Here is a 142208-nt window from a genome sequence, read left to right on the forward strand (position 1 = left end):
TTGCTCAAAACCCCCTTCACCGACCAAAACGTTTCCTAATATCCCCTCCTCTTTGGAGATCGGATGACAGCAATGGACTGCCTCCCCCACAAGGTCACATGCATGCATTTTGGGACGTTCACGAGTCCTTGCAGCCAGCACCTGGGCACCCATGACCCACGGGACCGACCCTGAAGGCGGGTCCTACTCTGGGCTCTTCAATAGCAGACCAGGAGGCTAGGACTCCGTGTGAGTGTTTTCCTGGGGATATGAGGCCAGTGTGTTCACCGGGAGCAGCAGGTGGATGGGAGGTGACTTCCACCAGAATGGAGGGGAAAATGGGGCATCCCTTCACTGGCCCCTCGACCTCACCGGTCAGCGTGCTCCAGGTCACGAGGATCCCACCCCCTGTTTCTGGGCACTTACCCTTGCAGCCCTCATGTCATGGCCTCGGTGAAGTCACCCCTCACAAACTCTCCAACCCCATTAATTTCCATCATGCCCATGCACCGTGAGTGTCCGTTCACACGTGGTTTAGGAACCACAGCTTTACCCGGTTTGTGTCCACAGACACCACTGGGCAGGTGTGCACAGCTCCGGCCGCTCCCGGCCGCTGTGGGGGTGGATTGAGGAGCACGTGGCTGGGGGAGGTGCAGCTGGGGGGACGAGAATGAGGCGTTGAGAACACATTGCCCCCATGGCTTGTCCAACCTCCTCGGCATGCTGCATGAAGTCCCGGGCTGTCCCCCCAGACCCAGCTGTGTGTGAAGAAGCTAGTATGCTTCTTCCAGCAGGCTTCACATGTCCTTGATTCACCCCTGAAAAAAAAATCACTTGAAGAGATTCTAGTTGAAACTTAAGGGCTCTTTTTTCTCTGTTTTTCTTTTCTTCAGCTTTATTAAAGTCTAATTGGAAAATAAAATTGTAATATATTTAAGGTGTTCCACAGGATAATATGATATATGAATACCTCGGGTCGGGATTTTCTCAATAAGGTGACACATCAGTCACCCTCATGTCTCACTTTTCCTCCTCCTCCTCTTGATGAGAACACTTGAAGTCTATTCTCTCATCAAATTTCAATTATACCATACAGTGTATCAATTATAGCCACCATATTAAATACTAGATCCTCAGACCTACTTACCTTATACCTGGAAGTTTTTCCCTTGACTAACATCTCCCCATTTCCCATGACCCCCTGCCCCCCAGTTCCTGGACATGTCCATTCTACTCTTTTTTCTTTTTTGAATTTTTCCAAAGTTAGGAGTGGGGAGGCAGAGAGACAGACTCCCGCATGCGTCCCACCGGGATCCACCCAGCATGCCCACCAGGAGGCAATACTCTGCCCCTCTGGGGTGTTGCTCCGTTGCAACTGGAGCCGTTCTAGTGCCTGAGGCAGAGGCCATGGAGTCATCCTCGGTGCCCGGGCCAACTCTGCTCCAATGGAGCCTTGGCTGCAGGAGGGGAAGAGAGAGAGACAGAAAGGAAGGAGAGGGGGAAGGGTAGAGAAGCAGATGGGCGCTTCTCCTGTGTGCCCTCACCAGGATTCGAACCCAGGACTTCTACACGCCAGGCCGACGTTCTACCACTAAGCAAACTGGCCAGGGTCCCATTCTACTCTTTGCTTCTATGAGATGATTTTTTTTGATTCCACATAGAAGTAATAGTAAGGTCCCATTTAACATATTTAATGACTGTGTACGTCAGTACTGATATACCTCACCAAAACATAGCAATTTTTCCACCCTTAGGTAAAACACACATGCACGCATTAAAAAAAAATAGTGTTCACCTAGGGACCATTGAACACGTATGAAGTACTTGGCCCTGTGTTAGGGGCCAAGGATACAGAGTGGACAAAACGGGGAAAAAAATCTCCCTGCTCATAGGGAGCTTAGATTTCGGTGGGGAGAGATGGACAATACGTCAATATGTGAACAGTAGAGCCGTAAAGGAGATCAGAGTGTGCAAAGTGACTCTGAGGGCAGGGCTTTGGGGCGGGGGAAGCCTCCGTGCAGGACGGACACCGGGGACGGGCCTGAAACGTCGCATTCAGTGAAGGGGGGGCCCACCTGCCCTCCGAGCAAGGAGAATTGGGCAGTTAGGGATGGGAGTGAGCACACACTTGATCGAGTCTGTGGGCACCTGGAGGGTGGGCTTGGATCCAGTTTCTATGAATTCCTGCCGTTGGATTGGGGTGCCTCCTGGTGCCTATTCGTAACTTTAACATTCGATAAGGAACACATTGGCTTTGCCCAGGGTTGAAAATGGGCAAGAACTGTGTATTTCACAGGCTGTTGAATTCTTCTTTAGTTAAGACCCGAACTAAGAAAAAACAGCGTCCGTGGCCCCGCCCCGCACTCCGCGCTCACTTTCTTCCCCGAACCCCGATGAGACGGGAGATAAAGGCTGTAAATCAGTTTTTCCCTGAAGTGTGGGTCACGCCTCGGCAACAGGATAAAGTTCACTGTGGGAGCGGGGCCCTGTCGTTGGAGTTCACCGTGTTTCAGGTGCTCGAGACACAAGTGCAGAGACGGTCTGACCCCAGCCACAGCCGTGCAGGGCTTAAATGAGGCAGGAAAATCCCTTAGCAAGTAGAATGGGAAAACTGAGGCACCTAGTTGAACAAACTGGCCAGAGACAGAAGGTCATCTCCCTGAAGAGAACATCTGGGCCTCAGATATATTTTAGCTCCAGGTCAGCTGCAATGACTGATAACACCTGCCCTGGGCCTGACCAATCAGTGGAGACCATGACCCTGAAAGGGCACACCTGGAAGAGGTGATGAAGAGTCTATTGAGATCCTCCCCTAAACTCCCAGCCTTCAAAAACCCTCAAAACAAAGCGCCCGTGTCCTGGCCAGTTGGCTCAGTGGTAGAGCGTCAGCCCAGCCCGGCATGTGGATGTCCTGGGTTCAATTACTGGTCAGGGCACACAAGAGAAGCGCCCATCTGCTTCTCCACCCTCCCCTTCTCTCTCTTTCTCTCTCTCTCTTCTCCTCCTGCAGCCATGGTTCCATTGGTTTGAGCGCATTGGCCCCAGGTGTTGAGGATGACTCCATGGAACCTCTGTCTCAGGCGCTAAAAATAGCTTGGTTGCAAGCATGGCCCCAGATGGGCAGAGCATCAACCCCAGATGGGGATTGCCAAGTGGATCCCAGTCAGGGGCACATGTAGAAGTTTGATTCTCTATCCCCCTCCTTTCACTTGGAAATGAAAGAGAAAAAAAAAAAAGAACACTCAGCATGCTCATCCTCCTGGGAGCACACCCAGGCCTTTCCCTTCCCTCTCTTCTTCCCCCACAGGCGTGCATCTCCTAAACTCTAAAGGACCCCATGAGACTTGCAATCAGGGGAGCCGTGGGTAGCAGCAGCTCGTCCTGGGCTAACCCTGTGAACCTGTCTCCAAGGCCCCCTTTTGTCTGACTTCCCAGTGTGGGCTCATTTCTCTCCCATAAGTCTTGTCTCTCTCCTGTAGCTTCTTCTATCCTAGACCTTCCTTGGTTACTGTCCCTAGCTTTTAGTAAACTGTACTCTCAAAATCACCTGGACTTGGGCTGTGAAATTTCTCCTGCAAAGTCAAGAACCCACACCCAACGGCTAGCACTAGGCAGACCCGAAGGGCCAGGTCCTCCTTCCGGTAATAGGATCACCAGACAGGTCCCTGGCTGCAGGCCCGAGTGAGAAACAATCACCTTGTGTTTGGACATCACGCTCTTTCCTCCCTCGAGAAGGCGGGAAGTCAATTTCACATCCTCTTTAGGAAGGCTCCTTGGGTATAAGACTCCATTCCCATTTAAAGTCAGGGCTAAGGAGGTCATATTAGCAAACATTTAATGGGTGTTATCTTCTCATTTGTAACCACCATCAGAGCTAACATTTATTGAGTGATATTTTTTGCTTTGAAAAAAAAAAAAGCTAACATTTATGGAGTGCTACATACTTTCCAAGCCCTGCTCTGAGAACCTTATATGTATCATCGCCTGTGCCCTTGCAGCCCTGCCTGGTGGAGGAAGGACCCAGCCCACAGACACGCTTTGAAACAGAGAGATTCAGTAACTTGGCCAAGAGCACCCAGCCAGTCAGTGTTGGCAACAGTGCAGAAAGGTAGGTGTGAGTTACATCAGATGGCGAATTATAGCTGTGAGTATAACGTGTGTGTGAGTGTGTGTGTGCGCGCATGTATTTGGACTAGATCAAATCCACTTTCACCTTGAGTAAACCGAGGCATGGGCTGGCTCACGGCCTGACTGTTACTAGGTCGGGAGTGCCATCCTGGTGTTGTGGGAGGAATATCTGGGGTCTGGTCTGGTGCGGCCACAGGGTGTTCCCGGTAAATAGCTGCACAGCTTCCATTCACCTCTGAAAGGGTTAAGGAGAAAAATGTGGCCAGCACTGATGTGGCGGGAACGTGGGTGGGGTTTATCTTCCTTGGCACCCATAGATCACCTCCTTTCTTTCTTTGGGCAAACAGGACGCAGCTCTTCACAGAGTTTATGGTTTGCCGTAGCCTGTGTAGTTTATTCACGTCTACGGTGACTCCGGCGGAGGGCGGGGGTACTGGGGGGTTGGGGGTACTGATAAAGAGGCAGCCCTGTGCCTGTGTGCTCTGCAGATTTCCCCCATTGTCCTGAACAGGCTGGAGTTAGGACCCAGGAAGGACAGTGTGGTCCCGGGGATATAAATAGAGGACAGAGCAGAACAAAGTTTGAGGAGAGAGCTTGACATCACGCCCTCTCTCCACCCAGAGAGCTGGGGTGGGGGGTTAAGAGGTGTAAGCTTGAGTCAGACCAGAAGGACTCGGCCAGGGCTTGGGGGCAAAGTTCCTTCAGACATCCTTCCTTGATCGCCGGACTTCATTCAGGGAAGAAGAAGTATCCCCTGGACGGAGACACATGAAGGCTGGGGACTGAGACAGCTGGCCGGTGACCGGCTGAGCTTCCTCCCTTCCTCCCTTTTTCCCTCCCTCCCTCCCTCTCTCTCCCTGGGCACGCTGCCCCCGGGTTGGGATTGCTGAATCTGCACCGTCGAGAGCTGGGCTTCCTCTGCGTTCTGCAGTCACTCTGGTCACTGCAATGTGTTTATCGATCATGGAAGACTCTCACGTCTGGAGACGAGGAGGAAACCCATACTAACTCCCCCGGACGGCTGCCTTCCACAGACGTGAGAGAGAAGCAGGTTTTGTTTTCTTTCCGGAACCTGTGACAATGTCCCTCGCCCCAGGCTGTGAAAGTTGAACGATTTCCACCCACCCTCAGGAGCTGCACGGGGCTGGTGGTGAACCTCGCTGTCACCATGAGAAGGCTACCCTGTCACGGCTGGCCCTCCTGGTTCCTCTTACTTTATTGCCATTTTCAGGTAACGTCCCTACACGGCCAACACTGCGGCCGGTTGGGCTGGGTTCTGTTGGGAGGTCCCGTGTCTTATGCTGTGGTGTTTTTTGTGCAGGTGCGTCCGATCCTCTCCCGATCACAAGCCCATCCAGGTAAGGGAGCTTCCTTCTCGTTCCATGTGCTACCTGCTCGTCCTACCCCGGAGGCTGCAGTGGCCCCGCTTGGGCTAACTCCGGCCCAGCTGGCCGCTGCTGCACTTTGCTGTCCTCATCTCTTTGATCACCCTTGATGGGAGACCTCTGTGTCCCCGAGCTGAGGCTGGAGAGGCGGCTGTCTCTGTGCCCAGAGCTGTTAGCTCTTGGTCACTAGAAATCTTATATTCAGGACATGAAACATTCTCAGGCTGAGCGTGGTCTGTCTGTCTGTCTGTCTCACGTCTATGTGTCCAGTGAAGAAACTGCCAGGGTGACTTAGAGTCTCAGTCCTTCAGCCTCACGGAGCTGTCTCACTCCTCTCTCACTGTCCTGGGTTTGGGCGCTTGAGACCTGCTGCCCCTCTGAGATCATGGAGCAGCGGGAGGAACCCCCCACATGGCTGCCCGGCCCTCTGTCCTTTACTGTGTGAGTCCTCGGTCTAGCAGCATCACAGCGAGGCTTCTCTCGGTGGGGGTGGGGGGCAGAGGAGGCATCCACCAGTCACTGGAAGTGTGGGGACCACCCATGCCAACGAGGAGGCACATGGATGGGAGGAGGGCACGTGTGAGTGGCCAGGATTCGCTCTACAGGTGCGGTCGCCATTTCCTCCCTGGCTGGCATGGGCATGGTAGAGGGAAAACCCCCCAGTGCTGTCCCCAGACCTTTGCTCAGACACCAGGAGCACAGCCCCTGACCTGAGTGTCAGGCCTATGTCACAGAGCTTCAGGGGGGATGGGCGAGCTTCCCCAGTTGTTCCCATGGGCCACTCTGCCACCTCTGGGGACTGACCTGTAATGACCAACCAGACACCGTGGGCACAGCTACATGCCCAGCCCTGCCCAGGGACAAAGCCAGGTCCTTGGACAGAGTCTCGTGTGAGGGATGGACACATGGGGACCGGGGGGGAGTGTCTGTCAGACCTGGGGTGAGACTTCTGCCTCCTTTGTACTGTGACGTAGCTCAGGACAGTCTGACCATTGTCCCTGCCTCAGCTTATCAGCGTCGTGATAGATATGTGCATGGCCACTGTCTTCTGTCCGCATGTTCTAGTACAACCTCCTTTCAGAAGAGATGTGAAAGTGGAGAAGGTTCTCCTGCTCCCCTGTCCTCAGCCACAACGCTGGCAAAGAGGCCCTCTGTGGCCTGGGGAGAAGTAGTCACCTGGTACTGCATTAGAAAGAGGACACACATGCCCGGGACTCTCCCCTCCTCCAGTGGCAGTCTCGTAGGAGAAGACAATGACACAGTTGACAGAGGAGGGGGTGGTGTCCTCCACCAGGACCAGCAGACAGGGTGGACAGGGCAGCCCCCAGAGACCCGGCCACTGCTCACGGTTAGGAAGGAGTCTGGAAAGGGGTGCTTCCTACATTGTGCCTGGACCCCATCCATGTCCACACCCTCCACACATGTCCATCGGCCTTCAAACACACCCATATGTGTCCCCATGCCTTCTCCCAGAACCTCACACAAGTCCATGTGTCCACACACATATCCGATCGTCAGCTCCAAGGAGCGAGTAGACTTCCATCCTTGTTCCCTAACTAGTCTCCTCTCAGGTCCTAATTAGGACAGAAAATAACATTTCTAGACCCACTCGCCATCGTGGAGGTAGTAACAACACTGAGAACGACGGGAATGTTACTGAGAGCAGGCGAGGGCCAGGCTGGTGGGAGCCACGCCGCGGAGCCGCGCCCCTCAGCCCCGGCCCCGAGTCCCGGGTACCCTCTCTCCTCTGACTCTCCAGCTCCCAGCGATCTCCCTCTCCCTTCTCGTTCTCCCTCGCTTCCACTTTCCTCTCCTCTCCTTTCCTTCTCTTCCTCTCTCCTTCCCTCTTACAACAATGACGAAGCTCACACTCACTGAGCTCCGAGGGTGTTCCCCAGTGTTTCCGAGTCTTTTCTTCTTCTGCTATTCCCTCCCCTCTTCTCTCCTTCCCCATTCCCTTCCCCTCCCCGTCCTGTCCTTTCTTAACATCTTGGCCCCTGCTCACCCCTTCTATCCCTTCCAGCACCCCGGAGTGGCGGGGGTGGGGGGAGGGAGAGCTCCTCCACCTCTGCTCTGACCATCGGTCACAGTGTTCCACAAGAAGACTCAGTGCAGAAAACCCTACTCCGTGACTTCTTCTTACAGCCTCTGCTCGCAGACACAGCACGCTGCTCAGGGCTGGCCCTTCCTCGCCGGTAGAGGTCTGGAACCTCAGCCTAGACCCCCGCCTGTGTGGGGAAGGCTGCCGCGGGGCAGCGTTTTCTCCCAAGGGACTACGCAGGCTTCACCTAAATCCCTCCCCCCAACACTGCAAGGCAGGTGGTGTTAGTCCTCTCCCCCTGCAGGAGACGAAGGGTGACTTTCAGGGAGCAATAGCTTTGGCCAAAGCAGTGGAATGAGACGTAGAGATAAGTTTAAGGAGGAAGCCGGGGGAGACAGACGTCACGAGGTTATAGCAGATGACAGCGGAGTGGCCAGGGCGGTGAGGAGGTGTGCCGGGATATCAGGGGTGCCTTTCGGGGTTCCCCGCATAGACCGGCACCCTGGTCTCCTGTCAGCCAGTCTCTTGTCCGCCACAACTGCACCAGACTTCTCTCTGAGGTTCCAGCAGGGGTGGCAGGCTTCTTTTGTGTTGTCATGGTGGCATCTGACTCAGGGCCTCCCACGCGGTCCATGAGATGCTCAGTAAACACCTGCTGGCAGGACTCGGCACCTTCCCTTGGAGACTGGCTGGTCACCGGTGCCCTGGGACACTGATGGCCAGGAACTCCGGGGTGTGTTTGGGTTTCATTATCTGATCTGTCTGTCCATACCAGCCAGAGTGGCTAGACCTGTGCCAGGTCCTCACCTCCACCAGATAGACAGGTGTTTAGTTTGGTGATTAATCGAAAAAGAACTTAAAATTGTTTTTGTGCTCTTGTGGTGTCTGTGTTCCCCCCCCCCCCCATGATTGTATGGTCACTTCAGAGAAGTGACTGCACCAGGGACCACCTACACACCTCCCACTTGGCGGTGAGTCCCCAAGATGGAGAACCGGGGCCCCACCCCACCTCTGAAACCTTCGCCCTGTCCCCGGGTGGCCTGACTTCTTGCTCAGTCTCCAAGACAACGCTAGGGAGCCACGAGGGCAGACAAAACTGGATCTGTCCGTGGCCCGGCTAGGAAGTTGCAGGTCATTTCTCAACAGTTTAGGAAAACAGGCGCTTGACGGATAACTTTTGTAACAAGGCGAGAGAATGTGAACAAAACGTGCCATTCTCCAGATGTTGCCGGGCCCTGGAGCACTTGGAGCTGGCTGGCTTCTGCCCACTTCCAGGGGGTCAGGCCACTCACCTCGTCTCACCTCACTGGCCTCTTTAGAGGTTGGGAAAGCCCAAGCCTGTGATTATAGTAATTAGGATTCCCTATATTTACTCGGTGGTTTTTTCTTTTCTGTGCGAATAAATAGTTTGTTCCCTTTATATTTGTTTTTTACATTGAGGTCTAGTTGACAAATGACATGAGAGTAGTTTCAGGTGCACAGAGTAACGATCAGTGAGTCTAGTTAACCCCTTGTCACCAGTGCAGGGTTGGATGGTTTCTAAAGGACCGTCAGAACCACTGGGCCATGGCAGAATCTTCATTCTTCATCTTTCTTCCTAGTGCAAAAAAAAAAAAAGTGTGTCTATGATGGAGTTTTATATCCTAGTGAACAAATGGGGATATGGCAAATAGAGATTTGGGGAGCACCAGAATTATATATAGATACACATACATATAATCTTTCTATGTTTATTCATTTATTCATAACATGTACTCATTCATTCTATTTATATAGTTTTTAAAATAAATTGCTAACATTGAAATTTAGGAGCAATTTCACACGCAAACGTCTGGATCTCTCTCTCTCTCTCCCCCCCCCCCCCCTCACACACACACACACACCCAGGCCATGTGTTAAACGTGAGGATACGATGCAGATAGAACAGACCCAGTCTCTATACTCCAGTCATGGAGAGTCTGGCAGGGAAGACAGTGAGCAAATATACTAACAAACAACACGTTTCAAAGAGTAGTCGATGTTACGAGAAAACACAACAAGGAAGGGAGGTGGGGAGAGGACCCTTGGAGACAGAAGTCGGTCGTGGGGCTGAGGCTTGCACCATGGAGCTGGTCGTGCACAAGGGAGACGAGCGCTCCCAGCCACGGTGGCGGCTGGCCAGTCCGCGGGGTTGAGCCGGGTGTGAGGACGGTAGAGGCTGCGGAGCAGGGTCAGCCCGTCGACGGGTGGGGATCCCTGTCCTCGGTGCGGGGCACATTCTGTGGCCCAAGCCTGTGGACGCTGAAGATGTGTTTTCTACCAACATTTACAGGACAGGGGTGCCCTTCGGAGACACAAAGAGTGCATCATGGGGGAGAGGTGGACTAGGGGCAGTCTGGGAGGGGGGCTGAAAAGAAAGAATTAAAGGTTTTATTCGCTTTCTTTTTGAGTATTAATACTCCTGTCTGTCTGTCTGTGTCTCCAAACTGAATCACTGAACCATTACATATGGATGAGAAGTTAATCTTGGAGAACTGATTTGTAATTGTGATGTGGACTCTCTCTCTCTCTCTCTCTCTCTCTCTCTCTTGTTTTCTTCATAAAGTTGGGGGATGTTTTGGAGTCCCAGAGCGAGCCGTGTTATCACTGGCCTTGCTGTCTTGTCTAAGTCAACATTTCGTCTTTCCAAGAGTTTACCTGGTGAAAACCGGGGTGATTACATAACTAGGAGATGCCATGTCACCTTTTTTGGGGGAGGAGTAGCTGCAGGGTGTCTCATTGCAAAGAAGGCGACTTTCTGTTCTAACGACCACCGGCCAGCCTCTGGACCGTCCCCTCCTTCGGTTGTAAAGGGAATCTGGGCGTTGGGTTCAGCTCTTTATTCATCTTGTTAGCAACACCGTGTTTTAATTAAGAAAACACAATTCCTGACCTTAAAATTGGGGGGAAGGTTGGATTTTAAATCTGAAAAGCTAGATCTCTGGTTTCTCTTTAAAAGCGGGAGGCTGACAACATCAGGCCCGTCTTCCTGCAGGGTGTTGGCCGTGGGGCCTAGCTAGCAGCTGCTCTCAGACAGGTCACCATCTCTCAGGGTGGCCACATGACCCCTCGGGACGGCACCAGCCTCTATCCTGATCGGTGTGTGCTTCTGCTGTCCAGGTCGGTAACCGCTGTCCCAGACAGCAGCACCCCGGCCTCTAGCGAGAGAAGTCCACGTGACCGCTGGCCCCGTGCGTATTTCAGTTCGCGGCCCCTCCGTGACTCAATTCCAGCCCATGAACAAGCTCCGTGTGGCTAGTTACGGGATATCGGAGCCACGCTGTGGGCTGGCCGACACCCTCCTGACCTCAAACCTCTGTTTCCATCACAGGCTGCACGGGTACTGGAGAGCCTATGGGTGGTGGTGGTGGTAGTGGGGTCTTTCTGGGTGGACAACACCCTCCCTTTTTTCCTGGACCATTTGCAAGTGGAGAGGACAGGAACACAGGGCTCATTTTATGAAGATGCAGATTCTAAAGACAACATCTGTTCCTTGTACAACAGATGTTCTTTCCTTCTCTGACTTCTTTTCCCAGAGGAATTGAATTACAGGACAAGACTGTTTCCCCCTCAGCCCAAGGAGAGGCTGGGATTTTAGAAAAGACAAGGCATGGTGGGACAGGGCACGGCTATCTGACTTGACCTTTCAGGGTAGAGCTGTGCCCCGGGCACCCAGGCCAAAGTCACACGTCACCCGAGCACCCGCAGGAGTTAGGTGGTTGTATAGCTACTTTGTAGCCTATTTTCTGGAACGAACTTTGCTCTTGACTCATGTTTGGGACTCATGCACACGACACTTGAGGAAGAGGAAGGACAGCCTCTCAGATGTCAACTGAAAAGTGGGACTAGGGACCTGGATGTGTATAAGGCCAAAATTCAGATACCAGTTGGGGAGAGGGGACTTCAGTATGGACATTACCTCGGGGATGTCCTAATTGTAAAGCGTGTCTTAGAATAAAATAAACCCAGGTCCCGACAATCAAGTAGAACACCAAGATAAGGAAATATAAATCTTAACATCCCACACCCAGGTCCCCAGGTTTCCTGAGCCCCTAAAACACTGTGGTCAGTTTCTAGAGTGTCCAGCCAACATCTCTCTCTTCCTTTCTTCCCTCTCCCAACTCCTGAACAACTGTGGTTTACACAAACAGTTCCTAGTACACACCTTGACTTTTGAAACTTAACAATGTAACTCAAAGAACGTTCCATAGCAGGGGCACATGGTCACCCCCGTGGGCCTCACCGTTTGTCCAAACCACAGGCTTTGTATTTATTTAACCAGCACCCCTGTTGAGAAGCATTTAGGTGGTTTGCAGGATTTTGATACTGTCTATAAAAACCTGCAACAAACACCACTGTGCAGTGAGTTGATCTCTAGAATCAATTCCTTGGATGTGGGGATTATGAGGTCAAAGGGAATGTGCGGTTAAAATTTGGACAGGTGTTGGAAAGCTTAGCCTAACGTCAGCACGCACCGAAAATGGGATAGAACTTGCTAACTTCGGAGAGCTAACATTTTGCTTGCCGGCCTGCGCCAGGCTAGCTTGCTGTCCTGCCGACACACTTTTAACCCAATGCACCAGCTTCAACAAACACCCTTTGATATATTTTGAAATAATTCACGTTGCTTTTTCTCTGGACTGTCTATATCCTTTGCCTCAAGAGTGTTCTTTTGGTTGACACTTTCTTCCCAACAGGAGGGTTTTTTTTTTATTCGTTTACCATAAACGTAACACACCTGAAAAAAAATCGAATGCGTTTCTGTCCTCCGTGTGATGTGTGACTGACCCTCCTTCCCTAGTTCGATGTAGCTTGATTTATTGTTCTGTGCAGACTTTAAAATTCTTATGCCATCAGATTTACAACTGGTGCCCCTCTGCTTTATTGTGTTTAAATTTTGATCCATTAGACATTGTTAGAGTCAAGAGTGAGGTTTGTGGGCGGCTAACGAGTTCTCAGACCTTTGGTTGAAATAATATGTCTCCTCCGATTTGAAATACCACCTTTATCATAAACTACATTTTCATGTGTGCTTGGTGATATCTATAGGCAATTTCCCCACGGACCTGCCCGTCCGTCTGTTGCACCAAATCGTGTTTAGCGTGTGGCTTTACGATGTGTCTCACCACAGGCTGGTCTATCCCCTCATCCTCTCCTGCCCTGTCTCTCTGGTGGCCTGACTTTTTTGGGGGGCTTATTTTTCTATGTAATCTCCACAATCAGCTTTCTCCCTCACCAAAAAACCCCCACAAAAACAACAACAGCAACAAAAAAACACCCAAAACAAAACCTCTCAGTGTTTTGTTTTGTTTTATAACAAATTCCTAACGTTTATATATCAGTTGAAGGCTAGTGGATATTTTTATGGTTCTCAGTTTTCTTTTCCAAGAAGACACGAAGTCCCTCATTGACTGAAGTGCTCTTCTGCATCTACCATGAGTCTTGTGTTGTTGTTTTCTTGATGAGACTTCAGTACAGTTCTTTTCTTTTGTCTGTGTTTTCTTTTTGTTGGCAAGCAATTATCCACAAGTGGTGGCTTTTTCTTTTTTCTTTTCTTTAGCATTACTGTTTGGAGACAGGGAACCGCTTGACACTTGCCTGCGAAGTCTGCACACTGAATTCTTTCGTTGTTTGTAATAACAGCTTTTCACTCACCAAATTCCTTTCTGATTTGTAATGATATTTCATTTTCATTATCAGGCACACACCATGCAAAAATAACGATCCTATTATTTTCTCTTTAAAAAAATGATGTTTATTACAAAATAAACTGATGAACAAAATAGAAACGGAGGCAAGGAGGATATGTGGAACGGGATGTCAGCCACAGCCAAAGGGGCAGGGGCAGAGCACACCAACCAGGGCTGTTCGGACCCACGTTCCTCCTGCAGGTTGTGCGTGCGGAGGCGAGTAGCGTGTGCGGAGAAGGTCACAACACGTCTGCGAGCTCTGTGTGTGCCGCATGCACCATCATTCACTTTCCTAGAATATTTTGGGGGTTTTGTTTTGTTTGTTTAAAATTCTTTTTTAAATCGATTGGTTTTAGAGGAAGAAAGGATGAAAGATAGAGATAGAGAGAGAGAGAGAGAAAAATTCTGATGTGTAATGTTCCACTAATTTATACACACATTGGTTGATTCTCACATGTGCCCTGGCCCCTGGGATTGAACCAGCAACCTTGGTGTAAGGGCATGATGCTCTAACCCACTGAGCTACCTGGCCAGGGCTCGTTTCCCTAGAATAGAGTGAAGCTTTCTGTGGTTCTGATAATGCTTACCCTGCACCTTGTCAGGTCATGTAGGTAGTTGCGATTTAACTGGTGGATCGCTTCTCCTTATTATGCCCCTCTGAAAAAGTGTGTGCAGCTTTCCTATAACACTTTCTTTCCCCCTTCGTGTCCTCTTAATGTGATTGCCTCTGAGTAAAAGTCATAGTGTGCTTTTCCCCTGGGACCTGCACTCTGCACACGATTAATCCTTTCCCGCCCACCTCAGTGGTGAAAACGGTAGCGATGCACGCATGTGTGTAATGATTTCTTCCGGGTCAACCAAGACCCTTGTCTGAGCCGAGTCCAGTCTGGAACCGCTAAGCCCTCTTCCAAGTCGGCTTCTGCCTTAGGCTTCAGCACCCGTCCTTGTTGGGCCTGCAACATCGTCCAGTTCAGCAAGAACTCCGTGAAGTCAGTGTCAGGAGAACCCCCCCCCCCCATCCGAGCACTTCGATATCTGATCAGATTCCTCCTCTCTCACCACCTCCCAGGTGATGTTGGACCTCCCGGGCCTGCCCTGGGCAAGACTCTGGTCAAGTTAGTTAAGCCAGAATCCTCCTTTCTGTCTGATATTTCCTTTCAGTAATTTTCCACTCTGACCCCCCACCCGGCCCCTTGGCTCTGAGCAGAGTCCCAATTTGTCCTCGTTATACTCAGCGCTGAGCCCAGCATTCCCCTGATGTCTCTTTCTCCCGATTGCAACAGTGCCTGAAATAAAAATGTCTTGCCAGTTTAATCAAATCTGTTCTCACTAGGAAATAAAACAACAATAATAAAATAAAAATAAAGTAAAACCTTTTATTGAAATGAATAATACAATGGTTAGTTTATTAGTTTTTTCGTTTTCTACAGTCTGGCAGACATGGAGGGCGGTTGATTAGTATTTAGTCATCTGGACCATGATACTCACTCCTGGGAAGTGATCCAGGGAACCAACCCAAGGCGGCGGGGGCTCAAAGTGAGGGGTGCAGCTGAGTGTGGGACAGGGGCGGCCCCTCCAGGGACTGTTCCCAAATTCACCCGGAAGCCCGGAAAGAAGTCAATCAATGGGAAAACAGACAAGGCACGAAGTGCAAAGAACACTCTAGAAAGGCACACATCTGCACAAAATCATGTCGGCTCCAAGTGCGAGGACCATGCAGGAAACTGCAAAAACGATTGAAGTTAAAAATAAAGAAACAGAGATCATAGGAAGACCGGGACCGGATGGAGAGAGAGGCTTGTGTGCGAGGGCGGCCCCTGAACCTCCCCAGTGAGCCTGCCTGCCATGCTCCGTCTTTACAGGTCGGCTGAGACCTGTCTTTACGGCTCCCTCGAGGGTTACCTTCAGGACAGAACTGGGCAGGGTTGGCACAGCCTCGTAAGGCACCTCGGATGTGGTGGGCGCTGGTTGCCTCCTTCCTTTTTTAACCTTATTTCATCCTCTTATCTGATGGCGTCCGGGGGTTTCTTCAAAGCAGAGCTAAATAATTATGTGATAACGGACACGCTTATCTCTACCCTGACATTTAACGGGCTTGCGTCTGCTTGTTGCACCATGTGAAACATGGTGGCTTTATTTTCTTAGGTTAAAAGGTATCTATCTCTCCCCCTTTTTCATGTTTTATTCTTATTAAGGAAATGTTGGTAGATTTTGAATTCATTATGAGTTTTTTGTTTTGTTTTACTTTTTAACCAGGAGAGAGTGTATTAAATTTATTCAAATGCCTTTTTAGTCTATCTTGTACTCACTGGGTAACTGCTACATACACACGCATGCACGTGCCCCCAACTCATGGGGCAGATTGCCAGTAGGGTATCACACTGGGTTCCTTTCTTCCAAACGGGGATTTAATGGCCTTTTCTTTGTCCGCAGGGTTCGAGGTCTTGCTCACTGCTTCCCATTACTGGCCCCTGGAGCACGTGGACGGGATCCATGAACTTCAGGAAACAACTGGAGGTAGAAATGGGTGGTGAGGATGCCTGAGGCCACAAGGGCGGGTGACTGGGGGGAGGGGGAGGGGCCACGGGGAAAGGCACGTGAACACCATGGAAGCCAAGAGGGTGTGCCCCCTCCTTAATCATTGCTATTCCAAAGCGACGAGAGTGTCCATGTACCTTAATGATTGAAGGGCAGAATTGACGATTCTTAATATTACAGCGTGTGTTTTCCCCAACAACCTTCGGCTTTCAGCTGCGGGTGGGATGGGTCCAGGAGTGTGTTTTCCGGGAACATGGGGCTGGCGTGACCTCTGCACCTGTCCAGACGGACCCATCTGAAATTAACCCAGGGCCAAAGTCTATGCCCACTAAGACGGGCTCACGTGTTCGTGGGTCATGGTCCTGGTCAGCAAAGGTGCCCCCACCTACCAATCAGCTGCTCCCCACTTCATGGCAATGCCACCTAAGATGCTTCCAGTGGTCCCCAACGCCATGGAAACTTGTCTCTATCTGACTTGATTCAGACATTTCCCAGATGGAGGAACCCCGGTGTTCCTGAGCACTTTTTCCCATTCCCATTAGAACTTTTAAAAAAAACTGTACGTGATTTTAAGTGATTCGGGTGCTTTTGCATTTCCATTTCCGCTTCCTCGATCACGCTCGATTGTGTTCAGGGGCTGATGTCCACAGCCAGCCTGGCACTGCCCACATCGTGCCTATGCTGGACTGTGGAATGGGTTTATTTAAAAAGCAAACCCACACAGTGCTGGTTATTATTATGCTTTGCACGCCAGCACGCCGATACTCTCTTCGTTCCTGTGACTTCGTGTGCTCCATCAACAGCCACCTCAAGTTCTAGCACATTGCCCTTAAAAATTTGCAAGTTGAGAAGCATCACAGCTGACGTCGTCCGAGCCTTTGGCCATCCTTAGAGTGGGGGTGGTGGCTCGTCGAGGGATGGCGGTGACCGGGGGTGTCAGAAAACCGTCCCACAGCTCAGAACATTTCTTCCAGAGAGCAGGTTGGCACTGCAGGGCCACAGACCTCCCTGTGGAAGTTTATGATCTGCCTTGCCTGGGTTAAAATAAACCGCTCCCTGTTGTTACAGTGCAATCTTCTCTTCTCAGGGCCTTTATTTTAAAGCCTTTGTGAGGAGATCATTTCCACCAAGTGGAAATGCATTGTTGAAATAGCTCATTGTTTAGGACAGCGCAAACTACAATTTGGGGAGTTATTTCACACACAAGAGCTCAAAGAACAATAAGTACGTTTTTCTCCTCCCCCAACCCCCCTCGTCCAACTCATTGTTGTGGTTTGATCAAGTCCCCTTTGGCGTCTGCAAAACTTTTACCTAGGAAAAATCCTCCATAGAAGGTGATATCATTACTCAGACACAATTACACTGGGATCGAATTGCGTTCGCCAAGGGCATTTATTTCCCATAAAAGTCTCAATAGATGGATGTTTTTCCCCTGAAACCACCCGGATGATGAAGGCCTCATCGCGGCTTTATGGCGTCCTCGTTGTTTATGGCACGAGGCTAGGCGGGCATATTTTTACGTGATTACAGGCTGTTTAGGGAACACACACACACACAGAGAAAAAAATAGCACAAAACAAAACCCCCAGCAGAACCAAGCCATGAGCACATTTCGCTGCCGGGACAGCCAAATGGCTTTGGAAAGCACTTGTGGACGAGCCGCTTCGATGATTGTCACTGGGTCCTCTGTTGTTTCGTGCACGTTGTCATAATATCATGTCGTTGTTTCCATGCCGTGTGTCTTTCTTGTCCCATCAGTTCCTGTGCCATCACCACCGTTCATTCGCCACCCCCACCCCCACCCCCGTGAAGGCTGCCGTGTGGCCGAAGTCAATGTCATATCTCTCAACCAAATGTCCAGAGGGGAGCTGGAGAGCCAGCTCGTTGGGAGCAAAGTCTGTGGCCAGATTCCGGGGATGTACGTCATCACGCTCCGGCTTAGGGAGCCCCAACGAAGCCATTGAGCATGAGCCATCCATGTGGCTGAGTGGGGTGGTGGGGGCAGGAGGGGTGAGGTCAGAGAGAGGAAACCCGCGAGGAGGGGAGCCCCTTCACTGTGCGCGGACGTTGAGAGATATGTTATTGGTTGCACCTGTTATTCGTGTCACTCATGTGTTGTGCTTTGTCTTTTTTTTTCTTTTTCTTGTTGTCCAACCAGCATGGCGAGCTCACAACCTCACCGTGCTCCCTTTCCATAATGCTACCTTTGTGTCCACCAATGACTCAGCCTACTCAAATGGCTCTGCAACCGTAGGTGAGCACCCTCCATGCCGTCCTGCCCGCTGTGCCCTGTGTGTACCCTCCATGAACGCAGAGGCCCGTTCCACAAGGCTCTGGGTGGGTGCACTGTGCCACGACCAGCAGACACGCCCAGACCCGGGAAAGAGGTGGCCTGGGGTTCCGACGATGACCGCTGCCTGGAGCAAGCGTCCGGTCTAGAGGGGGCGTCACAAGTTGCAATGCGCTGGAAGGTGCCTAAGACCTTTCTGGTGACCAGGCTCCTTTCAAACCAGCTGCTCGTTTTCAGAACAAAACAGACAGATGAAGAGAGATTTTTTTTTCTAAAAATAGACATTGTTTGGAATTTCTGGAGGGACGCTATTCCTGGGCGGAGGAAAAGCGAACCCTCTTCCTGGATAGTCCAAGTTGATGTTAAAATACCTCGTAAAACATTTGAGCTCTGACAAACATAAAACATCAGCTTTTTTCCCCCTATGGCTGGAATTTATTTCTTGTTTGTTTAATCGTTAGAAGCTGTTTTGTTAAACAGACACTGACTAGTGTCATGGTAGAATTATCATCTTATTTAATAACCTCCAGAGCCCGTATGTTAAACATTTTTTCCCTGTGGAGCTCAAAGCAGAAGGACTAATGGCCGCAGTCGCATCTGTTGGGCTGGGTGGAGGATGGAGAGTCAAACCAGGCAGTCGAGGTGTCAGACTTTCATCTCTTTCCAGCACAGAACTGATGGCTCATTCTGTGGGGAGCTGGTTTGGCTTCCAAAATCAACCTTGCCAAGCAGACAGTCTGGTTGCCAGCTGTACGCAGCCTAAGTCAATGATGCACCTGCTAGCTGTCCCTCTTGAGCATGTGCCCGAGGGCGGGCAAGGTGTTGAGGCGACTTTGACCCCATTAGCCATAAATGCCTGATCACGCCAGGATTTTATGATCCTCACTTATTGATTCTGGACACCAGCGGTTTTCAGCCTTTTTTCATGTCACGGCATACACAGACTAAATGACCGAAATTCTGCGGTGCACCAAAATATATATATATTTGTCGATCTGACAAAAAAGGGGGGGGAATGATTTTGATGCATTTGCACCCAGATGGCTATTATTGTGTGTGGGCTGTTGACATTTTTTGTTTGTTTGTTTGTTTGACAATCTAAGGGCAGAGAGGTCAGTGCCTCTAACTAAATAGTCAGGTACCGCCTGTTTTAACAGCTCTTGCAGACATGCCCACGGACAGTCCCTGCCATAAACCATTTACGTCACACTCACCCCATCGGATACGTCCGCTGTCGGAACGCCACAAATCCAAATGATGCCAGAGTGCCCAGTGCTTGGTCTTGTAGGTGGCAGGCTGTCCTGGGACGATTTGAAATATGACTCTGACTTTTCCTCTGAGAGTCAGAAAAAGGGATTTATTTTTTTAAATCATGGGTTTCCTCGTTTGTGATTAGGGGCTGTCAATTAGAACTCACCCCCCCCCCCAAAAAAAAAAAAAGACAGAGAGAGAATTTAGGTGTAGCTTTATGTCCACACTTGTATGGACAGTTTCACTTGGGAACTTGACTGTGACAATGACCTGGAAAGGGCTGACACAGCCTGTGGGTAGAATTGAAGGTCAGAACATCCCGTCTTATAGAAGGGTTATAATTATATCAGTCCTGGTAACTCAGCCTCGGACAAATATACTAATCATACAACATCATTAGAGCACAGTCCACATTCTATCCTTGCGTAAAGTTCATGCAGATATTAATTGATCCTAAGCTCTTATTTCCTAGTCACATCAACAAATAGATTCCTTATGATTTAAATATTAATAACTAAGTATTGACTGAGGCTGATGCGAATATCACAAGGTAATAACATATATTAGAGATATTTAATGATGAACGTGAACAGCACAACGTGTTTATACGTATAGGTGGTCATGTCGGGCACATCACGAGGTGCCCAATCACACCAGGTGACTAACAGACAATGTCATTCCTCTCACTTAGATATCGTCGAAGGAAAAGTCAACAAAGGCATTTACCTCAAGGCGGAGAAAGGCGTCACCCTTCTCTACTACGGGAGGTACAAGACCTCCTGCATCAGCAACCCTGCTCAGTGTGGCCCTGAAGGTGTGTGGTCTGTCCATTTGGCAGGTTTCTTTCTTTCTTTCTTTCTTTCTTTCTTTCTTTCTTTCTTTCTTTCTTTCTTTCTTTCTTTCTCTCTCTCTCTCTCTCTCTCTCTCTCTCTTTCTTTCTTTCTTTCTACTTTTTTATTAAAATGTATTAACTTAAGAGAGAGGGAAAGGGAGAGAGAAACATTGATTTGTTGTTTCACTTATTCATGCCTTCGGTGGTTGATTCCTGTATGTGCCCTGACCAGGTATCGAACCTACAACCTTGGCATATTGGGATGATGCTCTAACCAACTGAGCTACCTGGCCGGGGCCTCAGCATTTTTTAAAAAATGTGTTCTACTGTTAGGTGGCATCTGCCCCTCTGGGCAGTGGGAGACGTGACTGTGGAGTTCTCGTCAAGTCAGGGCGGGAGGGGAGGAACAGACACAGGCACTGGGAACCTTAACGAGAGGCCCGTCCTGTAGAGTAAAGTATCATCTTACAGAAATGTGAGCTCAGAGGATCTGGGCTTGTAAAGGAGGAAAAACCTCAAAACCTTCCATAAAAAGTTGGCACAGTGATGTCATGCGGGGGTTTGGATGGGTCGTGTGGAGCACACTGACTATTTCTGGCTGCCGGACATTGACAGTGGCCTGGGCCGGGCGGGCTCATGGCGCCCTGAGCCAGGGATGGCCAGCCTGGGGTTCAAATAATGCCCCGAATGAAACACACAGGTGTCAGAGAGAAATGAGGGGTGGATTCCTTCTTTACTTTCCTGTGAAAAGGAGCCTGCCCTCTGGAGTCTGAGCTTCGGATGCTGGACGTCTGGGCCACTTTTCCGAGCTTTCTGGGAGGTGGTTCATTCTCCGCCCTCCAGACCAGCTTTGAGCCTTAGAATCTCATTATCCTAAGCAACGCAGAATTTTTATTCCTAGGGAGATTAAAAAAAAAAAAGAGTTTAAGGCTGGCTTGTCTGAAGACTCTTGGGCTATTGGGATATTCGGCTGCCTTCTCAGAACAGCATGGTAATGAAATCATGGTCAAGGTTCTGGAACCAAGGGGCGACTTTCCAATGAAAATAAACAAAAGATTAATGAGGCAAACACACAAGGGAGCATGTGTATGGCGCTTCGCAGAACCCAGAGTTTGCTAAATGGTTCTGAGCTCCAGAACCACGGCAGGTTGACAGATCGGTCACGTGGGCCATTCCCGAGTTCAGACAGCCCTGTGTGCATGCGAGGTGGGCTTGTTTCTATAAACTAAAAACAGCCCAGGCTCGGCTATAGGGGTGACGAGAGCCACAGAGCGGCCATGGTCCTCCCTGGACGCTGCCCCATCTCTGACAGTTTGGGTCTGGGTCTCTGGGGAGAGGAGGCTCATCAGCCCCGGCTGTGGACCAGAATTTATTTCCAATGGGATGCACATGATGTAGGTCCCAGGCATTCTAATCATTTGTCCCCCGAATACCCACTCTCGAGGGGGGGACAGGCTGTGGGAAGTCACAGGCATGGGGAAGTTGTATCTGAACTCCAAGATCCCAAGCTCGGGGCCTCTGAGCTGACTTTGCCCTGTGGCTGTGTTCAGATGCACGGGCACAGAGCTAAAATGTTTAATTAGCTGCCAACATGGAAAACTAGGAAAATGTCACGTGGAAATATGGGTTCCCAGTTTCTCTTGAGAAATGCCTCCACCCCCAGGCTCTGGGGGCACTGAATAGCGGTGGCCCCTTTAGAGTGGGCATTGCCCCCTCAATCCAACACAACCCCAACATCACAACCCTGTGAGACCTCACCCTCTTCATCGGCAGGCATATCGAACGCAGCATGTTAATAGCTTGGGCTCCCGGGCTGAAGGCCAGGTGCCAGTGTCAGGTCTGATCCTTTCTGCGATGACCTTGAATGACCACTTAACCTCGGGGTCCAGGCTCCTTGTCTGCAAAATGGGTGACTTAACTGCGCCTTTCTCACAATTCTTGTGGAGCCTGGAAGCTAATCATATCTGCCCTGCACAGTGACCCAGTTTCACTAGGACGTTTGTCCTTACGAGGCACCAATCTGCCTTCTGTTAGGGGCTAATTCAGCTGGACAGACCCTGACAATGACCCACAGGTGATAATGGTTTACTAAAGGCCGACCATTCTCATTCTATGACATATGTCAACTCATTTCATCCTCAAAAAATAAAAAAGGAACTTGGGCTTCACCTCCCTCTCTCCTAACCTGAGCCTTTGAAGATAGTTCTCACGTGGACACGTTCTTCATACGGCCAGATATAAAATGAAGCTGGAAACGCTTCAATCCACCACAGGCTCCCTGGGTGGGTGTGTGCCTGAGGTGTGAGCAGATACAAACAGAGACCGGGCATTTGTCAGTCTGTCTGCTCCATCCAGAGCTTGGCCTCAGGGCCTGGCACCCTGCCATCAGGGGTCCTTTGCCCCAGCAGCTTTCCCTGGGGCCAGAATGAGCTTGTATTTATCCCTGGGCTCCAGAAGAACAAGCTGCAAATAGGGGAGATCCTCCCAGCATTGTCCAAATGCGACTTCACGCAGCACAACAAGCATGTGCCATAATTCCAGGTGGCGTGGTGGTGGTGGGGGGAGCAATTGAGTAAAAAATAGCCTGACCAGGCGGTGGCACAGTGGATAGAGCCTCGGACTGGGACACGGAGGAGCCAGGTTTGAAACCCCAAGGTCACTGGCTTGAGCACGGGCCACCCGCTTGAGTGTGGGAATATAGACATGACCCCATGGTCGCTGGCTTGAAGCCCAAGGTCGCTGGCTTGAGCCCAAGTCACTGGCTTGAGCAAGGGGTCACTCACTCTGCTGTAGTCCCCCAGTCAAGGCACATATGAGAACGCAATCAATGAACAACTAAGGTGCCTCAACGAAGAATTGACGCTTCTCATCTCTCTCCCTTCCTGTCTGTCTGTCCCTATCTGTTCCTCTCTCTCTCTCTCTGTCACACAAAGAGAGAGAGAAAGAGAGAAAATGAATGGTTTTGTTTTTGTTTCAACATAAACAGCTCATGGGACATGTGCTTTCATCTATATTTACTTAGGAGGAGGTGTCAGTTAGTAGGAAGCTTTAAAACTGATAGGTTGACTTACAGAGCCGTGTTTTATAATAACATAGAGGGTGTTCCGATATGATGAAAACTGTGAGTGATTAAAACGTGAGGATCCCTAAATTAGTCTTTTCAGATATATTGGTTGTTGTTGTTTTTCCCAGCACCTAGGGCTTCTCGGTATTGAGAATGGATAATAGTCGATGGCTCGAAAACTGTGCCAGGGAAGCTCCTGTAGCCAGACATACCCTCATGGTCTCCATCTGGAAAAGATAAAACTGGCATGTCATCCCCTTCCCTCAGCTTACCTAACACGGGCCACGGAGGCAGCGGGGCAGGGTGATGAATTGATACAATTATTTAAAATTCCGGTAATGGTAGGGTGCTCACTGGGACGAGTGATTCTTGTTTTAGGTTTTATTTATTCATTATAGAGAGAGGAGAGAGAGAAAGAGAAGGGGAGAGGAGCAGGAAGCATCAACTCCCATATGTGCCTTGACCAGGCAAGCCCAGGGTTTTGAACCGGCAACCTCAGCGTTTCCATGTTGACGCTTTATCCACTGTGCCCCCACAGGTCAGGCCAGGGACGAGTGATTCTTACATTGAACTCACTTAAACTCATTTTACAACTAAAGAGGCGCTGTGTGACTGGAAGAAGTTGAACCAGCCAGGCCAAGTTAGAGGCTGTGCCCATCAGCAACGTCCCATCTGTTCTTCTAGAACCCTTTTTATTCTGGGATAATCATAAGTGAGCATGCAGTCGTCAAAAATAGTACAGAGATCCCAGTGTCCCCTCTACCGCTAGTGCGGTTGTGACATCAGGGAACTTGAGATGGGGAGGGTCCCAGGTCACCATGTGGGCCCAGTGTCAACACAGGTCCTTATAAGGAAGTGCAGAAGACAGAAGGGGGTCTGAAGGTGACTTTGCCCACAGGGAGGCCGGAAGTTGGGGCTGCAGGCACCTGGGGACACTGGGAAACAGGAGAAGCAGATTCTCCCTGGGGCGTCCGCAGGGGACGCAGCCCTAGGGGACGCAGCCCTGGGGGACATCCCTGTGCTTTCAGCCATGAGACGTCTCACCCCCAGGGGACCGTAGAGACAGATGTGGTGTTCTGAGGCAGAGAGCTGCTGTGAGGACATGTCACAGCAGCCCCAGGCGACACAGATGGAGGTTCAGGCTCAGCTGTCCCTTTGCGGCAGGTCACGGTCACTGGGCCTGGCTCTCTGCTGGCCTTGTGGCCTCACTAGCCCTGTTTTCTGCTTTTCTTCCCTTCCTCACCAAATCCTGCACAAACCGGTGTCAGCTGGGCCCCTCACTCAGATGCACCCTGGTCCTTCCCTTGTCTGAGTGGCACTGGAACCCCCCAGGTCCCCATTCCTGCGTGACTTGCTTTCTTGACCTTCTACTTAGATAGCGCTCGCTATGCATGTGCCTTACGGCCTATGTGTCTCCTTAACACTCATTGCAGTTGTCATTGTAGGGATCCTGTGACCCTTGACTGTCTGTCTGTCCCCCTGCCCTGCACAGAATTGGTCCCAGGAGCCCAGGCTCCTGGCGGGTTCATTCACCTTTCTGTCTCCAGACCCTCGCTCGATATTTGAGCAAATGAATGCAGGGGGTGTTGTTGTGGACTGACCATATACTCCCCAAATTCATACGTAGAAACCAGATCCCCAGTGCAATGGTATTAGGAGGTGCAGTCCATGATCACACCCACTTCATAGGGCTTTGGGGAGGATGAGAAGAGCTAACATGCATGGAAATCCTTGGAACAAGTCCCCTTGAGCGAAGTACGCTCTCATTAAATGCCAGTGAGCGCGCCTTTTTATAATAAAGCATTCTTTCTGTCGTAAGGACGTTCATCTCTTTGTCTATTCACTGTGTTACACATATTTTCCTCCCCCAGGGTTGTCATTTGTCTTTTGACTTCATTGTGGTGCATTTTTTTTTTGTCTTGGAGAATTTTATAATGTTTACGTGTTCACCCTTATCCATTTTGTCTTGCGATGTCTGTACATTTCTTTTCCATTTCTGCCTGGTTGAGCAAGTCTTTTCCTCACTGTGTCATTCGAACGGACTTATGGTTTCATGCTCAGAGGAAGAAGAAAAAGTGTTTCATTAATTTGTCAATATTGTACATAAGGAGCCTTTCCTTCCGATTTCTTTTCTTTGCATTGACAACACCCAAGCTCCCAAAGCAAGTTCCCTGTAAATGCTGACAGGGAAGGCTCGTGGTGGGTCTGTGAGGACTTAGTGAGAAGCAAATGGATATTTAGGTATAAGCCGTTCCCCAGACAGAGCGCCTACGCTGTAAAAAACACAGGACACACAGGTGTAGGCGCGGCTGTCGGCCTCTGCTAACCTCATCTCACACAAAGTTGGATTTAAAAAAAAATGTTTCTATTCATTGGGGCGGGGGGGGCAGGGGGGGAGAGAAAGAGAAGCATCAACTCCTTCCACTTAATTGTTCCACTGAGTTGCACCCTCATTTGATTGTTTCTCATACATGCCCTGACCGGGGATTGAACCTGAGACCTCGGTGCACCAGATTGATGCTTTATCCATTGAGCCACCCGGCCAGGGCCTAAGTTGAACGTTTGATTTTCCTTTCCAGACAGAAAAGGACATTGGGCCAAGACAGGATTGAATGAAACGAACTTTTTTAAACGCAGCGAAGTGTTTGGGAAAAAAATGACTTTCACAAATCCCTAAAATTCATTTCATAACAAACATTTCGCAATGTGCTGAGTTTGTGTCCCGGTGAGACTGGTTGTTTCTGAGACCGGGGAGGCCTCTCAGGGAGGTGGGGGTGGGGCTGAGTATATTCAGGCTCAGCGGCCACCCCTGTGCAGGGCCGATGGGAGAAGCGAGAATAGCGGGGGTGACCCAGCTGCCTTCCCGGGAAGCAGACTCGGGAGACAGCCAGGCCCTGGGACAGCCCAGTGTCCTCTGCGCAACCTTCCAAAGCCCCTGCTGCCATGGCGACCACATCATGGGGCACTCCTGAGGACTTTTCACTTCCCTAAGTGGCCCTCAGAACATTCCCCTTACGCCTTGGACTTCCACTCTGAGCCTCTCGGAGGTCAGGAGAGGTCCAGGCCCCTTCTGTTTTTGTTGTTGTTGTTGTTGTTTTGTTTTTGTTCTTATATTAAAAAAAAACACAACGGACAGGTTCCAAACCAGGTTATAAAATTAGGTATGTTTCCTACACTGACTTTAATCATATTAGGGTTTTGAGCCCATAAAAGTCTAGCACTATGTAATTGTAACAATTATATTGCCACAAGACACCTGCAAACTTGGAACAAATAAGGCATGACAGCCAGATTGGCTTTTAAGGGGACCCAAGTTTATAATCGATGACAAACGACTTCTTCTCAGTAGTCGTCTCTAAGACGGTGTCCATAATGATGTCCTTCGAAGAGAAGACCCAAAGTCTGAATTTGGTGCCATTTACATGAATCAGGCCAACGGCTCTCACCTCTGTCCCACCCCTCCCCTGCTGCAGGCCTGCATGGACCAGCTCTGGGCATGGCCCCCAACCCCCACTCCGCTGTCACCAAGAGCCCAGCCAGGTTGGGGGGCTGAGGCAGCTGGCTTTATCCCCAGCTGTCACACACTGAGTCCAGGCAGATGGCTAGTTTAGCACGCACCATGTGTGCGCACACACACACACATACCCATGCACACGCATGCACACACACACACGTCACTGTCGTGCAAAGGAAGGTAAATGTCATGGGAGTCAGAGAAGCAGAACCGGTGTAATCCAAGCTCCAGACGGTGAGGGCTGCAGCCTAGAGCCCAGCCTCCCTCCGCTGCCTTACCCAGGAGCCTGGCCCTCCCAGGCAGCAAGGTGATCTTGGGCCAGGTCTCCTGGCTCCGGGTACTTCCAGAGATGGAGACACATCAAGCCTGGGCAGCTCCTTCCCGCCCGTGGGCAAGGCCACTAAGTCCACAGGGAGCACCACCGTCACCCGGAGTGGGCGGGGTGGCTCAGGACCTAAAACCTGCAGGTGGAGGTTAGAAAGGAACTTGAGCCACAGGGCATCTATGCATCCCACTCTGTGGGATGTGACCCATCGAAGTCGTCAAACTCCTAACACCGGATTCCGCCTGGGCCAGAAGCTCCCCGAGGGGCTTTATCCTACGGGCACCTCATCTGAGGTAGGCAAACAGGGTGACTCCCAGTTCTCTCTGGAAAATAAAAAGTCAAAGAACACCTTGAGAGCCAGGGGTTAAGATTAACACAGAGTCATTGTTTAAAAAAAGAAATCACGCACCTGTTTAGAAAGGTGATGTGCAGGCAGGAAGAGCACAACATAGCATGGTGTCCACAGGCGTGGAAGAGAGGCAGTTCCTGGCGTAGCGAGACCTGAAGACTGTGAGGTATAAACCAGCATGTGAATGTTGGCTCCTCTCTTTGTCAAATACATTTAGAGAAGAGACTCTGGAAGGATCTGCCGTAAGGACAAAGCCTGCAGACTCACAGCAGGAATAGACACATGGTATCAGTTATTGACGAGGGTTCTGGGGTCAGACTACTTGAAGTTGAATCTGATCTTCATTGAGCACTGGATCAGTGACCTTGGGCACGGGGTCTCAGTGTCCCCAGCTGTATAATGGGTTTTCACAATATTTGGGAGGAGACAGTTCATTTCAAATTCTTAGAAACGTAGCTGGCCCTTAGTGCTTAATAAATACTACCTATTACTTTTGGCTGCATTTTCTGAACTAAGTATACACTATCCCTAGGATGAGGGAAAAATTGCTCTTTTCAGGGAAAAAGCGTAGGGAGGTGGAGTTCCATTTCCGCTCGTCATCGGTAATGACCCAGTGCCTTTTTCCCTTCCTCAGGGGTCACATTCTCTTTTTTCTGGAAGACACAAGGGGAGCAGTCCAAACCGGTCCCCTCTGCATACGGGGGCCAGGTCATTTCCGAGGGGTTCAAAGTCTGTTCCAGCAACGGCAAGGGCTCCGTGGAGCTATACACGAGGGACAACTCCAAGACGTGGGAGGCTACCTTCAGCCCACCAGGTGAGGGCCTGTCAGCCTAGGTGGACGGGTGTGTGGGGGGGGAGGGTCGCTGGGAGACCCTACCCATAACAGGGAGCTAAGGAACCCTGGCACGGAGTCCCTTCCCATAAGGGGTGGCTCGGGAAGACTTCCTGGAGAGGTGGAAGGGGGTCTGTGCTGGACTGGCCCCTGGGGTGGCTCGCACAGGGCGGGACACAGAGGCCAGCACCCTGGGCAGAGGCGGCCGTGATCATGCAGGTGGGTGTTGACAGGCCAGCGTGGTTCTGTCTGGCCACTCCTGCTTTCTCACGGCTCGGGGTGAGCGGGTCGTCTCAGGGCATGACAGAGGCATGGGGTCGGGGGTACAGGCTGGGAGCTGGGAGGCGTAGGTGATGGACAGGGCCTCAGAGGAATTTTGGGGTAGCCTTGGTGGTGTTGGGGGGGGTGTGCCTAAGAAGGGAAGTGCGGAGGTGGAGAGGGCAGCATGAGGTCCAGATGGCTTCCTCCAGGAGGAAATGACATCTTTGAGATATTTAAGGAAAACTCGTTCTCTGGCCCATTTAAAAGAGGCCAGCCATGAGTTAAAAAACACAGACTCCGAGCCGACGACCTGGGTCATGTGCCTTCATGTGCTGTGTGAGCTGCATGGGTGCCTTGCTTCCCTCCATGTGCCTCAGTTTCCTTGCTCATAGTATGAGCCTAATAACAGCCTCACCCTCAGACAAGGTGACTGAGACCTGAGTGACTTGATGCTCATGAAAGAGCCCAGAATAACGGGACCCAGGCAAGGCTTGCTCTCAGGGTGCTGTTGCTCAGCCCAAGCATGGACCTCCACCCCCGTAAAAGAACAGTAAAAGGACATAGAGTTGGAGAGAATCTTGCATTTGTGTCCTCTCTGATTCCCTAAAGCAGAGACAACCTCTGCTCACCCCCCCCCAGAACTGCCTGCACCTCGTCCGTGGCCCTCTTCACGCTGTACCTGCTGTCAGGGTCCTGTGCATGAGTCTTCCCTCCATGTTCTGCGGGGCTGACACGGTGGCAGGTGCCACGCAGGTCCTTGAACATGTTTTGAGGCAAAGTCGGCTGAGCTCTGCTTTCCCACCAGGCAATACGCTCTCTATTTGTTCATTGCAGGGATGTGTTCTTCTTGCTTCAGATTCAAGGGCAAGAGTACTCTAGACCCACGTAGAGTCCAAGGGCTCTGCAGGGACTCAACATTACAAAGCTGCTCAGTCCTGAGCAAGGAGCCCCAGTGGAATTGCTGGGAACCCGTTCAGTTGGGTCCTGGAATGGGCCACCCTGTTCCTTCCAGGAACAAGTTTGTGAGGACGTCCAAACACAATGCTTGCAGAACAAAGCTGGGGGCCCTTTGTGGGGTACAGTCTGATGAACATTCTTCTAGCTGGTGAGCATGAAGTTCGTGCCAGAGAGAGGAGCAACCACAAAAGCTCAGGGACGGAGCGTGGTCCTCACTACGGCAGTGCCGCCATGTTGGTTAATTTCATCAGCTCTGCGTTAGAGGAGAAGTTGGGACCAATGGCCCTTAGATGGGCTCGATTGACCTGCACTGTGACAGCCTAGGCAGGAGTTAAAGAATGTTCTGAATAACTTGTGACTATTGGTCATAATTTCATTTTAATTTAAACTAGAAAAGGTTCTTATTTACAATATCAAAGGATCTCTTTGAATTGCTTCTGGGGTTTTGGGGGTGAGGGTAGTTTCTTTCCTGAGCTCCAAAGGGCCGAGGAAAGTCAGGTCTGCATTAGAAACAATGTGAGAACTCACCAAAGAAAACAAGGATCAGTCGTCTCAGGAAAGAGGGATATGTCTAAAGCCTGGGAAGGCAAAGCCATGGCGTTCATTCCCACAGTTCTCAGAATGGCGTCTCTGCTCTCTCCAGGCCCCTACTGGACTCATGTCCTGTTTACGTGGAAACCCAAGGAGGGCCTGAAGGTCTACGTCAATGGGACGCTGAGCACCTCGGACCCCAGTGGGAAAGTGTCCCATGCCTACGGGGAGCCCAACGTCAACCTCGTGATCAGCTCTGAGCAGGACCAGACCAGGCGTTATGAGAACAGAGCCTTCGACGAGTTTATCATCTGGGAGCGGGCGCTGACCCCGGAAGAGATCGCCATGTACTTCACGGCAGCCATCGGTCAGTGAGGGGGTGAGGTGGGGGCCAGGGCTGGCTGTTCCGGCGGGGGGAGGGGTACCTACCTACAGGGTAGGGGGCCAGGGCTGGTATCTGTTCCCTGCGGGGGCACCTGCGTATCCATCCCCCTTTCCCAACGCGTCTCTGCTCCCCACGCTCCCGATGCAGCTGTCAGACCTGCGGAGACATGTGTCCTAATGAACCACAATGGCTTTTTCTAGAACATCTGTTCCCTAAGACAGAGGAAGTAATGATTTGCCAGAAACCCACTGAGATGAACAGTCCCCTGACATTGGGGAGTTCTCGAGGTCTGTGGGGATGGGAGTTTGCAAGAAGGCTTTGGGGAGCAGATATTGCAAGTCTTTCCATGCGTCTGCTCAATGAATGTTTACTGCCAGCCTCCTGCCCACCAGACGCACGGGCGGGCCCTCAGGGAACCCTGGGCTGTCCCTTCCTGCCCAGCATAGCGTGGGACCTGTGGGGCAGGTGGGCCTGGGGTCCTGTCTTCCCCCACCACGATGAGTCATGGGACCTGGGAAGTCATGTTGTTTTTTATTTTTTTGTATTGAGATAAAACTCATATAACATCAACCTTACTACTTTAAAGTCACCATGAGTGGCACTGACCATGTTTTTGCATCACGCAGCCTCCAAATAAACCCACCACCCGAGAGGGAGTCCCCACACCCCCAGCTGTGCCTCCCGGCTCCCCTGCCCCTCCCTGTAAATGGAACCGTGTCATTGGCAACCTTTTGTGTCCAAATCTCTGCCAATCACTGTTTTCTCCTAGTATGTCCACTGATCAACGTACTACCACCCCAGCGCTGGGGGTTGTGCCGATGAGCCATTTCCAGGGCATTTTAGCTGCTTTTAAGAGGAATATTTATCTCCCCCTTACAATTCCATTTTCATTCTGCCCACAAGTGAATAATAACATGCTGTCTATTTTTATGAGAAATGATCTGCCTGAAAGTGACAGCATGCGGCATAAACGCTCCTTGTTTGGCTGCTGCAGTGACACCCAGAGCTGTGAGGGATGTGGGGGATCATGACCAGGGTGAATGGCCCGGCTTCTGGGCCTGGCCTGACTGGGCCCTGGTTCCAACACGGAGCCCCTCAGTTGTTGGGACCTTGGCCATTATGTGACAGAAAACCCAAGGAGGATTTAAGCTAAGAAGGGTTTTTTTTTAATCTCGCATAATGGAAACAACAGTAGAGAGTCACTTCAAGACTGGCTTGATCCAGGTGCTCCAATGATGTTGCCAGGGACCTGTCTTGACCCTGCCTCCCTCAGCTTTCTTGGAGTGACAGCACGGCTCTGCTGTTCCCTCTAGAGTCACACCCTCATCCTCTAGCAAACTCAGCAGAAAGCAGAGAGCTTCTCCCTTCTGTCCTCTCTGCAGCAGGGCTCATGGTCAGGACTCTTATTTGCCCAGTTGGCCCATGCATTCATTCCCCAAGAGCCAGTTCCTGTGGCTGGGGGTGTCACATAGGCTGATTTCCATACGCCTGAGTCCCATCCACCATGACATGGCAGTCTGGCAGGGTCAGCCTCGTCTGAAACACATGGGGGACAAGCAGGGTGCTGGTCTCGGACGCACGGGGACAGCGTGTCCACTGCAGCCTCTGACATGCCCGCCCATCTTTCACTAAGAAAGGACAATGGACATGGTGTAGTTGTCCTTCAGAAGGAATGAGGATCTTCATCGACTGCATTTTATTCCCTGGGCATCAGAGATTTGTCACTCGAGATGCCTGAGATGTCTGTGATATGGAGAACCTCCAATGAATCCTGCCTTCCCGGTAGTTTATGAGCTCAGTAACTCTGGTGCTTGTAGCTGTCACAGCAATCCCTGTTACCAGGACACCTGTGGGCATAGGGACCCCCACACGGGGCAGCATTTCAGGAGGGCTGCATCCCTGACTCGTGTGCCGGCTGTTCACCTGGCTCTCTGCAACCGAGAACAGGGATGTCTGATTCTCTGGGGGATGAAGGACAGGCGTTCTGTTAATACTTCGTGCCCTGGGGAGCCATAGCTGGGCCAGATCTGGACCCATTGGAATCCCATGTCACTTAGGGACCTGATTCTGAGACGGTGTATGATGTCACGCATGAGTAGAGAAAGTGACTCTGACGTCCCCAGGAAGGCCCCGTGTGGAGGGCCACGTGCTACTGCTCACAAGCCCAGCACAGGTGCCTGGCAGCTGTGCTCAGATAGACAGCGGGGCTGACGCCGGCCTGCTCTCGGAACCAGGGCCCTGGTGTGGCTGTGTCCACAGGAGGACCTAGAACCTGCTCTTTGCATCAGAAATGTGCCTGCACAGGAAACTGGAGCAGCAGGTGCCCCCAGGAGGGCGTGTCTCCCCGTGAGCTGTCCAGAAGGGTGCCCTCTTCTACTCCCATTGGTCTGCTCTGTCCAAAGGGCAGGATCTTTCCTAATTCACACCAAATCACTGCCCCGGCTCCACCCAGCACTACTCCGGGCTCTGCCCATAACTATGCCAGGCTCCACCCATAACTACTTCAGCCCCCCCCCCACTATACCAGGCCCCACCCATAACTACTCCAGGCTCCGCCCAGCACACTACACCTGCCCCTCCTGCCAGAAAGCAGGGGACACAGAGGCTGTGCTCAGAGCTCCAGACCTGACAGCCTCTCCCCTTGAACACGAGGCACTCCCTCGGGACCACCGGACACTCACATAGCTCGTGGTGGGGACTGAGCCTGCCTGGGGACCTGGCACATGGGTATTTCTCATCTGTCTCGTGTGGTCATCAGTCACCCAGCGGGCAGGATGGTAGACACATGCTTCCTGTCCTTGGCTTGACTGTGTGGGCTCACACGGGTCCTCGGGTGACAAGTGCCACTCCGACTCAGCGAATAGCCGTCCCGCTTTCTCCATCCACCCTCCTCTAGCCCCACCCCAGCCCACGAGGTTGATTCTCCAGGAGCTAACGAAGGCGATGAGGTCATTTCCTAGGTCACTCAAAGCTACCACGAGGCCTTTCCCCAAAATAAGAGAGAGTAGAGTTCATCATGGCTCGATCTTTGATCTTGGATGGCTTCGCTCTTTGCAGCTCTTCATAATTATTCATAATGAACCAAGTTATTCATAACTAGCTATGTATAGTGATTCATAATTAATGAAGTGGAGTCCTGAATAGAAGGAATAACTGAATCATCAGGGAGGAAGGGGCCCAGGGGGACTGTGCCCTCACCCCTTTCTTGGGTCTCCTTTCCTCTGTCTGTGGGAGAAGGTCTGATGAAGGTTGTCCCAGTGATCAGCCGTCTGTCTTTTATGTCTAACTCACCCACATGTGATTGAACTCTCTTTCTTTTGGTTCCTTATTTATCTGAGGTTGGCAAAAGCTTGTGAAAAATCATCTTTTTATACAGTGACTTGAGGGAATGGCGTCCCGGAGCAACTGAGGATACAAATGGAGAAACAGTTTGACCTGGGAAATCCTTACAAGCGATCCGTGAAGCTCGTTTCTTAGCCTTTTATCTTTCCAGAGTCATCTGTGCTCAGAACCTCCCCGGCTCTCTTAGCTATGTCGGAAGCCGGCAGATGTTCAAACAAGGACAGAACTTCCTGAGGGGTGACAGAGGTGCCCCGTGTTCTGGTCTGTCACCGATCACTCTCGATTTTTTTTTTCCAGGAAAGCATATTTGGCTGTCCTCAACACCCCCGAGCTTCCTCCTGACGCCCACGGCCAGCACCCTGGTGAGCAGGCACTTGTGTTTTGTCCCCTGGTCTAGGTGCCAGGGACTCTGGCACTCTGGGACTATAAAATCTTCTGGGACTTTGTGCCAGGACTATAAAAATCCCATCAGAGAGCCCCTGTCCCCTACAGGCAGCGTGGTGTCTGGGGAAGATGTAATAAATGGATGGGAAGCCAGCGTGGGTGTGGGGCTGGTTGCAGAGAGCCACTGACCAGAAAACTCTCCGCTTCAGGCGGCGGCCGGTGACCTCAGATGCCTGAGGAACACACAAGACGGCAAGATTGCCTTGAGACGGTCGGACACTGGGACCTTTTCCAGGGCAGGTGGCATAGTGGCCCTTGGGCGTGGCTTCTGTGTCCCTGTTTGAGGACAGGGACCATTCATACAGAACACGTCCCCTCTGACATCAGTATTGGTAACCAGACTGCTTTCCTTCCTGAGAGCCCTAATGTAACAGTGAGTTTATACAGGGGAACCGCCTGCTTGGGTTCAAATCCTAGTCCTAACACCTATTTCTGCCTAATTGCCTCTGAGCTTAGCTTCATCTAAGAAATGGGTGTGTATTTCATGGGGTCGTCATGGCATGAGGATGCAGTGTTGACCAAGGGGACACAGCCACTGAGCCCCTGGTCTGTGGCAGGTGCCATCACTATTGTGATGGTGGGGAGATAAACCTGAGACCCAAGGACAGGTGACAACCTTTCAGCTCCTGTTCTTAGCTCAGGAGCTCATGTTGCTGATTTTTTCTTTTTTTTAGATGCCCACCAACGCCTACCATCCCATCATAACCAACCTGACAGAAGAGAGGAAAAACTTTCAGAGCCCTGGGATTGTGCTGAGTTACCTTCAGAACATGTCCCTCAGTTTACCCGACAAATCCCTCTCCGCGGAAACAGCACTGAATCTTACCGAGGTAAAAAGCCCTTCAACTTTGGAGCCGGGGCTTTGGGGGCGGCTGCCAGACTGGCCAGCCTGGCCCATCTCCACACCTACCTGGTCCTTTGGCATCTGGGTTGCTGGCTCCTGCCTTAAACTCTGCTGTCTCCCTGGCACCAGGTGAGAGTCGGAGCTGCTTCTAGGGCAGCCATGAGAGCACAGACCATTGTCCGAACAGTGTGAGCCCAACACTGTGACTTTATATCTCAGTGAGAATTCCCAATGTTATCTATAGTGCAGCGTGAAGCCACCGTGCATGACCTTGTCACAGGGTGCTCCCTCTCTTTCCATTGTCCTCGGATACGTTCTGGGTGAAGGTAGAGGTGGACGCAGTCTTGTGGACTTGGTATCTTCTATCTCAGCACCAGGGCTGGTGGCTGATGTGCAGAGAAGGGATGTTTCACCTCAAAAGCCAGGGTTAAGAGCAGGTGTTCAGGCTCTGATGGCCGGTTACTTGCCGTGTGCAAAAAAAGGCACCCTTGGTCACGTTCCTTAACACATCACTGCCTCGCTGTGCTCCCCGAGCCACGGAGGAGAAAACAGCATTGCTCTCCTCCCCAGGGAGTAAACGGGTTCCCAAGATGCACAGAACAGTGTCTAGCACTAGTGGGTTCTTAATTCTTACTGGTTTCCTCGCTGAAGACAGACCCAAAGCAGCATGTGCAAGGCCACATGTGCAGGAAATCGGACATCCTGCAGAGGAAGGAGGTTCATGTGGGCCCTCCTGCCCAAGTGATGGGAGCAGGCATCAGACTCCTCATATTTTATTCATTCGTTCATGGGACCCTCTGGGTTCCAGAGATCTCAGCCCTCTCTGCTTCCAAGAGGCTCAGAGCTAAGAGGATGGAGATGGACCACAGGATCTGAAAAGGGCTGTGACAGGATGTTCTGCGCTGTGAGGGGCTTGGACCGCCCCCTGGGGTGGGCTATTCCCCCCCCCCCGCTCTGTGTCCTTCCGCAGGTCATTTAACCTCTACGAGCCTCAGTTTCCCCTTGATAGCAGGGCTGACAGAAACGGGGACCCTGCAGGTCTCAAGGTTCTGAGGCTTGCGGACAGTGCTAAGCAGGGTCATTCTGTCTGCCCTTAGACTTTCCTGAAGACTGTGGGTGAGGTCCTGCGCCTGTCCAGCTGGGCCACTGAGTCCGAGGTAAGAGGGAAGAATGCTTACTTGACCTGCAAACCTCAGGCGCCTTGGGAACCATTCCGTCCTCCTAGAAGTGGCACGAACATGGCCCCGTTCACATCCAGAAGAGAGGATGCACCGCTCGGTCCCGAGCCCCAAGCCCTAAGCCCTCAGAGCGCAGGATGGCAGCTGACTTGAAATGCCCTGTCCCCTACATGGCGTGGTGTCGTGTCAGCCCCCTAATGTCTCCGTCCTCCCCACGGCATTTCTTAAGGAGGACGGAACCCTTGGCTGACCTCTGTGTGTCATTTTAATAATATATTTTATTACCGTCCCATTATCCTGGAGAGGTAACAACAACAAAAAAAAGCATCTCTGCCCTTTAAAGACCACTAGTACTCCGCGAAGTCAGTGAGAAAAACTAGAAAGCCTCTCCTCTGTACTCCCAGTAATTAGAAAGGAGAATGGACTCATTTGTCTTCCCTTTTTAAAAGAAACTTTATTGATTGGCTCATTTAACAAATACAACAAGTGAATATTTGTGGAGAAGTTGGAACGGGCAGATGATAATAATAATAATAATAAAAAAAAAATAGTCAAGTCACCCAAAATCCCGAGATAGAGAGATAACAGTTGTTGACATTCTTGGACCGATCTCTCCAAACCTAGGTTTCCATTCACTTATGTGCATAAGTGTTCCAGAAACAGACTGTGCCTCTGATCTAGCCTGTTTCTCCTGACTTAGTTGAGAACACTTTCCAGGGATATCAGGTGTGGCTCCGTTTAGTCGGGCTGGGCTTCCGTGACGACCAGAACCTGCCTCTCAGAGGGTCAGCAGAGCAGACAGCTAACTTCTCACTCCTGCCAAGTCCCACGCAGGCACAGAGCAGCCTCTTCTCAACCCCGTGTCGCGGGGACCTGAGCTCTATCTCCATGCTGATGACCAGGGTTGCCGGTGGGGGTGGAGGCCGAAGAGGGCTCTCTCCTGCCTTACCCAGCGGGGCTGCGACCCTGTCACGGGACAGCAGAGCTCACCTTCTCCTGAACCGCTGCACGTTTAAAAAATATGTGCCAGTGTGAGGAGAGGTGACATCTCATGCTCTCGTTGTCAATGAGATTGATCAAGCGTTCACACTGGATGAATTTTGATTAGAACGGTTTCCCGTGCAATGAACATGGGTTCATCTTTGCCCGGTGGGAGCCCAGGAGCCCCCACAGTGGACGGCTGGTGGGAAATACACAGACATGTTAGCTTTGTCTGAATGCTCTGCTGCAGAATATGAATGGTCTGGTCGTGAAGCAATCAGACTTGGGAGGCCCTTACAGGCAAGTGCGGAGGAGAGGGATGATTCAGCTGCCACCCGGCCGGGCTGAGCTGCGTGCCGGAAACAGACTTCCACGTGCTCACCTGTCCCGGCTGACTGCAGTCAGGCTGTGGCCAGAAGTGAAATGTCTTAAGTCGGCCTCCGTGGTCTGGTCCCAGACCGTCAGGGTCTCGCGGGCATGTCTGTGGGACCGTGACAAGGATGCTTAGCTGCAGACAATGCTCTGTCAGAAAAGCTGGGAGGAGAGAAGGGTAGCAGGGGGATGCAAGCCACGTACGTCCCTCTCCCGGGTTGGCATGTGTCCGACGACGGACTGTCAGCCCAGAGTGAACACCTAGGTGCTGAGCAGGCTGCAGAGATGGGGGTGACTAAGAGAGAAAAAAGCAGGGATGATTTGGGGTGCTGGCCCCTCTGGAACATCTCGCCACTTCGCAGAGAATAGGATAAAACTGTTGGTGTCCTCATGCTAGGGGGGAGACATGGCAGTGATTAGTCCCCTCCTCGTGGGTGGGATGGCCTGGGATAGAGGTAGGTCAGAGACATGCCGAGGTCCCTTGGTGAGTTCAGAGTGGAGCTGAGACCGGGCGTGTGTCTGGGCACAGAAGCGTGTATGAGCAGGGCCCACATTCTGAGGGCTTGGCAGGCTGTGTGACCTCAGCAGTCACCTCTGTACCTGTGCAAGGGGGGAGGGGTGGGACTCATGACTCCTCCTCACCTGGTGGTTGTGAGGACAGAGCCCAACCCGCAATGACTCACCACACACTGGGTGTCCTTTTTCCTTTGGACCAATGTCCACAGACCAAGGGCGGGCTTGACTCTGCATGTCTGGTGCACTGGTCCCGCAATTCTGAGCAAAAGGGTCATGTCACAGCTCTCCCTGTGTCACTTCCAGAACAAGTCCGTGTTGCTGGGCTTGATAGAGACCGTGGATGTCGTCATGAGCCATATCTCCTCCAATCTGGAAGCCAGCAAGCCGCAGGTCGCCATCGTGGGCTCCTCCTCTGTGGCAGGTGCTTGGTGGGTCGGCAGAAGGGACAAGTGGGTGGGTAGAGAGGAGGGAGGGGTGGCCTCCCTGGTGACTGTGCCCCATTGAACCTTGGTTCCACCACATACACGCACACACACATGCACACACACACACACACATACACAGCCTCGCACTCCATGGATAACCTGTTCTGTCTCCCTGAACTCCGTTGTATTGTGTGAAATTGCATGTTGGGGAGACAGAGCGAGACCAGGGCAGTGTGTTCAGTGTGACGAGAGAGCATACAGGACCTCGCGAGTGTTTGATGGTGACTCGGGGGCCAAGGGCCTGTTGTGCGACCGTCATCCAGTTCTGAGCAGAAGTCGGGCGGCAGCGACTCCTCTGTCTGTCTGGGGGATGTGAGGTGCAAAGCCAAGTGCCCCAGAGCTAGAGCTGGAAGCTTGGCCCGAAGCTGCCTTCCCACGGTCATTGTCCCACAGTCCATCCCAGTAGACCTCAGGCCCTTCTGTTTTAAGTCTGTCTGGGATGTGGTCCTGTTAACTTTTCACTCTGAGAGCCGTTCATGCACACGGGATGGTGTCACAGGAGCGCGTTGGCCATGACAGCTACCTCCATGCGACGACGTTGGCCTGATGTCTAAAGACGGGCCCGTTGTTTCCATTTTCTGTGTCCCTTGGAGCTTGGGGAGCAGCAGCCCCCTCAGCACATGGGGTCTACTGCACGATCGGACATGTTCGGTGTTGAGGCTCCCAGAGCCAAAGGGCTGCCTAGGGAGGGAAGAGTCCCCTTGGGCCCAGAGTCCCACACCGGGTGTGGCGGAGTGGACACATGAGCCTTGCGACTACAGTCACTTCCCCAGACTCATTATTTCAGGCCCTTGTTTTCCAAAGGTAACTACCCTGCCTGGGGAGCGTGGGGTTTCACCCCGACCCTGCCTGGAGGTCTGACTGGTCCTCTCTCCTGCCTCCCCTCAGAGTTCTCTGTGGCCAAGCTCCTGCCCAAGACCATGAACTCCTCCTTCTACCGCTTCCCGGCCCAGGGCCAGAACTACATCAAGATCCCCCATGAGGCCTTCCGCAGCCAAGGTGGGTGCCCCTGGGCCCTCTGCAGAGGGGGATGCACTGTGGTCTTCCCTGAGAGCCATTGGCCCCTGGAGGGCCGTGACCGGGCACCTGGCTGAGGTGCTGCCCACAGGCCTCACCTGTTCCTGCGGGAGCAACTCGCTCGCTCATAAGTGGACTCCAGGCCCACTCCACCCAGCCTGGTGCACAGGAAGGAACCGGGTGTGGGCTGGGAACCTGTGTCTCACTCAGGCTCTCCGGGGTGACTCCAGTCCACCAGGGAGGACACTGTATGTCCTCAAACATCCGCATAGCCCTGTTGGCTGAATATGAATGGATATGCCATCTCCCCTCCACCCAGGGTGGCCTCAAGCTGGAGTGTCAGCTCAGGGGCCCTGGGTTCTACTCCGCTGCAGGTCAGACAAGCAGCCAAGGGGACCCTGAGGACTGTCTCTGACTCCGGGAGCTCCATCTGGGGCCCAGGTGGCTCTGGCCAGTTTTAGTGCAATGACCATTGTCCCCTCTGATCCCTTGAAAAGTGAACATGTGTGTCCATCCATCCCAGGGGATTTGGAAGCCAGGGAAAGTTGTGGATTCTCAGCTCCTGACACTGGCCAGAGGACATGCAGTTCAGGGTTCTGCCTTAGAGACACGGTGCAAGTCCGGCCTGCGATCCAGGCTCGAATCTGGGTTCAGACACTCACTGGCCATGCGGCCTTGGGCAAGTTATGAGTCTGCCCATGCCTCAGTCTCCTTACCTGTAAAATGGGGACAACATTGGTACCTGCCCAATCATATTGTGAGAATTAAACAAGCAAAGCCCTCATACCCATATGGAGCACATGGTATGTGATTGTTAACTACATTCCTGAGACTTTAACATTCTCCATGAATATCCCTGAAGAAGTGAGAAAGTCCTCCCTAAGCTAGTGGAGGGAAACAATAGAAAGTAAGGAGTCCTGTTCCAAGATGGTTGTGTCAGAGAGGTGGGCCCGCCGCAGGCACGGAGGATGGTTGGGTGATCAACCGCTCCAGTCAGGGTACAAATATCCTGTGTGCAGACGGCAAACACACTGTGCCCACACCACAGAGCCGCAGGCTGGCACTGCCGTGCATGGCTCACGGAGCCTCAGCCTTCGGGGCTCAGCAGCGTCCTGATGTGCCTGGCATCCTGGGAGCTGCTGTGTCTGCACGTCTGGAGCTGTCACAGGGAGGGAGCAGGGAGTCACTGTTACAGTTGAAGGGTCAGAGTCTCAGGAGGTCCCTCAATTTCTTCTCCCCTGGTTCTTGGGTGTGAGGGTCCACACTGTGGGGTGAAGGAATCTGGCTAGAGGCTTTGTGCTTCTCCTGCTTGTCACTTGGAAGGTTGACAAAGGTCTCCGTCCTTCTGCTTTCCCACTAGTCTGGACCACCATCGTGGGCCTGCTCTACCACACGATGCACTATTACCTGAACAACATCCGGCCAGAAGACACCAAGTGAGTCTCAGGGGTCACATAGCACAAAGGAAACTCTGTATGTGTGTGTGTGTACAGGTGTGCGCACTTGTTTATGGGTGGCTGACACTGTGACATGCCCAGCTCCTACCATCACAGGTGTGTACGACATTGTGCAGAGTTCTCATGATGCTGACATCTGGTGCTTTGCTGTTAGAGCGAAGAAATGCACAACCCTTAGAAGACGCAGGAGCTCTGCTTAGGGGTTTGCATGCCCTGGGGGCAGGCTGAGAGTGTGGAGGTCAGGAACACGGGCTGGTTGCCATATTGACCCCACCTGCAACTGTGTGACTGTGGACACGTGCCTTAATCACCCTGAGCCTCAGTTTTCATGTCTGCAGAATGAGAGGCCAGCAGCACATGCCTGCACCAGTCAGGACTATGGGGACACATGAGCTTAAGCAGAAGGTGAGGTCACTGAGGGCTCCTGGGCCCAGAAGGACAGGGGCAGGTGGATCTCAGGCTGGACCCAGGAACCCAGAGCACGCTTCTAGGCCTGGTCTCTCTGTCTCCCAGTTGGCTCATTTCCCGGAAAGCCCCTCCATGGGGGCGTGTTTGGCTCGGGTAGCTCCAGGCCCAGAGGGGTTTGGGTTCAGAGATCTCAGGAGAGGACCCTTTTCCCTGAAACTCCTGTGGAGACCCAGGGAGAGCTGTGATTGGTCCATTTGGGTTATGTGTCTAGCTTGGCACACCCTCCCCAACCACATGGGGAGGGGGCCTAGAAGATCCTGCTCTTTCATTGGTCAGTTATGCTCATATGACCCCTTGTGGAGACCCAGGAAGGCTATGATTGGTCCATTTGGGTCATGTGCTCATCCTGGCACCCCAATCATGGGGCTAGGATCCTGTTCTTTCATTGGTTAGTTAATTCTCACACGACCCCTGGAGCTTGGAGGTGGGTTAGCCCTATTCAACCCTTAGGGAAGGGCTGGTTCCCCCAAGGAGAGATTGGGGGGCAGGAATATCACTAGGCAGGACCCACTCCTTGCCTTTCGTGGGGTCCCTGGGACAGAGACAGATCCCAGGGCCTGTGCCAGCCTGATGTGAGCCAAGGGATGTGTTTCTGCAGCTGGTGTTTGGATGGTCTGGTCACGGTTGTCCACACTCCCCCTGGCCCATGGCCAGAGCAGGGCAGAAAGGTGTGTGGAGACAGCCACACATCTGAGTGTGAGCCTCATGCACTTCACCCTGGCCTTGCTCTTGGCTTCCTGTGAAACTTGCAGACGGGCTGCTGGTTCCTCTGTGCCAAGGGTGTCAGCCCCCCACCCCGCTGTCCTCACTGCCCTCAGTGCCAGAAGCAGGACCCCTGGAAGCCTCAGGACCCTAGCCATCGTGACCTGGGTCCCCATGGTCAACTCCCATTTCTCCCCTGCAGTTGGGGGCACTGTCACCTGCTCAGCCAGGTACCTCTCTACCCCTAGCACCCCACCAGGAGACCGTGTGAACTCTGCCAGCGGCAAATCCAAGTCCTGACTGGTTTTTCTGAAGTCAAAGCAATTACTTTTCAATGACAAGAACACATTTTTCACGGGTTGAATGTGCAGCTCGGTGAAGCTCTGAAGTCAGCACTTCATGCGAAGGTGTCGCACGATCCTCGACAACAGCCACCACATGGCTTGAACAGGCGCTCCCTGGTTCATGGCAGTCTCTGCTGGGGTGTAAGCAGGACGGGAGGGGGAGCAGAGGCAGAGCTGAGGTCCCAGCCTGACTCCAGACTTCCCGCTCCAGCCCAGTGGTGCCCCGACCGCATGTGGACCTTGGGCAGACACCAGGCAGCCCCCGAGCCTGTGTTCTTCTGCCGGATCAGGGGGGACGATTTCTGAGGGTCACTGCGGGCACTCAGAGAGTTAATTGTTTAAATAAATCTCGGCGCCCTTGACTGTGATGTGTAAGCGCTGACTCCCATCGCCTCAAGGGGGTGGCTGTCCGTTCTCATCACTCTGCCTTTGGGATAATTTTCAAATCCCACGGTTGATTGGAAGTAGAGTCATAGAAGCTCAGGACGGCTCTCCGGTGTCCCCGCTCACCCACACGGCTGACTTCCTTCCACATTACACCATATAATCTTCATGCACTGAGGGTTTCTCATGAGAGTGAAAGGAGGTGGTGGAATCTTAACGTCCTTGAAATCCCCAGGCGGGGCACATCTAAGTCAGCATGTGAGTTTAATGCATGAAGAGTGAAGTCAGGGCCAGGACAAGCTTTTTATCCATGTGCCAAGCCCCAGGTTCAAGTGACAACTGCCTGGGACCAGCATCAGACCATCCACAGCTTCTGGGTGGTGGTGGACTTAGCTGGTTCCCACTGGGCCACCTGGGTGCAGAGGGTCCTTCCAGGTTTGCTGTCCCCTGGTCCCCACAGTGATAGACTGCTCACCTTTCCCTGACGCTCATGCTGGGCCAGCCATAGAACTGGGATGGCTGTTTCCTCAGAATGGAGCCAGGAGACCATTTTAAAGCAACAGCAGAGTTCATTGGATTGTGTACACTGGATGACACATGCGTTTCCTAGATGTAGGAGCAGCTTGGTCCGGCCTGCTGGTGATATCCTTTGGCTCCGTCTCAGCTCTCCACTCCCAATACTTGTGACTGTGATCCAGGACCCCATCCCTCAGGGCTGACGGGTAGCACAGAGAAGTGATCCTCTCTGACTGAGCGTTCTCCATCTGTGCCTTGGCGTCAACAGCGGAGCCCCTGGGCCAGAAGGAAATGGAGTGTCCTCCATCAGAAAGGCAGATACCGGGCATCAAGACAGCAGGTGCCCCGCAGTGCTGTCCATCACACCACGTGGTCACTAGGGAGACTGAAGTTCAGACAGAGCATGTCACATGCCCATGTTCACACTGCATGACAGTGGATGGCTGACATTCCAGCCCATCGTTTGGACCTTTGTGTCCCTGGGCCACCTCTCTGGGGCTTCTCCTAGATTAGAAACTCCGTGAGGTCAGGGCCCATCCCCCCAGTGGTAATGGCATCGAACCTTAAAGGGAACAGGTCTGAGCGATGGAATTCAAGCTGCCGGCTTCGAATACTGAACATAAGACTCACCCAGCCTGAAAGGGAGCAGCGGGTACTGACCGATGGAAGTCAAAGTCCCACCCGCCAAAAAAAAAAAAAAAAAAAGACACCAGTCCCCAATATTTTGGGCTCTTCGCTGCATGCCCTCCCTTTCTTCTAGGTAATGACTTTCCGTTTATTTCCCAGGGTTGCCGAGGCAGCGACTTACAAGAACTGCCCGCTGTCGGCGGCCAGCTACCTCATTTCCCTGGAGGTCGCCCCGTTGCCCGTGCTCTCCCAGAATCTGTCAGGCTCTCCGCTCATCACCATTCGTCTCCAGCACAAATTGGTGAGCTTGGGAGGCTTCGCCCTCATCTCTGTCCTTTGATTTGCTTTTTGCATGGAGGAATATGCAGTTGTCTCTATGATTTTGTGTAAAGGATCTATGAGGAGATCGGTGATGCCAGCCCCATGGGTGTTGTCTGTCGCTGGAGCTCCCGTTTGAGGGACCGTGCAGTAGGAGAGGCATGCAGCTTAGATGTTCAAAGGGCTCTGAGGCAAGACGCAGCTTCTCCAATGTGTGTGGGTGGGTGTTCTGATTTATAGCAAATGTCCTGTTGGAGGCGAGGGATTGGCGGGCAGTTCTCGCTTACCGGGATGCCGGCCATTAGTGGGACGAAGGGAGTGGTTGTCTTTCCAGCTTCCTGTTCTGAGTGATGAGCTGTGGTTCCCTCACTGTGGTTCCCCATGCTCACTTTGTCTTTGTTAATGAGGCAAGCGCTACAAACAGGCTGGGGTCACAGACGGGCCACCACCCTTTAGAAAAGGGACAGCTGTTCTCCTGCCAAGATTTCGTCTTGAGGTAGAGTGGATTCAACCCCCGAAGGGCATGGTTTTTCCAGGAATATATCAGGGGGACGCAATAGACCCGTGGTCATTTGATGTCATGTGGGAGGTGTCTCCTGCCAGGATTTTCTGTGTCATTCCATTCTGTCCCATCGTTCTCCCAGCACTGACCGAAGACCTACTATGGGCTGCCACTGTGTTTGTCACCTCTGTGGTCTGTCCACATGTCTTTACGTCCCTCCTCAAAGGGGACAGCCACCTCGCCGACTGCTGAGTGAGGCAGCTTTGTGTTCCCCTGCCCTGCGCCCCTCTCCACCACCTGTACCCCTTTCCGAGCACCCTGAGATGCCAGCTCCAGCCAGCCGGCTGTGTTTGTGAGTCCCCATGTGGTTGGCACCCCAGACAGTGACTCCTCCACTGACATTTCATCATCAGGGTCTCAGGTTTCCCACAGACCTTCCTCATCCCTTCCTTTCTCAGGAAAGGGCACTTCCTCATCCTGCGCAGAGCTCACCTTTCTTCAAGGACCTGCCCTCCCTCAGGCGCCGAGCCCTCTCCACAGATTGGTCCTCTGCCCACAGATCCCCCTGTCCCCTTGCCAACAGTCCTGCCCCAAGCATGCTCTAACACCCCCCAATTCCCTCTCTGAAAATCATAAAGCATTTAAATTTTTAAAAAGTTGCCATAAAATATACATAACAAAATGTACCATTTAACCACGTTTAGTGCACGGGTCAGTGGCATTTTGCATTCACAGTGTTGTGTGGCCGCCACCACCATCTCCTCCAGATGACTTTGTCATTTTCCAAACTGAAGCTCAATCCCTATTATACACTAATGCCCCCCTGCCCTGTCCCCAAGCCCCTGACCCCCACCCTCTCCATGAATTCAACGTGTCTGGGGACCTCATACAAGTGGAATCACACAGCATTCATCCTTTTGTGACCGGTGTATTTCACTGAAGGTCATGTCCTCGAGGTCACCATGCGGTGGCCCGTGTCAAAGCTGCCTGGACCCAGTGCTACTTTTTGTCCTTCCCGCCCGGTGCTGCGGTGAGCCCTGGTACAGAGAAGAGGCTGAGCTGCAGCATCTTGAGTGCCCTGCCCTGGGGCCGTGGTGTCATCTGTGTATTTATATGACTCTTCCTATGAAGACCATGCTCCAGGGAAGAAACTCCCCTGACACCACTTGAATAGTGCAAACACAGAAGGGTGCACTTGGCTGGTTGAGCCTCACTACACCCTGCGCCCTGGTGGCCGGAAGCGGAGGCATTTTTAGTGCACCTAGCATTGGGATTTTGTCATGTGGATGTGAGAGACTGCAGGCCTGAGATGCAGCGTGTCTAGCAGCAGAGGAGGCTGTTGTGAAAGACCTGGGACCGGGGTGTGCTTTGTGCGTGAGGCTGATGCGGCCCTAGTGCAGAGGCGGAGGGGACCATGTGACCCAGAGGCACAGATGCATTCTGGAGCTGACTTTCACCCAAGTCTGAAAGACATGGGCAGCATGCACGGACAAGGTCTGAGGGCAGCCGGGCCCATCCTGGGGAGCTCTGGGCCGCGGGCCTGGGTCTGCTGCCTCTGCAGCCCTTTCGTGGGGGCTTGGCGGGGCCAGCCAGTGCTGTGAGCGTGGGAACGTGCATCCGACAAGGGTGCCTGCGGTCCTGCAACCCAGAGCATGTGGGCGGCTCCTCGGGGCGTTGCCACAGCTTCTGAGGTTTGCAGCGAAGCCATAAATCTGGATTTCAAATGATATCTTTGGATGTGTGCTGTTGGCAGCTCACTCAAATTTGCTTTTAACGTCGTCCGCCAGAATACATCTGTGGGTTAAAGTCAGCCAGCATGCTCACCAGTTTATAGCCTCTTTTTTTCTTTCTTTCTTTTTTGGCTTTTTATTTGAAATAATTTTAAACTTAAAATGTTGCCAAACAGGACAGAGTTCCCCTATACCATTCACCCCTTGTACCCTAACATTGATATTTTTAAAATTTTTAATTTCTCAGCTATAGTTTATCTTCGCTATTATCTTACATGGGTTGCAGACGGATGGCATAGGAGTGACAGTCATTTACCTTACAGAGTGGCCGAGCACCAGTCTGTGCATGGGAGGTAACTGGGAAACAAACCTTCCAGGCAGGCTCCCACCCCGTGAGCTCTCCTGTGACCCTTAGGTGAGGGAGGGTGTGTGTTTAATCATGTCTGGACACACAGCATTTTGAGTCGACCACAGATAATATAGAATGGATCTTATAGATTAAAAATCTTGTTACAGTGGTCACAATCCAGTTTTGGGAGCTGCAGAGCCTAGAATTAGCTGCCCTGGGATGACGGTGTATTTCTGCCCCACACTGAGGCCGGGCAGGAGTAGGGGCAGGTGCGAACAGCTCTGCTAGCCTGTGTGACCTGGACCAGGGCTGCAGGGAGGCAGGGTGGGGGGTGGTTTCCAATGGTCCTGAAAGCCACTGGGCTTCAGGCGAGGTAGCAAGGTGGCGTCAGATGAAACAGCGAGTTCTGTGTTTTTTTGGAAGCATGACTTTTTCCTTGAAGGACATTCAACATTCAGCCTTATGGACGTGAGAGCTAGGAGAACATGTTGGGGGGAGGCCTCTCTTGTCCAGGAAGGCTCTGGGCAGGGGCTCTGTGATATCATCCTTCACGGAGTCCTGGCCACTTTTGTTACCAGAGCATCTTGCCGGGTCCAGAGACCAGTGTGAGCGCTGGGGATGGGGAGGCCAGTCTTCCCAAAACGCTCCCAGCTTCCCGGCCACTGCTGGACTCGGGGCTCTGTGGGCCTGGCTGCCCTCGTGGGGCATTTGTGGAAGTCTGTGTTTTAGTCTCCGCGAGGTCATGTAGGTGCCAGTTTGGAAATGGGAGAAAAAGAAAGGGCGGGTTGCAATGCAGCCCTGGTTTCATGGCCGGTTGCCGCAGTTATTTCTGACACAGAGAGTTTCTGAGTGAGGCCTGTGTCCCGCAGGGAGGCGGGGGGCGGGGGGGTGTTTATCATACCAGAGAGGACAGTAATTGAGGCCTGTGAAGCCAAGCGCTCTCCAGGGTTTTGGGGTTTTCCTTTGAAGGTTGCTTTTACATTTCTGAGGAAGGTTTTTGGAAGCCCGCGTTTTTGAGTTGCAATGATTTGTCCAGTGGGAAACATCTGTCCGAGGGGAGACCAGTGTGCTGTGGGGTGGGGGGCAGTGAGCAGGAGCTCAGAATAGAGACGGGTGCACGGTCTCGCCAGCACGGGGCTGAGGGGAGAAACATGGGGAGGGGCCCCTCAGCCCCCTGGTGTCAGGTCGCCTCGGACACACGCAGGCACGTCGTGGCCTCCGCCGTGTACTTGTCGGTCAAGCACGGTCTACCGAGAACTGGCCCTGGTTCCTTTGCTCGCTGGCAGTGCAGGTGAAGCTCATCCCCATCGGGCTCCTGAATGCGCTGTCCTGAGCACCAGAGGTGTGGGCGGCCTGCCTGGCCTCTACACCTCCGACGCCAGGAGTGCCGCCTCCCAGCTGTGACTGCCGTGCATGGCCCCAGACCATGTGGCGCGAACTGTTGAGACTCACGGTGCATGCTGCTGCCATAGCTGGTCCTTGTCGCTGCTGTGTCACCACCCAGTGAGGGACGATCCCACAACCCACCCATTCCTCGGTTGTCCCCAGGTTTGGACCATTAGAGACATCCCTTTCCTATGCTCCTCAAATTATATAACACTCAGAACCCGATGTAAGAGAGGTGAAGGCGGGTGGGCTGATGTCACTCTAAGGGTGAACCCTCCCGGCAGGTTGTGGAAGGCAGCGGGGGTGTCTCTAGGATTTGCTATGAATGAGGAAAGGTTTTGTTTTCTTCTTGTCATTCTTGGTACACTAGGGACCCAAATAGTCCTACTCTGCACACTCCTGCAAACCATGATGGTCACACATGGTCACTGAAAAAACACGCACACACATGCACACAGATGTGCAGATGCATGCATGTGTGAATGTGCGCACACATATGTATGCACATACACATACAAACATGTATAAATGCATGCACACACACAAAAATACCTACATGCACACACCCTGTGTTGCTCAACGTCACTTGAAGCCCCGCTGTGCAGAGATCACGGGTACAAGTGTTCAGATGAGCTTCCACTGGGACCCCTGGGGCACACGCGTGCTGCGCAGTTTCATGTCCACGGGGCACTGCTGACTATGCTGTTTGCAGCTCTCATCCACCTGTGCCTCTGTCCAGTAACTGCGGTGTGTGATCACTTCACTGGCTGCACACGCGTCCCATCCTCCTCCTTCCATGTGACAGCTGTCTGCTTCTCATTTTTGTTCCTACAAACAACACTGTGACGAGGCTTCTGTGTACCGTTTGGTCGTCTCTTCAGGACATACTGAGAACTGAGATTGCTCACATCAAGGCCAGCGTACACGTTACTCTTCTCCTTTTCAAGTGCATTTTGGATGTGTAGGCATCTCCTTGCCAAGGGAGCGGGTAGAACCACAGAATGAAAACGTTAGACCAAACGTCTGACCCCTCTGTGTTACTGGACTGCAACCTGCCTATAGGAAAGCTCACACACACATGTGCAGGACGGCATTTCTACCAAGCGAACACACCCAGGAAGCCACCCCCAGAAAAGGAGCTGAACGTGGATGCTACCCAGTGGTCAGTCTGGCAGTGACAGACAGTACTTGGACACACATGTGCCCCATGGTGACAGACACACACACATGCTTGTCTTTGCTGTAAACCCAGGGGAGGAGTTGTGAGGCCGCTGGGTACACGCCTACTCAACCTGAATAGGTCATGCCAACCGGTTTCCCCACATGGACTCCAGTTTACATCCCCCTGTCATGGATGAGAATCCCAGCCACCCACACGTGGAGTCGCCTCACATCTGCAGGTTAGCCGCTCTGGTAGCTACACTTGTTTCTTTATTCACTTTTTCCCCAATGACCAAGGAAGTCGGACTCCCTTCTAACCCCATATTGGACATCTGTCTCCCTTTCCATCCAGCCTGTTCAAGTCTTTGGTCCATTTTTTCTACGAGGGTGTCTGATTATTCTTTTATTGATACTTTTTTAGGAGTTCTTAATATACTGCATTTTGGATGTGAGCTGTTTGTTGGATGCATGAATTGCAAATGTCTTTTTTTGACTGGATCTTACCTTTTTCATCTCAGAGTATCTCCTGATGAGCCGTAGTTTTGAATGTCAATGCAGTCCAATGCGTCAAGCCCTTTCTGGTGCCTGGTGGTTTTCGTGTCCCAGTCGAGGGTCTCGCCTGACCAGAGGCCAAAGACATGATCTCCTGTGCCATTTTTCTGTCCACGTGACCTGTGGTCCTCCCCTCGTCGTCTCTGTGTGTGCCCTGAAGTGGGCACCAGGCTTTATTTATTTTTCCCCTGTGGACATCTAATCTCCCTCGATGCTGAACAGATAAGCCTCCCTGTGTCATAAATCAGGTGACTCACTACAGCCAAGCTATAAAGCGAGCCCGTCTGTTCCGTGGGCCCTCGTTCTGGGCTTTGCTCCTTCCTTCTATTTACTTGTTTTCCTGTTGCCACAACCCCCCTGACGAGCCCTGGCATCCGCCTCCCGGCCCCCAGCTTGGTTCTTTGGGGCTGCCATGGTTTTAAATCAATACACATTGCACCTGACCAGGCGGTGGCACAGTGGATAGAGTGTCGGACTGGGATGCGGAGGACCCAGGTTCGAGACTCTGAAGTCGCCAGCTTGAGCATGGCCTCATCCAGCTTGATCATGGGGTCGCTGGCTTGAGCAAGGGGTCACTCGCTCTGCTGTAGCCCCCCACCCCCACCAAGGCACATATGAGAAAGCAATCAATGAACAACTAAGGTGCCGCAATGAAGAATTGATGCTTCTCATCTCTCTCCCTTCCTGTCTGTCTGTCCCTATCTGTCCCTCTCTCTGTCTCTGTCACACAAAATAAATAAATAAATAAATAAATAGATAGATAGATAGATATGCATTGAGAAACTGCCCTTCTGAAAGGTTGTAGCAATTTATACTGTCCCCAGAGCTGCAGCCGGCACTGATAGTCCCACATCTGACTCCGCTAGGCAAGCCTCATGTTGACTGTTGCTGTTGTGATGTGTGTCCCCTTGATTATTAGTGAGGCTGGACACCATTTCCCAAGCAACAGGGCCATTTGCCTTTTCACCATTTCTGTTGTTCATTTCCTCTTTGATGTCCAAGAACTCTCCGCATGCTGTCAGATGTATTCACTGTTTTCTCTGGAAGAAGGGTGTGTAGGCTTCCTATGGCTCCTGTAGCAAATCCCCAAGGTCTGGGGGTTTAAGACCGCACTTCTTTGTTACCTTCCAGCTGGGAGGTCAGCCTCAGTCTCATTGGCTGCGAGGACCACGTGGACAGGTTTGCGCCCCGGGGGCTCTGGAAGGGAACCCCGTTCCTTATCTTTTGCCATCACTGGGTGATACTGGCGCTCCTCAGCTTGTCCCCCTCTTCCATCTCCCAGTCTCTCCCTTGTTGACGCCTGCTTCTGGCTCTGGCTCTGGCTCTGGCCCTCTTTCTTGTCACAGAGCCCCAGTGAGGACACAGGGCCCCAAGTCAAGTTCTCTACCCTAATCCCACCTGCAAAGCCCCTTGTGCCACATGACACTCACAGGGTCTGGGGACTGAGACATGGACATTGTGTGTGTGGGGGGCGTGTTTCATCCACCACAGAGGGGACAGCAGGAACCTGGGGAGCCCCTTCCTTGCAGGGGTAAGTCACATGTTCTGAGTGCGTGCCACCAGGGCAGGGCAGGCAGTGTCCTCCTAAGCCATGAGACCCTGAACCCAGACCTTTCCTTCCGACATGGTGCACATGAGGCTGACCAGCGCTGGCTGTGGGTCTTTCTTCGTCCCACAGGGGGGCAGGGCCCCCTGCCCCCGCTCACCCGTGTGTTGGGGCCAGGGTGTGGGACGCGGTCCGACACCCCAAGGAGCCACTGTCGGCTCCCTTCCTCGGACCAGCACTCCATCCTGGCTGTGCAGCCAGCGGACAGCACGTCACCCGCGTGTGTCCCAGTTACACTGAAGAGACTCAGGAGACCAGCCATGAAACACGCGTTTGTAAAAGCCGGCCACTTTGAATGAGCTGCAGTTGGCTGAGAGCACAGCTTCTCCCTGCCATCGGTCAGATGGGGCTCCTTATACAAAGCGACCTCAGTCCTGTTCAGGTTCATGTACCACACAGGGGCAACTTTCCCTGCCACTCAAAAAAACAAAACAAAAACAAACAAACAACAAAACAATATCATTACCCCCTTCCACATCCGGGATGTCTGTTTGCTCGATCAGCTATTCTGTGAATTGCCACTTGGGCAGGAAGTCTTTGAAATGACCCCTGACTGGCCTTGGCCCCACGATTCCTCCCACTTTGGCTCACAGATAGAGCAGGGGGCCTCTAGGTCTTCAGACACAGACACCACTCAGTCTGGCGAAGCCCCTCTTCCTGGACTCTGGCTCCCAAACCAGCAGGCAACCCCCTCCTCTGCCTGGGGAACTGAGAGAGCTCCCAGGCCAGATCTGTTTGAAAAACATCTCATCCATCCACCCTTTATTGTTCCCGCTTGTAGCCATTTGCAGCTCCTCCCCGGCACAAGGCACCTGACAGACACCAACGCTTCTCAGCCTGGTGGAGGTTTCACAACTCTGTTTGGTGCCCTGAAAACACATTGGAGGCCTCGGCCGAAACTCCAGCCTCGCACCGTGGCCTTGATGGTCAGGAAGGCAGACAGACTGGTGGCCCATTCGGGATGCATGCTGGCTCCCGTTCCCAGAATTTCTCATCCCTTTAGGACAGTCGTCACTGCCTGGAGTGACTGGGCAGCTGGCCGGCACCTCCCTCACAGTCTCTCTCCTTCCTCTGCCTGTCCCCAGGCGGGGACATTTATTAGAGAAATAGCGAGACTGTCACCACAGCCATTTCATTTGTCTGGTCACTGTCCTCCCCAATTAAATTAAATGTCATTAGCACTCGCTCCCGAGGAGGTTCCTGGGAGGCTGTGGTTTGTGCCCTGTAATGAGACCAACCTGGTTTATCCCTGAGCTGCCTGGAGGTAGGGCATGCGGTCCCAAGTGGCAGCGGGCTGGGACTGTGGCTGGGGGAAATGTGGACGGAAAGATCCAGGCAGGTGAGGGGTGAGGGCCCCGCCAGGGAGCTAGCTCCTTTCTTTCTGTCCTGAGAGGGATAGAGGATTGAGGGGGACAGCTCATGCCCCTGCCCGTGAACTTGCTCCCCGGGAGGGTGGACATCCCCCCTCGTAGCTCTGATCAGCTGCAGCAGCTCACGGCCACCAACCTCTTTCCCAGGAGGACTGTCCAGCCAAGAGTGCATTCTTTCTCTTCCCCTGGACAGAGGTGTCTCTGGTACCACGTTCAGCACCCAAGATGACCTGAGCTGTTTTGAAACTGTTGCCAATATTCAAAATCCGGGGGTTTCGGCCTTAGCATTGCGTCTTCTACTTTCTCTCTGGACACCGGGTTTCTGGCCGTGCATGTCCACAGGGCGGGTGGACCCGAGCAGTGGCTGTGCCCCCTTCCCCCCAGGAGGGGCCATTGTCTACCTGGCCCTGCCTGCGGACCCCTGGGCTGTGACAGGTCAGTGGTGCAGCCGTGTCTCAGGGAGGCCCTTTGCAAATGTTCCATGTGCTGTTACCAGGAAGGGAGCTCACTGAGCTCAGAAACTGGGTACCAGCCCCTGAAGCGTGAATCTGAGGATCAGGCCTGCAGCAGCATCCATGGGGTCCCTTCAGGCCCCTCCCTTTATCTTGATGGTCACCTCCAGGGCCTGACATTCCTGTGGACGCGGCACCTCAGGCGTTCGGGAAGGGACAGGGACACAGGGGGGCCCAAGAGCACAGGGTGTGGAGATGCCAGGTGGGGGTGGCCGGGGAGACTGCACCACGCAGGCCCTGGACATCTATCTGCAGGGATGAAGGGGCTGTGAGCCCTGCCGTGGAGCCTTCTGCAGGATGAAAAGCTGCAGGCTGTGCCGGCCACCTGTTGCTCCTCCTCTGAAGTGGCCACAGCCTCTCCTCCCGCCGCCCACGCTGACAGGAAGGAGGTGTGACCTTGCGAGACTTTGTCTCCTGGGCAGGAAGCCTGGGCTGTGGGAGCCGAGCCCTGAGAAGCAAACACTCACTCACATCTGGGAAAGCATGCTTGTGGGTGAATGGGACTCCTGCAGAGGCCCAAGGCCTTGACCTGGCCCTCCAAGGTCACCCAGACGGAGGTCAGGGTGGACAGGGCTGAAGGATTCCGGTGTGGATGTCTCCGTGTGTGCCCTCCAGAAGGGCAGGCAGGCTGCAGCACCGCCGAGCTGTCCGCGGCTCCGTCCGCTCTGTCTGTGTCCTGCCAGGCTCCAGGGTGGGGCTGAGGGGAAGCCGGGTCCTTCCGATAGGGGAGGGTCAGAGTGGGGGGGCCTCATCCTCTCCTCCATCTGGCTCTGGTGGGACCAGATACAGATGTGAAGGACACAGGGGCTCTCAGTTCCATCAGCCTGGACGCTGGGTGGTCTCCTCTGCTCAGGCGTCGGGTGTCCTAGTCCCCGCCTGTGAGCTGAGGGACTCAGTTCAGGTGAGGAGCCCTTAGGGGCAGGAGGTGAGGCCCCCGCTGTCAGGACCCAGGGACGGAGGACGCTTGGTGAAGTGAGCAGGCAGGCGGTGGCATGTGGCCAGAGTGTAGTGTCGGGAAAGCCACGGGAGGTGTCCTGGAGGGACGTCCTGTCTCAACCCTGGGACGGATGTTCCCGCCAGAGCAGGCCCAGGCACAGGACCTCTGCTTCCTCGGAAGGAACTGCGATGCCCGAGGTCTGTCCCAGTCACCTTATTTGACAATGTCGGCAGCAAACCGCGCCCTCCTGCCCTGCGGGCCCCACGTTCTGTGTCGTTTTCCTCTGCAATGTGCATCACTGCTGCGTATTGTGCGTCTTGCCCATGCCCGTTTCCCTCATGGCTGCACGCATGCCTGGCTCACAGCTGTCACTGAGCAAAGGTCTGTGAAGGAAGGACTGACGGGCGGGTCACAGAAAACTTCCACCATGCTTTATGACTCCACGGATCCTCCGTTTGAAAAATAATGTTATGATCGACCACTTTCCAAACCAAAGACAATTTGTTTTTAAAGAAAACTCCCCCACCCCTCACAAATTAGTGTCACCAGTGGACGCGCCCACACCACATGCTGCCATCTCCTAGGGGTGACTCGTGAGCAGACCCTGTTCCTGTGGCCGCAGCAGGTGCTGCCAACGGCTGGGTGTTCAGGAGCTTCGGGGTTACTGCGTCTTCCCTGAGCAGCTGGAGCTGGGCTCCGCTGGCCTATGACCAGACTGATTATTTAATCCACTGGCGGGTGTGACGAGTTGCCTAAGCTCACAACGCAGTCAGACTTGGGGCTGGGCTGGGTGGCTGCATTCCTTGCAGATAACGCTCGTCTGCGGCAGAGGGGTGGTGGCTCCTCAGCCGGCGGCTTTGCCCACGCCCACCCTGTGCACCCCTCAGCCCAGCCTGGCCCTGTGGGGAGCTGGGTATGCTGGTTCCGTTTCAGGGGGAGCCTGCAGTTCTCATGTGTCAGCTCAAAGCCAAGCAAAAAGCAAAGTTAAGGGGCAGGGATGCTCCATTAGGATGGAAACATGTGGCCTGGGCCCCCGGAAGCAGCCAGAGTCAGGATGATGTCAATTCTTTGTGTCGAAACAAACGATGTCCCATGGGTCCCCACCCCAGTTCTGGGAAAGAGATGGGCCGTCCTCCCTCCAGGAGGGTGAGCACAGGGGTTTGTGGCATCCATGGCTTGGGACCTGTGTCTCCAGGCTAGCGCGGGAGTGGGGCCGATGACCCCCATGGTCATGCAGGGTTGAGTGCTGCCTGCCCACCCACCGCCATGCGGACATGATGCATCTCTGCTGCGGAGCCCCCTGTTGAAGGTCCAGCCTGCGGGCAGGCTGCTGCTGTCTGCCCTATTGGTGAGGACGGGACCCTGCGCCCAGGTTATGAGCATGGCCACGACGCACACAGCACACGGGGCCACACGGGGCTGCACACGGGAGCAGAGCCCATACCCGGGGAGTGGGAAGTAGTGACAGAGAGTGGTGACCCTGGTTCCGTGGGCTGGCAGAGACCTTGCACGCAGCCCAGGGGCTGCCCCTTCTGTTCTCATGTGGCCCGTGAGGGGGACTAAGGCCCGTGACCCTCGAGCCAAAAGACACTTAGTTCAGGGGACTCTCCCACCGCCCACCTTGTGCTCTGGACACTGGACAAGGGGACAGAGGCTTAAGTCAGTGGTCCCCAACCTTTTTTGGGCCACGGACCGGTTTAATGTCAGAAAATATTTTCACGGACCGGCCTTTAGAGTGGGATGGATAAATGTATCACATGACCAAGACAAGCGTCAAGAGTAAGTCTTAGACAGATGTAAAAGAGGGAATCTGGTCATTTTTTTTTTTTTTGTATTTTTCTGAAGCCGGAAACGGGGAGAGACAGTCAGACAGACTCCCGCATGCGCCCGACCGGGATCCACCCGGGACGCCCACCAGGGGCGATGCTCTGCCCACCAGGGGGCGATGCTCTGCCCCTCCGGGGCGTCGCTCTGCCGCGACCAGAGCCACTCTAGCGCCTGGGGCAGAGGCCAAGGAGCCATCCCCAGCGCCCAGGCCATCTTTGCTCCAATGGAGCCTTGGCTGCGGGAGGGGAAGAGAGAGACAGAGAGGAAGGAGGGGGGGGGTGGAGAAACAAATGGGCTCTTCTCCTATGTGCCCTGGCCGGGAATCGAACCCGGGTCCCCCACACGCCAGGCCGACGCTCTACCGCTGAGCCAACTGGCCAGGGCCCGGTCATTTTTTAAAAATAAAACATCGTTCAGACTTAAATATAAATAAAACAAAAATAATGTAAGTTATTTATTCTTTCTCTGCGGACTGGTACCAAATGGCCCACGGACCGGTACCGGTCCACGGCCTGGAGGTTGGGCACCACTGGCTTAAGTAACCGGGTGAGTTGGCTCTGTGAGATGTTGAAATGGCCAGCAACCCCGTGAGGGCATAAACTGTGTCCTTCTGCATGGCCAGGATGGGGATTCTCGTCTGAGGCTTTGGGCTCTCCAGAAGAGAGTTGGTGCCTGCAGGGCCCTCGTCGGGCGCTGGGCACAGCCCGGACACCACCAGATGCCCCGCGTGCTGCAAGGGAGGCCCTGAATTCGAGAGGAGGTTTGGCTTCACTTGAAACATTGTTGTCATCAACACCCCCCAACGACAGAGACCTAAATGGTGGCCTCTCTTTCTCTCAGAGGTGAATGACCCTAAACCTTGCAGGATGCGGCCCCAGGACACAGCCCGTCCCAGGACTGGGACCCTGTCCTCCAAGCCCAGACAGCATTCTGCTTGTCACTTCCATGTCACACGTGTGGGGGTGGGGGGCTCAGAGCCTGGCAGGTCCTCTGAAGGGGGCTCCTGGGACCCGCACGCAGTGTGTTCACTGATGTCCCATAGGTCAGAACTGAGTCATGTGGCAGCGTCCACCTTCCAGGGCTGGAAACATGGCCTCTCCTGGTGGTCAGTCAGAGGCCCTTTACTCTGACCACAGAGAACAGGTGTCCACAGGGTACGCCGGTCAGCAGCCTTTCTGACACCATGCATGGGGCCTGGACAACCTGGGGTGGGGACCCCGTCACCTCTGAGTCCCCTCCCCAGAGATAATGTTCCTTTCAGCCCCCCTGCAGCTGCGGGGATGCACCAGAGTCCCTTCCTCGGGGAGCCCAGGAGCTGTGCAGGCGTGGTGATTTCTCGGGTCTGAGCCCTGGCCTCCAGGAAGAGCCCAGCAGGCCAGTGAGGGGGGTTCCAGGAGGGGTTCTGGGCTGGGCTCCATGCACTCGCAGGGCCCAGGCCAGCCAGGCGCCGCCCCGCTGACGTCCACCTCAGTAATCTATTCCGCGATGATGACAGGGTGGCGACCCTGTGACTTTTTATAGTTCACATGAAAGATTCCTGTCTGCTGAGGAACTGGCCGCGCTTGTGGGCGGTTTCGAGAATTTTCGGATGGGCGAGGCCGCCTCTGCTCTGGGGGACTCACCCGCTTCTGGAACCAGGTCCCTCGCATGCTGGGGCTTGGAGCATCTCTCCTCCGCAGCTCTCTCCCCTGAGCCTCGGGCTGCTGAGCCTTCTGAGCACTCACAGGAGTGGCAGGGAGAACCCTGCCTGTCGACCTGGGGGCTGAGCCGTGGCCACAGCAAGAGGAGGAGGACGCCGAGAATGGTGTCCAGGACGCGGGAGTGGGGGTGGGGATGACACAGGCAGTCTGCTCTGAAGCACGTCACGTTTGCTGTGTACCCCTGGGCAAGTTCCTTGAGGTCTCTGGTCTCTGCTTCCTCCTGTGTAAAGTGAGGCCCATGGCGCTTGTGCCATTAGCCCAAGGTGTCGGGAGTTCCCAGGTTGGGGGGGGGACAGGAGCTGCCAGGGGTCACGTGGCTGCCATCGTGGAGTGGCCACAGCCTCCCACCCAGGTACGGCCCTAATGCTCCTCCTCAGCCTCACCCACGTGTCCCTCCCTCATGGTTTGCTCTTCTTTGCTTTATGTTGATAAGCTTCATTTCAACCTCAACACCTGCTTTTCTCTCCTGAATAATCAATCATAGCCTGAAACTCCGTGTGGAAAGAAATCCCGGCATTTGCCCGGTCTGCACTGAAATACAGATGAAGCTAAAATCCAATGTCCACCCTGGTTCTGCCCACTGGGGGGTCACCTGGGCTGCCTTCTGTGAGTGCTGGTTACAAGGTAGGCGCCTTTCCAGGTGGCCCCAAGACATGACTGTGAACTGTTGCACTCCCCGTGGGTGGGTGTGACAGCAGGGGACGCAGTGTTGTTTCTTTTTTATTTTTTTATTTCCCTTTTTATATCAAGTGAGAGGCAGGGAGGCAAAGAGACAGACTCTTGCATGTGCCCGATCAGGATCCACCCGGCAACCCCTGTCTGGGGCTGATATTCTGCCCATCTGGGGCAACCGATATATAATAGCTAGGCAACTGAACTATTTTAGCACCTGAGGTGAGACCATGGAGCCATCCTCAGTGCCTGGGCCAACTTTGCTCCAATGGAGCCTTGGCTGCGGGAAGGGAAGAGAGAGACAGAGAGGAAGGAGAGGGGGAGGGGTGGAGAAGCAGATGGGTGCTTCTCCTGTGTGCCCTGGCCGGGAATTGAACCACATGCAGGGCTGACGCGCTACCACTGAGTCAACCGGCCAGGGCTAGTGTCAGCTTTCAAGAACAATTTTATTGGAGAAAGAGTGGCCTGTCCTAGAGGTAGTGGCAGCCAGAAGGCCCGCCCAGAGCAGAGGCGTCATGGACGTAGACGTGGATGTGGGACCCATGGGAGGAAGAGCGGGTCTGATAGCACTTGCAGCTGAAACAGAGAGGATAGTTCCCGGCTTACAGATGTTGCCCTGGGTGGTCCAGGAAGCCCTCTTTCCTCTGCGTGGGCTTGGTCTTTTCCCCCAGGAACTGCGCAGAAATACTCCATGTACACAACATCTGGGGCATATGTTGGAACAGGGGGTTCCAAGAGTTTGTACAGGAGGCTGGGACCTGAGCCCATCCCGGCTGGGACAGCACCATCTTGCCGCCCTCTGGTGGCCCCTTGCACAGCGGAGTCCCCTGTGTTTCAGACAGGTCGTGGTCCAGCCTGAGCTAGAAGGTGACTTGCGTTTTCATAGTCTAAATTCCCAGAGATCACAAACCTCTCTGGTGGCTAACTCACTTCAACGCTATCTGCGTGTGTTCAGCGGGGGATGAAGATGGCGCGTTGTGCCTTGTCAAGTTAAGATTACGCTGATACGCCCCCTGGGGACAGCAAGACTTCCTCTCTCCCTCAGATGGATGTCAACAAGAGCCCAGGCAGACCTCATTATTTTTTGTGATTTGATTTGAAAGAGAACTTGAGTGTTTGCCTTGAAACACGTTTCCATCAAAGGTCCTCTGCTTAAGTAAATTGCGAAGTCTCTGTAACGATATATAATTTCCTGAAGGTGGGATCTTGGATGCGGTGGCTGGTCTATCATTTCCCAGGGCTTTCTTAATGATTCTGGACTGCCAGGTAACTATTTAGGGAAGAGAGGGATTTTGTCTTCCAGGGTGGCTGAGTGTGAATTGAAGCTCACCTGTGATCATCTCCATCCTCAGCATCCGTCCATCTTTGTTCAGTTTCTGTTGGGATCTTGTTCTTCTCACGCTGCATAAATCACATCTGTCTTAGCCCAGTGAGCTCTGATCCGGGTTCCAACCCCTCCTGGCATCTGTCTATGTGGGAGGCCCTCCTTTGTGAGCCCAGGAGAGACCAGGAGAGAAGGGGCCGTGGGAAGGAAAACTGCCATTGATGTTGAGCTCTGGGTGTTGCCTCTGGGTGGGCAGCTCATTACCTGTCTGGGCAGGACCATGCCTTCGTTATGTTACAGCCGAGGCCCCGGGTGACACAAAAGCTCAGGGGCAGGAGGGACAGAGCAGGGGGGCTGTGAGACCGTGACCGAGGTCCGTCCTGGACGGGCTCCCACCCTTTCAATCGGCAGGTCTGGAGTCACTGAGCCACACGCCACATTCTCGTTTCTGTCTTCTCATCTGTCCTGAACCCGGCCCCTGAGTGAGCTCTGGTGTTACCCACTCCCTTCTGGGCAGCAGAGTGGGTCTCCCCAAGGGTGGAGTTCCTGTCCTGGTCATGATCACCGGGGAATCAAAGGACGGAAGGGCTTCCTGGTCTTTCCTGGTGACCATGGTGGGATAGCAGGACTGACAGACCTCACTGATGCGAAGTTGGAGAGAGAGACAGAGACAGAGAGAGATTAGGCTAAATCGAGAGACGTGGGAACAGGTCCTGAGCAGCCAGAACGATAGGACTCGAAGACACTGTCCTTTCTCAGGGAGACGTTCGTGGTTCCGTGAGCTCTTTACCAGCCAGCGGTGTGAGGACAGGGGAGGGAAGTCCTGACATCAGCAACTCAACCTGCGGACAGGAACAGAGCTCCCCATGAGTGCGTCCAGGACCTGGGTCCCCATGCACCCGGGGCTTGTCTCCAGCACGGACACGTCTGGGGGACTCTGCCGGCCCCAGAACACACGGCGTCCTTGCACCCCTGTTCAGGGCCACACCATCCCGTCCCTGACAGGGCTCAGGCTGCTCTCTCTCAGGCCCAGGCTCTGACGCCTCCCATCATCCCCATCATGTGCCGGTTTGCACCATGCCATGTCCTCTCTCTGGCCACCTTTTGTGGACTCGGCACCTGCCCCTCCCACCGATGGACGCCCCTCTGCTGCCTTCTCTCTTCCCCACACCCACCTTGTTCACAGCTTCTCCACTCTGCCCCGTGCTCAGGAAAGGCGCATCTTTAACTAACAGCTCCACCCAGCTGCAGGCGCAGCGGAGTGGACAGTCCTGGGAACGGTGGGCGCTCAGCAGACGAGTCTCAGGACCTCTGGGACCAGCTTAGAATCCGTTGTCTGTCCCGCAAGGTCAGGCAGCGGTCTTCCTCACTCCCTCCTCTTACCTGTTTGTTCTTACTGTTCACACTGAAATGTAAATTTTGTCTGTGGAAGAGACAGAAAGCCCATGGAAGGATTGTCTCCTCGTGGATATAATCTGTGTTGACGGCTTTGTCTCCACGTAGCATGTGCATTCCCTCTTTCCTGATGGCCCAACGTACGTAGGACTCTTTGAAGTCTTCCCTGGAAGTGACGGGAACATCCCGGTGGTCGCCTCGTTCGTCAGGGAGTTAAACTGTGCCTTTGATCCGTGCGTGCGTTCCTTTTAGCCCTGTGTTGAGAGTCATGGTTTCAGCCTTTTGAAAAGGTGCCTTTCATACATGCAGAGGATTTCGGTGGGGTGGGGCGAGGGGAGGCTTTCTGTGAGTCCTCTTTCTGTGGGTCCTGTTATCTTATGAAAAGAATTTTTTCTCTCTTTCTTTTTTGTTGCATGTGAGGTGTTTCAGGTCCAAGAGAGATTTGGGCGAAACGAGTGTACTTACAAACCTGTAAAACAGGGTAGCCTACAGCCAGAATCAGGGACAAGTGAGATAAATAGAAACATGTACCCCAACCCGGATGGGCAGGACTCACGGGCCCCCAACACACCTCCTCTCAGATGGTGCTGGCCTACGCATTGTGGGGCTCTGACCCCTTCCTCTGTCTTCTATGTAAAATCACCCACTTCTCGTGGGAAGTAACATTATTTCTTAACATGGTTTATAAGCTGGTTAGAGGTCCCCAAATAGGATACATTCTTATTATACCAGCTGCAGGATTGGGCTATCAAATAGATCAGGATTTTATAACCCTGCAAACCTATCCCATTATTTGCATAGAAATAAAAGCATCCCCCCCTCCCTGGAATATCACCACGCGTATGGCCTCCTGGGGTGGACCCAAAATTGAAATTTCCTGTTTATCTGCAAATCCTCCAGCCTGAGAGCGTGTGTCCTGGGAGTTCTGTCTGGTTGTTTGTGCTACGAAAACCGTATTTTCCCCTCCCACCTGAGGCGGCGTTTACCTGCTCTGACTGTGAACTCTGTTTTTCAGACAGACATTCGAGGGTATATTTTAGTTTATCATTCAGGAAGGTTTTCAGCTGCAGGGGAAAAACAAAATTCTGACACGCAGCTTTGGAAACAAGCCCCGGTCCAGGGCAACGGATCGCGAACCACCGCTCGTTCTTCGTACCTTCGAGAAGAACGTCTTGGACAGTCTGGGCGGCCGCCCGGGTCGGGGCAGGAGGGAGAGGCCGGGAGGCAGGCTGATTTTGCAGAAGCTGTTATCTTACATGTAGCTTCTTTTTCCCCTTCTGCTATAACAGTGTGGATAATATTAGAAGAAACTTTGTGGAACATCTTAGAAAAAAAACCCGAGCCAGGTGTCTAGGGAAAAGTAAATGATGACAGGTATTCCCTGAGCGAGAGGCGTCTGGGGACAAAGAATGCAGGAGAGGCCGTGGCAGAGCTGAGCCCAGGGCGGGGGAGCAGGTTCCACCGGGCCGGGCTGGTCCTTCATGAATGAAGGCCTTGCTGGTTCCGGCTGGACCACCTGGAGGTGCTGTGCTTCAGAGTGAGAGGTGAACAGCTCCGGTGCTGACAGGATAGGACTGGAGCCCCCGTGGCCCCCGGGCAGAGGGAAGGGTGCATGGTCGTGGAGTGTGCGGTGGACCTGACTGTGCTGGGATCGCTCACGACTGTCATCCAGTGACTGTGCACAGATGGTTAAGATCCAAGGCTCCAGGCAGGCGGGCAGAAATCATTACTAATTACGGATGAAGTGTCCACAATCATGAGAGTCACCATCTGTCACCTGTGCGCGGTCCCCTTAGCTGGCTCGAGTCCACGCTCCTGTGCAGAATTCTACCGATCCAGGGTTGCAATGCCCCTTAGGGACCAGCTGGCTGGGCGCGGGGGGTCTCTTCCCTGGGGGGGGGGTTCTGGGGATGCCCGGCATCTCTGTGGTCACTTGGGGGGATTAAGGGGGTGCAGGTAAAGGTTAGCAGTCCGAGGGCAGGATAGGTGCTCGATGCTACCTGAGCCAAACGGGAAGCCTGTCTAGGTGGCAGCCCCAGGCTCACAAGAAAGCAGGAAATGAGTAACACTCCCAACACCGATATCCTCAGCTTGGGGCTCGGCGCTAGCTCACAGCTGCCCTCGTCCGTGCGTGACCCCACCTCAGTCCTGCCCCACCTGCCCCTCCCCGCTAGGTCCCCATCCCTCTGAGATGTCACAGCCCAGAATGCCACCCTCAGACACAGGCTGGGGGCCCGTCTTCCTGGCGCAGTGTTCCTGGGCACAGGGGATAATTTGAAAACATTTCCTGTTCAATTTTGGGGGCAGGCTGTTCTCATTCCAGATTCTCATGTCATTTCACTGGGTGTTTCTTTCCTCGTTTTTTGCTTGAAGCATGAAAGCAGTCTCCTCTGTGCACGGGTCCCTCGTTGCTGCCCAGTGGTGAGGCCGACACACAAGCTGTGTACGTGAGTCAGGCAGCTGCAGGCTCCTGGGGTCAGAGGAGGACGGTTTGGGGAACCTCGAGGACCCCAGCTTCAAATTCAGTTGCCCCCGAAGGGTCCCTGAATCCCATGCTGATGGCGAGAGGGAAACTGAAGCTCCCAGAGTTGTACAAACATCGTGTTCCCAGGGCCCTGGGACCTGGGGACTCGGGGGTGTGTGTCTGACCTGTTCCTCACTGGGGATATTCCCGGGGGGTCCCCATCAGACACGCGTCAGTGGGGGTGTCTGCTACGGTCGGGGGCCGGCCCTGTGTCAGGAAGGCTTCTCTGTTGACCCCAGGGTTCCGGAGGGTCTGGTGACTTCAGAACTTGGGGATTCAAGGTGAATGTCACCTTACCCTCACCCTGATGATGACACTGCCATTTCCCAGTCACTGATGACTGGATGACTAACAGGACAGCCCTTGTCCCCCTCTCAGGCACCCGGGAGGCTTATGGGTGGCTGGCACCTCCTGGTCTCTCCAGGAAAGTGGGCCATGACCATCCGTCAGTCCCTCTGCAGCACCACACCCATGTCAGCTATCCACCCTGGCCCGGATCCAGCTCCTAGGAACCTTCTAGCCTCTGTTCTGGGAGGCTGCATGCAGCTTTTATTCCAGTCTGGTTGCAAACTCCACACACATACAGAGGCCATCTGCGTTTCCCACGGCAGGAGCCTGGCCAGCAGGGGCTGCGGCCAGTGGAGGGCAGGAGATTCCTGGTTTGGGTGTGACCTTGGCCCTGGCCCCAGTGAACACTGCCTGCCCTCCACCCTCTGACCACACGCACGCTGGGTTTGTTGTGGTTGGGGCTGAGTTTTTAATTCCCCCTCCACCCCTGTCGAGGGTGGTAATGTCGGCCTCCAGGGGGATCTGAGTGCGCCGGCTCCGCCCAGGTCATGGTGGAAAGTGGCGCTCAGTCTACGGCGGCCCTCAGCACCTCCACCGCTACAGGTCCGGTGCTGCCTCCCTCCCTCCAGTACTGGCCTGTGTGGACATTCCTTTCCTGTGACTTGAGCAGCATACAACTGCACCTCCTTGTTGCTGAAAAAGGTGACTCAAAAAGCCATGCTAAAGGGTCTCATGTCACATGCCCTGCCACCTGACAGGCCACTGAAGCCCGCTGCTGGCTCCCACCCCAGTAGGCCCCCATCCCAGTTGCTGGCTCTGTGGCTCCCCCGTGACGCTGGTGGGACCACACGTGGAAACCATTGAAGGGGCAGCAGCTGGAGTGTCCGTGGGCGGCACTGTGGGCATCGTGGACACAGCCCAGAAAAACAGGGAGAGAGTAAGTGTAGGCTGAGGATTTTAGGGTTTGTTCGTGGACTTTCTAGAGCCTGAGTCTGTGTTATCCGGGCTCCCTGAGTGTCTTCGTAGGACCTGAGGTTCAGTGGAACTAGTCTGCCTGAACCGTACCCGCTCGGGCGAGGACGGGCTCTGGTTCCTAAGCCACATGTCCTGCAGCCCAGCCTGTCTGGGTGGGTGTCCCCTCAGAGACTCCTCTTAGAAACCAGGGCTCATGCCGCTGGCCCATAGACTTGCACGGCTAGCACTTCTGAGGGTCCACACGTGCTGGCGTGTGTGAGCCCAGCACCACAGCGTTCAGACAGAGAAACTCCTTGCCCAGGAAGCTGCATGCTAATAGAAGAACATGGGTGATACACGAATGGGCAGGGGATAACTGAGGATGTTTCAGAGAGTGGTCAGCACTGTGGAAGACATAAAGCAGGTAGATGGAGATGGTGATAGGGAGCCCAGGGTGGCCGGGACAGGCCTCTCCGAGAAGGTGACAGCAGGAACGACTGCAGGAAGCAGGCATGGTCTCCAGGGAGATGTGCTTGCTGGCCCTGGACTGCAGGGTCTCCAGGCACAGGTGGTTTGACGAGACCCCATCCTATAGTAAATAACCCTAAGACACTACAGGAAGGGGCGAGAGGGGTCGTGAACGGCATTCATGGGACATATGTGCCCAGGGGGAGAACAGAGAGGACTCTAGAATGAAGGACGACGGAGAGCCCTTTGGTGTGGCGCTGCTGGCCCTGGTGGAGGCAGAGGTTCTGTGTGACAAGTGAAAATGGCTCCCGGGAGCAGAGGTCACACCGTTGTCTCTCACAGAAAGGGTGGCAATGAGGACGGGGCTCACCCTGAGTGCTCAAATTAGAGATGTTTGGCTTATTGATCACAGATCAATTAGGCGTGTTTGTCCTGTGAGCCGCCTTGGTTTCTGGTGGAGCTGCTGGGTCCCTGAGCTTCTTGCATCAGTTCCTGGATGAATGTCTCATTCAGGACAGAGGGGTGGCAGCTGGGTGCCCTGAGCTGGCAGCCAGGAGAGTCCAGGAGCAGACGCTTGAGCTCCTGGGCAAGAGCGACAGTCCTAGGAACAGGGTCAGTGAGCCACTGACTTGTTAATTCTTCTGTCTATCCAGTCAACAAATACTTAGTAAGTGCCTGCTGTGAGCTAGATGCCCAGGCCAGGCCCTGGGGTAGTCAGTGAACAAGACAGCCACAGGAGGCAGAAAAAAAATCCATAAGTAAAAACGCAACGTACTGTGTGGTGATCAAGGCTATGGGAATGCAAACAGTGGGGAGGGTGGGGCAGGCACTGCTCTGAATTGGTAGGCCTCTCTCAGGGGCTAACGTGCAGCAGAGACCTGGAGGAAGGAAGGTTGTCTTGGGGGAAGGGCATTCTGAAGGGTGAGCACAGCACATGCAAAGGCCCTGAGGCTGCAGCCCCAGCCTGTGGGCCAGGACAGGGTGAAATGGAAAGTTGGCGATTTTGTGCATCACGAACCTATGGCCTCACAGCCCTGGGGGAGCGGCTCTCACTTCAGTGTTGGGCACCCAGCATTCTGAAGCATGTCACTCTCTCATTTCAGACAACCAGACAGCACCATGAGGCCACCAATGAGAGCAACCGTGTCTTCCTGTACTGCGCCTTCCTGGACTTCAGGTACCGTCTGCGAGGGAGGCTCCGGGGGAGGGGAGGGGGGGGACCACCTGGGTGCCAGGCATCCAGGCCTGTTCTCCTTATGCGCCAGTCACAATCCAGGTCCCCCATTTCTGGTGGCCATGTGGTTGCGTCCCCTGTGGAGCAGGGAGATGACTCAGGGCACTGGCCTGAGGTACGGGGACACGTTTCTTTCTGGACCACACTAGGACTTATCAGGATGCAGCCTCTTAAAGCCCAGGCCGATCTTCCAAACCCCCCTCATCTTGTTTGGCAGAGACGCCAAGGCCTCAGGATGGATGACACTTTGCTGCTACGTGGTCCAGGGAAATGGGCCCCTTTAGCATTGTCCAGAGCTCTCCTTGGGAAGTGGTCGTTCTCAAGTCCACTCAGTCTCGTGTTGATGTAGCTCTTCTGGGTTTCTTGCTTAGTTTGTATCTTTCCCATTCTTTTAGTTTACTTTACTTATCTCTATATTTAAAGTAAGTTTCTTCTCGATCGCATACAGCTGAGACTTGCTTTTTTATCCAGTCTGAACATTTCTGTTTTTGATTGGTATATTTTCGATCATTTATATGCAATGTCATTATTGGTGTTATCGGATTACAATCTATCGGATTAAAATCTGTTTTCTGATTTTTCTGTCTTTGTTCTTTTTAAATTTCTTCCATTGATTTGAGTGAGAGAGAGAGAGGAAGGGAGGAAGGGAAGAAGAGAGAGAGAGAGAGAGGAAGGGGAGGAGAAAGAGAGAGAGGGAGGAAGAGAGAAGCATCAACTCATTCCATTTAGTTGTTCTATTTAGTTGTGCACTCATTGGTTGCTTCTCATGTGTGCCCTGAGCGGGGTCAAACCCTCGACCTCAGTGCACAGGGATGGCACTCAATCCACTGAGCCACCTGGCTATCTCTATCCTTGTTCCCTTATGTCCTCTTCCTCTTCATTTAGATTTGGGGGTGAATTTTATGTCATCTTCACACCTTCGACCGACTGCTGATGTGCACGTCCCTTTAACTAGAGGTGCGAGGCGTTTGTGTCTGGAACTGATCCGCACCTACCTTCAAGTACTGTGACGTCACGTGTGTTCTGACATTCTCGTCGTAGGTCTTTTCTTTCTGGTACCTTAAAGGAATGCTACATTGCTAGTAGTATTGCTTTGGACAACTAGTGATCTTCTAGAGCAATCAGAAATAAGCACAGTAGTTGCCTACAAACCTTTATCCTCCCCCCCTACTTTGCATTTCCTGGCATAGATCAAAGTTTCCGTCTGGCATCACACGTCGCCATTAACTTCCCTCAGAGGGCAAGTCTGCAGGCAGCGCAGCCCGTATCTGTCAGTCTGAGAAAGAATTCTTTTTCATTTCGGAAAGATTGTCTCTCTGGGTGGGCGTAGAATTCTGGGTCACTTTTTTCTAGACGCTCATTTCAACCAACCAGCCGAGCAATCTATCAATACACTCTTCTTCTGAAATGGAAAACACTGTAAAGAAGCCCATGTCTACTACCTGGGGCCTTTCTGTCTGCTCCTGACCCGCTCCGGTCTCCCCAGCAGGAACCTCAGTGGGGTGACTTTTTGAGCACGTTTCTTTTTTTTTTTTTTTTTTGTATTTTTCTGAAGTGAGAAGCGGGGTGGAGGGGTGGGGTGTGGGAGTCAGACAGACTCCCACATGTGCCCGACTGGGATCCACCTGGCATGCCCACCAGGGGGCGATGCTCTGCCCATCTGGGGCGTCGCTCCATTACAGCCGGAGCCATTCTAGCACCTGAGGTGGAGGCCATGGAGCCATCCTCAGCGCCCAGGCCATCTTTGCTCCAGTGGAGCCTTGGCTGCGGAAGGGGAAGAGAGAGACAGAGAAGAAGGAGAGAGGGGAGGGTGGAGAAGCAGATGGGCGCTTCTCCTGTGTGCCCTGGCTGGGAATCGAACCTGGGTGTCGCTCCATTACATCTGGAACCATTCTAGCACCTAAGGTGGAGGCCATGGAGTCATCGTCAGTGCCCGGGCCAAACATTGCTCCAGTGGAGCCTTGGCTGCGGGAGGGGAAAAGAGAGATAGAGAGAAAGGAGAGAGGGGAGGGTGGAGAAGCAGATGGGCACTTCTCCTGTGTGCCCTGGCTGGGACTCGAACCCAGGACTTCCGCATGCCAGGCTGATGCTCTACCGCTGAGCCAACCGGCCAGGGCCTTGAGCAAGCTTCTTCAATAATTTAGGGACGACTTATATTAGTGTTCAGAGTGACTGTGCGGTCCTAGCTAGTGCCCCATTCCTTCCATTCTCCCATCACACCCTGTATCCTGTGGTGCTCACGTTTCTTGTAACAAATGTATAGTGTTTCATCATGTTTATACGCACACCCCGTGTGATGTCGACATGTGAGCTTTGCTGCTTAAGAGCAGACATCCTGGGTCACAGGGTGACACATGTTTGTGCTGTTATTGGCATAGTGGGGCTGGCCTTCCATGGCAGATTTATTTGTCCCCACTGACTCCTCGGGAAGTGGATTATAAGACCCACAGGGAGGTGACTAATTAAAGCATGGTCACACCTTCATGGCTCCACGGGGGAGATGTGCCTTTCACGGTTTGTGATTTTCAGCCACCCTTTTCCCAGGAGGGATGGTTTATGTCCCAGTGGCTGCATTCACCTAATTCAATGCCCATTAACTTCCAGGTCACTGTCTAATTGAGGTATGGCCTTCTTGCCATCGGTAGACGGGTGGAGGTGCGGTAGATAAATAACACAGCTAGGGCTGCTGGCTCTGCTCAAGGTCCTGGGAAAATTAGACCAAAGGGGCAGGTGTCGGGCGGAGGGGGGAGGGGACAGGACCCCATCTGCACATCTCTTTTCTCTGACGTCATTAGTGGGGTTTGCTGCTCTAAACTGGTGTGTCAGAGGCCCTGGCCATGCTCTTGGCCAGATGCCCCCACCATTTGTCAATGAAACTGCCTCGGAAGCCACTGTCCGGAGTCCCAGCCCTCAGCCCTAAGGCCCTCCTGAGTCACCTCCAAAGGGCCTCTCTCACCCGACCTGAAGCTCACCCACTTCCAACAGCACCAGGTCCTCCTGGGGACCCTCCGCCTCAGGGATGAGAGTGAAAATGCCACCAGCGTGTGGTCCATTCATGGATGTGCCACAGAAGCCGTAATGGACTGACTGTCCTCTTCGGTCACCCCACCTGATGGCCGCATGTATTAGTGATGCGTTCACGGCTGACATCACAGTTTAATCTGTACACATGGCAAAGCGAAACTAGAACGTTTTAAATTCTCCAACGGGGCCCCGCCAATGATTCTTCCAGGAAGAACCATCTAAATATCTATTTTCGAGTTTAAAAATACAGGAAGAGCCACAGGAGGAAACTGGAATCCCTGATATTTTCCAGGTCAGGATGAACCACCGTTGACATTTGAGCATATTGGCTTCTGGTCACTTTTGTATCAGTCTCTGCCCTCTCTCCCTGGAGGTAACCACTCTGGGCAGTTTTGTCAATGATATACGCATAATTTAATGGTTCTGTTCATAGAAAACATGATCTTTTGTTTCATGCATGAGGCATGATACATAGTATGTTGTGTTCCACCCCTGCTGGTACCCAACCTGCCGTATTTGTGGGCCCACTTTCTATGTATCCAGTCCCCAACATGGACACTGGGTTACTCTATGTCCCCAGGCATCCCCGTCACTCAGTAAATGCCCGACATGGCCCTGCACGTGGAGCCCAGAGCTGCCCTGGAAGGGATGCTGGGTCATCACACTTCATTGTTCAGTGGACACCAGCCCAGGTGCTTTCCAAAGTGATCGTGGCAACGCGGTTTTACGGCTCCCCTCTCCCAGAAGGAGCTCCTGGTGTCCCTGTGGCCTGACCGACCCCGGCCATGTTCTGCCCTCGTCAGCCAGGGAAGGTGCTGCCTCCCCACTAACCATCTTGCCCATGTATCTGCAGCTCCGGAGAAGGGGTCTGGTCGAGCGAGGGCTGTGTCCTCGTGGAAGGAAGCCTGGGCTACTCCGTCTGCCGCTGCACTCACCTCACCAACTTCGCCATCCTCATGCAGGTGGTGCCGCTGGAGGTAAGAGCCCGGGCCCCGAGGAGGTGCCCTCTCCGCATCAGTCTGAATGATGCAGCTTAGGGCAGCATGTCCTACAGGGCAGCACCCGGGGGGGCTGTCGTCAGCCTTGGGGGCAGGCAGGAGGCCCTCTGACCGGAAACATTCTGGAGGCTTTGCTTCTTTGGCAGATAGGTGTCTTTGGGCAGCCCCTGAAGATCCTGGTCCCCCTTGAGGACTGGGAGGCGGGCACACCAGCATTTCAGCCTCAGGTCCCTGGTTGTGAAAGCCTCCTATGCTCTAGGGGGAAGTCAGGACATGGCCAGTCCTGCAGAGCAATGTCCTCGCTTCTCCCTGGTATGTGTGAATGTCCAGAGACGATGTCCCCAGTGGTGACAGGCGGGTGGGTTTCTACACTGTACCCTCTGAGCATTTCTGCTGTGAGACCACAGGTGTTCTGGCGACCCCTCTCCTGTGACAGGTGTGGCCCGTCCTCCATGGCACATCGCGGCACGGGCTCTGCCTGTCGGAGAACAGACCCCCTTCTCCTGGGTTCTGTGGCCCAGGGTCTGCGTGTGTTGGGCATGAGCAAACCCTTGATGGGTTGTGTCAGTTTTGTTTGGGGTGTGTGGGTCCTACAGCAACGCCAGGGTCACACCCTGTTACCTAGGATCACGCCTCAGCCCCCACCATTCAACAAGTCCTGTCGGCCCCTAGAAGTGCGGGACCGGGGACGGGGCGGGGGGGGGGGGTGTATGTGACAGTTGTCAACAAGAAAAAACAACGCAATTCTGCTTTTGAGGAGTTTATAGTCTTGTGGGAAAAACAGATAATACACAAATTAGCAGTGGAGGAGTATTAACCTGAACATAAAAAGCCAAATTGAGAGGCAATGAGTGTTTATTTTAAACCAAAGAATAGCTACTCCGGGAAGCACTGATTTCCTACATATATCCAAATAGTTTTCCAATTAGTATGCGAATGCCAGGAGGTGTTTATGGGGAGGGAGGGGAGATCATTTTCGTGAATGGAGGAAGGAGTTTTTATTGGTCCTAATAAGCCAAGTCCTTCTGCGCAGCCGGTGCTGGTGGCACCGATTCTGAGAACGTCCTTCATTAATGTCCAGTCCTGCCACCAGGGTGTCTGCTGCCCGGCTAGTTCTGCAAATGGTTGTTTGGGATGTGAGGTTGGTTTGGGGGCTGTTTTAACTTTCCAGGGGTCTGGAGGCTGAGATGAGCAAGGCCCTTCACTGGGATGGTGGTTCCGGCTCTGTTTTCAAATGGTGCTGTTTCCAGGTGATTTCAAATAGCAGCAGTGCAGGATGGAAAGAGAGGAGAGGGCGGAGAGATGGCCGGCCGGAAGGACACTTTTCTGCAGTGTGGTCGGAGAGGTGTCTGTGAGGAAGTGACCCGTGAGCGACCAGAAGGCTAGGGCAAACATTCCAGGCTCCGAGAGGGCAGGTGCGGCGGGTGGCACCCTGGATGGAGGGCGGTGCATGCGGGACACACGTTCTGTTTGCAGAATGCGCCGAGGGTGTCACACCCAGACTGGGAATGACGTACGGTGACTCCGAAGGGGATTCCAGGCTGACCCCTACGAGTACGCGGGGGCACCACACCCCATGTATAAGCACGCCTGCCTAGTCCATGTGTTAGAGCTGGGACAGTGACCCCCTTGCCCTGCCTGTGACAAGGCCCCCCCGTGAGGAGTGGGACGTGCAGGCTTCTCCAAACCTCATCAGGGGTTGGGACACCTGGAAATCCCAACTGGGCCTGAGATGAGACCCGGACATTTTCACGGTGTCCTGCAGGCCATGAGCTTCCAGGGTTTCAGAAGGATGGTTCTGGAATCAGAGTGGAGGGTGTGTGCCCCGCGTTCACCCAGCACCCTTAGTGCTACGTGTTGGTTCAGGCAGGTGCGACCTTCACGCAACCCCCATGGCAGTGTTTTCTTTAAGGGGTGACATCCAGGGAGCAGCCACTCCCACATGAGCAAGGGGCTGCCATCCTCACTGCCACAGATAGGGTCAGGGGACTTTTCCAAGGTCACTCAGGGGGCAGAGTCTGGCCTTGAGCGACACTCTCTAAACCCCAAAGCTCGGGCTGGCCACCTCGAGCCCAGCCTCCTCCCCCGGGTCCTTTACACGGTGAGAGCTGGAGCCAGCCGTCTCCCCCTGTGATGTGGGTCGGTCTGCTGGACGGGCACAGAGGCAGAGGGGCTACACCCTCAGCAGGATGTTATTCAATACATTTCTGCATGTTGGTGGTGGGAGTAGGGGTGGGGTCAGGGAAGGGAGGCAGTTCCATCCAATAAGCTAAAAAAGGCAAGTGTGACTATAGATGATTGCAAATCTGTCACCTCTTGGTGTAGGAGACCAGATTTAGACTGTCGGGGGGAGGGGGCGTGTCTTCATAGAAGCAAATCCTATCAAGTCATTGCCAGGGAAGTTCGGCTTAAAAATGGTTTAAAATTATCCACACTAAGAGATGAAGCTTCTCATGAATGTTTAAAAAAAAACCTGAAGGCAGTTATCACAGTTGACACCAGATCCGTGGAGCATTTAGAGAACGAATGAAGACAGCAGGGATGACAGGGCTCCCAGACGGATGGATGGATGGATGGACAGACGGCTGTGGAGCCAGCATCTTTCTGAGATCCACCTCCTAGCCACAGGGAACCGGAAGGTGGGCTACGAGGACACACAGAACCCAGAACAGAGCCTGTCAGTTACGGATGCCCCCGTGAGACTCTGGCATAGACCTGAAGGAATCAGGAAGCAAGATCACACCTACAAGTAGAAAGTGAAAGAAGCTTCGCAGCCTTCCCTGGGGGGGGGGGGGGGGGGGGGAATAGCCGATGTGCAGAAACATCAGCGACATAAATGGTGAAGTGCACAGACTCTGATGCGTCTACGCCATGCACCTCCATGTTAACAGGGGAGTGATTAATCAGGGAATAATATGCACTTATTAAATAAGGAGTTATAATGATGGCAATGGACCTGGAGGGGTTTTCGAGGCATGTGAAAGGGTAGCTCAGAGGCAAAGGGCAGGGGGGAGGAATGATGGATGGTCCCACCGGGGCTGCACACAGTAGGCAAGGGGGACACCTGAGGGAGGGTGGTGCGTGGCCCCTGAGTGGGCAGAAGCCCCAGGGGCCACGCAGTGTAGGGGCTCTTTTCCCAGATGTCTGCGCCCCGATGTGTAGCCAGGCCATGCAGCCCCTTGCCTGCCCTTGGCTCCTCCGGTGGGCTCAGTGGGAGTGGTCTGGCCTGGTATCAGGAGCACTTGGCCAGGCAGGTGCACCTGGGGATGCCAGAACAGGACCCAGGTGTAGAGCAGGCAGGGAGCCTGGGGAAAACCAGGGTGGGGTACCTGGCAGCTGCAGGGAAGGAGGGAAGGACAGAATCACAAACCATGGTCTGGAGGCTGACCTCAGCCAGTGGACATATTTTATTTAGCCCATGGAGATTCTAAAAAATAGTTGTTAGTATTGCAAAACTCTATCTAAACTTTTAAATTTCTGGGTTTTGTTGTTTTTAAAAAATGAAGAGGGCTTCCACTTCTGACTGGGCCACCACTGCCCCCTACAGGCAGGGCTGTGGACGCTTACCACAGTCCCCACCATCCCCTCTCGCCCCCCTCACCCTGGTGGGGAGACAGCCATCATCGTCACGTATGCATTGTTGTCCTGCTTCTGGGAAGACAGTAAAATGTTTCCTTTTTCCTTCCAGGGTAGGAAACATTCACTAAGAGGGGAACTTTTGTCAAAGCAGGGGAAGATAAAGGGACCCCTTTTTGGAAGGACAGTCCCACTTGTTTTCATGGCCGCACGTTTCCCAGTTGGTCTCCGAGTTTATATGAAATGCCTGTCAGAAGGCACTGGAGCTTGTGGTCTCTGACTCAGAGGGACCATATCCTGAAGCAAAACTGGACTTTTCTGGCCACTTCTAAATCTGGCCGTGAGCTGGGAAAGGAAGGGCACCACTGGGTCATAGCATGCCTCCCAAGCCTCCCCCCCCCCGACCCCACAGGGCCACGTCCACTCTGAGCCCTAGTGTCTGCGCCCCGGCCCCGGCTGCCAGGGAGGCCGGACTGGTTCGGTGTGCGGCCCAATGCCAAGGTTCTGGAGCTGCATTTGTGTCCCAGGGGGGTGTAGCACACACAGGCCTGTCCTCCTCCACGGCCTCCACATGTGCCGGACACTCATCCAAGCAACTTCTGACAAACCCCTACTGTGTGCAGCTCTGTTCCCTTGGCAGACGCGTGGGGTGCCTCCCTGACACACTGCATGAGCGTGGGAAGTGCTTGCCCTGAGTTTCAGCTTCCTGCCTGTGACATGTGGGGGACCCTCTCCTCCTGCAGCGGGGGTGGGGGTCGGACACCTCCCAGCCCCAAACACTGAGCTCTGAGCACCAAGCCCCAAACGCAGAGCGCCTGCCTCCCATCTCTACCCCGGGGCCCTGGCCTGGCTCCTCTCGAGGGGCTTGTTGGCTGAGTTCTGGGCCGGTCCTGAGCGAGGGGTGTGCAGGAGCCTATGCGCTGCTTCCAGGATGGAATGAAGCTGTCCCCTGGGTTTTCAGAGCCTTTGAGGACAGACATTAGGTGTCCACGACAGGATGGTGCCCGCCTAATGTTCATCTGGGCCGTAGCCAGGCTGAAGCGCCCCTCGGGCTTGGGCCACGCTAACCACAGGGCCAGTCCCCTACTGCAGTGGTCCCCAACCCGGTCCGTGGGCCATTTGGTACCAGTCCGCAGAGAAAGAATAAATAACTTACATTATTTCCGTTTTATTTATATTTAAGTCTGAATGATGTTTTATTTTTAAAAAATGACCAGATTCCCTCTGTTACATCCGTCTAAGACTCACTCTTGACGCTTGTCTTGGTCACGTGATACATTTATCTGTCCCACCCTAAAGGCCAGTCCATGAAAATATTTTCTGACATTAAACTGGTCCGTGGCCCAAAAAAGGTTGGGGACCACTGCCCTACTGGGACCAGGCGGCTGACCCCTGTGCTCTGCTTTCTGCGCAGCTCACACTTGGACACCAGGTGGCACTCTCGTCCATCAGTTACGTCGGCTGCTCCCTGTCGGTGTTCTGCCTGGCCATCACGCTGGTCACTTTCGCCATGCTCTCGTGAGTCACCTGCTCGCCCCCGTGTCTGGGGAAGTTTGTGTAAACATGAACATCCACCCTGCCCCCTCAATCTCTCTGCTGGCATTGGCACACATGAGCTTGCAAACACCTGGACCCTGAACGTCACAGCTGAGTGACTGCTCCTGTCACTTTTTGTTTTGAGATCTGGGGTGCACTGAGGGGGCCTTGGGGTGCTGGAACGGGAGCGGACAGACTGGAGGAGCTATGGGATTATAAGGCACTGGCTTTAGCTAAGCTGGAAAGTTCTGGAAAGGGCCCACAGGTGACTGGCCAGGTGAGAGCCAGAACTGAGGATCCCCCCACCCCCTCCCAGTCCTACAAAGACATCAGAGTGGCTGCACCTCTTGGGGTCAGAAAAATGAAATGGGAAGACAGCTGTGAAGCCACACTCCCCGTGGTGGTTGTGTGTTGCTCACACCTAGCGGGCCTCCCACCCTCTGGGGCTACTCATAGAGCTTCTCCTGGAGTCCTGTGCCCCCCTCACCTGCTCATCACCTGGGCGGTTCTGTGATTCTTGGTTGGTTGGGAGGTTTGAGGCAGGCAGGTGCTCAGGGGACACATGAAGAGGTTCTGGGGGTATCCAAGCCAGGCAGGAGCAGGAGCCCAGTCAGGAGGGACCCCATACTATGCTCAGGACATTCAGTCTCTGACCCAGGTTCCTCACCTGTCAGCTCTGCACAGCGCCCCACCATGAGGAGGGGTCAGTTCTGAGGACACAGCCGTGCCAGAGACATAAACATGTCTGAGTGGGGCCGGGTGATGAGCAGGGACCCAAAGTTATGAACACACATTTCACAGCCATCAGGGCCAGAAGGAGACAGTTACAGAGTGAGGAAATATGGAGTCCCTTCACAGGCAGGGACGTCCGAGCTGCCATGCAGACAGACACCCGGGAAGGCAGCTGACCTCAGAGGAACCGCTAGTGTGGAGGCCGGGAGGCCGCAGCGGGCTGGATGACCAGAAAGGGCTGCGTCTGAGCGGCGGGCAGGGCCAGGTCATTTCTAAGAGCAGCAGGGAGCCATCGAGGTGCACGGCTGCTGGGAGAGATTTCCTCTGGGCCAGCTTCATAGAGAACTCTCTGGGGCTCCCTGGGAACTGTAAGGAGTAACCAGCTCCAGGCCCGGGCCTCACCCCTGCCCTCTGCCCTCAGCTCGGTCAGCACCATCCGGAACCAACGCTACCACATTCACGCCAACCTGTCCTTCGCCGTCCTGGTGGCCCAGGTCCTGCTGCTCATCAGCTTCCACTGCCAGCCAGGCACCGTAAGTAGGCCCTCTATCTTCCCTCTGGCATCACTAGGGTGACACCTTCTGCTACCTAGAATCCTTCAGCTCAGAATTCAGATGTACCCACCCCCAGAAAGCCAGGCCAGGATCCCACCAGGGAGACAGAGAAGACGGTGTGCAGATAGTTTCTGTGCCCATCATTCAGGTGACTAACACCTAGAGGTGGACAAACCGAAATCCCAGAATCTAGGGGTGGAAGCCACGTCACAGAGTTGCTTTCTCTGTCTCTGAACCCCCTTCCTACAGGCCTCCCCTCCCCTCCAGGGCCAGGATGGCTCCCAAAGCTCCAGGCTCCTGTCCGCCTGTCTGCAGGGAGGAGGAAAACCTCATTCCCTGGTGACTCTACTATGGGGCATAGGCAAGTCATATGCCCACTCTGAACCAATCCTGTTGCCGAGGATGGGGATGTTTATGATGATTGGCCAGGCCTGATTCCCATGCCCTCTTGAACCAATCACTGTGCCTGGGAAGGAGCATGGTGCAGGGATTGGTTACCTGTAAGTCACATGCTCCACCCAACTCACTCAGACTAGAAACAGGAGCCAGGAGGCCCAGGGAAGATCAGGCCACATGACCAGGGGATGCTGGCAGACTGAGACAGCAAGAAACCCCAGAGAGTTCTTACCCTCTGCCTCTTTGCGTGGATCCTAGATCCCGTGCCAGGTGCTGGCCATGCTCCTGCACTACTTCTTCTTGAGCGCCTTTGCCTGGATGCTGGTGGAAGGGCTGCATCTCTACAGCATGGTGATCAAGGTCTTCGGCTCTGAGGACAGCAAGCACTGCTACTACTACGGGATAGGATGGGGTAGGTGCAGATGGGAGAGGGCAGGGCAGGACGGGATGGATAGGGGTGGGACTTCCCCTTCATATTGTCCTTCTCTTCGCCTTGGAGTGGCAAGACAGAAGGAGAATCATGTTGGCCAAGCAAAAGCAAAAGTAAAAGTCTTATATCACTGGGCAACATTTGCTCCCAGCATTCCTAACTTAACTTTGGTGATCTTGACAAAGATTGATTTGGTTGGTTTTATTTCTTTTCTCAATGGTGTCTTTCTATTCCCTAGTTTATTCGTTTTTGCCACGATCTTGATTCTTTCTTTCCTTCCACTTGCTTTTGGTTCCGTGTGCTCTTTTTTCTTTTTTCCAGTATGTTAACATGAAAATTTGGGTTGTTGGTTCAAGATCTGTTTTCTTTTATTTTAACATAAGCGTTCACGGCTATAAATTCCTTCAAGCGCAGCTCTAGCTGCATTCCATAGGTTGGGTATGGGTGGCTTTGTTTTATTCGTCTGAAAGTATTTTCTCATTTGCTTTTTGACTTCTTCTTTGACACTGCTTTGGTTCTAGCATGTTGTTGAATTGTCACATATATTTTCATTTCTTGGGGTTTTTTTTTTTTCTGTTATTGATTTCTAACTTCATTCCATTGTGGACAAACAACATACATTGTATGTTTTCAGCCTTGTAAAATATATTAAAAATTAGTTTATAGCCTAATAAATGGCTTATCCTAGAGAATGTTCCATGTGCCCTTGAGAAAATAGAGAAGAAATATGTGCCCTATCTTTTTTAATATCTTTTTGTAGTGCTGTGTGGTGTGTGTGTGTGTGTGTGTGTGTGTTTTCACAGTGCCTGGGGTTATTTTCTTTCAGCCTGAAGAAATTTCTTTAGCATGTCTTGCAAGGAAAGTCTCACAGCAACAAATCTCTTCCTTTCTGTTTATCTGGAAATATTTTGTTTTATCGAAATTTCTGAAAGAGTTTTGCTAGCTATAGATTTTGGTTGACAGAGTTTTTCCTTCAGTAGATTATGTCATCTCATTGTCTTCTGGCTTCATTGTTCCCCATGATAATTCATTAATCTCTTCATCTTATTAGGGTCCCTTCTATGTAAAGACTTTGTTTTTCTCTTGATTTTTTTAAAAAAGATTTTCTCTTTGTCTTTGTCTTCCAACATTTTTATTTGGATGTATTTGGGTGTATATCTCTTTGTATTTACCTTACCTGAAGTTTGTTGAGATTCTATCTATTTTCAAGTTCACCGATTCTCTCTTCTGCCATTTCAGATCTCCTATTGAACTCCTCTACTGAAGTTTCATTTTTATGTTGTACCTTTCAGTTCAGTTATTAGGGAGGTTGGATGGAGGAAGGGAGCTCTGATCTCTCAGCTGGTCTTATCTGGTATTGAACCTCTGCCAACTTGGAGTGAGGGGATTGAGAAATGCCAGCAGCCTGCCCCCAAGGAGATGTCATGGCTTTCAATTGCGAGCTGGAGGAGAGGGACCTGTGTCCTTGATTGTCCCCTCTAGAGTAGTGCTTCCCTCGTGCTGAGTGGGGTGGAGAAGTGGGTTATGTCTTAAGTATCACAGACTCTTTCTTCTTACCCAGACTAAATAGGTCTTCCTGAATAAATTTTTCTTAATTTGCTGTATGCCCTTAGGAAAATTTATAGAGACTTTAAGTGGTTGGATGGGTTTCTTTTTTTAACTAATTTTCACTCATTATCTTTGTCTCACTGAGGAGTGGCTCTGTGGAGTTGCTCATGCCATCATTCTGGAAGTCACCTCCTCGCTGATGCGACTTGTTTGTTTAGCTTCCTTCTCACCCATCCAGGGAGCACAGGGAGACCCTGTTTCCTGCCAGAGGGGCCTGTAGCAGTTGACATGTGGTGCTTTTGCATTTGCTATAAAGCATTTACCCAGCTGTTACAAACTAGCTTCTTGTTCCTGATTTTCTTCAGACTGATTTAATTTCCACAGCCCTCATTGTGCAAGGAGAAGTGAGCATGTTTATTCTGTGCTGGGAGCTGGCTAATGCAATTTACCTGAGGGTGAAGTGAAGCCACCATGGCTTCACCTTGGTGACCTGGAGAGAGGAGGCGGGGCATCCTCCTCCAAACCGCCCGTGGCTACACGGAGCACCCTGTGCCCTGCCTGGGCGCAGGCTTGCTGCTCCTGCTGTGCTTTTCACAGCTGGGTGCCTTCGCCCACCAGGGACTCTCAGCACAAATGTCCTCTCCTCCCCGTTCTCCCCTTGGTGAGTCCAGTTCAAGCATGACCTGCTCCTCAACCCTCCCATGACTCCCCTGAGAAAGAGGGCTGCTCCCACCTGTGATTTCTTACTTCGTTTATAGTAAGGATTTATAGGGTGATATGTGACAACTACCTGTAATTGCTAGTTCCTTTATGGCTCCGGTCACACAGTTTAGAGATGTGCACGCACACATGCATGCCCATGTACACATGTGCGCGCACACACCAAGAGCCACAGCAAAGACAATGGAAATGAATTAAAGTGTTTATGAAGTTTTCTCTACAGAGAAGAACTCAGTAGTGGAATTGTTTGTTAGCTGTAAGATGGAGGGAGGGGTCATAATCCAATTGAGTTCAGCTTGGAAGGGTGTCTTATTTTGTCTGCACAGTGCTAGAGGGGGGAAAATTACTTGCCCATATTTTTAAGGGAAGAGATTTTATCTAAAATGACAGAAGGGGTGAGCTGGGAACCCTGAGTTTGCATTCCTCCTTGAGGATGTTGGCTGGACGTGTATGGTGTCTGATACCCACACGGGTCCCATGGGTCTGCGTGTGTGGCCCCCTGGGTATAAACTTTCTGCAGACTGATGGCCAGGCTGGCCTCCAGGGGGCCTGCAGCCCCGTCCCCATGTCCACTGTCCCTCACAGGTGTCGTCAGGGCTCACGAACTGTGTCCTCCCCGTCCTGATCGGGTTAGATTTCTCTTTGCGCCTAAATGGAGACAGTGCATGGGCTGCTGTGCTCACGCGACCTTCCGTTCATCACAGCTCCAGAAAGGAGCTGGATGCTGACCCAGGGCCCGGCCAGGCTGCGCTGCACGGAGAGCCCAGTGGAGAGAGCCTCTTCCCACTGGTGTGCACCTGCTCTGACCCCAGCCTCCCAGCAGCATTGCTGTCTGAGCCCCTGGGGCTCTGTTCAGAGCTGAGTGGGGGGCTGGAGGTGTCAATTCTCCAGGAAACTCCTTTCCAAAACTCCTTTCAAAGGAGATAATTTGAAACAAATACAGTAGCTCCCTCTCCCCTAATTCAGGGTTTCAGTTGCTTGCAGTCAGCCACAGCCCAAAATGTTAAATGGAAAATTCCGGAAATGAACAATTCACCAGTTTTAAATCATGCCCCACACTGAGTAACGCTATGAAATCTCACACTGTTCCCCGCCAGCCCGCCTGGGACAGGAGTCATCCCCCAGTCCGCCGTCTCCGCACTGTGCACGCTCCCTGCCTGCCGGCCACTTAGTAACTGACTCCGTGGTCAGGTCCACTGTCGAGGGGGTCACGGCGCTTGCGTTCACGAAACCCTCATTTTACAGAGAAATGCCCCATTGACATAGCTTCTTTGTCTATTGTTATACTTGCTCTATTTGATTACTGTGGGTGTTAATCTCTTACTGTGCCTAGTTTAGAAGTTAAACTTTATCTTAGGTATGGCTATTTAGGTTTAAAAATAAAAACGGTGCACAAAGTGTGCGATACTATGTGCCATTTCAGGGGGGTCTTGGAATGTCTCCCCCATGGACAAAGGGAGGACAGTTGTACTCAGAAGGGCAGGCATGGAGTCAGGACAAGCGTCTCTTCTCTCTCTGGAGCAGAGACACCCCCACACACACACACACACAGAGTCCCCCAGGGACCATGCAGCGTCAACCCCTGGCAGGCAGAGCAAAGAGTTGTTGAGTTTTTGTGTGTTTATGCCCCTCCTCCATCCTTCTACGCTAGGAATGTGCGAGAAGCCGTTTTCCTGTCTGAGTGGGTTCTGTTGAGTGCTCACTTGAGAGGGTCCATGGGTAGGTGGCGTGAGGGATGGGATCCTTGGCTGTCTCTCCCCTCGGCTCACAGCGTTCACTGCAGGGGGAGCGAGGGAGAGAGGCTGCTGTGCACAGGGACGCTGACCAGATGTCGGCCCTGGGGCAGCCCGGCCTTCCCGACAGCCAGAAGTGGGCTGTCCGCAGAAATAGAATTGGATTCATAACAGAATCTGTGTGTGCACGGCTGCGTGTGTGTGTGTGTGTGTGTATGTGTGAAAGTGCGTGTCAGCTCTCTTCACACTATTCACGCTGTAGGTTCTTGGGGGACCAGGCTGCTCTGGGTCCACACACAGCACGTGCTCTGTGCGGATCAGGTACAAAATGCTAACGAGCCCCAGCAGACGGCACAGGCTCACATGGGTCCCCTCCCGTCTCTTCAGGGTCCCCTCTTCTCATCTGTGTCATCACCATCGCATCTGCCATGGACAGCTACGGAACCAGGAACAAGTAAGTGCCGGCTCTGCCACCGAGGCCCCGTGTGCCCCAGACTCCCGGGGAAAGGACTCCGCGAGCCCAGGGACTCGACTCTTGTCTCCCATGTTCTTCAGGGGCAGGGTCAGCACGAGACTGGCGTCTCCCCCCACAACCCTCCAGTAAGAAAGCCCAGGCAGAGTGAGGACCAGCCCCGCAGTGCTCCGGGCACGCTCCCACTTTAGCACCGGCAACTGGGCTGTCAGAGGGCATCCGGGGTGGGGAGGTGGCTGGTGGGAACTGTTCCAGCCACGTGAGCTTCTGAACACGTGCTCACCCCGAGTGCAGCTGGAGTGTGTGACCCAGTAGCCCTTTTAGGGGTGGTGAGCAAGGGCTCAGTAAGGACAAGCCGAGTGTAATGTGGGGCTAGGTGTGCTCGCTGTGCACCGGGCAAGGTCGGCCGCTCATGGTGTGTGCCGACGGGACTGCACGACCAGCACACCTCCTGCCACGTGTTCGACGGCAGCTCAACCAGGATGAGGACTGCTTGGTGCCGTGGGCCAGGCCAGGGGTTCAAGTGCAGAAATATGATTTCCTCTCCGTGCAAGATATAAGGGCTTTAGCTCAGGTGTCTTTGGGGAGGCAGCCCCTCCCCTGGGCCGAGCTCAGGAGCCACTGAGTGAGAGTCCCCATAGAAGAGAAAAGATGTTACGTTGTCACAGCTCCAGGACAAGACATTTTCAGCAGAATGGTTAAATTGGGAGGAATCTGGCCTTTTCCACATCGGGGCAGCGGTACTCTGGAGACAGGCTCACAGAGGACGCTCATCTGAGCACACACAGGAACAAGAATAACCAAAGAGACCAAGCAGACCACACATAAAAGACACTGTTTTGTCGCAAAGCCCCTTCCTTTCAACCCTGGACTGTTTCCGGGGTTGAGGCACAAATTAGAAAAGGAAACGTCTCGTCAGACACATTTCCGTGGCGTTTGCTCCGTTTTGTTCCATCTGGAGCTTGCAGCCCTGCGTCCGCCCACGGCACGGCCGGGGGACTGTCTCTGACACAAGCGTTTCCCGTGCACGAGTGCGAGGGCCAGGCAGCCCCCACAAAGGGGCAGGAAGCTCACTGAGTCTCGGAGCAGGGCCGGGTGCCAGGAGACCCTCATTGACTTACAACTCGACCTGACAATGTGGGGAAGCCCAAGCTTTTTGTGCAGAGCCATCCCCTCGGGAGCCTGGGCTGGAGCGGTCCTCTGCAGAGGCCGCACTCCGGCGGGCTGCGCGTGCGTCCCCAGACGGGAGGCCTCTGCTCTCTGTGCTCTGGGTGCCTGGACAGAGATGAGCATGTTGGAGGGGCTGTCACCTGTTTGGGGGCTCCTAGGGTCTCTGGCCCAGGAGGTCTCAGGGGACAAATAGGGTCAGAAAGGCAGGGCATCTGATGAGTGGACTTGAATTACCTAACCACCCAACCTCTCTGGGCCTCAGATTCCTCAGCTGCAGGGGGAGCAGCCAGCCCTGCCTCAGGGGCGGGGGCACGGTGGGGGTGAGGCGTGCAGCATGGGCTTGGACATGCTGTAGGCAGACGTGTGGTCAGTGAGCAGTCCCTGAAGGGTGAAGGAGGCAGCCCCGCCCGGTCGTCCCCACTGTGGGTTGGTGAGGACCGTGCTGTGCACATGGCCAAGCCCCGGCGCTGTCCCCACGTCAGGAGAGACGAGGTGTCTCAGGAAACCCCAGGCTCTTGGCTGGTTTGATGCTCTGGGAGAAAAATGAGATTGTCCAGGAGCTGGTCTTCCTGTCTGAGTCCCTGAAGATACATTTGAGAAGCCAGGGGGGATTTCACATCCTCACACTGGACCCCGCATCCAAGAACAGGCTTCTTGGAAGGTCAGAGCCATTGCTGGGAACCACCGGGACGCTTCTTCTGGACCGAGAGGCACTGCCCAGAGGTGTCAGTGACCCACACATAGCTGACGAGCAGAGAAAATGGTCAGTGTTGTGTCATGTGGTGACTCATTGGCCCCCTGACCCCCTACAGTGAGGTCAGTGTTTGCAGCGCTCTGGAAGAGAGCCAGGCCAGGCCAAGGTCTTTACATTTATTTTTTATAATAAAATTAGAAGCCACTTTGGCTCCTGCCTGAACTTTTGCAAGGCGAAGCTCTCTACTCCCTGGGGGCTGTGAAAGCTCTTTGTTCCTTGAGCCCATCTGCAAACCTGAAAAGTCCATCCAAGCACAGAGGCAGAGGTCACCGTGGATAGGACAAAGCACAGGTGTTGGCGTGAGCAATGTCACGTGACTGTGCCCGGGCTGACCCCACGCTGACCTGGCAGCTCCTGCTGGGCGGAGGGGCCCGGGGCCAGAGCACAGGTTGTTGGAGTAACGTCCTGCTTCCCTCCACAGCTGCTGGCTGTCCCTCCACAGTGGCGCCATCTGGGCCTTCGTAGCACCTGCCCTGCTCATCATTGTGGTAGGTCCCCTGCCCTGAGGGCAGAAGGGCACGGACAGGCTGGGAGGAGAGAGGACTGGCGGGGAGGGGGATGTGAGGGATGTGGGCCTGGTGGCTGAGGTGGCTCTGCCTGGGCAGCCAGCATGGTTCCTGTCCCCTCCTGGGGGGTGGCCCAGACTCTCCCTTCCCCAAACGATAGGCTGGGGGATGAGGCGCTGGTTTCCAGGTAGAGCCACGGGTGTGGGTGCAGGGGCTGAGGTCAGGGGCCGCTGGGATTCTAGGGCTGCAGAAAACCACACCCGAACGACGGTTAGAACTCCTGTGGTCACAGGGCCAGGAAGGCCCGCTTGAGTCGAGCAGAGAAGGGGGTTTTCAGCCCACAGGCAGGAGCATTTTCTGTCACTGCTGGGCCAGGGGTCAGACAAGCCCTCTGTGTGTGTGTGTGTGTGTGTGTGTGTGTCCCCCAAAGCTGCTTCCCTGAGAGCTGGCTCCTTCCTCGATGATTGTCCTAGTGCTGGTAACAAACTCTGGGATCATGGGAACTCCAGTGACAACTGTCAGGGTAGGGGAATGCCTTTGTTGTCCTCTTGAAGGGGCTGGCCCCTCCCTCCCTGGGCTGGGCCCCAGGCCATGCTGGGCTGGCAACTTCAAACTGTTCTCCCAGCCCTGTGACAAGTCACGCTTTCCACGTCACCAGTGAGGGCAGTCCACAGGGACTTCGGGGAGGGTCTGTGGGTGATACAGACACATCATCCTGTGGCCCTCCTGCCCCCCCCCAGCTGCTACCTTGCAAGCACCTTGGACTCTGTTGTGCATTCAGGGCGCCGACCAACCGTCACGTGGGCCCTGGCGGGTAATTAGAAAGGAATCAAGGGAAGCAGCTTGGAGACCTCGTTTATTGCCTCTGAATTAAAATTCCCCTCAGACGTGCCCGTGCCGTGGGACAGAGCAGCAGTGTCTTGTTGGGAAAGGGTTTCCAGAGAACAGACTGAGGGGATACATCGCTGGGTCACTGTCGTCTGTTAGGGACAGGGGGGTGCAGCCTCATCCAGGGGACTCAGCTCCCCTCCACACCCATCCCCTGCCAGGTGATATATGCTCTGGGCTGTCTGAAGGCAGTGGTGATATCCTTGGTGAGGTGTGGGCTCTGCTGGCCTCCTGGGTCCTCTGCGACCGCAACCCCCATGCCGAGAGGACAGGGCTGGAGGGCTTCTGTGCTCCCAGCTTGGGAGGCTATGTGGGTCCACCGGCTGCTCCATGGGGTCCCAGTGGGGGCCTGGTGGGTGGGGGAGGGACAACAAGGAGACAGGGCTGTGTGGACATTGGCCGTGGCCCCTCCCACGCTGCTGCCCCTCCTGCCCTCTCTGCTCTGGTCAGATGTGGATGAGGGTCCTCACCCTCTGGTCCTGGGGAGTCTGGGCACGTGGAGGCTCCAGCAGGTGGTCACAGGGCAAGACAGTAAGGCCAGGCTCCCCCCAGGCTCCCTCGTGCAGAGCTGGGGGCACAGGGGCTGCTCCATCCTCCACAGGCCCCAGCCCCGGCCACAGGGTTCCCTCTGCCCTCAGTTCCTCCCGACTCACAGGAGCCCGTGCCCAAGGCACCTTGCTACCCTGTCTCTTTCTAGTTGCTGGCTCTGGGCGGAACGATGCCTGGCTGTTTTCTTTGTCTCCGATGGTCAGAATCTCATCCCTGTGTCACCTCTGCGAGTGGAGGGGAGGTCACCCTCTGTCTGTAAGGGAAAGTCCTTCTGGATGGGCCCCGAGCTGGGGGACAGGAACAGGGCCATGTCCTGAGAGCACCGAGCTGAGTGCATGGCTCTTCAGATAATCACTCTCAGCTGGGAGGCAGCACGTTGTCATGGTGATGTTATTGAGCTTTCAAATCCAGGGCTGTCCCCATCCCCAGGGCTGCCCGAGGCTCTCGTCCGCAGTCACTTTGTCACCAGCCTTTTCGGGATTATGGGGGCTTCCGTCAGAGATCCTGGCCCCCGCCTCCACTCTCTGGGGTCTGGCTGGGTCCTCGCATCTCCAAGCGAAACGGAGACGATTTCTGCCACAGACACCAGCCTCCTTCAGGAGTTCTATGCTTGGCCATCCAGGAGGGAGGTTTATAGGAAACATCGTGACAGACTTTTGAGGGGGAACGTTTGTAAGCCCCATGTCCCCGGTTCTCTCCCTGTCCCGACTTGACCTCCAGATCTGCAGGCCCCGGTCAGGGCTGGCCCGTCCCGGACGTTCCCAGGTGACCTGAGTTTTTCTCCGACTTTAGTCAGGGACAACGGGGGTCCGTAGGCTGCAGACTGGGTCCTTCTTCTCCACCCACTAAGGCATGGGGTCCCCTATCAGGATCCCTGTGTCCCCCAGGCTTGCTGTGGCCCTGCTGTCGTTCCTGAGGGGGTGTGACCTACAGGCCCTCTGGCTCAGCCCCCTCCTCGAGGTCAAGCTCCCAGACAGTGTTAACATGGAGCCAGTTTGAGGTCCACGGTGCTCCCCAGGGAAGCTGGAGAGCGCAGGGCGGCGGGGAGGGAGTTGTGGGCTGTAAAGGGTTCCTCAGTGTCCTAGTCAAGTGCAGCAGTCAGCTAACCATGGCTCGAGGTGGCCCGCTGCCCGTGTTTGTAGATGAGCTTTTACTGGGACACAGACAGCATTTAGGATGGTTTGCATGTTGCCATACAGACTGAGCCCGCCAAGCCAGATGTGTTGACTACCTGGGCCTGGGCAGAGAAAGCCCCCCGGCGAAGACCCCCCGGATTTTGAGTGCACATCCCACTCTTTGTTTTGCTGAAATGCAATCCGAGAATTATTCCTTTGACATCTGTCCTGAGTAGCCAGTTGGCTCTTCCAACGCAGAGACACCCAGCTGAGGAAATGCCCGAGACTCGTGTCCCCTGTGCCCCCACACACACACCGCAGGGCCTTGTCTGATGGGCAGCAGGGCACACACCAGGATGAGTGACATGCAGTTGTGTTTCCGTGAAATTCCAGGTTGGTTTCTCACCATCTCCCTCCCCTTAGTTGTGCACTGATGGGGGCGTGGAGGTTAGCTTTGTGCTTACTGAGGAGGAGGAAGTGTGGGTGCTGATGAGATCAGACCCAGGCAGAGAGAGAGAGAGAGAGAGAGAGAGAGAGAGAGAAATCAATAAACCCCAGCAAAACCTGTGGGCAGACGGGGGCGGCAGTGAATTGTAACAGCTGATAATAGGAGCCACTGAACCGTTCTCCCCACACTTTTGTTCTGAGTCGTAGAGAGGCCAGCCGGTGACAAAGGACCTGGGATCTAATTAATCATCTGTGGCATTGTGATGTTTGTAAAACACTTTGCCATAATTTGATCATCTGTTCAGTGGCCACACTGTGGAGTTGGCAAACAGCTGCCTTTGTATCCGTGACTTCTCACCTGAGAGGCTGGTGTGTGTGTGTGTGTGTGTGTGTGTGTGTGTGTGTGTGTGTGCAGAATACGCCTCTCACCAGCAGCATCAGAGGGGGTTGTGATGAGACCTCCAAGCTAACATGCATGTTGGTGGATAGACCTCCGGGCTCTTGTGGATGTGGATGATTATGATGAGACCTCCACTCGCATGTGGGGCATTCGAGCTTCTCTCTGGAGGCTGTCGGATATGCTGTCCTGGTCCCCGGTCCCGGCTCCATGGTCTCCCCACTACCTTCCCGAACCGCTGGGACACTTCACATGTGAATCTCTTTTCCTCCCGAGCCTGAGGACGCTACTGCAACTTTCAGAGGAGGAAAAGATTTCTATTATTTCCCTTTTAATTTTTCAAAACTGAAACTTAGTTAAGTCGTTTGGTTTTTGACTCATAACACATGGTTAGACATTGGAAAGAATAAGGCCGTAGAATATGTAGGGGTAGCGTCTGCCATCGCTCTCTCTCAACCCGCGGTTTCCTGTCTCCGCCACACGGGCAACCCTGACACCGACTTCCTGTGCGTGCCAGGGGCTTCACGCAGAACCGGAGGGATGGCCGCTACATACTCCCCTGGAATACAAGGGAGCAGTGGGGGAAGGAGGCGTGTGAAAACCAAACCATTTAGAACTCTAGAAACTATCCAGAGGCATAAGAGTGGAGAGCATTGAGTCAAGGAGAAAAGCCACTGAATCCTGGTGAAGAGTGGCAGGATCTGTGGTGTTTTGAGGTGTCCTCCCTACTTCCTGCCCTCTGTCCCCACCTGGAGCCATGGAGACACAGCGCCTCCAAGCAGACGCCCCACGCCGGCCTGCTTTCAGGCCGAAGCCATTCTCAGACGTTCGCTCTGTTCTCTGGAGCTGAGGTCCCCACCTCGCTCCTGATCTGGCTGAGCGTCTTCCTTGTGGCTGGACAGTCATGTCTGTTACCTCCTCCATGTTCCCCTGACCTCGGGAGAGACGCCCACAACCACAACCACCCCTGTTCTACTGGAGAGACGAGGGGGCCGGCGGGCTGGGAGCCGCCAGGGGGTGAGCTGCCCACTTAAGACAAGGAACCAAGCTGGAAGCAACGATTGGGTCTTTCTCTGCCTGTTGGGGAAGAGTGAATAGGCCCGAAGGGGAAAGTGCTGAAGCCCCATGTCTCCTCTCCCTCAAAGGCTCCTGCTGACTCAGGACCAGGAGCTGGGAGGGGGTGGGGGTGCAGGACCAGGGCTGGGGGTGGGAATGACCCTCCAGGGGCCACAGTGCCCAGGAGTCTGCAAGGGCTCCTGAGATGATGTGGGACCACAGCAGGTGCTCAGCCCTGTAGGAGACCTTTGAATGCAGGTACCTAGGCTGGGGAGGCAGGTGTGCGTGCGGTGCGGCCGCCGCCCAGCAGGAAGGGTGGATCATTTTCTGCAGCTCTATTCAGAGTCTATGGCGCTGAACCCTGCGTACGCCAGGTCGGGTGGGGGACGGCTCCTCCCTTCCGTTGCTGCCTGTGGTCGGCCTGAAAGTTCACACGTGGGGTTTTGGCCTCCCTGATTCTGTAAATGACCTCAGAGTTTCCAAACACAAGGAGGACATTGCGCTGTCCTGACTTCAGGTGCAGACCTCACAGCTGAGGGAACTCAGAGCTGTCGCCCCTTCCTGTCACCTGCTCTGACGCAGCCTCTCCTTCAGCACCTTGGAGAGCTGCCCATGGGCAGGGGACAGGTTGTGCTGGAGTGGTCAGGCCTCTCCACAACACCCTCACCTTGCCCCACAGACCCCAAGGCAGGTTCCCAGTAAGAAGGCGGCCCGGGGCGGAAGGTGGGTGCATCTGGGGTGGGCACAAGGTGAGCCAGGAAGTGTGGGGGACTTTGCAGGTGCTCTCGGTGTCTTTGCCTTTTGTCATCACATGGAGAAACTGAGGTTCAGAGGACACACGTGAGTCCTCCCCAGGGGGATGCAGTGAGCCAGGGCTCTGTTCGCTGTGCTCATGGGGACCAGAATGGGCGTGTTTTGCTGTCTTTTCTGTGTCACGCAGAGTTGAGCCCTCAGAGAGCAGTGGGCAAATGCTTGGGGACGTGGGTTATATCTCTCCAGAGTGTTTGCAGCCCTGGGGGGGGGGGGCAGGAGGAGTCAGGTTAGGTGACCAGCAGGGGCAGCTCCAGCCCTCACCATCTCTCCTGTCCCCCGCTGTGCAGGTCAACATGGGTATCCTCATCGCCGTGACCAGGGTCATCTCACAGATCAGCACGGACAACTATAAGGTCCATGGAGATCCCAGTGCCTTCAAGTAAGCTGGCCCCGCGGTGCAGGGGTGATGCTGCCCACCGTGCCCCCCGTCCTACACACGGGCGGCTCAGGACACCGCACCCCTGGGGGTGTCCAGGTGGTGTCTCTCTGGATCCGTGCAGCACCTTCACATGCCTGTCTGTGTGATCATCACTTGTGGTCACTTCCCGAGGGGCCCCTAAGTGCAGGCACCATGCCCTACTCTGGGGCTGCAGAGACAAAATGACGTCATCCCAGCCTCTGGGAACTCACAAGCTAGTGAGGGGGACAAACTGTCCCTGTGCCAGGCAATGAGGCAGGTGGGTGGCATGGGGCCCCTCAACCCCAGGCTTCACTCTGAAGCTCAAATGCAGCAAGCCCCGCTGCAAAAGCCAGGCTAGATGACCTGGTCAGCGTGCCGGGATTTGTAGGGCATGCCGGGCAGTTGGGGCTCGACAGCCCCTTGGGCACAGCTCCATGCATTCAGATGCCTCTGTGCCAGCTCTGTTTTGGGTTCTGGGGGACCCCGATCCATTTTCCTGCTGAGCTCACTTTCCCAGGGTAAGCCACAAGGCTGATGCTCTCAGTGTCTGGGTGCCGGGCACATCTCCCCACCGTGGTCCTCTGTGGGCGCCTGGAGCAGCTTTCCACCAACCTGTGTACCCAGCGGGCATCCAGCCCTGAGCCAGCTGGCCAGGACACCACGTCACTGTCCCAGGTGGTCAGCTCCTCACCAAGGTTACAGAGGGAGGGACCACTCCCAGCAGCGTCTGAGTCCACTCCATCAGGACGCTTCGCTCCCAGAGGCCTGTCCCCTCGGCCCGGCCGTGCCTGCCACTGCCCAAGGTGGCATCACTGTTCCTCTTCCAGGTTGACCGTGAAAGCTGTGGCCGTGCTGCTGCCCATCCTGGGCACCTCCTGGGTCTTTGGCGTGCTGGCCGTCAATGACCGGACGGTGGCCTTCCAGTACATGTTTGCCATTCTCAACTCCCTGCAGGTAGGTGCCCAGGAGGCCCTCGGGTGTGGGTGGGGCGAGATGGCTGTGAGCTTAGTGAGGGGCGTGCGGGGAGCAGGCTGTCACAGGGCTGGAGGATCACCTTCTCTCTGTTCCACATACACACCTTCACGTGAGCCCATAGCTTAGGGCTCATGTGTGTGGCCTGGGAGAGGGGCCTTCGGGAAGCATTTGTGACAGAGTGCATCTGGTCCTGACGGTCCCTCCCTCCCTCCCTTCCTTCCCAGGGCTTCTTCATCTTCCTCTTCCACTGTCTCCTGAATTCAGAGGTACGTGTCCTGCACGCCCAACAAGGTGATGCGGGTTCTTCACTTCTGAAAGGGCACAGAGCACAGGAACAGAGTTGCCCTGTAGGGCTGGTGTCAGCGACAGGCTGATGGTGGGGCTGCCTCCCATCAGCCCCTTCTGTCTCTTCCTGTTGCTAAGCAACCTCCAAGCCTCCTCCCTCACTGCTGTCCTGCAGGGACTGTGAGCCGTGTGTGAGTGAGGCTGGGGAGAGGGGACAGGAGAGGTGGAGACTCAGAACCCCGCTGGTCTCTGGCACAAAAGGTGAAATGTGCAGTTGTTCCTAAGCGACCCCAGACCCTTTGGGAAACTGTCCAGGGTTTAAAGGAGGCCTCCAGGTGGCTGGTATCAGAGAAGGGACACTGGATGTGGGCTCATCTTTTCGGTGCCATCTGGGGTGCGGCCCCTGCTCCATGTTTGGCCAAGGGGCAGGCGGGGGCTTCTCCAGTCCCCTGGGAGAAGTTTTACCCTTGAATTGTGGACTTGGCATTGTACTCTTTGGCATGCGAGCCCCTGCCGACCTCAGTTGTGGGAAAGTCCCTCCGGGGTGACCAGTGTGAACCAGGCGGCGGGAACAGTCTGCACCACGACGAGTCAGGCGGGAGGAGAGGATGTGGGGTGGGGCCCAGGCAGGGTGTGTGGCCAGTGGGAGAGGGGTCCCCAGATTGCAAAGACCAGGAGCAGCCCAGGCGGGCTCACGACGGTGGTCCTTGTGGTAGGCAGGTTGTGGTGGCCCATGTAGGCATCTGTGTCCACCCCTCTTGCTTCTGCCCCCCTGTCACACCCTGTTCCCCATGCCACTCAAGACTGTGTCCCATCTCCCTGTCAAAACTGTGAAGGACCAGCAAGACCATGCCAGACTCCACCCCCGTTCCCCACATGGGGCCCGGCGCATGGTGGGCATGGCACTGGCACTGCCTGTGAGTTTGCGGGCCGAGGACGCAGCATGCAGGTCCTGTCCTGACCTTGCATCTGGCCTTTGGGGCCTCATGTCAGCAGAGGTCCCCACAGACCTTCCCCAGTGAGCTCTGGTTGTTACCATGTCCACCTCTGAGGTTGTTCCTAACGAACGCGTTCTGCCCTCAAAGGTGAGAGCCGCCTTCAAGCACAAAACCAAGGTCTGGTCCCTGACAAGCAGCTCCAGCCGCAACGGCAACGCGAAGAACTTCAGCTCCGACGTGGTGAGTGTGAGGTCGCGTCACACCGGTCCTCCTGGGGCATTCAGTGCGCTTCCCTCACCACTACCCGGAAAGCTGTCCCGTCAGCCGGCCAGGGGGTCGCTGAGCCACACGCAGCCTCTGCCTCCGCAACGTCTGCCTGGAGCTGAGGCTCTCAGTCCCTTAGGGCGGAGCCCCTGCCCCGTGGGCTGTAGGGCGGGTGCCATGCAGGTGGCTGCCAGGCAGCGGGGGTTGGGGGGGCTGGTTGTGCTTGCTCAGCCTCTCACGCCTGACCTTGGCCTGCAGGCCACAGGTGCCCCGGGCCGGTGTCATACCCACATTGGGGCCTCTGTCTTGGTGAGGTCACACTAACATCTCCTGTCCCCCGCCCCACCCCAGGGCCAGTACTTCCCGTGCTGACTTAGGGGGATAGAAGGAGGTACAGGTCCGGTGACCAGGACACAGACACCCAACACACTGATGGGGAGGTCGCTGTGGGGACCTTTCCTCTGTGTCAGGTGTCCTCCCCCTACAGATGCCTGAGAAGTTGGGTCTTCATGCTTGGGGTCCAAACCCCTCACCTTTCAGCCTGGTGTGCCCTTGTGCTGTGGGAGGTGGTGGTCAGCTCCGTCCTCCACACCTCTGGACATTCGGGAGCAGACATGACCCCCCTGCCATTAGGTTCTCACTTGGGTGTCACATGCTTGGGAAGTCCTTCCTGGACTCACTGAAGCGGGTGCTCCTGCCCCGTGTCCCCCACTGGAATGCTAGCACCATGGAGCCAGGATCTGGTCAGCCTTGTTCACTACGGTGACCTCACAGCTGACATCAGTGCCCTGTCACTGCACACTCAAAAAAAGCAGATGGGGGCCCTGGCCAGTTGGCTCAGTGGTAGAGCGTCGGCCTGGCGTGCAGAAGTCCCCGGTTCGATTCCCGGCCAGGGCACACAGGAGAAGCGTCCATCTGCTTCTCCACCCCTCCCCCTCTCCTTCTTCTCTGTCTCTCTCTTCCCCTCCCGCAGCGAGGCTCCATTGGAGCAAAGATGGCGCGGGTGCTGGGGATGGCTCCTTGGCCTCTGTCCCAGGCAGTAGAGTGGCACTGGTCATGACAGATCGACGCCCCGGAGGGGCAGAGCATCGCCCCCTGGTGGGCGTGCCGGGTGGATCCCAGTCGGGCGCATGCGGGAGTCTGTCTGTCTCTCCCCATTTCCAGCTTCAGAAAAATACAAAAAAAAAATGCAGATGGGGCAGATGTGTGAATGAACAGATAGAGAGGGAAATGGATGAATGAGTCAATCAATCAACAGAGGGAGAGGATAGGGTGGGATGTATTGAATGAATGAATGAATGAATGAGTGGATGATTGGATGGATGGATGGATGGATAGATGGATGATGGGTGGATAGATGGATGGATGGTGGATGGATGGATGGTGGGTGGATGGATGGATGGGTGGATGATGGGTGGATGGATGGATGATGGATGGATGGTGGATGGATGGATGGATGATGGATGGATGGCAGATGGATGATGAGTGGATGAATGGTGGATGGATGGATGGATACAAGAGTAGACTGATGAACGAATGATCGTGAGTAAGTGAATGCACACCAGACCCTGGTAGGGATGAGGAAGGTAGGAGAAGGTCACCCTCTTCAGTTCAGGATTCTAGTTTCTGGGGAGCAGTGGGGCCCCAACAGGGAAGATGCCCAAGGCTGGCTTTCTGCACTCACATGGGGCTTAGGTCTCATCCTAGAGAAGGCCCTCACTCCTCACTCTTCTGTGGTTTGCAGATGAATGGGACCCGACCAGGCACAGCCTCCTCCAAGCTTAGCCCTTGGGACAAGAGCAGCAGCCACTCTGCCCACCGCGTGGACCTGTCCCCTGTATGAGCAGAGGCTGAAAACCCGGCTGGCCTGCCACTCAGAAGCACTAACCCCCAGACAAAATGCAACACACACTCTGCCTTCGCCAATGGGACTCTCTCCTCATTGCTGCCTGGTCGTGGGATGCCCAGGACAGCTGTCCTACGTGTGACAGAGCCCACTGCTCAGCCCGCAGCCTGGTGCACAGCCTCGGGTGGCCCCCCGGCTTGGGTCCCCTGTGTGCTGAGTGACTGCTCTCCGGGATCCCTGGGGACTCACAGAGGTCCCGCTGTCCTGCTGCACGGGCCTCACCTCATCTGTGCAAGTGCACCAGCGTCGGACCTGTGACTCCATGAGCACACAGGACCCCGGGGTCACAGCACCACGTGGGGTTGTTTAACCTCTGCTCCAGGACGGGATTTGATACCACAGAGGCGGGTGGTACTGAGAGGGAGGCTGAGGCAGACAGGGGCACGTGGGCAAGCATATGAGGAAGGTGTCAGCCTGCTGAATCCACCATCAAAAAGCTCCCTGAAGCCAGGCTCGAGCCCAAAAGCCACTCTTTCCATCTGGGGACATTACAGCGTGAGGGCTGCATTAGGGTCTGTGCTGATGCCCGGGCCATGGGCTGAGTCACTGGCTACCGGCCCACGTCCTGGAGGGCTTCGAGGCCACCGCTGCTTGGGAAGCTTCTCCACGTGCTCCTCACGCATGTTGATGCTTCAGAATCAGCATGGGCCACCAGCTATCCGATCTTCTAGCACCTGAGCCTTCTGCGTTCATGGTGGATGGCTCACCAGGGCCCCTACCTCGATGTTTTCCAAGGCCTCATGTCCCCTCGAGAGTTTTCTCCTCGTTACTCATAAGTACTTCTCCGTCTTTAATGGATATCACTGCAGCGGGCGGCACACTGTACTATTTTGTGTTGCTACAAAGGCTGCCTGCTGCCTACGTGGCCGATGGCTCGAGGGGGTGGGGCAATTGATCTCTGTGACTTCTGAGTTGATGTTAATTCATGGACTCAGCCCCTCGGGCTGTGGAATAGTGACAACTCTGCATGTGGTCGGGACCCCACGGAACGCCGGGGTTTGCCGTCGCAGATGTGAACCAGACACCGCTGCGATGTTTGGGAACAAGCTAACAGAGGCAATACTGTGACCACAGCACCAACAATGTCTGTGAAATGTGTGCGTCAGAATCCAGACCCAGTTCCAATATTGGAGACGCTTCCTTTAACCCTGTGACCACCGATAGCCCCCGGCCCCCTCCACACGCCCTCACGTCTGCGTCTCACGTAGCTCTGTGGACCGTGGCCGTCCTCCAGCACCTTCTCCATGCCCCCTGCCCCGGTCACAGTGCGTGTGACAGGCATCCACAGGCAATCCCGCCGTGGCAGGGGCCCTGCGGAGCTGCACGTCCATGGGCGTGACATGTTCGTTCATCTGGGCTAGGTCCCAGATGCACCAGCCGACAAGCGCGCAGTGGCAACACCACGCAGCTCGTGGACGGCCACCAGGGCTGTGTTGGGGGCCCCACATGCTGGTCCGGCCCCAGCTCCACCTCATGAGCCCCCAGAAGTGAGAACACTGTATTCCTCAGATTTACACTTGGATTTTGTTTTTTTTTACTTAGTTCCTGGTGAAGCAGATCAGATAGGGACTGCCTTTCTTGCAGATGAAGCTCTGTTTCGACTCTCCGTGTGCTCTCTCCTCACAGCTAATACATCAAGAGACTTCTAAGGCGTGAATAGGGCACTTTATTTATACACTGCATAGTCTGGCTTCTGTGTTTTATCCCTGACGCGTCATTCGGCCAAAGATAAAATGGAAAAGAACCGTGTGTTTAAAGCCATTTACAGCACGGGGAAGGTGATAAATGCCACTCGGTAGTGAAAATGAGTTGTGATTTTTATGAAATAAAAACCTTAATGTCCTTAAAATAGAGTGTGGCTTTCCATCTCTTGGCTTGCAAAAGTAGAGCAGGACCGTGTGAGGCGCACAACAAAAATCCAAAGAGAAACACGTGGCTCAGATGTGAGCTGGGACTCACAGCCCCAGACGTCTGCGGAGGGCCCACTGTGTGCAGCACAAGGCAGTTCTGGGGACACCGCGGTGGACGGCGCCCCTCACCCGCTTTTTCGGGAGCCTCCGTGGGGTGAGCAGCACAGCCCGCAGCATGGGAGGAAGGGTGGGAAGGCAATATGCAGTCCGTGTCCTCAGGCCAGAGTTCTGCACGGTGGGCTGGTGCGTCTGCCCCATGGGTGGAGGGGTCAGTCACACGCCAGCCTCCCAAGCTGACGGTCTACCTTCCCTCACGTCCTTGTCCACAGGGAGATGTCACCCACATGGTCCGACATCCTATCTGCTGTGCCACCATCTGCCTTTACACTGAAGGGCTCCCCTAAACCCTTTGCCATATTCCTATACATTGTTCATAATTATAATTGTAATATATACATATATAATATATCTATACACACACACACAAAGCACCCCTTGTATATTTTGCAGAAATCTGGTGGGTTTTTTTTTTTTGTTTTTTTGTTTTTTTTTTCATTTTTCTGAAGCTGGAAATAGGGAGAGACAGTCAGACAGACTCCCGCATGCGCCCGACCGGGATCCACCCGGCACGCCCACCAGGGGCGAAGCTCTGCCCACCAGGGGGCGATGCTCTGCCCATCCTGGGCATCGCCATGTTGCGACCAGAGCCACTCCAGCGCCTGAGGCAGAGGCCACAGAGCCATCCCCAGTGCCCGGGCCATCTTTGCTCCAATGGAGCCTTGGCTGCGGGAGGGGAAGAGAGAGACAGAGAGGAAAGTGCGGCGGAGGGGTGGAAAGGCAAATGGGCGCCTCTCCTGTGTGCCCTGGCCGGGAATCGAACCCGGGTCCTCCACATGCTAGGCCGATGCTCTACCGCTGAGCCAACCGGCCAGGGCTAGAAATCTGTTTTACAATGAGGTAACGTCTATGCTTCTGTTGTCTATACAGCATACATTATATATTATTGACATACATGTTGTATATGTGTTTTTAATATATATACAGTGTGTCCGTAAAGTCATGGTGCACTTTTGACCAGTCACAGGAAAGCAACAAAAGACGATAGAAATGTGAAATCTGCACCAAATAAAAGGAAAACTCTCCCAGTTTCATACCTACTCAGTGCAGTTCGATGTGGGCTCACGCACAGATTTTTTAGGGCTCCTTAGGTAGCTATCCCGTATAGCCTCTACAGACTCATCACTGACTGATGGCCTACCAGAATGGGGTTTCTCCACCAAACTGCCAGTTTCCTTCAACAGCTTATCCCACTGAGTAATGTTATTCCTATGTGGTGGTGCTTCATTATAAACGCGCCAATATTCACATTGCACTTTGATCATGGATTCAAATTTAGCGAGCCACAGAACACACTGAACTTTCCTCTGTACCATCCACATCTCGACTGGCATGGCCGTGGGCTGCTCCGCTGTATACACGGTGTTACATCATCATCTGCGCATGTGCACATACTGCCACATCATCCTACAGAAACTGGGAGGGTTTTCCTTTAATTTGGTGCAGATTTCACATTTCTATCATCTTTTGTTGCTTTCATGTGACCAGTCAAAAGTGCACCATGACTTTACGGACACACTGTATATATACACGTACCTACACAAGATGTATCAATTGATAGATACTGATTTTTTTTATGTCTTTCTGCTGATGGCTCCCCCCCCCCCCCATATTGATTATGTTCCAGATTAGAATGTCAAAACGAGTTTCATCTTTGGAAAGAATACATAATTCCATGAACCGTGAAATATTTCCCCAAAACAGTGATTGGATCCCTTTTCGCCATGATGATAGCTTATGGACGCTCTCGTTTTTCCAGAATTTCACCAGCGGAGAGTGTCACCCTTATTTTTGTTGCCAATTTAACGCGTGACTTCATCATCATGCACATCTCTGTTTTGGCGTTTTTTTCCTATGTGTCTTTCCTCTTTCATTTCCCTTAGAAGGGGGTGGGACTTTTGGACGCACAAAGGGGGATGTAGCTCATCTGTCTGCGGCTGCACAGTGAGCTCACCTCAGCCGGGCTCTCCTGTGGCTGATGGGACTTGGACTTGGGCGAGAGGAGGGAGGCACCCCTGTGGGCCTCCCAGCGACGGGAGTGGAGCGAGCGGGGGCCCCTTTCTTATTCTTCATCCTTCTGTGATGATGACGCTTCCACGTTGGAGGAGGTGGGGAGTGGCCAGGTGGGCTGTGCTAGCTGCTGCTCCCACCACACCACGCCTCCCATGAGACTGCCTTTTTCTGCAGCTGCGAGAGAGGGGGTGGGGCTGAGGCTGGGGGCTCTAAGCTAAGGTCTGCCGATGCCCTCAATGCCCTCGTCATCCCGACGCCCCTGCTGGAACCCAGCCCTGCCTGGCACAGCCCCTTCTTATGCCACCTCTCCTCTGGTTGGTCCTCCACTCATGGGGACTGTCGTCTTTCTGGGTCAAACAGGCCTTGTTCTGAACACGCCTGTGCAGAGCATTTGGGTGTGAGTGCCGGGCTGTGCAGAGACAGAGGTGCAGCTTGGGGCACCTCACTGGCCAATCCCCTGCTTTCTAAAACACTTGATTACTTCGGTGAGATACATTCGACACAGAACACTGAGTTCGTGTTCGGCGTGCAACGTGATTGCACACTTGTATATATTGTGCAATGACCACCACGATAAGTTTAGTCATCACCCGTCACCCCACTTAGATACAGATATTTTTTCCCCTCATGATGAGGACTTTTAAGACCCATCGCCTTTGCAACTTTCAAGCAGGCAACACAACTACGGTCTCTGCGCCATGCATGACACCCCGGGACTTTCATCTCGCCAAAAATAAATTTGTACCTTTGACCACCTTCCCCCGTTTCAACCTTCACCCCCCCCACACACACACACACACCACCTCTGGCCCCCACCTGTCCACTCTTCTTTTCAAGGAGTTTGGGGTGGGGTTTTTTTTTCAAATTCTTTCTATATGTGCGATCGTACAGCATGCGTCTGTCTCGTCTGACTTATCTCACTTCGCTCAATGCCCCCAAGGTCCATCGGGGGATTCACCGATGGCAGGGTGAGTAAGGTACCGCTGTATAATGTATATACATCCCATCATAGACCACTTCTTTAAAAATGTATTCATTCATGATTTTGATTGAATTCATTAGTTCTAACCAGTTTTTTGTTGTTTTTTAAGAGACAGAGAGGCAGAGAGAGGGACAGATAGGGAAAGACAGACAGGAAGGGAGAGAGATGAGAAGCATCAATTCTTTATTGCAGCACCTTAGTTGTTCATCAGTTGTTTTCTCATATGTGCCTTGACTGGGGAGCTACAGCAGAGCAAGTGACCCCTTGCTCAAGCCAGTGACCTTGGGCTTCAAGCCAGTGACCTTTGGGCTCAAGCCAGAGACCATGGGGTCGACACTGCAGCTGCATGAGCCCATGCTCACGCCAGCGACCTCAGGGTTTCGAACCTGGGTCCTCTGCATCCCAGTCCTACACTATCCACTGCGCCACCACCTAGTCAGGCAGGTTTGTTTGGGGGTTTTTTTGTTATTGTTGTTTGTGGGATCATTAGGGTTTTCTATATAGAAGATCATGCCATCTGCAAACAGTTAACTTCACATCTTCCTTTATGATTTGGATAGACACCTTTTATTTCTTTTTCTGGCCTAATTGCCCTGGCCAGAATGGGCAGCACTGTATTGAGCATGGGTAACCTTGTCTTGTTCCTGATCTTAGAGGAAAAGCTTTCAACCTTTCACTGTTGGATATGATATTACCTGTGGGCTTGTCATGTATGAACTTTGTCATGTTAAGAGTTGTTGTTTGGCCCTGGCCGGTTGGCTCAGCGGTAGAGTGTCGGCCTGGCGTGCGGGGCACCCAGGTTCGATTCCCGGCCAGGGCACATAGGAGAAGCGCCCATTTGCTTCTCCACCTCCCCCTCCTTCCTCTCTGTCTCTCTCTTCCCCTCCTGCAGCCAAGGCTCCATTGGAGCAAAGATGGCCCGGGCACTGGGGATGGCTCCTTGGCCTCTGCCCCAGGCGCTAGAGTGGCTCTGGTTGCGGCAGAGCGACGCCCCGGAGGGGCAGAGCATCGCCCCCTGGTGGGCAGAGCGTCGCCCCTGGTGGGTCTGCCGGGTGGATCCCGGTCGGGCACATGCAGGAGTCTGTCTGACTGTCTCTCCCCGTTTCCAGCTTCAGAAAAATACAAAAAAAACAACAACAACAAAAAAAGAGTTGTTGTTTGTTTGTTTTTTACCATGAAAGGATATTAAATTTTGTGAAATGCTTCTTCTGGGTCTCTGAAGCTGGTCCTTTGATTTCTAGCTTCTGCTCTATTAATGAGGTACGTCAGATTTATTGATTTGGGTCGGATGAGTCATTCTTGCTGCCCAGGGCTAAATCCCACTTAATTGTGGTGTGCGATCCCTTTGACATGCTATTGGATTTGGTTTGCTAGTGTTTTGTTAAAGATTCTTGCATCGATGTTCATCAGGGCTATTGGTCTGTAGTTTTCTTCTCTAGTGGTGTTATCTGGCTTTAGAATCAGGGCGAGGCTGGCCTCATAGAGAGTTTGGGGGTGTCCCCTCCTCTTCAGTTTGTTGGAAGAGTTTGAGAAGGATTGGTATTATCATTTTTTTAATGTGTGACAAGATCCACCAGGGAACCATGGGATCCTGGGGTTTACATTTTGTTGTGTGGTGGGGGGGATGGGTATGATGAATGATTCATTCTCGTTACTCATTATTGATCTATTCCAATTTTCTGTCCCTTCAGGGCTCCATCTCAGCAGGTTGTATGTTTCTAAGAAATTATTCATTTCTTCTAGGTCTCCAATTTGTTGTCCTAATTGCTCACAGGGGCCTGTCCATGGTGTCGGCTGCAATGTCTCATTTCTGATTTCTGTATTTGCGTCTTCTCTGTTTCGGGGTGGGGACACCCTCTTCCGGCCCTGCTATGTAACTGGAGGCCGTCCAGGGCCTTTTCTGTCTATGCGCCACCGCTCCACACCTGTGGCTCCTTGTGTCGGAATTCTCAGGCTCACCTGCCTTCTCTGCAGAGCACGCCAGTGCCACCGCGCCCTCCTGCTGCCCCGAGGGCAGTGCTGAGCGCTCAGACCTGAGATGTCTCTCCCAGGCCTACAGAATGCATTCTGCAGCCCCTGCCACGGGCTCCACCCCGCGGCCACAGAGAGCCCACAGGGAACCTGCCCTCATGGCTGAGAGGGTGACTGAGATGAGCAGGGTGTTGGGAGTTCCTGACGGACTCTGCAGTGTGGTCAGCGTGCTCCTCTGGGAGCCCCGTCTGCTGTGCCCCTGCCGCCCCTGCCTCTGCGGTGCCACATACTCAGTACTCGGGATGGAGGAGAAGGAAGGGGTCCCTGCAGCGTCCATGCTGCTGGGGGAGCCCTGAGCTCCTGTCCCCGAGCTGCACCGCCTTGGGGAAGGTGAACCATTCTTCTTCATTGTCTTGAGACGTCCCGTTTCGGACTCTTCTGGTCCAACCTTGAGCTGGAACCTCGCTGCCGTCCTTCTGGACTTCCCCGGAGGTGATGGTCTACACTGGTGTTCTTTTGGAGGCAAGGTGGTAGGGAACTCCTCATCCACCATGACAAAGCTTCCTTTGTCTCTCTCCTGGACACTGGTGTCTTTCCAGGAAGCCTGGAACCCCGGTGTGACCCAGGGCAGCTGACCTGGCCACAGGCACCCCCAAGGATGGCTGTGGGGAGTATGGACAGAGCTGGGCGCGGGTTGCAGGAGGAGCTGGTTTATGGACGGACCCTGGAGCTGCTGCCGGAGAGAAGAGCTTCCATACCTCCATGAGAGCCAGAGCAGGTTTTAATCATTCACAGCCGGGGGCCCCTGGAGGCCCCTGAGAGGTGGGGTGGGCCCCCCTGTGTCACGTGCTGGCCGCCACCTGCTTGGGGCTGGGGCGAAGCTGTGGGGATAGGTCCTGTATATCCCCTGGCTAACACGTGGCTGTTCCCCCCCACACACAAACACACACACTCCTGACAGCATCCTTAACAGAGGTTTAATCAGGAAGAGCAGTGGGCCTCATGGAGGCTGTCGGACAAGTGGGACAGGGACTGACCCTGCGTGCCGTGTCACCTGGTCACATGGTTGGTATTCTGGAGCCTCCTCTGCTTCTGTTAGGTTAAAAGTTCTGTTTGCCAGTTAGAGGGCAGACAGCTCTGTCCCTGTTTCTACTCCTGGTCTCACAGACCTCCTCACTCAGCGAGGACAAATGTCTCTCCCAGGCTGGTTGATAGAGGGTGTTGGTGGGTGTGACTCAGCCGGCACCCAGAGGCCCGGGACACTGCGACACCTTGACTGTGTGGAAGACAAAACTCACTCATCACCCAACAGGTGTTCTCTGAGTGCCACCTGGTAGGGAAAGTTGTCGACTACAAACTGTGCATCGCGGGAGACACTAAACAGATCTAGTGGGGCAGAGGACAACAGTGACCAGAGTCACCGAACCGTAGACGCGGTGACCCCAGGTGGTGATGGTGGCGTCCTGAGGACCCGGATGCTGGGAGTGTAATAGACTCCGTGTGTGGGTAGGTGCATGCACAACTTTCTAATTTAAAATGAACGGTCAGGAAAAGGGTCCTGAGAACCGACCATTAAGCTGTCTTGGGGCAAAGGACCCATGGAGAAAGGACAGAGGAATGGAGGCACTCGGGGGGGGCACACAGGCGTCCTGTGGGCAGAGGAGCCCCGGGAGCAGAGAGGCGAGGTGGGTGAGGCCAGGTGCTCCCTGGGCTGCAGACCTGAGTCAGGGGTTGCAGCTTTATTCTAACTCCCGTGAGAAGCCCTGGGGTTTTGGAAAACACCTGTGTTGAGATGTAATGAGTGACCGGCACACATCGGTATCTTCACGGAGGCTCTCTTCTTTCTTTCTCCGCAGCTTTCACTGGGATAAATTTGCACAAACTTGTCAGTTACAAGGTGTCCGGTGTGCTGACTCGTAGCCCTCGCATACTACAAAAGCTAACACCTGCATCTCCTCCCACGGTCACGTGAGAATGCGTGAGATTTTCGTTAGCAACTTTCAAGTCCCTAACAGCTGTCCATGAGATTCCCCGGAACTTACACTTCTCAGAACCACACGTTTGAACCCTTGAGACAGCATCTCCCCTTTTCCCAACCCCTCCTCAGCCCCCCATCCCAGGCCACCAGCATTCTACTCGCTCCAGGTCCATCCATGCTGTGCAAGTGGCCGATTTCCTCCTTTTTCATGGCTGAATAATATATATTACAGTGTGTGTGTGTGTGTGTGTGTGTGTGTGTGTGTGTGTGTGTGTGTGTGATCACATCTTCATCCATTCGTCCACTGTCAGATGCCGGGGCTGCTTCCATACGTTGGCTGTTGTGAATAATGGCGCACAGGACGTCTGTTTTCATTTCCTTTAGATGAACACCCAGAAGTGAGGGTTGCTGAGTCACATGGTTCATTCTATTTTTAATTTTTTTTATTTTAATTTTATTTATTCATTTTAGAGAGGAGAGAGAGAGAGGGAGAGAGAGAGACAGAGAGAGAGAGAGAGAGAGAGGAGAGAGAGAAGGGGGGGAGGAGCAGGAAACATCAACTCCCATATGTGCCTTGACCAGGCAAGCCCAGGGTTTCGAACCGGCGACCTCATCTATTTTTAATTTTTAAAGGAATCCCACACTGGATTTCCACAGCGGCTGCACCAGCTGACATTCCCACCAGCAGTGCACGGGGTTCCCTTCTCCCCATGCCCTCGCCAGGACTGAACCTCCTGTCTCTGACAACAGCCATCCTGGACAGGTGTGAGGTGGTGTGGCATTGTGGTTTTCATTCGCTTTGCCCTGACGATTCGTGTGACGCTGAGCATCTTTTCAAGGGACCCCTTGGCCACCTGTATGTCTTCTTTTGAAGAATGATGTATTCAGTCCCCCCCACACACACCCATTTTCTAATTGGATTTCTTCTGTTTTCCTTCCTGCTGTTGCGTTGTACGAACTCGTCATACACACTGCTCACAAAAACTAGGGGATATTTTATCGCTTTGTATTCATTTTGAAATACCCCTAATTTTTTTGTGAGCAGTATAGTTGGCATAGGAGCCTGTTGTCAGGCGCATGGCGTGTTCAGTACTTTCTCCCATTATGTAGGTTGCTGTGTTGTGTTGTTATTTTCTGTTGCTGTGGGGGAGAAGCTTTCTCATCGGATGGGACCCCACTTTTTTTTAAACTTTTGCTCTTGTGGCTTGTGATTTGGTGTCATATTCAAAGCAATCCCGAGACTGATGCCCAGGACAAGCTTCATCTACGTTTGTTTTCCTCTGGGAGTTGTATGATTGCAGGCATCGTAGGCAAATCATGCATTAATCTTAGTGTTGTGTGAGTGAGTATCCTTGGCTGCTTGTGAAGTATTACTAGTTGAGCGTGTGTGTGTGCGTGCGTACATGCAAAGGTTTTATTTCTGGGCTCTCGATCCTGTCTCCCTGGTTAATGTGATTGATTAACCAGGACCGTGCTGTTTTGGTGACTAGAGTTCTGTATCCTATTTAGGGATCGGGCCGTCTGATGCCTCCGGCTTCAATCTTTTCTCAGTGTTTCTTTGGTTGTTTGGGGTCTTTTGTGGTTCCATAGAAATTTTAGGAATTTTTTTTTCATATTTCTGTTAAAAAAAATGTCATTGGCATTTTAGTAGAGATGGCATTGAATCTGTAGATGGCTTTGGCGGGGGAGGGGGGCCCGAATGTTTTAACAGGGTCAGTCATTCCGGTCCGTCAGCACGGAAGGTGTGTTGGCACCTTTGCTTTCTTGCATCAAAGCCTGTAGCTCTCATCAGTTCTGTTTCGACCTCCTTGGTTCAATTTCTTCTGGAGTATTTTACTGATTTTGTGACTTTTTTTTTACTGCTCTTACTGTGAATGGGATCGTTTTCTTCCTTTTTCAGATACTTCATTATTAGTATCCAGACACAATGGATTTTTCTTAAGGTAGATTTTATTTTTTAATGACAGTTGACATACACTATTAGCCTCAGGTGTCCCACATAGTGATCAGACATTTTATAACGTACAAAGTGTTCCCCCAATAAGTCTAGGACCCACCTGGCACCATCCATAGTTATCCCAGAATTATTGACTATGTTACCCATATGATACTTTTATTTTGTTTTTTAGATTCCTCCTATGAGTAAAATCATGTGGCATTTGTCTTTCTCTGACTGATTCCACTGAGTATAGTACTCTCTGGGTCCATCTTTTTTCTTTTTTCGCAAATGGTAAGGTTTAATGCGTTTTTATGGCTGAGTAGTATTTCATCATGTATATGTACCTTGTCTTTTTTATCCCCTTGTCTATTGATAGGTACTTAGGTTACTTCCATAGCTGGGCTGTTGTTAAATAACACTGCCATGAACACAGAAGGTGCATGCATTCTTTCAAATTAGGGTTTTGGGTTTCTTCAGATGTATACCCAGAAGTACTGAATCACTGGGTCATAAGGCAATTCTATGTTATTTGAGGACCTTCCACACTGTTTCAACTGAATGTCAAGTATTTAGGTTTTTGGTTTTTTTGTTTGTTTGTTTTTTGACAGAGACAGAGAGAGACAGATAAGGACAGACAGACAGGAAGGGAGAGAGATGAGAAACATCAATTCTTCGTTGCGGTTCCTTAGTTGTTTATTGATTGCTTCTCATATATGCCTTGACCGGGGGGCTACAGCAGAGCGAGAAACCCCTTGCTCAAGCCAGTGACCTTGGGCTCAAGCTGGTGAGCCTTGCTCAAACCAGATGAGTCCACGCTCAAGCTGGTGACCTTGGGGTTTCAAACCTGGGTCCTCCATGTCCCAGTCCGGTGCTCTATCCACTGCGCCACTGCCTGGTCAGGCTCAAGTGTTTGTTTTAACATGAGTAGATATTTAGCAGTTTATTCTCATGCTCCTTCACTGTTCTCATGGTAGCGGCACCTTTTTGCATTGGCTGCTCTGGTCTGCATCCCCAACAGCAGTTCATGAGGGTCCCCTTTCCTCCACACCCTTGCCAGGACCTATTCACTGATTTATTGATGACAGCCATTCTGACAGGTGTGAGGCAACCTCTTTCTGATGATTGGTGACATCGAATATCTTTTCACGCCTGTCAGCCATCTGCGCGCCCTCTTTGGGAAGATGTTTCTTCGTGTCATCTGCCCATTTCTTAAACCAAGTTATTTGCATTTGGTGTTGAGTGGTACAAGTTCTGTGTATATTTCAGGTACTAATAATCCCTTAGCACAGGGGTCCGGAACCTATGGCTCACGAGCCAGATATGGCTCTTTTGATGGCTGCATCTGGCTCGCAGACAAATCATTAATAAAAATAATAGTAACGTTAGAAATATAAAACATTCTCATGTATTACAATCCATTCATTTCCTATCTCTCATGTTCATGGTTGCGGGTGGCTGGAGCCAATCACAGCTGTCCTCCGGGACAACACCAAATTTTTACTGGATAATGTATAACGTACATGGTTCGTTGTATGGCTCTCACGAAATTAAATTTTAAAATATGTGACGCAGTGGATAGAGCGTCGGACTGGGATGCAGAGGACCCAGATTCGAGACCCTGAGGTCCCCAGCTTGAGCGCGGGTTCACCTGGTTTGAGCAAAAGCTCACCAGTTTGGACCCAAGGTCACTGGCTCGAGCAAGAGGTTATCGGTCTGCTGAAGGCCCGCAGTCAAGGCACATATGAGAAAGCAATCAATGAATAACTAAGGTCTCGCAATGAAAAACTAATGATTGATGCTTCTCATCTCTCTCTGTTCCTGTCTGTCTGTCCCTGTCTATTCGTCTCTCTGACTCTTTCTCTGTTCCTGTAAAAAAACAAACAAACAATAATAATAATAATAAATAAGTAAATAAAATATGTGGCGTTCATGGCTCTCTCAGCCAAAAAGTTTCCCAACCCCTGCCTTACCGAATGTGTTCATGCGTTTGGGTAAATACTAATGAGCTTGGCTGCTGGAGGGTCTGGTAAGGCTATGGTTCATTTTTGGAGAAACCACCAAACTGTCTTCCAAAGTGGCTGCCTCATGTGCATGCCCACCAAGTGGACACACACCCGGTTTGACTGGCACTCGGCACACACAGGCTGGCCAGCACAGCAGGGGAAGTCACCCTCCTCTCCCACGAGTGCTAGCTTGTCCCTGAAGTCCAGCAGATGGCAATTGTGACCAGAGGAACAAATGTCAAGTAGGTCTGAAATATAATGAAAAGCAATGGGTCAGAAATGCTGAAGGGCCATCATCAGCAGAGCTGTCGTCTGGAGAGGAAAGTTCTCCGGGACCTATGCCTGAGACGGGGTGGCTGTTGGTGACCCACACACAGAAGCTCTGCTTCCGTTTGCCCTTTATTGTCTCTGATTTGGGCTTTGCTCGCATGGCCCTGGGTCCTCCCTGTATTCACAAGGAATCAAGTCCACTAGAAAAAACAAAAAACAAAAAGAGAGCAAAGGTACTTACTGTTACCATGAAAACATTTAAGGAGCACGGGGAATAAACCACTTAAAAATCCACTCACGTTAAAATTGAACAAATACTTTACATTCAGCATTCATTTCCTCCGTCAGGTCTTGTCGTTTCTATGGCAACGTGGAGCACTTGTGCTAAAGGCACCCCCTCCACGCTCATGTCCCTGTACTCCCAGCTCTTTAGATGGAGGGGGCACCTTCGCCCACACCCAAAATGCCCTGCAGCGCACACTCTAGCCTCTGACTTACGGCTCTGGGGCCCATGGGCTCAACTTTCACTGCGAACCAACGGAAGTTGTGCCTCAGGAATGTCCACACTAAATCTTTGTGGGGACAGAGCAGTGTCCCAGGGTTCCTCTGGGGCGTGGTTTTGTGTCTCCTCAGTGAATAAGAACCTACGTTTCCATGGCCCCTTTCCAGAGGAATGGAGGCTCTGAACCGGCTCTCGTTCACCCAACAGGAAAAGCCCTAATCCCAAGTGCTGGGCCGGGCCGGGCTGAGCTCAGACAGCTCGTGGGCAGAGAGGCTGGGATGGAACATGCCGAACATAAACTCCACTCCGAGCAGAGGGATGGCATCTAACCAGTGCCTCTGAGACAGTCTACATGCCATTGTCTCAGAATAACAGAAGTTAGTATCAAGATGAGGGGGGTCCCTCAGCCCTCAGTGTGAGTGGAGAGGTGCACACAGGGCTCACCTGGTGGGTGAGCCATCCTGGGCTTGTCCCCCAGCACAGCATGGGCCCTGCAGGTCCCCCTGAAAGGAGTGGTTACACCAGTGTCTGTGATCATGAGAGATTGGACGGTGGGCCCATCGCAGCGACGCTTTGGTGACTTGGTATAAAAGTGTACGAGATGCAGAAATGGAACTGTTCGTCCTTGGACAGCCCCACTTCCCACTCAGTGTGGGCACCGCACTGCACTGAGGTTGCCTGCAGCTCAAAGACCTGTGCATCCCACACCATGTTCCTGGAGAGCAAGTGGTCTCCCTCAGTGGACGCAGAGACGGAGTCTGCTCCTCTCTGCATGAAAAACTGTCCCTGGTGGGTGACCAGGGAGCTGCTGTGACCTCACTATAATTTGGGGGTTTGGGGAGTGGTGTTGTCAGGGTCAACATTGAGCATTCAGGATTCCCACACAGGTACTGACTTTAATTTTCTTTTATTGATTGGTGTGAAAGAGAGAGAGAGAGAAACACTGATTTGTTGTCCCACTTATTTATGCATTCATTGGTTGATTCTTGCATGTGCCCTGGTGGGGAATTGAACCCGCAACCTTGGCGTAACAGAATGATGCTCTAACCAACTTGGCTACCTGGTTAGGGCCCCCAGGTACTAACTTGAGAACTTCTAAAACAAAAGACGTAACTTGCCTATTTCTTTAAATAGTGTAATGTTGTTGGGGTGTTTTTTTAAAGGGCCTCACTGCCTATGGGAACCCTCTAGAGTTCTGGGGTCAGGCCTGGAAACTCAGACCAAGGGAGGAATGTCTTGCCAGGAATAATTGGCACATTGTCAAGGAGTTGGGTAACTCTATGTGGGAAGGATGAACATGGATAATAACAGGGCCCCTGCTGTGTGCACACCAAGTTAATTCCACTGGGGAGCCCGTCCTGCAGGTGAGGAAATGGAGTCATGGGGAGATAAGCCACAGCGCACCAGCCCACAGAGTGTGGATAACAACGGGGTGTAGACAAGCCCCTGGGTCCGGGACCTGTGGCCTTGACCACCACACCGCCTACCTGTAGGGACAGAGCTCCGGGTATTGATTCAGTGTGAAACAACTTCTCCTCCAGCCAGATGGTCACCATGGCCGGACCCAAGTCAATTCTCCCCAGTGATGACCAGTGGACGGTTATTGCATCCTAGGGTCTCAGTAGAGGACGCTTGGCTCAGGAAGCAGGCTTCTTATGAGGTTCCCTCTTCCCATGTCCACCTCTGGGTTGGCTGAGGACCCCCTGGGGTGTCACTAGAGGCAGAGAGACCCCCCACTCACATCACTGCTTCTGTTGGGTGAGCCGCACCCTCCCAGAGCCCCCTTGGATGCTGGTGCCCCCTGCTGGAGGAAAGTCAAAGCACCGAGTGACTTTCTGTTCCCATCCTGGGGAAGTGAAGGTTGAGACCAAGCATACGTGACTGAAAGCAGTCGCGTCCAGGGAAGGCCTCAAGGACGCGATGCTTGGCCCTGCTGGAGCTTTCTGCAGGTCAGGATACAGACAGCAGATGGTGTGGTGTTATGTCTCAGAAAGGGCAAGAGCAATCTAATCAGTTTTGCAAAACTAAGCAATAAAATTGGACACTGTATTCTGCTTGTTAGTTTCTTACGCAAGATGACATATTTCTGCTTAATAAAGTGGATAGCTGATCTCCCCAAGGCACCTCACTCCTAGAGAGATTGGGGTCCTCCACTTGCAGTATTGTTGCTGCTGCCTCATTCCTTTGTGGCTCCTCTTCATGAGACCCTGAGCGTTAACAACAGCTGCCCCTCTGTCCCTCCCCAGTTCTCTCACTGCATCAGCGCAGGGAGCATCTGAGCCCAGGACAGTCCCGACACTGCTCCATCCTGTCTCAACCTGGGCGCCCGGCTTTCACCCAGGTTGGGAGGATGCTCCCCAATGTACGCACGTGAGCTCCATTTCTAGGGCAGTGACCTCCCAGACCACGGTGGATGCTGTTGTTTCTGCTATCTCTTATTGCTGTGTCACCCGGCCTCCGCTGGATAAACGAATGGTCAAGGGGAGGCCGGGGCTGGGTAAAGGGGCGCTCTGCCTCCCTCCAAACCAATTTGTGCACCCTGAAGACATCAGGAGGCTGAAATGGTGGAAGGGTAGAGAAATAGCTTCCCCTCCATGTGGTCGCACCTGAACAGGGACAGAGACAAACGGCTCAGGGCTCAGAGGTGTGGGTTCCGATCTCAGCCCCACTGCATTAAAAAAAAGATGGTCATTTCTCTGGAAATTACAAAGCTGGAGAGCGCTATTTGAAATTTTACACTCAGAGTGGCGTGAATAAGGCCGCTCACCGGAACCCCTCACGTCATGCAAAGGGCTCAGGACCACTTGTGGGAACGTGCTTGGGGGCTGGTACCCAGGGGAGTTCTCTCAGCATTGACACAAAGTTTTTAGAAGTTTTATAGCGTGTTTAGAACCTGTGATTGAATCTGTTGCAGTATTTTGGCTGAGGGTGGACAAGGACAGACACTTCTGTCTGTCTTCCAAATTGAGTCTTCAGCTCTGGGTTCTGGAAAAGGGACATTGGAGGGGGGCCGCTGTGGGGAAACAAACAGGCCTGGGAGGGACGCAGACGCCCGGGCACGTGGCCGGAATAAAAATCACTCAGCTGCGACCCACGCTCACGTCACATGCACAGAAAATGACTACCGTGGGCTCTCCATCATCTCCGTCCTATCTGACCTTTGCGTTCATGGAAATTGGAAAGCTGAGCCGCTCAGCCCTCAAGCCCATTAGCAGCTAACCTGGGGCTGGATTCTGAGATCCTCGGAGAAGGGATGGGGACCCAGAGGGCAACTAGCTCCCCATGGCAGGGGCGCCTAGGACCTGAGATGGGCCTGAGATGAGAGGCTCGAGTCTCGGCGGTGTGGATTCTGGTCCCAGCCCCACCACGTGAAGAGGGACGGTCATGCTCCCCACGTACCCAGAGGAAAGACCATGGGAGGATATGGCTGTAAGGCAGCTTGGGAAGACAGTTCTTACCCAAGACCGACCCCAGCTGGCCTTCTAGCCTCCAGGGCTGTGAGAAAATGTCTTTTGCTTTCGCTTAAAAGAAAAAAAAAAGGGATGATCATTTCTTTGGAAATGAGGAAACTGGAGCGTGCCGTTTGAAACTTGATACTCACAGCAGCATGAATCGTGACCCTCACCGGGACCCCTCCCACCATGTGGAAGGAGCCAGGACACATACAGGGCGTTAAGGACGAGGTGCCAGTCTGTTCCAGTGACAGGACCCCCTCCCCAAGCCTTATCAGAGGACACTTGGGGGCCCTGAAGGGGAAGAGTCAGCAAAGAGAATGCAGAAGTGGTTCAAACATACAAAAGCCTGCGTCACACACAACATGAACAGAATGAAGGGGCCAACACATTCTCTAAGTTGGGGCAGGAGAAGATGTTGACAAAACGCGATGCTGTCACGTGAGGACAACTTCACCCACTTGCACTGGTGACAAAGGTTACGTAGGGAACACCCACAAGCATCATACCCAATGGTGAAACCGTGACAGCTGTCCTTGGATCAGGGACAATCAGTTGATGGCGAGATATGGGACATGGAGGAGTTGGAAACCCGTGTGCGTTGCTGATAGGAATGTAGAATGACGCAGCCACGGCAGAGACAGCATGGACGTTAATGATGGGAGGAAACACAGAATGACCCTACAATGCAGCCATCCTCCTAGTTGTCTACCCAAGGGACCCAAGCCAGGAATTTAGAAGGTATCTGTGTTCAGAGGTCATAGCAGCACTGGTCACAATAGCCAAAAGGTAGAGACAACCCAGCCCCAGGGGCTGCCCCAGGGGCTACCCCATGACCAACCACTCCTGAGCCATGACGGGGACCCTTTGTGCCCTCTGGACTCTGCCTTCCCTGGGGTCAGCTGCAGTGGGGTCTTTTCCCCTGGAGCTCTCTCCCCGGTGGACCCTTTCCTGCCCTGGGAAGGCGGCAGCCAAGCGTCAGGTCTATGACATGGCATTTTCCAAAATTATATTTCTCTGCCAGGGGCTTGTCACTCATGTGACAGTGTCCTTGTTGCTCATTCACAGGAGCCCGGGGACGTGATGTCAAAGGGATAGAGAGAAGGCTTTTCTGTGCTTTTTGCCGAAGGCACCAAACCCCATTTCTTATTAGTTTCCTGCTGGCAGATTTACAGTGGCATCTCCTCTTTATCAATGGACTCGGGGACCCAAGGGGGGAGGCACTCTGAGGGCCACCCTCTGTGCTGTGTGGTTTGTCAACACAGGCTGGTTGAGGCAGCAGAGGTGTCAGGAGACATGAACGAGGCATGGGGGAGGGGGCTGCTAACGCCCAGGGGTATCTGTTCCGACCTGGTATAGCTCCCTGCTTTCCACCAGCTCATTCCCACGGGGGATGTCTCCCTTCCTACCAAGTAGGGTATGCGTATCTGACAATGAAGGTGACAGACATCCCAGTCAAAGACATCTGGGAAGTCAGATCTCTCAGGCAGAGAGATACACCTGGGATCTTAAGTGGGAAACCCAAGTAAGAGGAGGCAAACCTGGAGATACAGGGAGACCACCCATGGCATTGTTGACACATCTGCTAAGGGGGTGATGTCCAAACTGTGTAAAGAATAGAGGATAGCCCCTGGCCAGTTGGCTCAGCTGTAGAGCGTCAGCCTGGTGTGCGGAAGTCCCGGGTTTGATTCCCAGCCAGGGCACACGGGAGAAGTACCCATCTGCTTCTCCACCCTTCCTCCTCTCCTTCCTCTCTGTCTCTCTCTTCCCCACCCGCAGCCAAGACTCCATTGGAACAAAGTTGGCCCGGGTGCTGAGGATGGCTCCATGGCCTCAGCCTCAGGTGCTAGAATGACTCTGCTTGCAACAGAGCAACACCCCAGATGGGCAGAGCATCACCCCCTGGTGGGCATGCCCTGTGGATCCCAGTTGGGTTCATGTGGGAGTCTGTCTCTCTGACTCCCCTCTTCTCACTTCAGAAAAATACAGAAATAAATAAATAAATAAAAAAGAGGATAAAGGGGCAGACTGTGTATCAGGATGAAATGAGATAACGTATGGAGTGTACTTAGTACACAGCAAGTGCTCAATCATGTCAATGACCAGATGAGATGTCTGCGGGAGGTGACACGTTGTCCCTCGGACAGACAGTCCTGGTGCTCCAAGTTGGCTATAGGCAGCTTGTGACATGTGAGATGGTTGCAGTCTCGGGGACAGGTCTGGGATCAGGGGATGCTGCCGCACCAGGTCTCTCCAGCTGGTGCTTGGTTTTGTGAACAAGGTTCTGGTGGCACGGTTGCGCCTGTGTCCGTTCCTCACCATCCCTGGCTGCTTCCAGCTCTAATGACTCTTGAATAATTGCAAAGGAGGCCGTGCTGCCCCCACAGCCTGCAGCGGGTCCTGCATAGCCCTCCATAGGAAGCCCGGCTGGGAGCGGGGAGCTGGACCAGAACGTGGCACATGGGGAAAGCCAGGGCATCCGAGACTGGCCCCTACAGGTCCTCAGCACTCAGGTGTCCTCGGGAGAAGTGGGGGGCAATGGGGGGTAGGGGGGGGCAAAGGGCATCCGGGACTGGAAGAAACCAGAAACGCTCAGTGATGGAAAAGTCAAGAAAATGGAGGGCACCGGGGAGAGAGGAGCCCGCTCACCTCAACCCCGTCCCATGTGACTGTTGCTGCCGTGACAACGGGCAGGTGTCTCTGCTGGCCAGAAGACACATGGCAGGCCCTCAAATCCAACAGCATCTCTATTACATGGGGTTCTTGTCTGCAAGGTCAGAGGCTCAGGGGAAGGGTCCTGGAGGGCTGGCTCATGTCAGCTCTCCCTAAAGATCTGTGCAGCTATGCTCGAGGTGGGGGAGGGGGAGAGGGACAGTAAGCGCGTGGCGGCAGGTCCCACCTGAGTGTCTGTACCCCAGGTCCTCAGATATACCCAGCCTGCTGCACCCCGTCTGCCCTCGCTGGCCCTTAACACCTCGAAGCTGAGTACTCTGCTTAAGCAAACCTAGTCCCTGGAGCCACACCAGAGAGGTGGGCATCTCCCCCCGCCATGCCCCTCCCAGGGTGCAGGGATGGCTGCTCCTGTCCTGCAAGGCCCCCAGACGCTGACACATTGCGCGTCCTCCTGCCCCCACGGGGGGGGGGGGGAGAGGGGCACCTGCCCCACCTCCTCACCAAGTCAGTCTGAGAAATGCAACCTCCTCTCCTCCCAAGCCTTTCCCTAGGAAACCAGAACCACTCTTTCCTTAGGAATTAATATGTCATAAATCTAATAATATGGATTTATGATTGCATTTTAAGGGAAATTAAAGGGATAAATAACCTGCAAGTCTAATGTGTTGTCCTCATGCAGAAATCTCTCTGCGAGCTCCCAGGCTTCCTGCTGAATTATTTACGTTAATGTCACTCAGAAAATATTCTTAATTTTAACAATCCAAGCATCCTTTTTATTAATATTAAAATTGATACAAAACACAGGGATATAAAGTTCTGCAGAAAGTTCAGTAAACTACGGAAATCATACTTTAACTGTTGATGCTTCAGCTAAGTTCTGACAGGTAGAATCACAGCTCCCGCCTTAGGGGGCTCCCCCGGGCGCCCAGAGGGTGGGGGTCTCTGTGGATTTGTGCTCCAGCACCTGGGCGCTTCCCTGAAGTACCAGAGGGGGTGCAGGCGGCTGATCCTGAGTTCCTAATGAGGTCAGAGTGGCCACCTGGGGGTGGGGGAGAGATGGTCTCTTTCCCCACCCCCGCGAGGGAATCAGTTCCTGGGGCATCAACTTCAAGGGTAGCTCCAGGCTCCAGGTCACCACCCGCCAGATCTATGTGGGACCCTCCTCCACGCCACAAGCCCCTCCCCTGGCGCGTGCTCCCACCCCCGCAGGACTCATTCGGAGCAGGAGAAAACCTGCACTGGTCAGCAGAGACCACCTTCACCCCGACCTCGATCTTGGTGCAGGGGTGGGGTCTCTGGGCCTCTCTCCCTGTGACCACTGCCCCCCACTCAATGCTCCTCAGTTCGGGTGGATCAGCATCCCTGTGGCCACAGGCACTGAAGCCTGTGAGGGGGTCGTGGTTCAGGATCTAGGTGGCAGGACCCCCAGTCAGCGAGGTCCGGCTATGGAGGCCTCCTGCTGGTTCTAGGATCTGCATGGGGAACAGAGGGCCCGTGAGATGGAGGGTCTGTGCGTGGGGCAGACTCATTAGGGGGAGGCCGCACAGGTGTGCACATGCCAGCACACACCAGATTATATACTCCACATGCATGTGGTTCCTGGGCCTCATCACAGCGCAACACAGGTGTTTTCCAAAACCCCGGGGATTCTCACAGGCGTTAAAATAAAGCCGCAACCCCTGACTCAGGTCTGCAGCCCTGTGGACACCCAGCCCCACCCACCTCTCTCTCCGCCTCTCCCCTGTCACCTGTCCTGGGTGAGAAGGAGCCAGAGTGTTACACTCACTGATGTGGGAGGGATAATACACTCCTCCAGCCTCCTGCCCTGTGATGAAAGACTGATGAACATGAGAAAAACAAGTTAATTAACATGTCATGCTCCGATCCACCTGGGAGAGACTCAGGAAATGAGAACCTCCAGACCAGGACTCAGAATTCAGACATCAACACCACGTTAGGGAAAAGGGAGGGCAGGTATGAGCCTCTTAGGGGAGAGAGGGGATTCTAGGAAGATGACTGGGACCTACTGGAGGTGAGATACTTTGTGACAAGCTTTGTCTGATGCAAACTCCTATTCTCAACTTCTGTGACCAGTGAATCCCTCCTGGAGAAGTAAAATTTGGAGGAGGAATGGGGGAAGAAGGGGGTGCATGATGACAATGAAACTCTTCTGGAGGGTCTGTCTTCTGGCCAATCTATCAGGGGAGTTCAGAGAAGCCTGTCCCTGCATTGGCTGTCTTCCAAGTGCCTTCAGCTGCAAATAATCAACATAGCAAATATTTGGGTTCATGTTCTCCGCTACCTTCACCATGGTAAGAGATCGTGCCTGAACTACTAGAGGTTCCAAGGTAGGACAGGGTCCTGGTCTGACGCCTAAAGACCTAGGTTTGAGTCTGTCTCCAAGACTTGGGTCTGGGGAGAACACAGGCCAGACCGTGGATGATGTGGGGGCATTTTGTGTGGTGAGCGGACACCTGCCTGGGACAGTGAGGGGGAGTAGGTCACACCTGTGAACTGGGCTGCTGAGCACAGCCCAGTGCTGGGAGGAGAAACGAGCACTGGCTGGAGAAGCTTCCGGGAGCTCAGATTGGATGGGGTCCTGCCAAAGAGCCTTGCTCAGGAATCGAGGGCCACAGCCCCTTTTGAGGGCTGGCACCCTAAGACCCGCCACCGGGCACAGGGTTGGCTTCCTGCTTCATGTGACCTTGTCTCTCAGGAGCCCGGGATGGGTGCTCTCCTCCGCTACCCACCCCCACGCCCAACCCCCAACCCCCACCAAGCATCTGGCCACTTGGATTTTCATGCTAGGTGTCTTGGGCGACCTTCTTTCTTTTCATGAGTTTACAGGAACCCCCCTGAAGTACAATGGTCTCCTTGGCCGCATTTACACATTTAGGAACGCTGAGCCTGTTGTCAGGTCCCATGATTTATAGCTGAGGAGATGCTGCCATCACCAGCAGTTCGTGCTCTGCTTTGACTCTGAAGCATTCTTGGCAGCAAGGCCACTGTCCCTCCTAACAATGGCCATGACTGCGGACTGTGATAAGCCTGTTGAATGCCCTGTGCTAACAGGATCGTGTGGGGAAAGTTGCTGTGACTTTGACCATCCTGCCACCTAGAAATCCCCACCATAAACGCAGGTGCCCCAGCCGCTTGGCACACAGGTGTGGAAGGGGTGTACAAACCTGATGCACATGCACAGTCCTTCAAAATTCTAGGAAGTTGCTGTCCAGGTTGGCGCCCCGTGCACCTTCTCTGATCTGTCCCCCAAGTCGCATCCTGGATGTACGTCCAAGGTCATCTGTCAGATCCACAGGTCCTGCATTGTTTCCTGGACCCACACATTCAATGTCCTCCTGCAGTAGGCAGTCTCCTTCCACAGCCCGCCGGGTGGCACCTGTGACCTCAGGAGAATCACCAGTTTGGCCACATGTCTTCACCGGGCAACGTCCAGCGCTCAGTAGCTCTTGGAATCAGTCCTGGGCCCAGCTCAGCTTTGGATTCTGTGATGATCTCAAACCATCCTACTGAGGGCACCTGGGGGGAGGGGGCTGTGGGGGTGCCAGGCTGCTTCCACTGCAAGGTGCCAGGGCTAAGTGCTGTCTATTTCTCTGCAGGAGAAGTGTCCTGTGTCCCTTCTCACACAGACAGCGTGGCTCAGAGCAAACTGAGCCAGACGGCACTGCTGACCCTGCATGGGGACATGAGACTGGGTCACTGTCCAGTGTGGAGAGTTCCCCACAGCAAACACGTCACCGGTTGAGGAGTAGTGGACATGGGCTGAGATCAGTCGGTACTCCTTTCCTGAGAGAGTTGTCAGCTTCTCTAAGAATCAGGGCCACCTGCTCGTGGGCTCCTGGCATTTGTCCACTTTTACCCTGAAACAGCATGGTCTGCCTCTCTCTCTCCAGCTCCCAGCAGGGCTTTTCTGGCAGGCAGGGCAGCATGGCCAGGCTGGCTGGGCCTGTTTTCAAAGGTTTGTCCACTATCCAAATAGGTGACTAATGTCCAGGATCTGAGGTTGGCTCATGCCTGGAGATCTAATCTGGTTAGTGACCAGCTGGGATAGTGGAATGGGATGCCACTGTGTCATGATTGCTCCCAAGAGTAAGCGGGAGCAATGTGGATGACCCATGGCCCTTTCAACGTCCTAGCTTGGATGGTATTTCTGCGGGAGGGGCACACTGCTTCCCACTGCAGGGAAGCATCCCACGCATCCTTCTCATTCTTTTATTTAAAAATATCAGGTGACGCAGAGCCCAGTACTGTGCTGGAAAGCAGTCCCTATAAGAGAGAGGCTTTGCCTGCTTCTCCAGCCTCTTCCCAGCTGTTACAACAAAACATGGACACCATCAAAAGATGCTCTTCTCACCTAAGGACAGGGTGGCAGGCGAAGCAGCCAGGGCAGGGTTATCAATTGGAACCCCACTGTCCTGCCGCATCGGCAGGGATGCTGTGGCCTCTGCCCTGGAGTTTACTGTCCATCCAACCAGACATTTGGCAAGTGTTGCTGAGCACCGACTGCATACCAAGCCCTGGGCCGGCAAATGCTGACGCCATTCAGAAAGATGAAGCAGATGCCTGAGTCCTGGGAACACAGGATTGTGCTCCTGGACTCTATCAGAGAGGCAATTCTGTCTTTATCTCCAACTCAGGGGGACCATTGTTCCTAGAAGTGAAAGGCAAGAGAGAGGCTATTGTGCAGGAAAAATTGCTCCCAAAGAGAGAGAAAGTTTGGTCCTCCCACCTGCGGACAGCACTGACTTATGCATGTGCAGATGTATAGCATGTTCATCTGTAAACGTCTCAGCAGAACAATAGACTAGATAATGCAAACTGTGTCTCTCTTCGAATGGCAGCCCTCCCTCATGGTGTTGGGGGCCGCTGTGCTCACTGAGAAGGGGTGTCTGGCTGATCGAATCTCTGCGGGTAGACAGACAGCATCCTGCCCACCACGTGGTGGGCTTCACCAGGTGATAGCCAAGGACCTGGGAGCGAAGTTTGAGAGACGAGAGTGTTTCGATTTCCATGGCAGAGGGAGGGCAGTTGATATGTGGCTGTTATAAAATGCATGAAATGGCTGTCATGGTGACAGAGAATAAAAGTAATGAGTGTTGAAGAGAGTCCAGCAGCACAAAAGCAACTGACAAGTATCACCAGGCATTCTTGGTGGGCCCTTTTGGCTGTGGTGGCATAAATGTTTTAAGAAGTAATTTCCATCTCCCTTCTAGTTGGAGCTGGCTCTCATCCTTTTGTTTTTAAATTGTAAATTTGCACCCTCGAATTACTTGTGGATCTCGTGCATTTAAAATTCCACTTTGTTTGAAATTGCCTGAGTCTTCTTCCCAACCTATCAGGGATTACCTGTACCCAGCTGAAATCTCCAGCGCTGCCTTGTTCGTCTTCAATTACTTAGTTATAAATGAAAAGGGCCCTCCTGGCTTGGAAACATCCCCTAGGCCCCCTTGGGGGCAGTAGCTCCTACCCCCAATGTCCATCCCTCTGCTTTGTGCTGTGGCAATAGAGCTCCAAGGTTTAGCGGCACAACTGTTCTTCATGAAAGACTACAATTTCCAACCTCCCTTGCAGCAAGGTATGGTCACATGACCAAGTTTCAGCCAATGGGATGAGAGAGGGAAAATATGATGCCTATACTTTCGGTTGTATCACTAAAGCCCACCCTCACTTCCTCTCCTTCCCCCTGACTGAGGGGGATGAACGTGCGCCATCTTGGGTTGCAAGAGCAGGGTGGAGATTCAGCCCGGGTGAATCCATCTCGTGAGAGTCGCACTGGCTCACACTGAGACCCTGACATTTCTGCCCCCTCCTCTCTGCCCGGGTGCAGACGTCGGGACCTTCCCGTGCTGAGTGGACAGGGGCCTGGGCATGTGGCCCACAGATGCCACCATGAGCCTGGCTCAGGGTCTCTGCAGTCGAGTCCCTTCTGTCACAGCTCCGAGCCTCTGCCTCTTCTCTTCCCTCCTCGCTGCCTTTTTCCCTTGCGGCCTAAAAGCATGGGATGGTGAAGCCTGACATGTAGGGAACGCTAACGTGTCCCATAATAGATACATGAATTTACCAGGAATTCCAACTGCCCTTTTGATGTTCTGCTTATCTGTCAGATCTCACCCGTACTCACTGGACTATCACCCCTGAGACAGAGGAATTTCAAGAAGCTGGTCAGTCGCCCCAAGGAGGAGCATTCCGGACATACCAGGACTTATATTCAACACCCACTTGCTCAAGATTCTCCTTTACCCTATAAAATTCATCCCCTAGCTTGTACTGGTGCCCTTCTCCCTGGAGAAGTGCCCAGCAGGGTTCCTTTCTTCCTTTCAATAAAGCCTGTTACTCTGGTCTTTTCAGACTCCCAGGGATTCCAACAGCTCCATGGATGAACTCACCAATCGGCACAACAGTCCCCTTTCTACAGGTGTGGAAACTGAGGCTCCCAGGCCGGGAGAGATGAAGGCAGTGGGGGACAGTGTGAGAGCCCCTGACTTCCCGCACAGGCACATCCCATCATCGGCCTGTGGGAATGTAACACGGGGAGCTGGTGCCCACGTCTGTTCCCGTTTGTTTCTTTCATAAAAGAATCTCACAGGACAACTGCTGGCCCCTCCAAGTGACCTCAGACCGTGACAGCCCCCGCGGGTACAGGATGTACAAGATTCAGCGAAGGAAGGTCTCCTTTCCTTAGTACGTCGCCCACAGCCTTCTCCGCCCCAGAAGACCTGGAGGGAGGTCTTGTCCCAGGAGCCTGAGATTCTGAGCTGCCTGCGCCCTGTCACAGTGACCTGTCACAAGGGATGGTCACTGATAGCTGGTGGCAGGATGATCCTTGCAAGGACGAACTGATGTATTTTTCCTTGGGGCTTCCCTTTTCTCTCTCCATCCATGGCTGTGGCCCTGAGGCCTCTGCCTTAGGGCAAGTCCCGCAGCGGAAATAGAGAAGAAAGGAATAATGTTACTTTTTTTTTTTTTTTTTTTTTTTTTTTTTACAGTTTTTCTCAAATACATTATTGGGCAGAGAGACTTGGGAGACTATCTTCAGAGTCGATTGTTTCCCAGACCTCAAATAGGTCAAGATTATCTCTGGGTTGGGGGAGAGAAATCATCCAAAAGGAGATGCCAACGGGGAGGGTCTGTGAGAAGGGGTCTTGTACCCAACACCCTTCCCCAAAGTCACCTCTGAAATGGACAGTAACAGATGCTCATGATAAATGGGGATCTGAATGCAGAGAGGACTTAGGGTTGTCTCCTACTTGAGATGCCGGAAGCAGCCACCTCACAGGGGACCCCACACAGCTGGAGAGAGGGCAGGTGAAGAGGAGGTAGCAGGTGAGGCTTCAGGGCAGCAAGGACCCAGGACAGACCCTTTGGGTTCTCACTTGTGATATGTAGGGGAGCATGTGGTACACCCCCAGTCCCACAGAGGTCAAAGTCCCATAGCGAAGAGAAGGCTGGGCACCAGGAGAGCGTGCTTGGTCAGGGCGTGGCACCCAGCACGCTGAGCACCATTGGACCAGACCCTCAATGGCAATATGTCCAGTCAGCTGATATTAGCATGGGAAGTGACGACTTGAGGGTCCCACCCCAACCCCATGTAAGCCAGCAACTCAGAGGCACCTAAGAGGAGGGAAGAGAAAAATCCTCAATTGTCCAGAAAAAGTATCCACTGCCCTGAATCAATGCCATTCACCTGGAATCGAATCTATTTTCTTCTACCATTAGGCAGAGGAGGGCTCTGGAGAGACACTATATTTAGTTATCAAAGATTCAAGTTATCTCACACACCTGAGTTGATGGGTTGGAAACCCGGGCCACTGGACTGATGAGAGTGCTTTGGGGAAAATCATTACTGCAGCGGAAGAAATGTCAGATTTGCTTAAGGGCTCAGGAGAAACATAAACAATTATTTTTTTTTCTTCCTTAACCAGGAAATAGGGTTTGCCCAGCGCTGAGGAGCCTGGTCTGGTTCTGACACCGTCTTGGGTCTAGACTCTAGAGGGTCAGTTCAGGGGGACAGTCAGTGGCTTCAGGGAAAAGGGGGGCTGCTCACCCAGATTCTGGGAGTAGCTCAGCTGGGGAGGAGATGGGAGAAGCAGGGGACAGATTGGAGGAAAGCGGAATAAGAGAGACAGCCGGGCTCGGAGGAGGAGCGTGGCGTTTGGGAGACCAAAGGTAAGGAGCTGACCTCTCCTCAGCATCATGACTTGCAAGCAGCTGCCTCCCTGCAGTCTGGGGAGGAGAGGGGGGCTGCAGATTGGGAGAGGAAACACCAGCAGGATTTCTTCCTCAGACTCATCAAAGGGTGTATAATTCATTGGTTCCTTCACTTCTTCTGTCAGAACAGGTTTATTGGTCATCGACTATGTCCCTGACACTGCTGACAGACTGAGATCAAGAATGCCGAAGTCCTTGCACTCTTAGGAAACAGACAGCAGGCAGCAAAATAAGTAACAAAGCAAGACAGTCCTAGATAGTGACAACAGCTACATAACAGAAATAGCGACGAGATGGAGAATAACTTGGGGAGGCCACTTCCACAGGGTCAGAGAAGTTCTCTGTGATGTGCCGTTTGTGCCGAGAAGGGAAAGGAGAGGAGAAACCAGCCATGCTGATGGTTCAGGAAGAACGTTCTAGAATAGATGGAGGGAAGAGCAAATGCAGAGTTCCATGAGGTGAGGTCAAGTTGGGAGCATTTGACAAACTTAAAAGAATGGGAGGGCCACTGAAAGGATATAACCAAAGAGCAAGCACTTACAGACCAGGTCGGACTCCAGAGGGTGGTTGGGGCAGACCAGGGGCCACCTCCCCGGCCAGGTGCGGTGTGACGTGGAGGAGATTGGCCTCCACCAGACCCTGACCCCACAGTCTTCTTCTAGAAACAGCTTTCTACCATCTCGACGTGCATTCCCTCCATTGTCCTGCTTCAGGGACCTTTCTCTGGAAAATGACCTGCCTCACTGGGACCAGCGGCCCCTTTCAAGGTCCCCATCCACCTCGTAAGAAGTATTTTCAGGTGCCTAGGTGACCAGGGGGTTGGCAAGGAGTTGTCAGGATCCTCTGGATACTAGGGACCTGATGGAGAAATGCTGAGTAGGTGACTGCCCAGAGAGGAGACCTGGGCTTGATGGGCCAGGGAGGAACCTGTGAGGAGCTGCAGGGCTCCACCTGGGTTTGTCCTCACATTGTTCCCACTGACTGGCTCTGTCCCCAGAGTGCAGACTTCATGCTTGCGTGCTGATGCTTTGGGAGCATGTGACTGGGGCAAAGGATGCCACTTCTCTGAATGCCAGTGTTCTACTTATCAAATGAAGGGGATAATGGGAAGACTGAGGAGATGACAGGGCGTGGCAGTTCTGCACATCCTCCACGGTCATAAACTTGATGTAGTAAAATTTCTGTCTAGAGTGCAAACTACATTTTCCAGCCTTCTCTGTCTCTATGTGGCCTTGTACCCAGTTTCTGACCAGTAGGCAATGAGGAAAAGTCATATATCCTTTAAGGCAGGTGTCCCCAAACTATGGCCCGTGGGCCGCAATGCGGCCCCCTGAGGCCATTTATCCAGCCCCCACTGCACTTCTGGAAGGGGCACCTCTTTCATTGGTGGTCAGTGAGAGGAGCACTGTATTTGGCAGCCCTCCAATGGTCTGAGGGACAGTGAACTGGCCCCCTGTGTAAAAAGTTTGGAGACCCCTGCTTTAAGGGAAGGGTCATGTCTGGTTTCCACTTAAGTTGTAAAATTTAAGTGGTAAGAGCCTCATTTCCACACCAAAAAGGAGAAAAAGGCTGGTAATCCACAAAAATCAGAACTTCTCTTGAAGTCAATAGAGGGCTGAGGTCGCAGGAGACCCCACTAACTTAAAACTAAGGGAGACAGGTGTCTCCGAGGAGAGAGGGGCTGAGCTGAGGTGGAGTGTGGGAGGTGCACGGGACCTTCATAGACTTGGCTTAGGGCTGTTCAGCTAAAAGGTTTGGCAGTCTTCTGCTGCTCTGGAAGGGCTAGCCTGTGAGCATGGACTCCTGGGAGCCACAGACACGTGGAAGTCCGCAACCACTGCAGTCGCTCTCCCAGAGACCACGTCACATGCTCAAGAGAAAGACAAGAGGTGCCCCCGGTGCTGCCAGCCTGGGTGAGGGGCACGGTTGTTACTGCAGGGAAGGAATGACACCCTTCCCAAACCCTTGCCCTCTCTCACCTACAGGGCAAAAGGCTTATGCTCCTAACTCTGTTACCTCCAGGACAAGGAGAAGACCTGTTGTGACAAGAGGAAGGGAGTAGAAAAAAACACGCTCCCGGGAGACAACCTAAAAAAAAAAATCCTGGGCCCAGACCCTAAGGATTAGAAGCCAGCGGCACACTGAGGGTAGCCGTAGAACAACATTCAAACCCAGCTCAACTCCTGTCTAGAGTCACTCACCCCCACTCCAAATAAAAGGCCTGATAAAAGAAGAAGCCTATTTCCAGTTATAAAAAATATACATACAGTATTTTCTAAATTTCTACTCCCCATACTTATGTCCAGCTTTCATCCAACAATTACAAGACACAGTGAAGGCAAGAAAAAAAGAACCCACTGTCAAAATACAAAGCACACAACAGAACCACACTCAGACAGGACAGAGGTGTTGGAAGTATCAGAGAATTTTAAATAACTAGGACTAAAGATGTTTAAGGCTCTAATGAAAATATGGAGAACACACAGGAAGAGATGGGGAATTTCCACAGAGAGACAGAAACTGAATCAAATGCCAGTGCAGAAAACAATAAGAGTAATAAAGATGAAGAAAGCCTTCCACAGACTCATCAGTCAACTTGACACGGCTGAGGGAAGCAATAAGTCAACAGACATTAAACAAACCGAAGCACAAAGAGAAAAATATTTTTTTAAGTCTTGGCTTCAGAGCAGGGCTCGGCGAACTCTGAATTTGTTTCAAAAGTATTTGGTTTGTTCTGTGCTCCAGACGTTTGAAGATGTAATTTAAAACAATTATAAATGGAACAGAGGGAAGCGTGGTACAGGGAGGAAGAACAAGGACTTTATAGAGTCAACCTGTCTTTTATGTAAGCGATGGCTTCACCACCTCCTAGCTGGGGACCACGGGCAAGTTCCTGAGCCTCTCAGAACCCTGTTTTCTTCACCTGTGGAATGAATAGGGATCAGCATAGCACACGTCTCACTGGTATATTGTGAGGATGAAATCACTAAGCGTAATTATACCTAGTGAGGTGTTTGGCCCACAGTGGGTACCTGAGATTTGGTGACTGCCCTTTCCAGCCAGGATTCTTCTCCTCTCCCTGGGTTCGAGGTCTGACTAAACTTAACAATTTTAGATCTTTACAGATAACAAGTCATCACTATAGAAATCGTCTAGAACAGGGTAGTCAACCTTTTTATACCTACCGCCCACTTTTGTATCTCTGTTAGTAGTAAAATTTTCTAACCACCCACCGGTTCCACAGTAATGGTGATTTATAAAGTAGGGAAGTAACTTTACTTTATAAAATTTATAAAGCAGAGTTACAGCAAGTTAAAGCATATAATAATAATTAGTTACCAAGTACCTTATGTCAGATTTTCACTAAGTTTGGCAGAATAAATCTTTATAAAACAACTTACTATACTTAAATCTATCTTTTTATTTATACTTTGGTTGCTCCGCTACCACCCACCATGAAAGCTGGAACGCCCACTAGTGGGCGGTAGGGACAAGGTTGACTACCACTGGTCTAGAAGAACAATGTCTCCTGAGAGGGTAAAGAAACTATAAAAGGCCCTGGCCGGTTGGCTCAGTGGTAGAGCGTCGGCCTGGCGTGCGGGGGACCCGGGTTCAATTCCCAGCCAGGGCACATAGGAGAAGCGCCCATTTGCTTCTCCACCCCCCCCTCCTTCCTCTCTGTCTCTCTCTTCCCCTCCCGCAGCCAAGGCTCCATTGGAGCAAAGATGGCCCGGGCGCTGGGGATGGCTCCTTGGCCTCTGCCCCTGGCGCTAGAGTGGCTCTGGTCGCGGCAGAGCGACGCCCCGGAGGGGCAGAGCATTGCCCCCTGGTGGGCAGAGTGTAGCCCCTAGTGGGCGTGCCGGGTGGATCCCGGTCGGGCGCATGCGGGAGTCTGTCTGGCTGTCTCTCCCCGTTTCCAGCTTCGGAAGAATACAAAAAAAAGAAAAGAAACTATAAAAGAGGGAAAGTCTAGCAATTAAAATAGCAATAATAATAATAGCTCACATGCCCTGAGTGTTTAATTAATCTTCCAGGCTCAATGCTTCTCTCTGTAGGTATGCTGACTCACTGACTCACCTCCTGTACTTATGTAGTATGTCCTATCGTAATTCCAAGTTCACAGAGGAGGAGACTGGAGCTCAGATATTAAGTGACTTTACCAGGGCCACACAGCTGGTGAGGGTAGGGCCAAGGCTCTATCCCAGCTGACTCCTTGCTCTGCAGGGCTCAGCACAACATGATAACTGCCCCCTCCCCACCAGGGAAGCACAAGGTTATTGAAAAGGAGAACCCAGGAAGGCTGAGGTGGATATATATACACCAAGAACATGACAGTTGTGAAAACTTTTAGGACGTGCAATGGGCTGAAATGGAAGAGAACAGAGGGGGAAAATGTCCTCTGATTTTGACAATGATAACACCAGAATGAATGGTGACTTATCTTTCCACACCAGCCTCCCTTGCAAGAGCGCATTTCGGGGGGGGGGGGGACATTATAAAAGGAGGATAAAAAACGTACATCGAAGGAGAGTTTGCATGTTGACAGTTCCCAGGAAACAAGCTTTGTGAAGCTGACAGTGTCGGATGCCTGTTGTTGTGTGAGTCCTCAAAAATGTCATAACTTCCAATGACTAAACCGAGACTGGTTCCACGTACAACAGGCCTGAAATTAGGAGCCGGGAGGATGGTGCTGAGGCCAAGGGACATGGAGCTGAGATGGCTTTGCTTTTCGTCAGCCCCGGGGTTTCTGACCTGGGCTGTTGCTCCTGACGCACTCGGCAAGAATGGCTCGGGAAGGAAAGCGGTCTTCTGCTGGTGTGTGGATGCGGGACACGGCCAGGGACACATCCTACAGCCGCCCCTCCCCCGGCCCCCCCTCCCCGCGCACGCACACGCACACACGCACACATACACACCATGTGCTCAGAGCTGAGCCGGGGGCTGGTAAGAAAGTGCTGTGCTGATGTGCGTGAGTGCACCAGGCACAGCCAGGCCCTTCCATGGGACGGCTTTGCAGGTGCTGGTGTCTTGCTGCTGCTCCCCCAGTGTGGGGTCAAATATTGACCGCATCTGAATAATGGTCATTGTCTTTCTGTGAGTGCTGAGGGCACAACATGGACTGTCATCCAGGGATGGAAGTGTGCCCAGACCGCTGACTATGGGCTGAGAATCACCAAACCCTCAGTGGACAACAGGGGTGCTTTGTCTGGGACTCCCGAGACCACTTCAGAGAGCCCCCACTCGTGGTGCCTCATCCAGTGGGCCTCACACGTAACCCCACGCCTGTGCAGGTACATCCTGGCTGCAGCAGGCGGGCAGGATGGACAATGCACATGGGGGTGAATTAACTCCCAAATTAGTCCTTCACACGACCCGGCACTACCGGCCACAATGTCTTCGTCCACGCAGGCCATTTTCACCAGTGCCTCCTAGAGAGGCATTGGGCACCCCATGAACATGAGAAAGTGGGCACCCCGGTGGGTGACACAGAGCACTCCATGGAATCTCCCATCCACCCTCTCTGCAGACACTTTCCAAGGCTGGGCTGGGAGGTGGCTGTAGCTTGCAGCAGAAGGTGCAAAAGACGCCCCTCAGCAGGTGGGTGGTAGCTCTCAGCTGGGGACGGTGATTCAGGAGCACACCCTCAGCTGGGCCTACACCCCAGAGGAGCAAGATCCTCCCCTGCCCCGCTCGTGGGGGCAGTGGGGTTTCGGGAGATTACATGAACTGTATTTCGCCTGTTCCCCAGGTAGCCCAGCAGTGACACAGGCTGCATGCAGTTCATTGCCCTTAACAGCTCTGACCTTGGAAATGCACATGTTCCCCAGTGCACACCCTTTCTCCAGGGGAGTGCGAAGAGAAGGCCTGGGTAGTTCAGCCCTCTGTGAACCACACGGGTCAGGAAAAAGCCAGTTCCAACGGTGCAAAGGCTAAGGGTGGGAAGGTGTGGTCTCCCAGGGCAAAGCCAGGCTTTGTTTGTGGAAGTGGAGGGAATGAACAACAGCCAAACAGAAGGTGAGGTGCCTGTCACCACAGAGCGTGTGGCCGCTGCCACTGGACTGCGGATAGATGATGACCACAGCCCTGTGAGGAAAAATGAACTGGCCCCTTGATGTTCCTGATGGCGGCGCCTTGGCAAGCAGCCCTGCCCTCGGGCCCCACCTGGCCCTGGTGTGGCCCGTGCTGTGAGATGTGGGACGCAGAAGTACCTTCACGCTGGACAGCCCCTCTGTTCAATCACAGATGTAGTAAGACACCCACATGCCTGAGGCGTCCTGGGGGATGGGGGTGGAGGAATCGGAGATGAAAACTGTCCAAGTCAGGTAGAGGAATTAACTTCAGCATCTCTCCACACACACGGTTTGGACTCATGAAAGCTGAACAGGAATCAGCTGCCAGGTGACCCACCGGGGGAAACAAGAACCTGATGGAAAAGATTTACAAATGGCAGTCAGCAGGGTGGAGATCTGGGGTCACGGACAAATGGACAGCCCTACGGGGACTCCTCCTGACTGATGAGAGTCTATCCCAGCCCAGCCTGTGCCACCGTCCCTGACTCCATCTTGTCCTGTTGGGTGTCGGCCCAGTCATCAGTGACCCATGATTTCCCACAATCCCCTGGTGCTGCTTCCACCGCACTTGACCTTGGCTGGGGTCCCTCCCTCAGAGGGCGACTGCTGGCTGGGCTTAGCTAGAAGGTCCTAGAAGGTTCTTATGCACCCCCCACGTTGTTTCAGCACCACTGAAACCAGCCCATGTAGGGCACCACCAAGACCTCACAGTTTCCATGGAAACCATTTTCTCACCAAGAGAGCTGGGGACAAGAACCTGTCAAGTGAGTGAAGGCTGTCAGGTGTCAGTCCCTCTCATCTGAGGGCCAGTTCTGATCCACAGGCCATGGGGCTGCTTCTCCTTGCAGTCTGAGCAGCCAGGACCTCAGATGATGAATCACTCTAACCTTGAACTTCAAATTTTTAATTAAACTGGTCAAATCTTGAGCCCCAGGCTCCCTCCCTCCTCCACTCGCCTTGATCTCAGGTGGGAGGAAGGGAGACTTGGGACAGTTCGGGAAATACAGTGTTTGATTTGCTAACTCCCAAGAAAAGGCATCCAGGAAACCTCATTTGTGGGCAATCCGGGAAGCTCGACTGTTGGCTCCATCTAATGACTAAAGCTTGTTGTGCATGTGACCCTTGGTTAAGTTTTCCAGTGAGGAGACTGAGGGAGGGCTCACTGCTGAATGCACCCCTGCCCCCTGCCCCTCCTGCCCTGCAAAGACCTGTGCTCTGCCTTCCACCCACCCATCCCCAGGAGGGACGGGGCCCCAGGCGATCCCGGATGCAAACTGTCACTTCTCCATTGTGTTCTGCGCACAGAGAATCTTCCAGGGCACTGCCTGCTGCAGGGCTGTCTCAGTGACCATCTAGGTAGGTGCTTTTCCTCCCCAGCTACTGGCCACTTGCATTCACCCCACCCCACCCAGCATGGTCTCCTCCACAGACCCCCCACCTGCCCACCCTCCTCCTAGCAGGCCCATTGTCTCGTTTCGAACACACCCTCAGCGGTGTACTTAGAGGAAAAAAAAATCACTTGTTGTTTAGCTGAAATTGAAGTTGAGCTGACATCTTGTATTTTTACCCATGTGGTGGTTCTATCCGAAGTGACTTTAGCTGTCCCCATAACGTCCTTCTGCAGTATCGGCTGGGCCCACAGATGTTCACTTGGACCCTGACTGCATGTGCTGGTGGGGGGGGGGTGGTGAGGAATTCATACTGAGAACTGCCGCTCCCGAGTGGGGTCTCCTCCCCATCCAGGTTGTCTGGTTGGCAGGTGGCTGGGGCCTGTGGTCAGTGGGAGAGCCCACCAGGGGGGCAGGGTGGGCCTGGGGCTGCAACACAGCGACCCCTGGAAGGTGCAGGCAGAACCCAGTCACTCATTCATGTCCTGCTCGTGCCTTGTGACCTGACACCAGCTCCAGCTTAAAATCAGGTTGGTGACCATGTCCAAAAATGGGCAAATGCTATGAACTACCTCCCTGCACCCCCAGCCAGTTAAACACTTAGCAACAGGACTGCTCTCTAACCCGCCACCCACCCCCAGGGAGGCCTTTAACCAGGGGAGTGTCTCCCCCAAGTCCCAGAGCCTCCTTCCATCAGCACAGCGCTGAGCCAGGATCCCCCCGTGCTCCCGTGCACTCATGCTGAGGCCACCAGCTGAGGATCACGTGGAGACGACACTTGTCCTAATCCCCTCCGGCCCTGGTTCCCCATCCCTCACAGTGTCCCCAGAGCACCTGAGGCCCCTTCAGAGCGTATGATTAGGGACCAGGTCTAAGGCAGCAGGCCTAGAGGACCCCAAAAGCCAGACCCTCACCCAGCTGCAGCCGGAGTGAGAACCGTGTTTATGGTGGTGAGGAGGATGTTTTCATTTGGTTTGTTTTGTCCTAAACAGCACAACCAACAAAAACTAGAACATTTCTGCAAAACTGACAGCCTGAGTCACTTGTTCACACGGTGGCTCCACAGCAGGGAAGAGGGACGGACAGGGTGGGAGGCAGTGGGGTGCCGCCTGGCTGTCCACCCAAAGAAAGACAAGTTCCAACCTCACACCACAGACAACGGTGGGCCGGTGGTTAAGACCCTACAGGGGGAAGGAAGTGAAACAGCGACTCTATCGGATCTTTGTGAAATTGTGACTGGGAATTACTGTAAAGCAAATTTTAAAAGCACAAACCAGACATACAAATGAGTAATTGTCTTAACAGAACAAAGGATGTCTGTTCCTGAAGGAGACCCTGCACAAAATTAACAGACAATGACAGATGAGAGAACGTTTAAAGCCGGCAAGCATCTAGGACATACAATGTCATTTTATAAACCAGCAAGGAAAGGAATTCCCACCAATGGACAAAGGAATAATGACAGCTAATCCTCAGAGACGGGAACCTCAGAATACTCCCAAGCATACACCACCATGCTCCAAACAGCTGCTAACAAGAGCAACGCAAGTTAAAAACACAATGTGATATCTGTTCTTTCACACCTAATAGACCAGCCAGAGTGGCCAGGGAGACGAGACACAGGGACACCTGTGCCCTTGCCAGTGGGAGGGTGAATGGAGGGGAACCTAGCACTATTGAATCAAATCAAGTACACCCACAGTTTGTGTCCGAGGGTCCCACCCAAGTGCGCATCTAAGGAAATGCCAACGGGTCCATAACGAACACCTAACACGATGTTCCCTGAGCATACTTGTGGTAGCCAGAGTCAGAGGCACTTAGGTGGGGGTCCTGGGAGACTGACCAGAGAAAACATGCTGTATTTATACTTTGCAAAGTGACCACAGGTGTGAAGACAACCACGGCACTGTATGCTCTGCAGGATGCATGTATGTCCTACACATAATTATCCATAAAACTTACTGACATTGTGAACAGAATGACATGTATAACACCATGCCCTCGAAGTCAATTTAAAATCGTGCTCACTAAACAGCCATGGGCATTTTGCAAGAGCCCATTCAAATAAAAAGTCAGTCACAGCTGAAGGCTTCCCTAAGAATAAAATCTTAGAAAAGAGTGTCATCTAACACTTTAAAGCAAATAAGATGAAAAGTCAATAAAGAAGTGATTCGCTTAAACATGGTTTTATGAGTCTCTAAGAGGGGAGCACGAAGAGGAATGAGATGAATTGGCGAATAAAGAATAAAAGCAGGTGCAGTCAGAACAGGTGCAGAAATGGCAAATGTGTCCTGTGTCGTGGGCTCCGTTCTCCCCATTGCTCTGACGTCCAATAAAGAAGATGGTGAAAGAGAGAAAATGAGTCCCACGGAGACCATCCAAGGTGGACGTCGCTTGGTCTATCCTCCCCTCAGCCCCCATGCTGGGCAGTGTGGCCCCACCCCCTGGTCGACCCCACCCCCTGGCTCCTTCCTAGGCGCTCTGCAGGGCACAGAACACACAGCACACCTGCGCTAGCACACCTGATCCGACAACAGGTGTGCTGGCTTTTTATCTGTCCGGTGAAGTCCGAGCTTCCAGATGCCGGGTCCGCACAGCTCTGGGCCGGGCTCTCTGTCTGATACAAACCAGACCCTGCAGAGGCAACCATGTGAAGTTCTGGGACACCCCCTCCTCATGCCCACCCAGCATTTGCTTCCGGCCCCCTAGGAAGGAGCCTGCAGAGATTGGGGGCCCCCGGAGATCCGCAGGAAGCTTTCCCCGGGCTCAAGGACATTGGCATTCTGAGCACGAAGACAATCCTGAGGAAACGGCAAAGATGACAGATGGCACTTGAAGCCAGGCCACCAGTGTCAGCAATTTCCCCCACATGCTTCTCATCTTTGTTTCATTCTGACTCCAATAGGAAGAATCAAGGTAAAGAGGGACCGTGAGCGGCGGTTAGCTCTGGGAGAGGGGCTCAGGGTCAGCAGGTGTGGGGCTAGACAGTGCCTGTCTGAAGCCCCAGGTTCTGTGCACAACCTGGTGGCATTGCCTCAGGGCCCTGGGCTCAAGTCCTGGCCTTGGCTCAGCGTCTACCCTCCACCCACCTGCACTGCTGCCCCTGCCTAGGCTATACCTTCTGTCCAGTGAGCCCCAGTCCCTGGCTGCTGGCTGCCCTGCCTCTGCCCCCACCCTCTCCCCTGGTCCTTCTCTGTCAGGGATGGACTCACCTTTCAAAACCAGGAATTGAATAAAGTCACTTCCTCCCTTAGAATCTCATCAGTGACTTCCCACTGTGCCCAGCCCCAGGGCTCTGCAGGCCAGCTGGGGAGCTAGAGGCAGACACCCCCCCTCCCTCAGAGGCCCCTCCCTGCCAGGGTCCCCACCAGCATCCAGGTTGCTAGGACCTGCTCCTCATCCCAGGAGCACATTCACAGGCCACAGGCCCCTTACAGGGCAGAGCAGGGTGGGGCTGCGTAAGCCGGAGACCTCTGCACAGGGGGCGATAGGGCCCTGGGGTCTGTCCCCCATGTGGAGAACATCACCCCATGTCCCCTGACCTCCCACCCCTCTACCCATCAGGCCCTCCTAACCCCCTCCTCACCTGTCCTGTCTCACCTCAGCCACCCTCCCCAGGCGAGTGCTCCTCACCCCGTGGGGGTCCCCTCCAGCATCCCACTCAGGACAGCTGACAAGGTAACATCTGGGCGACGCTGGCCCCTGCCCACACAGGTCTTGTGCGCAGTGACCACCCGTCCCCACTGCCTTGCACACAGTAGGCACCCATTAAATAATTGCTGGGTGACTGGGTGGTAGGTTCACGGGATGTTAGAGCAGGGAGTGACCTCCCAGCCCAGGAGAAGGCCTGAGCTGGCTGGGCCACCATAGCAGCCCCCTTGCAGCTGGGAGGGTCCCTGTGGGGTGGCCCTGCGGCACAGAGAGGGCATGTTCAATGTTCATGAGAAAGGAACACATGGGTGGGGGTGGGGGACCGCAGGGCCCAGGGAGCAGTCAGGAGCTGAAGCCAGAGCAACGCTGCAGGGGTGTCCAAGCTGAGAACTCCAGCATAGCGCAGTGTCTGGTTCACTTACTCTGCTGCTGAGTCTGGGGCTGCCATGGAGGGGGCAGGAGCTGGTGGCAGGAAGCGTCTGGTCTGCAGAGCGCTGAGGGTGGGGGTGTTTGTTATCACAGGGTATATCCCCACCCCCTCACCACCTCCACCCCCACTCCTGTCTGCAGGATCTGATCCATACCTCCTGGCCCACTCTCCCTGGTCCCCTGGTCCTGTCCTGGCCCAGGCTGTGTGCTCTCCCACCTGGACACAACGGCAGCGGCCTTGCATGTCCACACTTAAGTTATGTGACTTTAGAGTCGCCACACTTGGGAAGAAAGCAAGAGGCCCACACCTATCAGGAATTTGGGTGCCTGTGGGGATCCTGTCATTGTGGGTGACGGACAGCTGCCTGAGATCCTTATTTTACATCTTTCTGTGATTAAAAAAAATAAATGACAGGCACAGAATCCTCAGGTAGGTGGTGGATTCATACATCACGCAGAAGCCGTGTCTTAACGTGAGCACAGGAGGTGCTTGGTCAAAATTGCCTTTAATGTCTCTTCAATCACCCATAAAACACAATACTCAGTGGCGTTGCAAAATGCATACAGAATAGTTGTGAATATACTGAGAATGCAAAATGCAACCTGAAATGAACAGCCTCTAATAAATAGTACAGTATTAAATTTAATCTTACTGTTTCATTTAGATTAGTTCTCTATTTTTTTTCTTGCAAAAATGCATATATTTGAAATCTTATGCATCACATGTGGGTATGGTGAGAATGTGGACTCGCTCAGTTTTAGAATGGCCAACAGAGACCACACCCCCGCCCCAGCAGGTACACACCTCCCATCAGCCCCATGATACACCACCACCACCACCACCACCCCAACAATTCTATGGAGAAAGCCCCAGGGCACCGGTCACTGGGAGCTGGGCACTGATCCGGGCACTTTCTATGCAGGACTCACTTAACCTGCACAACCCCCAGGTTTATCACTGTCCTTGGTTGTAGGTCAAGGATGCAGAAGGTAAGTGACTTGTCCCAGGTAACACAGCCAGTGAGCAGAGGAGCAGGACACCACATCGTCGGGAGTCTGGTCCTGTCTCTGAACTGACTGTACATGTGGAGTTCCCGACGAGATCCCCATTCACAAGTCTGTTCACAGTTTCTACTGGCATCTTCAGCTGTAAGTAACTATGGATGGATGAATGGCTGGCTGGCTGAATGGATGGATAAATACATTTGAGTCCTCATCCCCCAAGGAATGTCTGTGAGCTGAGCTGAACCCACACAGCCCTGGGTCCTCAGGGAACATTGTCTCTCAGAAAACCCTCTCCACTCTGCCCAGACCCCATGGGGCTGTGGACACCTCTTGGCCAGGAATCAGTATCTGTCAGCACCCGCTGTGTAACAAACAACCAATCCCCATCCAGGGGCACATAACAACAGGACTTATTTCTCCTGGAGTGGTGGCCCTGCTCAGTGGGCTCACTGAGGGGTCGGAGGGCTGGCTGCCCATCTCTAATCCTGTCGAGGCCCAGTTGGCAGCCCCTCACAGCCTGCAGGCCTGCAGTCAGCTCTGTTCCACGTGTCTCCCAACCTCCTGGACCAACAGGCTCATCTTATGGGAACAGCAGGGCACAATGAGCCAATCTGATTGTGCACGATCTCTCTAGCTTGTGGTGGCCTCTGTCCGTGAACACTTCACTAGACAAAGCATGCTGATGACCAAGCCCACCCATGAAGTGTAGACCCATATATTCCACACATGGAGGTGGAGGCAGGAAGAGGGGAAAATGCTCTGACAAGTCATGCAGTGTCCTCAGAAGATTAGAGTGTGTGGGTGGGCCTGGGGCTGGCTGGGCAGCAGGGGGCCACCCTCTACACAGCACTGATCCACTTGGACCTGCCTCTGCCTCCCACGATGTCCGAAATAAGCACAAAGCATTATTGTCACTTCCTGGCAAAATGCTGCAGTCTCTGCCACCCCGGGAGCTCAGTGTCTGAGCTCAGTGTTGCTTTTGATGATGAGAAATGTCTTCACCTGGAGCGGGATTACCTCCCTCACGTCTGATGTGTCACCAGTTAATCAGAGCGTCCCACAGCGGACACTTCTCCAGACGTGCCTGGCGCTCGGAACATAAAAGCGTATTACAACCCGATGGCTCCCCGGGAGCAAACGCCTTGCAAATCACTGTGCCAGGAGGGGTGTGGGCAGGGACATCTTTCTTCCTTAGACTCCTCTGATCAAAGACCCATTTCCCCATATTGCAGTCATAAAGCCTCCATAAACGGTAATTCTGTTTGCCGGGCGAGTCCTAAATCACCTGGTTGGTGTGTGAGGCGCGCCAGCCCACGGGAGCCCATGTTTCAGACCATGCAGCAGAGAACAGCGTCCTCCCCTGTGGTGGGGATTCCTATGTCCAGGGGTGAGGAACCCAGACACCGGCAGACTGGAAGCCCTGGTGGGCTCATCCTAAGTGCCTCCCCTTCCTCCTGGCTAGAGCCCGTCACAGGCTCAAACCCAAAGTGCAGAACACAGGGTGGGGACAACAACAGAGAGGGGAAAAGGCCTGGGCCCCCAGCTCAGGGCAGCCCTGGCCCTCTCAGGGGATCTCACAAAAGGACCCCCGGCGTGACGGAGCAGGCACCAGTGGGAGTGACTACTGCCAACCTCGCAGAAGGACCACCGCCTGCCCCAGGGCCAGCACGCTTTCCTACTGAGGGTTGGCTCAGAAATGGAGAGACTGAGGGGTCGGCCATGCTCACAGGGACACAGATTGACCCCTAGAAATATTTTGAAGCGATAGGAAAAAAGGGAGATGTTAGCTCCTGGAGCCCGTCGCTGCTGAATCCCGACAGGAAATGGGTGAAGAGCAAAGTTAGGCGCCGAGAGGCAAAGCCCGAGAAACAATGGGTTACAGTTACAACGAGTGAAGGAACCCTGCACTTGCTGTAATAGTAATTATCGTACAATAATAGTAACAGCCAAAGAAGGAATGCCAAGACAAACAGAGCCGAAGGGGGGGGGGGTAGCCATGGCCCTTCCACCCGAGGACAGTGACTAAAATTCACAATTACCATTTAAAAGGCAGGGAGGCCCACGGATTGAGTGTGATAAGTAAAATACACATGTTAAAAGTGGAGGCAACAGCCTTGGCCAGTTGGCTCAGTGGCAGAGCGTCGGCCTGGCGTGCAGAAGTCCCGGGTTCGATTCCCGGCCAGGGCACACAGGAGAAGCGCCCATCTGCTTCTCCACCCCTCCCCCTCTCCTTCCTCTCTGTCTTTCTCTTCCCCTCCCGCAGCCGAGGCTCCATTGGAGCAAAGATGGCCCGGGCACTGGGGATGGCTCCTTGGCCTCTGCCCCAGGCGCTGGAGTGGTTCTGGTCGCAACAGAGCGACGCCCCGGAGGGGCAGAGCATCGCCCCCTGGTGGGCAGAGCGTCGCCCCTGGTGGGCGTGCCAGGTGGATCCCGGTCGGGCGCATGCGGGAGTCTGTCTGACTGTCTCTCCCCGTTTCCAGCTTCAGAAAAAATACAAAAAAAAAAAAAAAGTGGAGGCAACAGTGAAGGAGAGACAGTGAATGACCGTCTTAACAGACTAGGAGATGAAGGAAAGACAAAAATGTTCCCAGGGGGACAAGAGCACGAGGTCCTGCAGTTTTGTTTTGTTTTTAAGAACATACACACACTTCTATACACACACATATATACAAACATGAATACGTACACACATACACAAGCACACACATGTCTGTCTGTGTGTATGGTGACCACCCCCAAAAGGTTCGCTAGCAACAGCCTCGCCTGCAGAGAGAACCTGTATATTCACCTCTGAGAGGTACTTGATAGAGGAAGAGCTACACTCATTGGAAGTCACAGCACAGTCCTCCCAGCAACAATAAATTTAAGGACACTAATGACACAGAACGCAGCAGGAGAGAGAGCTGGCAGCTGTTCAGGTAGGCTCGACAATCATCTCGAAATTAAACGTCCTGTTAACTGAGTATACAGGATCTTCTGTGGCTGCCTCAGACGTGTGCCTTGCTTCCTTGGTCCTGTGTCCCAGACACAGACGATCAGGCTGCTGCACAGCCCTGGTGATACCGCTGGCTCACAGGTGGACGTGTGACCCAAGCCAGCCGCCTGGGAGATAAGGAAACTCAACTTTGAACTTTCATTGGAGTGAGTGGGAAAAGTCCAGCACCCCCTCTCCCCCACTGGGGTTCCTAAGAGGCACAGGTACATACCTCATGGGTTCTAGGAAGTATCTTGACCCACAATGAGGGGCATCTGTCTGAGAATGCAGCCGGTGCAAAGGAACGCAGGATACTATGGGCAGAGAATCCTGAAGGTTGCCTGGATCCAACCATGCCTAAACCAATTACCCGTGGATGGTTAAGGTATTTGCATCAGCAAACACTTTGGCGTTTAAACCAGTTCTTGTCAGGGTTTCTGTCACTTATAATTGAAAATAAACTTCCATTATCCTGAGGTACCTCCAGCACCCACGTGGAGAACAGTAGAGCCAAGAGGGGTAGAGAACTAGCATTCTACTGATGTAAGTTAATCACCTGGATCCAGCCTTACCTAAAGCTAGCATACCTATGGACCATTATCTTATGTGAGTCGATAAAATGTCCTTCTCTCTTGAGCCAGTTTGAGCTGGGATTTTTGCCACTTACAACTGAGGGAGTCCGGATTGTCCTGCTCTACCACAGTGGTTAATATCTAGTTAACATAAGTAACTGCTGGTACAGAATGACTAAAAGTGAACCTGTGGCTGACCAGGCGGTGGCGCAGTGGATAGAGTGTCGGACTGGGATGAGGAGGACCCAGGTTCGAGACCCCGAGGTCGCCAGCTTGAGCGTGGGCTCATCTGGTTTGAGCAAAAGCTCACCAGCTTGGACCCAAGATCGCTGGCTCAAGCAAGAGGTTACTTGGTCTGCTGAAGACCCGTGGTCAAGGCACATATGAGAAAGCAATCAATGAACAACTAAAGTGTCGCAATGCACAACAAAAAAGCTAATGATTGATGCATCTCATCTCTCCGTTCCTGTCTGTCTGTCCCTCTCTATCCCTCTCTCTGACTCTCTGTCTCTGAAAAAAAATAAAAATTAAAAAAAAAATTTTTAAAATGAACCTGTGGGATGATCCCAAGAGGCGACAGACAAGCAGCATAAGCAAAGGCCCTGGGGCCACATGGAGATGGCAGGCAGCCTGTGGTGCTGAGGCAGAGGGTGCGTGGGGATGGGGGCTGACATGGTGAGGAGCATGTCTGCACCAGGTCCAACTTGGGACACAGAGTCATGGTTGGGGGCAGGGTATCTAACCCAGGAAGGGGTAATGCAGGAATCAGCATGGAAAAGCTGAGAAAGCAGACGGGCTGTGAGGCAATGGGCAGCCGCCATAGCAACCTTCCACTGACCCAAGGGTCAGAGGGACGGAGAGAGGGGTGGGATTCTCTGAGGTCAGGGCGACAGAGGGCACTGGAGCTGTGGTGGAGACACAGTGCTGCAGAGACAGGGTTCTCCCTCCCCATACCCTGCACCATCACCCCCCTCAGCTAATCGGGGCAGAGACCAGCCCACAGGGCCTGGGGCATGCAGCCCGGGATTCAGCCCAGGATACAGGAGACTGGGGGGGGGGGGGGCGGGTCTGAAGCCAACAGGCCCAGGGTGGGCATCATGTCCTTACAGACTGAGCTTCCAGGACAGACTGAGTGTTCCAGAAATTTCCAGAAGACCCTCATGGTGCCGCTCTAAACACACCACCTTCAATGAACAAGACAGACAGCCTTTGGAAAAAAGCATCATCCCTCATAAGAGCAACAGGAAATGTGGTTAAGCAATCTAAACTTCTATTAGTCTAGACATAAATAATGCAATTTCCTCGGATTATAATTCCAAGTGCAATACACTGCACAGTGACTGTCTTTCAAATGTAATTTTCCTCCATGGAAATGGACCAGTGGGACAGCCCCGGCCTACGGAGAAACGGTACTCATAGCTGAGCAAGGACAGAAGTCAATGTCCCCACTTCGCCATGCCAGGTCCCTCTGTGCATTCATGTGTGACAGCTGCCTCATCACCAACCTGCGATCACAGTCAGTGGTGGACATCCAAGGTTCCCAGGGGTCAGTGCTGGTCCCCTCCAGCCCTGGTGGGAGCTGGGCCGAGCGCCCTCCCCACAGAGGCAGGAACGTGCCTGTCATGCAGCCCCGGGGGGAGTGGACCGGTCATGGAAGGAGCAGTCTCCCAAACTCACTCCCCCAGGACATTAGTTCAGCTGCAAGGTTTTCTACAGCATGCAGGGAACAAAGTCGGCAGCGTGGTTCCCTCTTGCCCTGTGGGGACACGGAAGAAGGCACCACGGGGCCGTCACCCCAGCCTGTGTCTGCGTCGGCAGTCTGCGTTCTCTGTGTCACGAAGTGCTTCTGGGTGCGTGTGCACGGGCGTGCCCTCCCTCTGCCCCTTGTCACCCACAGCCCCTCCCTGCCCCACCCACCAGGCCTGCCCCACCTGCATTTCTAGAACATTCCCCCACATCTCCAGCCAGCCCAAATGCCACCTCCTCAGATAGTCCCCTCCCTGGATTCCCAGACATCATGCCCAAACCAAGGCCAGAGTCACCGAGAACAGGCATGGTCATTACCTTCCCTCACGCTCAACACCAGGTTACAAAACTCCTTCCCACGCCGGTGGATAGCTGTTCACTTACCTGACCCTGTGACCCCAGCAGATGCCCGCGGTGGACATGCGTGGGATGGTACAAATGGACATGTGGCTTGGCTCAGCAGTAGAACGTTGGCCTAGCGTGTGGAGGACCCAGGTTCGATTCCCGGCCAGGGCACACAGGAGAAGCGCCCATTTGCTTCTCCACCCCTCCGCCGCGCTTTCCCTCTCTGTCTCTCTCTTCCCCTCCCGCAGCCAAGGCTCCATTGGAGCAAAGATGGCCCGGGCGCTGGGGATGGCTCTGTGGCCTCTGCCCCAGGCGCTAGAGTGGCTCTGGTCGCAACATGGCGACGCCCAGGATGGGCAGAGCATCGCCCCCTGGAGGGCAGAGCGTCGCCCCTGGTGGGCGTGCCGGGTGGATCCCGGTCGGGTGCATGTGGGAGTCTGTCTGACTGTCTCTCCCTGTATCCAGCTTCAGAAAAATGAAAAAAAAAAAAAAAAAAATGGACATGTGGCTCCCCTGGGGGACCACGCTGTGGATAAAGGTGCTCCACATTACTGAGTCTTTGTGGGGTGTGAGTGACACCTTCAGGAGTCCAGCTGAGCCCATTGTCCAATCACGCATCCCAGTTCTCCTTGACCCCGACACAGAAAGTACATCGGGTGTCAGAGGTATGATGCTGAACGTCACATAAATAGGGTCTTTAAAGGGCTGACCCTCAGCCAACAAGGATGCAGGAGGCAACACAGATGCCAGGAGCTGGGAAGGGCCCAGGAGGGGGCCTGTCTGTCTGTCTGTCTTGGGTGAGGCAGCTAGAAGATGGGGCTGTGTTCTGGACGCAGCCAGGGATGGCCCTGCAGGAAGGTTAGAGACAGGCTGAAGAAAGCCTGTCTGAGGTGGTGGCATTTGGGCTGACTGGAGAATTGACTGAAACACACATCACAACAATCATCCTCATT

At 53.4% G+C, this 142208-nt stretch overlaps 1 protein-coding gene across 3 annotated transcripts; it reads left to right on the forward strand.

The window, feature by feature from the left end:
* Positions 1-4459: 4459 nt before the first annotated feature.
* On the forward strand, positions 4460-96887 carry ADGRD1 (adhesion G protein-coupled receptor D1). 3 transcript variants are annotated; one of them, XM_066371210.1, is made up of 26 exons: positions 4460-5338; positions 5429-5465; positions 15675-15758; positions 17938-18033; positions 20012-20134; positions 28039-28218; positions 30098-30352; positions 34010-34074; positions 34831-34986; positions 36098-36157; positions 38351-38468; positions 39421-39531; positions 40910-40985; positions 44207-44348; positions 66726-66799; positions 70734-70857; positions 75869-75972; positions 77144-77255; positions 77931-78084; positions 82491-82557; positions 84921-84987; positions 90558-90649; positions 91498-91624; positions 91870-91911; positions 93016-93108; positions 94877-96887. In XM_066371210.1, exons 1-26 carry the CDS (start codon positions 5276-5278, stop codon positions 94973-94975), a joined length of 2721 nt encoding a protein of 906 aa, XP_066227307.1. In that variant the 5' UTR covers positions 4460-5275; the 3' UTR covers positions 94976-96887. The 3 variants fall into 3 exon arrangements, with proteins under 3 accessions (XP_066227307.1, XP_066227308.1, XP_066227309.1); XM_066371211.1 differs by lacking the exon at positions 17938-18033; XM_066371212.1 differs by lacking the exons at positions 17938-18033; positions 20012-20134.
* The last annotated feature ends 45321 nt before the right edge of the window (positions 96888-142208 follow it).

The sequence above is a fragment of the Saccopteryx leptura genome, chromosome 2 (genome assembly GCF_036850995.1).
Source record: "Saccopteryx leptura isolate mSacLep1 chromosome 2, mSacLep1_pri_phased_curated, whole genome shotgun sequence".
Taxonomy (NCBI): domain Eukaryota; kingdom Metazoa; phylum Chordata; class Mammalia; order Chiroptera; family Emballonuridae; genus Saccopteryx; species Saccopteryx leptura.

What these genes read in the sequence shown, in the direction of transcription:
- ADGRD1 (XM_066371210.1), top strand. Translation starts at nt 5,276, where the DNA reads ATGAGAAGGCTACCCTGTCACGGCTGGCCCTCCTGGTTCCTCTTACTT. An exon ending in CAGCACTGAATCTTACCGAG is followed by an intron (nt 34,987 to 36,097) that starts GTAAAAAGCCCT and finishes GTCTGCCCTTAG; the next exon opens with ACTTTCCTGAAGACTGTGGG. An exon ending in ACTGTCTCCTGAATTCAGAG is followed by an intron (nt 91,912 to 93,015) that starts GTACGTGTCCTG and finishes CTGCCCTCAAAG; the next exon opens with GTGAGAGCCGCCTTCAAGCA.